The sequence below is a fragment of the Trematomus bernacchii genome, unplaced genomic scaffold, assembly GCF_902827165.1.
Source record: "Trematomus bernacchii unplaced genomic scaffold, fTreBer1.1, whole genome shotgun sequence".
Classification (NCBI taxonomy): Eukaryota; Metazoa; Chordata; class Actinopteri; order Perciformes; family Nototheniidae; genus Trematomus; species Trematomus bernacchii.
This window is the reverse complement of record NW_022987778.1, coordinates 2,599,500-2,710,711: the sequence shown is the minus strand read 5'-3', so window position 1 is coordinate 2,710,711 and position 111,212 is coordinate 2,599,500. Positions and strand designations below refer to the sequence as shown.

Here is a 111,212-nt window from a genome sequence, read left to right as displayed (position 1 = left end):
CTGCAGCCAAACTTTAAAATGGTTCTCCTCTCTCCTGCAGTCAGCTGTGATTTCAGGTGTTCATGCTGCCGCCCGCCTCCTCCCCATCCACCTCCTTTCATCATATCCAGTGCCAGGAGAGCTAATCCAAATACCTCATCACACCACCTCTTCATCCCATCTCCTCATCAAACCCAGATCTTCAGCATCATCACCAGTGTCTAGACCCCGGGGGGTTCCCTATATGCTCACGGCTGCATTTCCCCCTTTAGATATACGATTTCAGGATCGGGGTCAAATCGCCAAAGACTTAACATTTATCATATGGCATGTGTCAATAAATGTTCTTTAAACAAAATGAAGTCTCTCCTGATTGAACTGATTCTGAGGGATTTTCAATTGATCAGCTTCCAGATACAGTTGTATTTAACCTTTAATCACTTATCACACCCTTATAACGCACTGTTATTCTTAATTTCAGTTATTATGCAGCAATTTTCTTCAAAAATATGATTGTTTTATAAATAAAGTACTAAGGGATAATATTTGTTTGACTTTTTCTGAATAAATGTGATGTATTACTCGTGTTAACCGTTGTAACAAAAGCCTCTAGATAGTTCTGCTGTGTGTCAGTGTTGTAAAACAATAAAGCCAGTCCATGTGAGGTGAATCCTTTTATAGGCACTGTAAATCCTCCACTGCACGTTATTTCCAAGGAACTCGTATTGTTACATATTTGTATTTTATCATGTAGGTGGTTGAAGTCCAGTGAAGTACTTCTACATAATTTCGTCAAATACATCCTGCTATGGTTTGAACTGAGTATTGTATGCCCATATAATCCACAGATTACTGAATATAAGGAGCTCAGGTGCTGAATATGAAACAGTCTGGCCTCTGTCTGCAAACTACAGACTGAAGTGGAAAGGTCTGTAAAAAAAAGTTAAGACTGACTACGACTAAAAGTTGTTTTTACAATTTAAAAGCCCATTAAATATTTATATCACCATGTATATAGATATATGTACTGTATTGATCCACATTTGTATTTATGCTACAGCAGAAGATTATGAAGTCCTACAAAGCAATACAATTAAAAGTAAATGTAATCATAGCAAAAGTACAAAGAAACATATATAGAGTTTTTAGAGTACACAATTTAATGGGAAAAGACTTACCAAAAAAAGATACTATCTACATTTGACAAGTGTGTGCAGTTTTTTAATTCAAAGTTTGAGTGTAAGTTTAATATGAGTTGTTGAAAAAGCAAAAGACAGTGAAGTCTGGTGTATTTACAAAAGAGTATGCATGCATTAACACCATGCCTCAAACATGTCACATATTAGTCCGAACAGGTCACTAGAGATCTATTAATTATCATTTTTTATACTTTAAAGAATCATATCAGGAAAAATGTGAGATTGGGGAAGTGCCAAATCTTTTCTGCTTGTTGTTGATTGGAGGTCATAGATAGTTAACCTACGTTGTGTTACTTAAAGTGATTAAAGTTACTTGAGTGCTTCTGATTTCCCCTTGAGTAAAGTCAAATCTATGGAGCTAATTTCCTGCCATAACTCCACAAACAAACATAATGCCTTATGATTCACTAACAAACACAGTGTGGTTTGCAAATACAAAGCACCATCTACTAACTAATGCATTTAGTTTTGCAAATAAAAAACCTATCTATCAAACAAACACATTACATTTTTCTAATAAATCATGTTTCAGAGACAAATTCAGCAAGTACACAAACATATTTTCTATGAGTACTGTGTTTGAAGTGAATCATAAGGTATTTGTAAAACTTGTGTAGTTTGTTTGTGGAGTTATGGCAGGAAATTAGCTCCATACGAATCAGCCATGACTCGCAGTTGTTTTAATGATATGATGAATTGGATTGACCTTGTGATAAGTTGTGAAGCTGAGAAAGATTCATTATTCCTGTGAAAAAGGAAAACATTGAGGGACTGCATTGTGTGTTTTTGGCCTGTGGGTAACACACCTCGGTGGGATATAAAACCTCCTCAGTGCAGGACCCCTGTTCACTCTGATGTCCTAAATCATTGTGTTGAAAACACTGACGTCAATTACATTATCACAACATAATGTGGGCTCGCAGGCTGATAAGTAAGGGATAATGTGCAGCGACTTGGTCATTATGGGGAAAAGAACACCGACAGGCTGATCAAGAGCCCGACGCGAAGCGGAGGGATCATAGATCGGCCAAACTGTATACATAGTTAAATCGAACGGACTTCTTTGTGCAGATGTGAGCGTTCTTAACAACGGTCAATAAATCCTTGACAGCGGTCTGTCTGTTCTGGATTAACAACGTGTCACGTGTTCTGAATTGACCAATCAGAATCGAGTATTCAACTAAACCATGTAATAAACTAGGATATCTGATCTCGGTGGGTCTTAATGAGGCTTGATACAGACCTCAGTCAGTAGCCTATACTATTTCTAAGCAAATACCTACTATAATATGTATATTATAAATGTAGATACATTCGCTCACATTATAAATGATGGTCGGGTTGCATCTTTCTGGAACTTTTTAACAAGGTTATAATGCAAAATATTAAAGTCTAGTGGTGTATCACTTTGTGTAGATCTGTGGCGCACTCATAACACGCAGGGCTTGAGTGAAATTTGCTGTTGGAATTCGGGTTTGAGTCCAGCATGAACTTTTTTGTTATTTTCATGTCGCTACACTGAATATTACGTTTGAATAGAGGACTCCTAATATTGTTTGCCGAGACCAACATTAATGACACATCAGCATTTTAAAGTCTAAGTATCCCTGCACATGCAGCAATGACATTTCTGCTGCTATCTTTGTAAAACGAGTTAACAGTCACATCTTATCTGGATGAGTGCTGCAGAATACTGTTTTTATAAGGGATAAATGTGTGTGTAGTCTTTCATATTAAACATGATCGCTGGTAGATAGTGTTGGAGTAGAACACTTCTTCTACGCGCCGTTCGTTGGATGAGGCTGGATCTCTATTAAATTAAGAAAGGCATTGAAAACACCGGAATCAAAGTTATAACAAATTATCTGAGTTTACTTCTAGTAGGAAACCAAACACATATACAAGTTATACAGAGTACTCGAGTACTCCGGACTTTTAGATTTGTGATGCGATGCGGATAAATGCGTCAGGACCAGACAAACTCATCAAACGAGAAGAAATTGGACTTCAAGTTTGTGATGCGATGCGGATACAGTTATCAGGACCAACAAACTCACCAAACCCAAAAGCATTTTTTCACACACAAACATCAGTATTTCTATCTGTCTTTGGGGCGGAGATTTGTCGATTCTTCCTTCCCACTTTTCTCCCAAGCGAATTAGAGAACCCCTGGGGAGGAGCTGTTTAAACTGACCACCTCCCCCAAGTGCCCTGACTGGCTGGATTCGCTTCTGGCCGGGTTCAATAGTTCTCTCCAGGACTTGAAATTCCAAAGTCCCCTAAGGTCAAAAGTCAATTCTTATCTCCGTCCCGATCTCCCCTCCCTACCTTTTCCAGGGGAGTTATCTCATAAACTTTTCTTTTTCAAACAATTAAACCTTTAGTGCCCCCATAAAAAGAGACCCAAATCTACCTTAAAAAACAACATCTGGTGTGTTGAGGTGAAAGGGACAGGGTGTGTATATGACCCAGGAGTGTGATTACTTAAGACAGTTCAAACATGTTCACTAAAATACAATTCAAAATAATACATCTTTACTTCAATACAGTTTAGAATCATATCTTCTTACTTCAATAGCCACAGAAGTCTTAACACAGTTTAACCAGTAGCGTGGCGTGGGGAAAAATTTAGGGGAAGCCCATTTTTTTGGGTTGGGTTAATTTATGCAGACACGCCCCCCCCCCCCCCAAATGCAATACCAGCCGCTCAATGCGCAGTGCAGATTCGGGATTTTCAGGATTTACAGGATTTGATTCAAAGTTTAAAACCTGTTTGGGGAGTTTATATCAGTTTACTTAACTTCAGGCCTCTGAAGGGAAGCTAGAGACGAGCTGGCTTCCCTTGGCATGGCCCTGACCAATCACAGGTTGGCAGGGGCATCACGTGGGCCTCATCTGATTGGTCAATCCCTCACCAAGGGAAACCAGATTTAGGTTACAGTTTAGAATCATATCTTCTTACTTCAATCCCTCTTTTGATCTCACCTCACGAGATCAACATATAGCATTAGAAACATTACCACTAGGGATGTCCCGATCCGATCACGTGATCGGGGATCGGAGCCGATCACGTGATTTTCACGTAAATATAAAATATTTTTATACATTTTATTTAATGTTACAAAACAAAAATGACCATGTTCACGTCTTAAAGTCATCCTGAGGCCTTAGTTTTGGGTTAAAATTACACAACATCATGTATGTGTTGCTTCTTTTGGGCTTGTTTTCATAGACCTGGTTGCTTATTTCTCTCAAATCTGGCAACAGAGTGGGCGCAGTGTCTAATAGTAGCAGTAAGCTAACAAGAGGCTACGTTCAGCTGGTGCCTCGGGAGTCGGGACAGAGAAAATGTCAGGAGTTTGGAAGTATTATAAAATTGAAAGCGAAGGCAGTGTAACAGCCAGATGCAATGTTTGCAAGGCGGAGGTTCCGCGTGGTGGAAAGAACAGAGCTACGTTCAACATGACCAATCTAATACAAACACCACCAACAACAACACGACGAGTACACAGCGGCCACTCAGGTAACGGCACTGAAACAACCAACACTTTCAGAGACTTTTAAAAGGAAAGAGAAACTACCCCAGAACAGTGAAAAGGCCAAAAAAATAACAGCCAAGATAGCTGAATTCATCGCGTTGGATGACCAGCCGTTATCTGTTACCTTTTTTTTCCTCTTAATGCATTGCATAAAGATCGGATCGGGAAAAATCGGTATCGGCAGATTGTCAAAATCAAATGATCGGAATCGGATCGGGAGCAAAAAAAGGTGATCGGGACATCCCTAATTACCACTGTCATTCTTTTTTCCTACTGTGTCTGTCCCAACATTTATATAAACCCATCAGAAGCTGGGATATAGAGCACTTTAAACCTTTAGGAACAGTCCACAACAAGAACTTCTCATGACAGTGGAGGGAGAATAAAATATGTCTAAAAAAGTTCGTCCTTGTCGGCTGAGTCATCATATTCTTCCCCCTCCGACGCATACGCCAACAAGGGCATTTGGTACGGAGGGGAAGGGGCAGCTTTTCCCTCAATTGTGGAACTGATGAGTCTAACACACAATGAGCGGATACAAGGCACACAACAACAACCACATGTCACCAAAATGGCAATAAAAGTAGCCACAGAAATCAGAAAAGACATTATCATACTTTTCCCTCTTTTGGTAACACATAGTTCTGTAGAATAAAAAATACAAATCCCTTTTTATGGGATATAAAAATAAAGTTGAAAGTTCCTCAAAAAAAAAAAATTGATTGTTCAGACAAAGTTCCACACCGGCTATATCAACCTGTTTCAGCGGGAAATGGAGTTCCCTGTGCCGTCTTGGTTTGCCATGTCTTCGTCCCCCCAGCCCGCTGACGGCGGCTTCTGGGGTGCTTGCTAGAGAGATGTGGCCTGATTGTCCTCCCCCGGCCCGCTGATGGCGGCTTCCGGGTCGATGCTGGAGAGATGTCCCAATCCTCCTCCTCCTCCTCCTCCGGCCCGCTGATGGCGGCTTCCGGTTCGACTGCTGGAGAGATGTCCTGATCCTCCTCCTCCGGCCCGCTGATGGCGCCTCCTGGGTCGACTGCCTTGACGAGAGCCAGATCTGTTCTGATGTCGTCCAGGGTCCTCGCGACGAGGGCCAACTCTGTCCTGATGTCGTCCAGGGTCCTCGCAGGTGTTTTTCCCGACCGCACACTGGCTCCAGTGGTACCAGTTGTCTCCCTTTCCATCTAGGCGAACAGCATGGGAGGTCCCCTCCAACCAGACGTAATCTGCTGTGTTGGCCTTGTGTTTCTCGGGTCCCCCTTTTGACGTCAGCAGCCTGTATGGAGAAGTCTCATACCAAGCCCTTAAGTTGCTGGAAATATGGTTTTGAAATCATCTTTTCTACTTCTTTAGTGTTTATTGGCGGCACCAACTAGACTGGAGTGTGGACAAGAGACTATGCAGAAAATAATAAACAAAAATAAAAAAAATTAAAAATTAAAATTAAAAATTAAATTAAAAAATAGAACAAAAATAAAAAATAAAACAAAAAGGAACAAACTAACAAAACAAAAAATAACCAAAGCTAGATTATTTTAACTGTATCAATTTCTCTTAAAAGCAACAAATAAAACAAAACAAAAAATACCATAACTAGTATTTTTAAATTGATAAATTTCTCCTAAAAACGTAATAATCTCACATACATATTGTCTGATGTATATCCTATCCTTTTCCCCCTTTTTCTGAAATAGAACGCCGTTAACGGTGTTCTTATTTTCAGAAACATCGAGCCTTATACATCAGTCATTTAATATCAGCTATATATTTATCATTACTATTACTTATATATCAGGCATTAAATGTCAGCCTTCTTCCATGATTGACCTCGTCTATATTATCTGACTTATATTGATACGTGTCCGTTTGTATTTATTTAATATACTGGGCAATTATTGATAACTTTTTGAATCTCCCTCTTTTCTTAACAACTTGAGGTATGGCTATTTTGAAATCTGACTTGGTTAAGAGATGATTTGTTTATTGGTGAAAGGAACACTCTTCCCCTCAATGGTGTGAGGGTGGGTATTTAGGGAGAGTTCCTTACAATCTCCAGATCTTCCTCTTAGTGTAGAGGCCATAAAACCTTTTAATGGGCTCTGTGGTCTGTTCAGATTTAGATTTTCTTCCTCTCCAGAGGTCACGCCTGTCTTTGACCCTGTATGCTGCTTTGAGTCAGCAGCACCTCAGGAGCAGAGAAAGTGGAGATCTCTTCCCAAAAGTGTAAGCCCCCACATGAGCAACATAGCAACACATTAAACTCCCTGACTTGTTTGTAAAGCGTTCTTTAAGGCCTGAATTGAGTCTTCTGTTGTGTAACGGAAAATCCCATTCCCAAAAAGGGTCAGTTTAATAGCCCTTATCATATTATCGCTCTGTGCTTGCATGCTAGGACCTATTGTCTTTGCCAGAGCTGCTGCTATTCTTTCTACATGTATTAGCTCCATATTAGCAGGGTTCACTAACATGGTTGGTTGATCCAGTTTAAGATTTTCAATATCTTCCATTACTATTTCCAACATTCCTTTTCCCTGAATATCAGGTCTAACAATGTGTTTTCCTTTAGGAGTATTAGATGGGATACTCATAAGTGGCATTTGTGAGCCCTTATCTCCGTAGGGTGGAGGTAGGGTCTCAGACATTATACCACCTTCTTGTTGCTCTCTGTCTCTCAAGTATTACACAGATTTGACTTTAAAAAAAAATCACACAGAGCTTCTCATACCTTATCATATCACATTCAGGCAAATTTTTATTGTGCGATGTTTATTTCAACAGATAGCGTGACTTCCAGAAGTAGGCTTCTACAATCTCCTCGCGGTGATTGCGACTTCAGGTCAAGAGTTAAAAACTCAGTCAACAAAATCTCTTTATCGTCACGTTTAATGAGCCTGATTATCCCCACAACAGTTTTGTGATGAGATACGGTCGTTCCAAATAATTAGTTGGAGGTCGCGTCTCTCTCCTCCTCTATCACCCACCATATAACAATTACAGACATTTTATACATTTAAAGCACCACGAAAGGTAACCGCATTAATCAATCTTATCATGATCTGCGGGGAATGCAACCCTTTTTTACACCTTTTGTAGTTTAATTAAAGCGCTGCAAGGTAACCGCATTAATCAATCTTATCATGATCTGCGGGGAATTTAACCCTCTTTTTCTAGCCTTGCAGCCTTCGTATTTAGTGAGTGAAGGGCTGGGATCTACCCGCCACACTCAAACACTATTTTTGCTCTAGATCCAGGACTGAATACCCTTCTCTAAGCACTTCCCCAATATCCCCAACCTGTAATATGTATTGTATTTCCCACCGTGACTAAGAACACTGAGAACGCTGCTGACAACTCTACATTTTTTAGTATAATCAATCACAGATTTTCGATAATCAAAACAGGTGTCTGCTCACCTTTTGTATATGGCCATTGGTTTAGTTGTCACCAGTATCTCTGTGTCCTCCCCCTGGACTGGATTCTGTCCCCTGGCTGTCGGTGTCCCTTTCTAGAGATCAGCTCACAAACGTCGGGAGTCACCACTTGTTGGAGTAGAACACTTCTGCTACGCGCCGTTCGTTGGATGAGGCTGGATCTCTATTAAATTAAGAAAGGAATTGAAAACACCGGAATCAAAGTTATAACAAATTATCTGAGTTTACTTCTAGTAGGAAACCAAACACATATACAAGTTATACAGAGTACTCGAGTACTCCGGACTTTTAGATTTGTGATGCGATGCGGATAAATGCGTCAGGACCAGACAAACTCATCAAACGAGAAGAAATTGGACTTCAAGTTTGTGATGCGATGCGGATACAGTTATCAGGACCAACAAACTCACCAAACCCAAAAGCATTTTTTCACACACAAACATCAGTATTTCTATCTGTCTTTGGGGCGGAGATTTGTCGATTCTTCCTTCCCACTTTTCTCCCAAGCGAATTAGAGAACCCCTGGGGAGGAGCTGTTTAAACTGACCACCTCCCCCAAGTGCCCTGACTGGCTGGATTCGCTTCTGGCCGGGTTCAATAGTTCTCTCCAGGACTTGAAATTCCAAAGTCCCCTAAGGTCAAAAGTCAATTCTTATCTCCGTCCCGATCTCCCCTCCCTACCTTTTCCAGGGGAGTTATCTCATAAACTTTTCTTTTTCAAACAATTAAACCTTTAGTGCCCCCATAAAAAGAGACCCAAATCTACCTTAAAAAACAACATCTGGTGTGTTGAGGTGAAAGGGACAGGGTGTGTATATGACCCAGGAGTGTGATTACTTAAGACAGTTCAAACATGTTCACTAAAATACAATTCAAAATAATACATCTTTACTTCAATACAGTTTAGAATCATATCTTCTTACTTCAATAGCCACAGAAGTCTTAACACAGTTTAACCAGTAGCGTGGCGTGGGGAAAAATTTAGGGGAAGCCCATTTTTTTGGGTTGGGTTAATTTATGCAGACACGCCCCCCCCCCCCCAAATGCAATACCAGCCGCTCAATGCGCAGTGCAGATTCGGGATTTTCAGGATTTACAGGATTTGATTCAAAGTTTAAAACCTGTTTGGGGAGTTTATATCAGTTTACTTAACTTCAGGCCTCTGAAGGGAAGCTAGAGACGAGCTGGCTTCCCTTGGCATGGCCCTGACCAATCACAGGTTGGCAGGGGCATCACGTGGGCCTCATCTGATTGGTCAATCCCTCACCAAGGGAAACCAGATTCCGGTGGCCTCCTCTCGCAACAGTGAATGCAATCTACTGTTTCACCATAACATCTAGAGAGGGGCGCTGTTTGTTTCACTCTTTCTTTGTAAAATACTCAATGAGAGTGGGGGAGAGACGGGCCGGCAGCAACAGCAAAGGAGAATTATCGAAACAAAACAAAGTGTTTTTATTTATTTATTTAAATTATAACTACAATCCGAAAAAACAGGGGAAGCCTGGCTTCCCTTGGCCTCCGGGAGAAAACGCCACTGAGTTTAACCTGGGTGGATCACAGTTTAACATGGGCGGGTCCCAGTTCCCTGAGCGGATCGCCGTTTACCTGAGCGGGTCACAGTTTTAACACAGATGAAGACTTCTCCACGCTGCTTTCAAACTGTGAATAAACACCGTGTGCTTCACTTGGAGGCTGTCTGAAGGTGTACACAGGTCTCAGATGGACTTGGTATCACATTAAGAACGATATTCAGTAATAAATCTGGCAACAATAGCTGGTTTAAATTATTTATTGGAGCTCGCAATGTTTTGAACAGACATCCCCAGTCAACTCGTTTCTTTTTTTGTAGTCCTCGCTGTTCGCGTCCGGATATCGCCATCGTAACCACAACCTCACACACTGGTACTGAATGTGCATCAAAGTCTTCCTACCGAGCCAAATATACCAAAAAGATTTATGTAAACGACAATGATCTGCTCCTAGCCGCCGACTCAGGTAGCCTAGCTGTCCTGGTGCTGTTAGACCTGACAGCTGCCTTTGACACTGTGGACCATAGCATCCTGCTGTCACAGCTTGAACAGTCCGCTGGCATCACAGGCTCTGCCCTTGCATGGTTCAGGTCCTACCTGACAGACCGTAGCTTCTCGGTACAGCTAGGTGCCTTCTCCTCTGCCAAAGCCCCTCTTACCTGTGGGGTTCCCCAAGGCTCGATTCTGGGCCCCATCCTTTTTCTACTGTACATACTGCCCCTAGGTTCAATTCTCACAAAACATAATATTCCCTTCCACTGCTACGCCGACGATGTACAGATATATCTGCCTTTAAAAGCAAATGTCAAACACTCACTACAGCAGCTGATGGACTGCTTAGCAGAGATAAAATCCTGGCTGAGCAAAAACTTTCTCAACCTCAACGAGAGCAAGACTGAGGTCATCTTTTTTTGGACCGCAACCTCCAGCCTCTCCGGTTGATTCTGGGGTCTCTCAAAAAAAAACATCCTCCCCTCGATCATGAACCTTGGAGTGACCTTCACCAGCACTTTTAAATTCGACAAGCAGATCAGCACTGTAGTCAAATCCTGCTTTTTTTAAATAAGACTATTGGCCAAAACCAAGTCGTATTTATCTTTTAATGACTTAGAAAGGGTTATTAACGCCTTTGTAACCTCGAGACTGGACTATTGCAACGCTCTGTATGTGGGTATGGACCAGGCCTAAATTAAACGCCTGCAGCTAGTCCAAAATGCAGCTGCACGTTTGCTGACTGGCCACAAAAAGCGTGACCACATCACCCCTATTCTGGCCTCACTGCACTGGCTTCCAGTTCGGTTCAGAATTGATTTTAAAATCCTTTTATTTGTTTTTAAAGCACTAAATGGGCTGGCTCCGGCCTATATAGCTGAACTCCTCGAGCGCTACACCCCAGCCAGACCTTTAAGGTCTGCTGACCAGCTGCTGCTGGTAGTGCCCAAGACCAGGCTTAAAACCAGAGGGCACCGAGCCTTCGCAGCAGTTTAGCCTTCGTGTAGTTTAGCACTACATCGAGATTAAGATTAAACTAATTTATTTTGGGAACAGCCGCATATATGCCGGTGTCGGACAGACACAAACACACCGAACACACAGAGCTGAGCTGAGCAGAGCACATACACACACATGCGCCTTGGTGACTGACTGGACATCTCCTTCATAAAACTAATAAAAGGGGGAGTAATCGGGCAGTTCGATGTGTGTAGATGTGTGTGTGGTTAACACGTAGCAGCCTGCAGTCACTCTTAAACTGTTCTGATTAAGTTAAACACAGCGAAGGCGGTGCGTAAAAAGGCACAGCTCTTTACCGAGTACGTCCCGCTGCCTCCTGATGCTGCAACCATTTCATGAAGTGAAGGAGGGTTTCCTTCTATAAAACAGCTGCGGGCAGCAGATACCGTGAGAGTCCCGGACATTAATTCATAGATCAAGGCAGACTGGTTTACTCCCCTGTTTTGCCAATCCGGTGCTTAAACAAATAGCTCCCTCTACACCCCTGGTCGACATGTCCTTAAAATGAAGTCCGAGTTTGAAATATATCTCAAATAATGTATGCACCACCATTTCCCCACATAAACATAACAGTCTGCTATCAAACGGTTGTCTCCTGTGCGCTCCTCTTCCTACTTGGCGCACCGGTAACATGCTCGTGCGCACAAGAGGCTGAGACCTTAGGCTGAGCCGCCGAATCCCTCGGAACATCATAAAAGCCATTTTCAACGGTTTTCTGGTGAAAGATTAACTAGCTACTGGATGAAATAATATGACTGGTGGCATAGGTGCGAAAATTAAACACTTTTTGAAAAAAATATTATGATAAAATATTTTTATATATTTATAATTCTGCAAATATTACGATAAACTCACAGCTATTTCGCGGCCCGGCAGTAACACCTCCGCGGCCCGGTACCGGTCCGCGGACCGGGGGTTGGGAACCCCTGCTTTAGTATTCACACCACGCACTTCTCCACCACTGTCAAGATGGCCAATTTACGATACCTGACTTCCTGTACAAAGCAATTTTCAAAATAAAACCCTTATAACCCTTTTGAGGGAGCGTGTAAGTTAAAAAGCATAATTGATAAAGGAAATGCTATGAGATGCCATTTGAAACATTGATTTTTGTTATTTAGGAAGAGATTTCTGTCATTTTTGTAAATGTAATGTGACATCAGTTTTAAAGCAAGTTATAATTTTGTGCTTTCTCATGTATCAATTCTTTATAATAAGGTTATTCTTACTCCTTGTGAAGGACCAGGGTACACACAAACTGGGAGAGCAGGTTGAAAGGAAAAAGGGATTTTATTTACCCCAAATACATACAGTTCTTTAAGGATAGGTAATACAATCAACATAATACGAAAAAACATCATTATACAACATAAACGCTCTAAGAACAACTGAATTTAAAAAGAACTTCAATAAAACCTGTTGAGGGCTCCTCTGTCTGAGACACACTGCCTTACTTTCCACACTGCAGGTCTTTATAATGGGCTGGCCAGTCCATAGTTGATTGCAGGGGGACAAAGACATAGTCGCTTTGATGGAGAAGCACCCCGAACACCCCTTGGGTTTTAAGTGAATGCCACAGTCCAACCAGGAAGACACATCCATAGGCAGGGGTGATTCAGCAGCTCTGCTTTTTGCTAGGAGGAGGATGAGCTGCTGAACACTGACAAAGGTTGGAGTAACACTTAACAATTAACAATGACTACATCTGACAAGATTGTGTGCACTCAATCTAGTAAAATAAAGTTGGTTAGAAGAAGTGTCTGGTTGTATGTAAGATGTTAGTCAGATTTAAGAAACTTTTAAGAGGTGTTGTTGGTTTTGAGGCCTGCAGTTACAGCCTTCACACTCGTACATTTAATCATCAGTGGTGTAAAGTAAGTATATTTACTCAAGAACTGAACTTAAGAACACTTTTCAGGTACTTTTACTCCACTAAATGTATTTAATACCTTTAGTTACTTTGCAGATCTGGATTAATGATGGTAAATATAATCAAGTGTTAAATCAGACTCTAGTTCCACCTGGAGTAAATTCACGAGCTATCCTGCAGTATACAAAGTCATTCAAACTAGCTGCACCTTTACCAGCTTTGATAACACTTTAATGATCAATCATTATAATCACAACATATCATATATATTATTCTGAAATGAGCCATTCTGCATAATGAGTACTTTCACTTTTGGGACTTTAAGTATATTTTGATGCTAGTACTTTTACTCGAGTAACATTTTGATTGCAGTACTTGTACTGTAACAGAGTATTCCCTTTCCCACACAGTAGTACTTAAGTACACGATCTGAGTACTTCTCCCACTTCTTGAAAACATTATCTTAATCATGCACCATGCAGTAAAGTATAATGGAAATGCAACAATCAAGTAAAGTATATTACCTATCAGGCTATCATGTTCTGTTTCTATTATATTCTATTTTATTTACTTGCACTATTTTATCTGTTTTATTGTGTTGCACCGTTGGAGGAGCCTGTGACCTAAGATTGTAATTGTCATAACTACACTGTAGCTATGCACACATGACAATAAAAGCCTTGAAACTTGAAACTTGAAACTTGAAACATGAATTGTCTTTTGTTTTGAAGGATGTGTTTCCGGTGTGTGTTTCTCCGTCCATCTTGACGCCTCTTCGGTTACTCCGGTTCCCCGGGCTGTCATTCCATCAGAGGCTCTTCATCACCTGTCCCACCCTCACCGTGGGAATAATACGCTTTATTAAACATCAAGACAGAGACAAAAATACAAAAATGGCGAGCAGTTTCTCCAGGATCTTGACCACCCGCCGGAAGATCGGTCTCCTGTCCGCGGTGGGGGGCTCAGTGACGGCTGGGTTTCTGCTGCACCGGGAGCATGTCTCGGCTGGAGCTCCGGTCCGCAGGAGTTACCCCGCCAGGTAACGTTTTCATTAAAATGTTATGTCATTTTGATCATTAATTAAGCAGTCCTGATTATTATGCATGTTGTGTAATTGACCCTAATTAAAGAAAATGGTGAAAAAGGCTGGGGGGACATGAAAGTAATGTTAATGCATAGTTAAACAACAATTTACCACACTAACAACCTGAAAAAACATGACGTTAATACAAGTAAAACCTACAGTTATCACTTAATTGTTTTAAAACCATTTCCATTACAATTTTTTTCAATACTTTATTAATTGTAAGGTGCATGTCCTTGGGTGTTATGAAAGGCGCCTCCAAACAAAATGTATTATAAATTTTATTATGATCATTATAATAATAATTATTATGTTCTTATCTCACGACTCACAGTAGGAATATATGCATTATGACTCAGATGCACCTATCGGTTACCTTAGATGAACCGACATCGATAGCTGTTATGGCTGTTGTAGGGGTACAATAGGGATTTTTATGGGGACCAAATGTGGAAAATCACGTCAAAATCCTTATTAATTGCCATCATCAAGAGGGCAAAAGATGCATGCATAGCCCTCCTGTTATAATAATGTATTAAATCCGGATTAACTCAGATACATATGACTCATCATAACTTGTGCTATAGCTGTATATGGCATACTGATGGGATGGGTGATGCGTACGTGTCTAACTACATGTCGCATTATAAAGCATTGCATATAAAAAGGTAAATAAAATGTTATCTGTTGCTCAGATAAAGAACCCTGCCAAAAATGTTGCATAACGGTCACACACTGAAAGAGCACCTGCAGTGTTAGAGGGTGTGTTTGTGTCTGTCTACTGTATAGATTTTATGTTTATTTTGTATTTATTCCATTTTTAACTAATGTGCAATTACTCGTTAACATGCTACCCTAATTTGGGATAAATAAAGTATTTAAACATTTCCTTAAAGTACTCGTTAGCTCGATTTAAAGTCGCATTATTGGATTATCCTTATTTCTTATGGTCAAAGAAGCACGTGAAGGTTCTCAAGATGGAGATGATCTTTATCAGAATGGTCAGTTTCATCTATAAGAAGAATGCATATATATGTTGGGTGAACTTAGTGGATTGAAAGTTTAATATTTTCCTATGAAATGTGGTAAAGACGAAGTATAGCATGAAATGGTAATACTCAAATACAGTAAGTACCCCAAATGTGTGCGTATGTACAGTACAAATGTACTTGGGTACCTTTTCACCACTGACTAAAGGCGTTGGTTTGGAGATTAGTCTTTAGGCGCCAACATATTGTCTGAGTGACCCAACAGGAACTAATGCCTTTTTCTTATCAAGCCTTATTGACACAATTACCAGGCATCATAATCATAATCTAACTTCATACCCACAGGCCTGCCAGCCGGATACGCCCAATTCCATGTTACTATTAATCATTAAACGTAGAGTCGTGCTAGGGTAAAGATACGGCTGATGGAAAAAATACAATTTATGCCTATGCTGATGAATCATTTTGTTATACTAACTACACTAACATCAAATATGTATATGGTTTATTCATATAGCAGGTTTATTTATGATTGATAGCTGCTAAGATAATCATTTTTCTCATCGCCTAAATTCAGTGTTGAACAGTGAGACATCCATTGTTCCTAAATATATCACTATCGCCCCTAACAAGGGCAGATTGATAGCGTTATGAAATCATGCACGAACAAAAGTACACCAATGCATAACCTGTGCATATTAGTGGACAAATTAACGTTTTTTGGATAATTTGAATCTTCATGTCTTAGCCTTGCTTATCTGTTGGCAGACAACAGGAAACAGGAACCCATAAGCTACTTAGTCTGTGCTGCTTTGGCTACTTTAGACTTTGTCATGCCAAACCCAATTGAATTCCATCCCTGGCCTTAAGAAGGTTTTTTTGTTGTGTTTGGATAAAAGCCAGTGTTTGACAGCAGGGCTTTTTGTTTCCACTCTACCCTGCCTAAAGACTAAATAATTAATTTAAAGACAGCACCGAATATGTCTGTTTTCATCAGCAGGATTAATTTACTCTAACATCAAAAATGTAAAGACTGTCTTCTCTATCAGGACTGATGAAGGACATTTTTAACATCTCATGTGAAACATTGCACAGTGTCTTTTCTGCCTGTCAAATGTAATACTTGAGATATTCAGGTCACATACATTTAGATTTTATTATAACTCTTTTTTTGTAAATATACAATATATTACTTAATTATAAAAGCCTGGTAAAAAATCCAGGGAAATGTAATTCCGCAAGTTCTTTAAATGTGTGCGTTCAAAAGACTTTACATGCATATTAATAAATGTGTGTGTATTATTGGGTTTGGGTAAAAAACATTCCTGAGCCTCTCCTTGTGTTTCTGACACCATCCTGACCTCAGCAGAGAGAAAAAGCTGTAATCCGCATCTTTAATGATTCTGTTAGCATTGTTCTTGCATCACCTTGTATAATAATCCTGTATGCAGGGTAGAGTGTATTGTATTTCAGCCAAATAAAACCTACACCGTTATCATTACCTAAAATAAAATGAGTTGACACATTTTGCAGCAGGGTGTCCCATAGCCATAAGGTAACAGTTAGCTGTGTACGTGCCATGTGGAAGTGTTCTTGAATGACTCACTCACTGTGCACCTGCTCCAAGGACACAGCCCTGTGCCCACGCTGCTAACAAGTCTTTTTTTTCCCTCCCTTTACGATCAATTCAGCCATATGTTATCTTGAAATGTGTATTTGTGTAGTGCGGAGTACCCTGACCTGCGCAAACACAACAACTGCATGGCCTCTCACCTGACTCCGGCCATCTATGCCAAGCTGGTTGACAAGGCGACTCCCAACGGCTACACTCTGGACCTGGCCATCCAGACGGGAGTGGATAACCCCGGGCATCCCTTCATCAAGACCGTGGGCATGGTGGCAGGAGACGAGGAATCCTACGAGGTCAGATATCATAGTTTACAAACACACATATACACACATGTATGCTCCTCTCTGGATTCAAGGCTTTTATTGTCATGTGTACATAGTTACAGTGTAGTTATGACAATGAAAATCTTAGGTCACAGGCTCCTCCAACAGTGCAACATAATAAAACAGATAATAGTGCAGTAAATAAAATAAAATATAATATAATAGAAATAGTGCAGAATACTCTATATACAAGTAATTGGAATATTGATATATTGGTCGCTATAAGGGGTTTGCACATGTCCAAGAGTCATCCTCAGGAACACTAGTAGGAGTTTGCAGTGACAAAGACAACACTGACAGTCTGAAGAGCAAACAATAACATTTATTTTTATTTTTATAGAGGATAGACTGATTTGAAATGGGAAAAGAGAGGGGAGGATGTGCAGAAAAGTCCATAGGCCAAAGTTGAGCCCCTGGACAGCAATGCCAGCTATACAAGGGGATGCTATCCAGTGGCTGAGAAAATTACATATTTAAAAAGGTTATGTAAAGTGGCATTGACTATTGACTTAATTTAAAGATGTCTCCAAAATGTCCCAGATACAAGCGCTGCTATTTTGTTCAGCTGTTGGCAGTCCACCAACATAGGCATCGACTGTTGTCAACAGGGAAAGCAGCAAAAGGTGTTTTAACCACAAAAATAAATACCATTTTAAGCCACATTTAGAATATTTTTACTGCTTTACGACAAGACAGCAGTCAGATAGTAATTTGACCTTGCAGAACACGTTAGTTGTTGCTTTGATCGGTTAGTTAGTTAGTTGTGTTAATGAGTGATGGTAAATCCGATCTAACTCTTAAAGTTCCCAAACGTTATTGCATAACATTTTTTAATTTCTTGGGTCTGTTTCAGGTTTTTGCAGACCTGCTGGACCCTATCATCAAAGAGAGGCACAACGGCTACAACCCGAACACCATGAAGCACCCCACCGACCTGGACTCCAGCAAGGTATCATCTCACTGTCAACACAGAACTTCTTATTGTCAGAAAACTAAAATCAGTTCTATTTGATGTTTCTCATTGTAATGAGGCCACACCTCAGGCCATTATGATTATAATGTTTATTCTTATTAATTTTCTCTCTGTGCTTTTATTTAAGTAATTAAGCTGAGATATACATAGATATCTTGCTAAATGATTAAGGTGAGGTTATTGTCACCCATGGAGAGATGTAGGTTATATGTGCAGTAACTATTCTGCACACATTTGTGTACGTACTGTATGCGGGTGTATGTCGTATGTATATATGTTATCTCTGAACGTTTAACAATAACTTCCTGCCCTTGTTTCAGATCCACTCGGGCAACTTTGACCCACGCTACGTGTTGTCGTCCAGGGTGAGAACGGGCCGCAGTATCCGCGGGCTGAGCCTCCCCCCCGCCTGCACCCGGGCGGAGCGACGCGAGGTGGAGCGCGTGGTGGTGGACGCGCTCGCCGGCCTGAAGGACGACCTGGCCGGGAAGTACTACAGTCTGACAGTGATGACCGACGCAGAGCAGCAGCAGCTCATCGACGTGAGTAATGTAGTTGCTATGGACAATCTTGCACTTATGTACATTCCCAAATATATTGAAGTGACTGTTATTTTGTATATATATTGATTGTTGTGTTTTTATCTTAATGTGTGCATATGTATAAATGTGTCTGTTGATTGTGTATATACTATAGGATATACATATTTTATACATATTTGTATATTTGTATTTGGGATTGTGGGAAATGGTATTTCGATCTCTCTGTCTGTACCTGTACACACAAACTGAAAGATTGACAATAAAGTTGACTTTGACTTTGACTAAAGCAAGGAGGATGCTCAGTGCTTACTATGGACATGTTGCACATTATCGAGGTACCATCTTTTTACTTGCAGTGCTATTGCAACACTTAAACTCCTGCTCGTCACAATAATTGTTTGTATAAAGAAAGGTGAGCAGTGTTTTAGTAAACAACCTTTTGACAAAATATTTTTACAGAAAGTGATAGCCTTAAAGTACAAGTTCAATGTTATTTATAACTAAAAGTCAAGTGAGATATAACACTAGAACAGTTTACTGTATCATATCACCAAATTCTCTTGAGAAAAATCTTGTAAATTGCATATTTACATCTCGTTATCTGTAGTTTTAAAATGGTAGAAGTAGTGGATCTACATGATCTGTCAGAGGGTCATGCTAGGACACTTTCAGATATGTACTACAGTCTGACACAGATGACAGACGCAGAGCAGCAACAGCTCATCGATGTGAGTAAAGCAGGGAGGCTGCTGTGTCAACTTTATTGTCAACCTTTCAGTTTGTGTGTACAGACAGAGAGATCCAAATACCGTTTCCCACAATCCCGAATACAAAAATACAAATATAAAAATATGTATAAAATATGTATATCCTATACACAATCAACAGACACATTTATACATATGCACACATTAAGATAAAAACACAACAATCAATCTATATACAAAATAACAGTCACTTCAATATCTTTGGGAATGTACATAAGTGCAAGATTGTCCATAGCAGCGTAAAAAGTGTCTGGTGCTGGATTTGAGTGTCTGAGTGTGTGTGGGGTGTTATAGTCCAGTGGGGGCAGGGGGGGCTATGTGTGTGTACATGATGATGTTGTGCATTATGTGTAATGTCTGTTTCCTTGTATCTTGCCTTGAATATTTGTTGATGTTGCAAATGGAGCTGCTGTGATGCAAGAAACATTTCCGATTTGAACTGACAATACATGTATTATTGGATCGATGTATAGTAGTGCATGGAGGTACCACTTGTGACTTGCAGTGCGAATGCAAATTTAAACTTGAGGGGAAAAAGGAAAGGTTAGCAGTGTTTTTAGTGAAAACCCATTTGACACCTTTTAGATTTAACGATAATACATTGACTGCAGTTTTAGTAACAGAACAACATTGGTTATTTTTCTTATTAAACAAGCTAAACAAATGCGTACAACAAATGGCTACTTTCTCCTCTCACTATGAGAAAGATTGATCATGTTATTGAGTTGTCAAGTTTCACACCTTGTTTCTGTCTTCATGTGATAAAACGATCCAAGTTAGCCATTGATGTTGGCACTTTAATATTAAAACGTCTGTTATCTGTATTTACAATAGGACCACTTCCTGTTTGACAAGCCCGTGTCTCCCCTCCTGACCTGCTCAGGCATGGCTCGTGATTGGCCAGATGCACGTGGTATCTGGTGAGTAATACCTGATTATAAAAGTTCTGATTGAGAAAACCTTATTCTTCTGAAACTTCAAGACAAGGTAGGGTATTATTATTATTATTTGCAAATATTAATTATTTGTTTTACACGTACACTTGCTACCAAAGCAATTGATCATGCGTGAACTGAAATGGGTGCATGAACCATTTTTGCAGAACTAATTTGAGATGTGAATACGGTGAGTTTGGATCTGAAGTTAACAGCTCATTGTCATTTTGTTGTAAAGGGTCCCAGGATAGACCCTTGTGGAACTCCTCAGAAAACTTTCTTTCAAAGGATGTCAAACTTTAAATGAAAACATAGGAGCTCCTATCCAAGAAGTTCAAATTAAGTTACAGATCACAAATGGATGCTATTCTATATTGTTTTGTGTGTGGTTTATCGTGGCAAAATGTGTTTCTGGAGACACCGTCTGTGGCAGTTATATATATAGATAGCATTCTCAATTCCTACACCATTTTCTCGAAAGGTGTTGTTGTCTCTTACATGACGGTTATGTTTTGACCCGAGTAACATAATCAGTTATCTGAGACAGAGGGCATTTCATTTGATGTTTGTGTTTTAAATTGATTTATTCTCTGAGGTTAATTCGGACATCAGCTATGATTTGTAAGAACCTTTTGTCTGAAACTGGCTGCAGTTCTTTAAAGAAATATATCAACTAAAATCCTCCAGCTCTCCCAAATCAGGCACATTGTCCAATGCCTATTGTTTAGTTTTTCACATTTATCATTTGTAATGCCTTTCAATCTGGAACTTTCTGGCATTTAATGACCTTTACATTTTAATTTCTTGCAGCAGTAATATCCTGATTGCTAAGGCTATGGTATTAGCAATGCAGACAATACTCCCTCAGCCCTGAGTTTCGGCTTGTGCCCAAAAATAGCCCAATGCAACGCCTCAGCCAAACAAAATCAATCAGCAGCTCCCTCTCCTCTCCTTAATAATTCACCTTCACTTCACCCCTCCCTCATCTCTTCTTTCAGGTCTATTGGCAGCTTTCTCTTTCCCTCTCTGGCTCCGTCTCCCCTCCTCGCTACTTTCATTTTTGCACTTCCCATATGTCATGCTCTACTTTCTCTCATTTGTGCACATCATCCCCCACACTTCTACTTCGTCATGTTCTTTTTCTGTCATCCTGTTCTACTTTCTTCGTACTCCTGTCTTAACCTATCCATTACCTTATTAAATCCCTAACAATGTTAAGTAGGTCAGTGTGGACAAAAAGTCTTTGTAGTGCCTGACAGTGGCTATGTGCACTTCACAATTTAAAATCTCATATATAAAAAGTTCACAGCTTGCCCCTAGATGGATGGTAGGAGAGGTCATCGGGTCGATCTAATGGATGCTTCCTCTGGGGAGCGTGAATGTGTACAGCAAACGTCATTTTACTTTTCACAATTGTTATTTAATTATTTGTAAGTAGAAATATTATCCCTACTGTTGCAGTTTAGGAAAGGTCAGAACTGTACTGAAAACATTTTTTTAATCAATGATTTAATCACTGAGCACAATCTCGATTTTATGTTTTGATCTGAAACTTGGATAGACCAAAATAACAGTGCAGCTGTTCTTATCGAATCAACCCCTCCCAACTCTAGTTTTATGAGTCAGGAAAGAATACATAAGAAGGGAGGTGGAGTTGCTATTTTGTTCAATGATTCCCTTCAATGCAGGAAGACATCTTATGGGAACTTTGCTTCTTTTGAATATGTGGCCCTTCAGCTGAAATGCTCCTCCCGAGCTCTGTTCCTAAATATCTATAGACCACCCAAACACTGTGCAAGCTTTTTTGATGACTTTACTGAACTGCTGTCTATAGACTGCATCTCACTTCGGTTAAATGGATTACTTGCGTCCCTCACTTGCGTCATTTCCCTGCGACTAGTCCCTCCCACCAGGGAAGCATGGAGAGACGCAAGGAAACCACGAGAAGCAGGGAAATGAGTTTTAAGAGCAATGGGACGTCCTTTCCTCCGGAGCGTCACGTGAAGCGACGTCCGTTTGTGATGACGCCGCACAGCTGATCGTCTGACAGCAGCCAGATCAGTGCATGCGCTGCATCGTCCAATCAGTGAGCCATACACAGTAAGGGGGCGGGGCGAGTGTCTGAGGATTTCACTGGAGGATGGTCTGGTAGTTCCTCGATTATCGCTCCTCCATTATCACTCCTCGATCCTCGGCCCTCCGGCACAAATAAGGCCACTGGGACGCTACTCAAGATGGCGCAGACAAATCAACTTCCGGTGATACCGAGCCCGAGGAGCGAGGAAATGAAAAATAAGAGAAGTGAGACGCACCCTATAGTGTGTATTGACTTTGACCGTCTAATCATTGTTGGTGATTTGAACATCCATGTTGACAACCCCCCACCTTCATGTGTACTCAGGTCTCTCTTGAAAATAAGATTGAGTTTTTAATATCTGCAATATGATGAATACATAAAGAGTCTAAAATGATTTAGTACACTGGAGAACCTTCATTTCTGTAAAAATGAATCCATCCCACAGTTGTTGAACTTTGTACTGTATCACCCTCCATAGAGGCCCATTGCTGAGATAAACATGTCAATACAACACCTTTTAAGCGATTCTCTTTTGTTCACAAAGTGATATTTATGAGTTTTGAGTAATCCATACAAGACATTTGATTTGATTTTTACAAGGATGTCTAGTTCCTTTTAAAGTAAATTAAATCAATACTGAATTACAAGGCTTTGCAAGCACAGTGCAGCCTTGCAGACTACTTTGAGAAACCCAGCTGTCAATGACCTTTTATTGTCATTACACAGTAGGCCTACTTACTATGTAACAAAATGGTTTCTCTGCATTTGACCCATCCTAGTGTTAGGAGCAGTGTTTTATTAATTGTGTCTGATAACTGATGGTTCATAGTCTCCTTTCTACTTATCAATGTCATATTGATCCATTAATAGATAAACCCAATCTTCCATCAGTAATTATTAACTTATTCTACAATAGGACTTTATGAATAACTCAGCCTGGGGGAAATGTTTCAAACATTGATTTGTGTATAACAGGGGTCTCCAACACGTCGAAAGTAGCTCTCAGATGAAGAAAGGTTGGAGACCCCTGGTGTATAAAGCTTCATATTTGTATTTGGAGTCAGTAAAAGGAATCTGTGTTCAAGAATACTAGTAACTGCATCAAAATAAATGCCCCCGACTGGGTGCTGCTCCTTGATAGTTATAATGGGGCGGATACCCCTAACCCCCAGGGAAAGATATTGTATAACTCAATATTACATTATTGTACACAATGTACAACAATATTTTGTATTACTGCCGATTTATATTCCATATTTTATTCAATTTCTTTGTAAATGCTGTTATATTTTTTATTACTTTTAATATTTTTCTAGTTCTCTATCTGTGTTTTTATGTATGCACCACGACACCAAGTCAAATTTCTCGTACGTGTAAACCTGCCTGGTAATAAACCTGTTTCTGATTCTGATCATTTCTCTCTGTGCAGGCACAACAACGAGAAGACGTTCCTGGTTTGGGTGAATGAGGAGGATCACACCAGGGTCATCTCCATGGAGAAGGGAGGAAACATGAAGCGGGTCTTTGAGAGGTTCTGCAACGGCCTCAAGGAGGTAAAGCTGTGTTTGTGTGAGAGTTTGGACTGTTGATGTTAAGAGGAGAGAGAGAGAGAGGCTTTGATGAAGACAGAGGACACGGTACTTTCAATTATTTTAAGGTTTTTTACCCTTATCTGTATTCTCTATGTATCTAATATATCTCAGGATGTCACACATAAACAGTGTAAGTATATCAAAAGTATTACACTTCACTGTAGGCAGTGGCGGCGCCAGAGTATGTTTGTTGGGTAATCTATGGTAGGGCTAACCCATACAGTGGTGGGGCTCAAGTCAGTATTTGCAATGTAAATACATACACGCGATATCGCCCCCCTTGACAGTGAAACGCCACGCGTGAGGTTTAGATTATTTCCCTCTCTCAATCAAAATGGAACTGTATGAAATAAAACTGCACATTTGTCTTGTAGTAAATAAAAAGGGATCACTGTGAACGTGACGTATGATAGTACACGTTGAAGATCCAATGGGGATACTGAATGGCGGTTCCGATTGATCTCAATCTGTAGGTCTATTCAAATTGCATTCGGAGGCATTTTGATCTGACCGCGGCCGCGCTGATATTATAACGCCAGAGAATTTCGACACCTTTAGTGTATAAAACTCCCCCACTACTCTTAGACTATTCCTTGCACCCCTCTTCTAGCATAACCCCGAATGGTCTCAACCATATTGCATCAGTAACGTGCACTTGTTGTGACAGCAGGATCAGTTTGTGTGTTGTGGACACGACCCGTATATTTTCGCAAGCCGTGTTCTCAACATTTAGCATTTTGTTTATTATTTAATTTGCTTACTTTAACATCATTTTTCATGGTGGGGCTGAGGTGGGGCTGAGGTGGGGCTAAGCCATGTCTTGGTATGGCTGTAGCCTACCCGAGCCATACCCTGGCGCCGCCACTGACTGTAGGGATTGTTTTAGTTTAATACACAGTCAAAATGTCTCTCAAAATGTCTCAGACACAGACATTTTGGTCGTGTAACCGAAACTTGGTGCGCATCCTAATGTTAATATTACCAGCACTTAGTGAGTATTATTGGCAGTTATCAGGAGCTAAAAGGACAAGGCAGTTAGGAAGGGGAGTGTCCATTTACTATAGAAATCAGAGGCCCTGTCAAGCCTAATCTGAAATGGATAGGTAGCCATTGAGGGAAGCTATAACTGAAGTATGCTCAGAAGTTCTGGTCTTATTAAAGTTTTAGCTGAAAGTATAACAAATCCCTAAAGAACCATTGTGTGTGTAGTGTAGGATTTAAGGTACAGATGCTCTCAAAGGCAAACAATCCCTGCTAATACTTTCCCTGCTGCGAATATAAAGCCTGTAGTAGACCAACGCACCAAAAACAAACTGTCCAAACATGGCCGTGCAAACATAAATGATTTATCAAAGCAGTCCAAGTTCCCCATTAGAGAAAAATAACAAACAATGTTACATCTGGTAGTGCACTGTTGAACTAAGGGTGTCACACAAAACACCACTGTGCTACAATAAAGTGGATTAAAGTTTGTGTCAGTCCACTTTCATCAAGAGTTCATCCAACCTCTCAGCTCTAAAAAGTAAAAATGAAAAAAATCTGCTAAAAATCTAAAAACAATGTACACATCTATTAAACTTAAGAGACTGTTTGACATACTCATTGTGTCAAAATTAAAATAAGAACACTAAGCCTACTTCTTAACAATACATGTGGCACAACAGCACAACATTAAACTTACATCTTAAAGGTCCCCTATTATAGTGTTTTTCATCAATATATTATAGGTCTCAGATATATACCAACATGTCTCTGAAGTGTTTGGCTCCAAACACCAAACAGATCATTGCAGCATCCCATAATCCCCTCTGTTTCAGCCCTGTTTCAAAAGTGCTGATTCTCTGTCTGTTACTTTAGATGAAAATAAGGAGCCCCTCCCCACGCCCCTCTGAGAGAGATTTGGTTAGAAAGAACTCAATGGTGCTCTAGGAGGAGATTCAGGTGATAAGTTGGGGGGGGGGGTTACCTTGGTTGGTGATTGGCTAATGGTTACACAAGCCAAAACATCGTTATGACATCATAAAGTGGCCAAAATCTGATCAGCTCATTTTCAGACAGGTTTTTATATAAATGGATCAGAACAAAAATAGAGAGAATCTTTGTTCCTGAAACTTTCAGAGTCTCTTTACACAGAGGGGACACATGTTGATGTAGAAGAGACATGAAGAAGAGGATTTTGCATAATAGGTGACCTTTTAATTGATTGCCTGTGTGTGTCTCTCAGGTGGAGCGTCTGATCAAGGAGAAAGGCTGGGAGTTCATGTGGAACGAGAAGCTCGGGTACATCCTCACCTGCCCCTCCAACCTGGGCACGGGCCTGAGGGCCGGCGTGCACGTCAAGCTGCCGCTGATGAGCAGGGTAACACAGAAGCATTATTAATAGAAGGAACAAACTATTTACATTCCTATTTCAGCAGATCATGAGGCATCTTTTGTGCCACTATATTACTTGTTTCGCACGTTAAAAATCAGAGCTGCTGCATGGTGTTTTAACAAAGTATTACGTTCTGATATTATAAGTAGTAAGTGTCAAAAAAACATTACATCTTATTGATCTTTGCTGTATAGTATTTTCTCTATTACAGATAAGTATGAGTTAGTTCTGTTTCTTTCTGGGTTTTTTTACATTTTTTGCAGATTTTTTACCAACATCTGTTTATGTCTTTTACAAAAGGCAAAATTAGTTGTTGATAATAATAATAATAATAATAATGGGGCCTTTCAAAGCTCTCAAGGACACCTTACAGAGCATAATTACAAAGAAGGTCAAAACAGTCATTCGAGACTTAAAAAACAAAGACTTAAAAACAACAATCAGTTTAGAGGAATTATGATATAGAATACCCCAGTTTAAAAAGGTGGGTTTTCAGGCAGGATTTGAAGGTTGAGAGTGAGTCCATATTGCGGATGTCTTGTGGGAGAGCGCTCCAGAGACGGGGGGCAGAGTGGCTGAAGGCTCTTGACCCCATGGTGGTCAGGCGGGCAGAAGGTACAGTGAGTTGTTACGGCAAAAGATCTGTGTACTTTTGCAATTTGGCTCACCTACATTTTCATAGTGCAATTCACTGCTGTTCTAAATATGGACCGCTGTACACGTGCATTGTCAGGATTACATCATGAAGAAGCTTGCAAATGGGGAACTTTGCTAACACAGCCAAACATTAAGCACCTGTCATAGTAAGCTGGCTGATATAACGTAATGCTCCAAAAGCAAGAAGCCAGCTCAGCGTGTGTCTGTTAATGCACGAAGCTCTCGCCAACTAAAAGACAGTCCAGAGGTTTACTCCTGTCCGGGCCTAATAATAGCAAATTGATCATTATGCTAATTAAAGTGCTTTGAAGCTGTATAGAATAATAATAATAATAAAGCTTTATTTATATAGCACGTTTCTTACAACACATGCAGCTCAAAGTGCTTTACAAAATGACACATCACAAGTTAAAAATACACAACAAGAAATTCCCCTCAGATTATTTGTTAAGAACTTTAAAAGGTACATGCAGCAAAATATAACATGTGATCAGGTTAATAGACACACGGAGGTACAATGTAAGATAATAAAAATAAAATAAAGAATGGTTTCTCTCTGACAGATAAGACACAAGACAACTGAGTCGATGCAACAATATCAAACCCCATAAAACAAAGTGAACATATAGGTTCAACAGAAATACAAATAAAAAGATTCATAATAAAAGAACTCCCCTCTCCCCCACCCCCAAGGACCCCCGCCTGAGTAAGATCCTGGACAACCTGCGTCTGCAGAAGAGAGGGACGGGTGGCGTGGACACCGCTGCTGTGGGCGGGACGTACGACATCTCCAACCTGGACCGCCTGGGACTGTCTGAGGTGAGAGGCTGTGTATAATAATAATAATAATACGTGTATTTATTATAGCACCTTTCACAGAAATGGAATTCACAAAGTGCTTCACAAGAAAGAACAAAAGTTCAAATGAAGACCACAGAAACATGAATACAACATGAGGCAGAAACTTAAACACAGACCACGTGGAGTCCTGAGAGGAACAAACATGAGAACAGAACACATCACACACAAGTAGAAACAAAAGCCAGTGTAAAACATAGGTCTTCAGTAGTTTTTTTAAAGCTTCTACAGAGACTGCAGAGCGGATGTCTTTAGGGAGAGAGTGTTGGAGCTCCACCTGAAAGGCACGGTCACCTTTAGTTTTTAGACGAGACCGTGGGACAGCCAGTAGGCCCTGGTCTGAAGACCTAAGTGACCTAGTGGCGATGTAAGGATGAAGAAGGTCACTTATATACTCCGGTGCATTTCCACGCAGTCGGTTGATGTAGGCTGAGTGAAGGCGAAGGGTGCGTTTCATTCAGTGGGTAAAGCACAAAGCATGTTTCTGTTCACATCTATCCATTGTCACGATCCTAATGTTTTGTCACGTTTTTAGTTTTGTATGTCTTGTCTGCCTTCCTGTGGGTGTTTCTCAATCGCGAGTAAAGCTGCTTCAGAGCCACTATTTCAAGCATACTACGTCATCGAGTGCCGCCGAAGTACTGTTCCAATCTCCAGCATACTTGGAAATCTACCGAGCCCGGCGTACTCCGTTTGGAGAAATATCGAGGCTGCACATGAGTAGACTCCGCGGTCTTAAAATCCCCACAATGCTTTGCGCACGGACCAATTTCCCCAAATCTGTGGCGGAAGATGTAAGGCGGGGCCTCTCATATGACGCACACCTGCACACTTGCTAGCGTGTTCCACACTTCGTTTTCCGAATGCCAGGTAGTATTCTTGACTCGCTTCTGAAGCAAGATGCTCGGCAGACATGTGCTACCAAGCAAGCGTACTCGCGATTGAGAAACACCCAGTGTCTCTTGTCTGCCTTCCTGTGTTTTCCCTCCTGTGTCTGATTGTCTAATTGTGTTCACCTGTTGCCCTTGTGTTTCTACCTCCCCTGCCCAGCTGTTTCTTGTCCCGTGATTACCCCTCTCTGTATTTAGTCTTGTCTTTTCCTGTGTTCCCCTGTCGGTTCATTGTTTGTCTCTCCTGTCTCCCTCCATGTTGGTCACGGTCAGTTTTGTGTGTTTATGCTACCTTGTACTATCTATGTTTTAGATTCATGCCATGTTTTGTGTTTATCAGCTTTTAAATAAAGCTCGCTTTTGTTTCTAGACCTTTTACCTTTTTTTTTTGTAGTCTGCATTTGGGTCCTACCTTTTCCGCGATCTTAACAGTGATTCTAACATCCATTAACTAACCAATAGCACTGGCTTACAGTTTTGTTGTCCATATGATTGACTGGTGGAGATTTCAGGGCAGGACATATGCATGCTTTCTCAGTTAATCATCCCTATATAAACACAGATTCAATATTTATTGCGTCAGTTTTTATCAGTTGCCTTGAAGACATTAGTAATGAATATTAAAACTGCACCATTGCCAAATGAATGTTTAGAGCCAACAATTTATTTTTGGAACATAAGTAGCAAAGCATTTTTGCACAAAAGAAAGAGGGGTTTTTGTTCCAGACCAAAAGGAGCTAAATCTGTTTTTACGAATTGCAAGAGGAAAGGATAAAGGGAGGAGAGGAGGAAGGAGGAAGAAGAGAGAAGTGTTATTGTGCAGTCTGTACATGTAGTTAGTATTTGTCATGTCCTTGTTCGTCATACAGTACAATGGAGCTGCTCTCTATTGTTGGAAGTGTGTGGTCATTTATTTAATTGTGATTACATGGAGAGAGGAGATGGCTCTTCACTGTTTCTGAGTGGAGTGATCAGATTAGTGCTCAGTAACATGCTGCAGATTCTAATTCATCTCATTGTCTTACTTATACATAACATGTAGATGTCTCTTTGCTATTGACTGAACACAAGCAGCTCATTATAAGTGTGAATGAAATCTAGGACTTTTAGAGATGTCTAAATGTTGGAAGTAGAGAAGAGGCCGTCTGACTCCAACATGTTTTTTTGGGAGAGAGAGTGGGCTGTTTGTGTCTTTCATCATTCAGACGATTTTCCACTCAGGAGGAGAGGAGCACTTTGAAGGTGGAGTCAACAAAGTAATAAATGGAGGAACAGATAAAGCAGGGACAGCTGGAGCAAAGTGTAGGAGGAGAATAATGATTAGAACAGAGACAGTGTCCTGGGTGTGGAAACACTTTGGAAAAGAACTCTGAAGTCCTAAAAATGTATTTTCATGATGGTCTAATTCAGTGAGGAGATTCAGTAAAGAACACATCAAGGTTTGACAACTTAAAAGCGTACAGGGACGTAAAAAACCTGTTTATATAAGTGTGTTTTTAAAAAATGTATCTGATTTGTAAGCCTACTTTCCTCAGTTCCTCATTGCAGTATGATCCACAGTACAGGGTACATCATAGAGAAAGCCTAGTGAAAGTGAAAGTGAAAGTATTATCCAAATCTGGCTGTAAAAATAATGATTGTTGGAAACCTAACATTCTTCCTCTGTGAGAAACTACATAATCTGCAACTACAGTTTATCAACTTTACTGATGCGGCAGTTTTAATGAGAGCAGCAGGCTCGTGTCTGTTTTTAGAGGTGGGCTTCACTTTGGACTTTTGTTTAGAGGAGGCATTCTTTAAAAGGTTATTGAACGCTTGCTGATGCCGCCTGGCTGCTTGGTGAAGAGCGTAGACTGCTTGTGTTTATATTTGTCTGTAATGTCCATACTTTAGTGAGAGGTTTGCAGATGTCTGGGCTACAAACTGCTCTGTGTCCGCAGTTACAGACGGTACTGGGATAAAGCTTTGCCTTCTGTACCTTTTTAATTAGGGCTGAAACATGTTGTTGGGAACCAAATAAAGAAATATGAATGATGTGTTTAAGACATAACAATATTCTGCTTTAATGTTAACCATAAATGAAATTATTTGTATCATGCTGGGAGACTATTGTTGAGGCATAGAATGAGAGTGGTGCAATGAGAGACTGAGCAAATCAATAAATACATCATCCAAATAAGATTTTAGACACTTTATAGTACAAATCAATATGTTGTGGTCTTTGTTGATTTGTTGACATTCCAAAAAAGGGAAAATTCTGAAAAACATAATTGGGGAATGCATTTGAAACAAAAAATATGCATAAAATTAAAAAAAAACTCACTCAATTCATAATTTGTGTACATTGATGATCATATTTTAATTTTAAAATGACTTAAATGTGATGTGCCCCCCCCCCCCCCCCCCCTCAGGTCCAGCTGGTGCAGACGGTGATTGACGGCGTGAACTACCTGATCGAGTGTGAGAAGAGACTGGAGAAGGGCCAGGACATCAAGGTGCCCCCCCCACCCCACAAACTATTCAAGTAGACACTAACCCCCCCACCCCACAAACCTCTGGGCACACACCTGCACAACCCCCCCCTGCTCTGTTCCCATAGATATAATAAATATCTATGTAACCTCTCATCACCCCTACCTTCCCTACAGTATGCCTCTCCATAATATAATCTACATATATAACATATATATATGTTCAATCAAACCCAGATTACTGCATTCTTTCGGATGCTTTTGAAGTTTTTTTTTATATGAAACTCAAGATCAAACGTAGCTATAAAATGGCAGCAAACATTTATGAAGGATGCACAAACTGCAGGCTGTTGTAAAGGAGTAAAAATGGCCGCCTGTATGCCCAGTTTAAAATGGCCGAACATTATCTCTGCTTCTGAAAACACTCCTCGGCCCACTAAACCTGGCTGTTCCTCGCCTCAGTCCCTTCCTTACGCATGTCCTATACTCAGAATATCACCCCCCCCCCCCCCCCCCCTCCCTGTGTGATGGTGCCTCATCTTATTATGTGATGCTTGTGTAAATCCATCCATTTGCGCTCTTACTCTCCATCGTAGATTGTGTTTCTTTTCACTGTAAATGGTTTTGAATGTAGATTAACCGACTGAAGAGACTCCAGAGGATTTGTATGTTTGGTGACACACTGCTGTCAAACTGTTGAAACACACACTGGCCCGGGCTGAACTGTAAACAACAGAAGCAATATCATTTCAGCTCATCTTGAATGTCAAACTATAATATGTTTTATTAAAGAAAACCTCTATTTAACAGTACATCCTCTGTCTGTCTCTCATTTGTTGATGAAGCGTTGTTTTATGTTCTTGTTTCTACATGACAGCAATGCCATTCTTTGATTTCCAGGAGGATTGTAATGCTGGTGCATGAATCTCAGGCTTTAGGTTACCATGGTAAACAAGCATGAGGAATAGTTATTGCGATCAGCGTGGTTGCAAAGTGTCATGTGACAATGTTCAGTCAGATGCATAACTAACTGTATAATGCTCATGTTTTCACACAGTGCCAGATAGATATAGAAAATGATAGCTTTTCTTTACCTAATTTAACATATTGGGACACTTGCTTTTACTTCAAAGGCAGTCTTCTCTCAACTTCAATGAAAGGATACAGCAGGTGATATTATATTTTATTTTCACCAAATAATCCCAGTAGAATCAGTAGTATTTATTTAAAAGCTTGATATCTTATTCCTCTGTGACATTACAGAAGCTATGAGAAAATAAATTCTGATTTTAATAGTTTTCTCTCCTGGGTTTTGATTTGTAATGATTGAATTGAGTTTTAACAATATGACCTAAAATATTTTAGGACACCAATATGCTAACTGTACTAGCATCGCTCACTTGTGGCAATACGTATCAATGTTTTCACTCTGCATCTCTGACATTGGCTTGTTTATCATTGAAGCAATTGTTCACTTCAATTCAGTTTGATTGAACTTTAAGAAAGTAAAACCAAAAGTCAGAAACTACTGGTGTTGCTGTCACAAGCACGCTGGGGAACGTACAACAATATTAAGAAAAATACACATTGTTAACTTTGTGTCTTTTTAATGGGATGTTTTTACAATAACAAAATATAGGATACTGCCTGACAGACCTCAAATAATGCGCTAAAAGAAGTGTGTGCCATTGCTGCCTTATCTGCACCAAAGGGTGAATATTACACCTTAAAAAAAGTGCCCTTTGTTGAAGAATGAGCTCAAAGACGCCAGTGCTTTTCCTCTGCAGTGCAGTATGTAACAAGTGCTTTGTCCCGTCGCGGATGAATAGATTTTTATTGTCTTGAATGAAGAAACAGGCAACAATTTTTCCAGTGTTGTGGTCTGGACCCAGGGAGACAAGGCGTCCTGTGTTTCGGAGGAAGACGCAGCGCAGCGCAGCGCAGACGTCAGAAGTGTTGGAGTCGTGAGGAATCTGATTCTCTCTCTTCAAGGATTCAGAGGAAGCTTCTGGTGTCCTCAATGCACCCTCCCTCCCCTCCTCCCTTCCTTCCTCCCTCCCTTCCTCTCTATCTCGCTCGTGCATAATGCTGCAGACAGTTTTCTCTCCTCCTCCTTGGCTCCAGATATGGATGATGAGCGAGCAAGTTGCCATGGAAACTTAATCACAGAGGCAACGGGGGCTCAGATTTGAGATTGAAGGGGCTTTGTGGGGGAACAGAAAACAAATCTGTACAGCACAGAGAGAGAGCTGGAAAAACACACACTCACACACAGAAAACAGTCAGGTTTCAGCGCATAATATGAGGACTATTTTTATTATATGTACAGCACTTTGGCTCGACCAAAAATCGCTTAAAAATGTGCTATATAAATAAAACTTGATTTGATTTAAGTCATTTGCATTCATTAGTCTAATGTGGAAACACGATAAGACATTAGTGGGTGAGCATAGAGTGACCTTGACACAGTACAGATGTTTTACAAAACACTGTAGCTCACCTCCTCACACAGTACAGACGAAAAACAAACCCAAGCGTATCCTCTCACCTCATTTGACCCCTCAGCTGTTTCCATCTAAGTCTGTTATTTCCATCTCCGCTGTAGGTTTACAGTAAACGGTGACTGCTGCAAAGGAGGAACGACAGCTCTGGGAATTAGCACAGCTTGTCTGAGCCAGAAAGAAGAGGGGGGGTATATGAGGTGCTTTTGAAAGAAACTGGTGTTTTCAGGAAAGAGGGGCTATAATAAGACGCGTGAAAATCCATGAGTGTATAAATAACCGTGTATACTTTCAACCCACTTAAGAAAAAACACTTCTTGCATAGGAAGCTTAACCTGCAGGCAAATAATACAGAATACAGTTTGTATTATAAAGAGTCCATACTACTATATTATCAAATTATACATTACTTTATTGACATATGACATTAGACAATACAAGTGGTGAAATATAATGCAGTTGTATCCTGCTTCATGCTTTACAGTATAAATTAGCTGTAAAAATGCATATCAATAAAAAAAAGGGCGTTATCAACTTACTATTGCACTTTTTGTATTATTATTGCATGTCAAGGTATTGCACATACCCTTATTCAAAATGATATAGCTTTATTCCTACTCGGTGTTGGTCGTGGTGGTTGGGGGACATTTGTGTCTTTTATGGTAGTTTGTTCATGTTGTAATATGGGAGGATGTGGCTCAGTGGATCAGGGGGTAGCAAGTTCGAGTCCTACTGCAGTCAGCATGTCGTTGTGTCCCTGGGCAAGACACTTCACCCCAAATTGCTCCTGTGCTGCCCACAGTACTGAATGTATGTAAGTCGCTTTGGATAAAAGCATCTAACAAGTGACATGTAATGTAATGTAATATGTTTACAGTGCAATACTTGAGAAAATAAAGTATAAGAAAGGGAATTCCATAAGAAAAACCTTTAGATTAAACCTAAAGGGCTCTATGACGACAAAGGTGTGAATAATTTGAGTGCATTCACATTACAGTGATTGAATACATTTTGGTTTAAATAACAAACCTTTCTAAGGACATATTGTGGAGTCATGTGAACCGCTGTGCTGTCAGAGAGCTCCCTCTGCTGGCATTATAGGTTAACTGTATATGAGGGAAATGTTTAGCATGTTCTGTTTGCATGTGACTGTGTTAATGATTAGGACATATTATCTCCTGGGTTTCTTTAAATTAAGAAAAAAGAGTATGAATGGAATCTGCTTGAGTGGCTTTAACATGAGAGTCAGATACATTTGAATTTATCTGAATATATTTAATCTTTCGTGTGTTTACCTTTGTTTCATGTTGAGATTGAGATAAAGAAGTTACTCATAGTCTGACAATAACATAGAGGCAATTACAAGAGTTGTTAAAAAAATAAATGTTCTTGGATAACTGGCTGATTTAACGTGTTGCACACTTTATGTGTAACTGGAAAAGCTGATCCCTTCAATATGTTCATAGCCAGGTTAACCCTTAGATGCATAAGTGGGTCTTTTTTGACCCGGTGAGGTGGTTTTCTTGAAGTATCTTTGTAATTACATTTTTTTATTATTTCATATTCCAGCAATTCCTCAAAAAACATGTTTTGGATATCATGCCATTCACATTTTAAATTTACATTTTAAGAAATTGTAGTTTTTGTATTACGACCCCAAGCTTCCATAAGTGGGTCAAAAATGGGAACCTTTGATTCTTATTACCTGTTGCTGTCAGGAATACATTCACTGTAGACCACACAGACTACATCACAAGTGACACCTCTCAGGAAGGTTATTTTACACAGCAAGATCCGATACCTGTCAGTATAATAATAATAATACATAATATTTGTATGGCTTTTCAAGGACTCAAAATCGCTTTACAATATAAGGGAAGGTTAGGGTTGGGGGTATAGGACTATCAAACTTGATCAACCGGCATGGATTGATGGGGGGTGGGCTATGAGTAGACAAGAGGAGAATAGATGAGTTTTGAAAAGGGACTGGAATACTGTGAGGGTCTCAGAATAGCGGAGATCTTTGCATCAATATGTTCAAAACGTTTTTTTCAAAATGTAAAAAAAATTTCTAACATTATAAATAGTGAAAAATTAAATATAAAATATTTCTAGTGTGAACCAAAATATAATACTAAATATCATACAAGTGATTTTTCTTAACCAAAATGACAAAAATGGCATAAAAACACATATTATTCTAATACGGGTCCTTTTTGACCCACTTATGGAAGAACGTAGGGTCCAGTGACTCGGGCATTAGGGTTAATGTGTCAGTGGAGCCAAACATGTGCTGCTGTCTCCCCTCCGTCCTCCCACATTCACTTCTTTCAGTATCCACCCTGTTTCCTCCAGCTTTGACAAACCCCACCTCTCGTTCTTCTGTGTACAAATTAATCTGTGGTCTTTCGGATTATTTACAGCTGTAATTAGGGTAATTTACAACGTGAGCATGATCTTATCTAAAATAATAATAAAATAACATAAGATAAGATGGACCGTTATTAATCTGTGGGGAAATTCAGGGTTAAAAGTATATTTTGACACAGTGCCCCTAAGATATGCAAGGCCTCAAAATGAATTTATAAAACTAGAATCACCTTAATGGTTTTTGTACTTACATTATGCACTTACATCTTTGGTGTATAATGCAGAAATAAACACAGTATCAATCAATCAATCAATCAATGTTTATTTATATAGCCCAATATCACAAATGTTACATTTGTCTAAGTGGACTTCACAGTTTGTACAGAATATCAGTATGACAATACGACACCCTCTGTCCTTAGACCCTCACATCGTACAAGGAAAAACGTCCAGAGAAACCCCACAGTTTAAAGGGGAACATGGGAGAAACCTCGGGGAGAGCAACAGAGGAGGGATCCCTCTCCCAGGACGGACAGACGTGCAATAGATGCCGTGTGTAAATCGAAAAGATAATACATTTACAACATAGGTAAACCAAATGTTTTGAAATTCATTTCATTTCATTTCAAACCTTTATTTATCCAGGTGTATCCCATTGAGATCATTGATCTCTTTTTCAAGGGAGACCTGCTCAAGTAGGTTCCACATGAAACATAAAAACATAAACAGAACAACAAAAAGGACATCATCCAGCATCATTACATGCATGTGTCTATAATAAGAAGATGAATCCACGAGGATGTCAACAATCCTGTGGGAGCCATCAGGGAAGTAGTATGATGAGAGTCAGGCAGGACCACAGTGACAGGTTCAGCCACGACTCGAAATCCAGGACTCAGATCAGGACTCAGGATCAGCCTCGACTCAGGATCCCAGCGTAGATAGACACCAAAAAGAAATTTGGGGGAAGCTGGGTTATTCTGAACATGAGAGTACACAGGTACAGACAGAGAGAAGGAAGAAGTAAGGTGTCCCCCGACAGTCTAAGCCTATAGCAGCTAAACTAGGGGCTGAATCTAATCAGTAAGAGGAACTAAGTTGCAAATAAATAGATCTATTGAAAGCCAGAAATAATCATGAATCATAATTGGAAAACATTGTACTTCCTGTATTGATTTTAGAGCACACATATCTACTTTGGCTGAAATGAAGGCCTTGCACCATTGTGTCTCCTTTTATTTCATTTCTTTTTATGTGGAAAGTAAACTGTATGTTGCATTGTTGGAGGTTGGAGGTCTGTTTACCTGCTGTTTAGTTTGTCCCTGTACTTTTCTAATAATATGTTCAAGTTGCTAATCAGGAACAGGGAAGAAAAACATAGTGGATGGATAAAGAACCAACAGAAAACACACTTTGGGTAATTATAATTATAGTTTTAAAAGCGTTTGTCATATCCCTAATAATGGCTCCAGCACACTAAATCCTGGGGGCTTAGTGTTTTCCACAACAGATATACGTGGCACACAGACAGTATAAACCTGTAGATCGACGTGGAGATCCTCAGCGTGATGTCCTCTGACGTCAAAGTCATGACTCGTACCTTTTTTCCATCTCAGGAACATTGCCAAGCTCTATCCAACGCAGAAATGGAGATGGCTATCCATGCCTTTATTTCATCCCCGCTTGATTATTGCAATGCTACTTTTTCCTGCCTCAACAAAACATCAATAAACCGGCTACAACAGGTCCAAAATGCTGCAGCCAGATTGAAAATACACAACCGGAGAAAATCTGCCACTTCCTTATATGCCCCTTTCACACCAACGCAACTCCGGTTCAAGCTCCGTGCTAGAGCTTTTCTGGTTCAGAACCGGTTCTTCGGTTTAGCGCCGGCTCTTTTCACACCGCTCAGAGCCCGACTGGTGCTGCCGCTGCTGCGTCATGACGTCACAGTTTACGTCGCTGAGTTTCTCCCCAACGCCGGAGCTCACCTCACAACAACGGGCCGGGGACTGCGTTGCTTTTAATCATACGAAGCCAGATTAAATTAAATAACGACTTCTCCAACCTTATACTTTTCTCCAGAGTGCCGTGGTTCATTGTTTATTAATGTGTTTCAGCGGCATTTACCGACCGCTGCAGTGCTGGCCGGCTGCTCTTCAACGGGAGTGTATTCTCCCGTTAGCTCCGGGTTAGCTCACACGGCTCTAAAGTATTCACTGTCTGACTGTCACACAAGCAGCTGATACATATCCCCAGTTCCCCTTAAGTGAATGTGTGTCAGTCTGAATTGACGCTGTTTGGTGTCAGTCTGAATTGACGCTGTTTGGCATCACAACGCTGTTATGAAAGTTTCTCTGGTATAACATGGGTGATGTTAGCATAGCAACCGAAGCTAAACTGACTACTTGCTAAGCAGTTTTCTACAGGCACTTTTTACCGACGTATTTTTCATTATGATTCTACTTGTGATAGTCGGACATGACAACCTGTGCAGCCCATGTATTGATTCCATCCGATAGCTGCTATAATAACAAACAAAACGTCTGCCTGCTCTCCACAATGATCAATAACAGCGAACGGATGGTCAAAGTAAACAGAATCACACGAAGCCTGGTTAGTGTTGCCTGACTTTATAAAGTGTGTTTTTTTTAACAAGTGTGTGGTTGCGTTCTAGTCACTTTGCTCAGCACTACTGCTTGTTACAACTTGTATTTTGCCGTACTCGCCTTAAGTGTTAGCTCAGGTTAATCTCGCCCCCCTCCGACGTAAGCGTGACGTATGCGGTTCTTGCTTCTAGACGGACAACTTTTTGGTGCTCGAAACGAACCGGATTCCGGAGCTATGACGCTGCTCCGCTGCGGTGTGAACAGGAAAACCCGGTGCTTTTCAAGCACCAGCACCGAACCGGCCCTGAAACACCGTTGGTGTGAAAGGGGTAATAGAGCCCCTCCTCCAACACACACGAACGCGCACATGACTAATGAGGGCACGAGATAAATTTGTGCACGGATGGAAGGCTGACAGGCAGGTAGGCCATCCAGTTATTTTAGCCGGGCCGGCTAAAATGATTGGTCGTACTTTTTACAGTACTACGGCTTCCACAGATGACATTTTTTTATGGATTTGCACTTAAGATATTCATTGCTATCGGGATGTTAAGAGCATTCCATGGAATATAACAAAAAGTGTATCTCGAGCCGGTTTCTGAAACTTACCTACCCCACCTTTAATGATAGATAGAAAGATAGGATTTAGAGCAGCATATGGATTTAACATGTAATTTATTGCACAGGTTTCAAATGGTATAACTTGAAAAGCTGACAGGTGTCTAATGACAGCTTGATAAACCTGTAGTGGACCCCGGAGCAAAATCGTGCTGCAGTCTCCCCTCTGTCCTCATTCACTGCATTGAGTTTCCACCACAGTTTTTCTCCAGTTTCAGCACAACCCACCTCTTTTTCTTCTGGTTCTCAGTTTATGTGTAGTAATTCTGATCGATCACAACTGTATTCAGGGAAATACAAAAGTGTGAGCACGATATAAGGTTAAAGTGGACCTATCATGCTATATTATAATAATATAGTGTAGGACAGGGGTCTCCAACCTTTTTCTAACCGGGAGCTACTTTTGAAAAAAGAAAGTGGCCAAGAGCTACTCATGTTATTTTATATAGATTTCAGTGCACATATCACATTCGTGACTCAAGAGCAGAAACATTAACATTAACATTAACATGAATAAACTTGACTTTCTCATGAAGAGAAAAAAAGACAAATAATCACCATGCAATACTGAGTTCTGCTTTAACATCAATAACTACAGTACACAGTTTTACAGATAAGAGTGCAACGTTCCTAATTGTAATAACATTTCTAGCTCTATAATTTAAATTATTTCAAGCATTTCACAAATTAGTTTCACATGTAAAAGGGGAATATGGCTTGTGCTTTTCTCAACTTGCATCAAGCAAACATATGTCTTCAAACATTCAGTCTGTCACTGCATTGTTGTCTTTCTCCTGACTCAGCTAATGTGACACCTGGCACTGCATAGCATCCACCAGAGCACTGTACTGGGGAGTGTATCCTGACAAATTCACTCTGATTGAGTCATTGAGGTGTTCATCAGTAAGTCTTGTCCTGAATTTGGATTTGATAAAGTTCATATCAGAGAATGCTGATTCACAGCGATATGTTGACCCAAATAAGCAGGACAGTTTCAGTGCAGCAGTTTGAATGTTTTTGAATTTCTCTGGGTCCAATAGCTTCCAGAAATCTTCGTCCATCTGATGTGCTTTCAGCCGAATGTCATTCTGGAGATTGATTATCTCCAGCTCCAACTCTGAAGCACTGAGACTGAAAAGGCTGGCCAGTTGCTCAGACATGTCAGTAACATCCACGATGTTGAATGGGTTAGCAAGGAAACTTGCACAGGGCTCAAGCTGCTTAAAGTCAAGAAACCTGTCCTCAAATTCCTGCCCAAGCTTAGTTAAGCAGTCACAGTACTTTGACAAGTCAAGAAAGCCAGCAGCAGCTTCATTCTCCTGCAGTACTTTTTGAACAGAGGGGAAATGATGCAATTTCTTTCCCTTTACTTGCTGGAGATATAGACACAGATTTGCTTTAAAGGCCTTTACAGCACTAATCATGTCACATACTGTTTTGCCATTGCCTTGTAGCTGGAGGTTAAGCTGGTTTAATTTTCCTGTCAGATCAGTCAAAAAGGCCAGGTCAAGTACCCAACCAGCATCAGATAAGATGGAAGTGTCCTCCCCTCTCTCTTCCATGAAGAGCTTTACCTCATTCAGCAAGGAGAGGAAGCGCTGTAGGATTTTCCCTCTACTCAACCACCTCACCTCAGCATGGAGAAGGAGATCTCCATATTCAGCTGACATTTCCTCAAGAAAAACTTTGAAGCTCCTGTGTTGTTTTGCCTTCGCTCGTATAGAGTTTATTATTTTTATCACAGGTTTCATGACATGATTGAAGTCCATAACTTTGGCACAAAGTGCTTCTTGGTGAATGATGCAATGGTAACTCAGGAAACGTGGGAAATATGGATCTGACTTACAATTTGCGATAAAACCGTTGTGGCGACCTCTCATAGCCGGGGCTCCATCAGTTGTTATGGATACAAGCTTCTCCATTTGCACGCCTTTGTTTATGAAATAATTCTTAATAGAATTATACACGTCCACACCTCTTGTTGTGGTTTTGAGTGGAAGCAGTGTCAGAAATTCCTCTTTCGCCGTAAAATCCTCAAACACCATCCGGATAAACACAGACAGCTGAGCTGTGTCGCTCGCATCCACCGACTCGTCGCACTGTATGGAGAACCACTTGCACCTGACCATGTCCCGCTCCAACTGTTCCATGGCATCCACTGACAGCGCCGACACTCTCCTCGCCACAGTGTTGGGTCCCAGTTGCACATCATCAATGGCAGACATTATCTCCGACTTGCTCTTGTGGTCTCTGAACAAAGTCTCTGCCATAACAGACATCGCTCCCTTAAGAACACCGCCATCAGTGAAAGCTTGTTTGTTCTTTGCCAAATACTGAGCGACTCGGAACGATGCTTCTGTAGCTAGGCTAGCTTTCTTGGCAGGCTTCGTGAACAATGACTGCTGCCTTTGTAGCGTAGCTTTTAATTGTTGTACCTTCTCAACGCGAAGGCAACTGCCGGCGGGATACTCCTTTGAAAAGTTTTCGTGAAGTTTTGTGAAGTGCCGCTCCACATTTCCCTTCTTCCCCACCGCAACACTCGAGCCACAAATTAAACACACACACTTGTCTTTGATGCTCGTAAATAAAAATTCATGTTCCCACTCGTCATGAAAGTAGTATATTTTAGATTTCTTCTTTGACGGACCTTCCTCAGTTGTCATGACTGCATCTTACATCTCTTTTTCTCTATTTTTCTTACTCTCAAAATATACTACATAAATAAATATGTCTCAACATGTCAACTGCACTTTAGCGCCCTCTGGTGAGCTACTCGGAAAACCTCCGCGAGCTACTGGTAGCTCGCGATCGACGTGTTGGCGACCCCTGGTGTAGGACCATACCTATATAAGGCATATTTATATTTTTTTTTTCAAAATACCAAACAGATCATGCATTTTAGCCATGCCTCATTTTGCTCAATTTGACATTTTTTAGCTCTGTTTTTGCAAGGGCAGATTCTGTGAGAACAGCACCATCTACAGGCCTGGCATATGTACTACAGCGTCTCCAGCGCTTTCGAACGGCAATGGCCGTGGCTGTCTCCTCCTGATTGGTGGAGTTGGCCCAATAGCCGTAGCGCCACCGTCCTGACGTCAGGACAGTGTTCAAATCTGGATCAGTTTTTATCAGATCCGTTGCAGCCCCTTTTTTAGAGATTTGGGTATGGAGGAAAATAGAGAGGGTTGTGTTTTCTGACACTTGGTGAGTTCCCTGGAACACCGGGGACACACATTCATGTATAAAAGACGTACAAAAGTGCATTTTGCATGATAGGTCCCCTTTAAATAAGGATGCAGGCCAAGGGAGAACATATAACAAGAACTAGTGGTAGAGACTAGAACTGCGAGCATAAACTAATTAATTGCCCAACAGAAACTTAATTGGCTACTGTTTTTATGAAGAACAACTTTTGGGGGAAAAAGTTGAAACCCTTCAGCTTTGAGAATTAAAAAATATATATTGAAAAATAAAAATACCACGGCACACCTGTTGTGTCTTAAGAATGTATTCTATAGGAAAACAATAATTCCCAGAATAAGTGATGTCTTCAAATATACTGGGAATCACATTTTCTTTATTTAATTAAGAAGAAAAGAAATCCAGAGTATTTAATGCAAGTATTTCCAAAGACACCAGCAAATGTCCTTCCCTAAAAGAAAATGCTAAATAAATATGTTTTTCACAAAATTAGCAATTATTAAGATTAAGATTAAATCTACACCTTAAATAATTACACATTTAGAGTTATTTGTACTTCATTAAAAAGCCATGCTAGCAAGCAGTCAGTCAAGTAACATCATCGATTCTGTGTGATTTTTGTCGAGTTCTGATTGGTCCTGAGACGACGATCTCTCATTTGGCGGTTTCCCATTGGCTGACTGAGGCTGAGTGACAGGTAAAATGGACCAATGGGAGGCTGCCACACTGTGGTTAGGAGAGGTCCCCGCTGTCTAACTGCACATCTCTCTCTTTCTCCAACATCAGCCTCCAGTCTGCTTCATTTGGCCCTGTCGGAGAAGCTTTCAGCCGCACAAGAGCTGAAGAGGAAGAGGAGGGCTGCCCACAGAAACAATTTGCATCTTTTTACTTTGTTAAACAAAGTAAAAAAGCCCTTTTAACATGTTGAGGGTGCTGGTTTTGGCTGCCCTCGTCGGCTTCATCGGGGCCAGCGACGTGCATGACTACACGGATGATGATTTCGAAAGCAAAATTGGACTCCATGGTCTGGCTCTTGTGGAGTTTTTTGCCCCATGGTGAGTATTTCCTATAGATTGGATACAACATAATGCTTTGTGGAGAGCATTTTAGGAACTATGTGGCAGATTATCAAATTGTGTGTCAAATAGTCTTCCTTTTATTGGCTAGTGATCAAACGTTAGCATGTTAGCTAGAAGCGGAAAGGTCTAACTCCTAGCTGTTCATTCATAGGTTTTGTTTAAGTGCACCCGTGATTGACAGACATGTATTACTTGACAGTGCATTCAAACATTAAACTGTAATAAATGAGGTTTCGTTAACAATGATTTACTGTTTTTAGCCGCTGTGAAGCATTTTCTATGGAAACTGTGAGCTAATTATGCTACCAGGAAGTTAGGGGTGTGTCCTTTCCCTGTTGTAACGTTCTGATTGGTCTGGGAAGTTTTGGTGTCCTTCTCTGATTGGTCCATGGCAACTGTGTAATGTGGCAAACTTAAACAAAAAGTTTATAATATTGACTAAAACGGTGAAATTAAACACTTGAGTAAACGCCAAGGTTTTTTCCAAATGCTAAAATACAATTTCTTCTGCGTTGTAGTTTAAAGATTGTGAAAATGTGCTTGTTTCTTAGTTGTCTGTGACAATAAACCAAGTCATTTTTGATCATTTTGCTCATCTTTGGTCATGAAAATATGGGCTTCTGACAATTCAAGTTACTTGGTTTATAATCTTGTGAATCACACTCCACTTCTTTTTTCTTTACTAACTTTTTTTAATTTGACACACCCCTATTCACCTTAGTGGTGTCAAATTCCACTCTGAAATAACTTGATCTCCCTCCGGATTTCCTCTAAGATGAAACTTGAACACGGCTTAGTATATTTGTAAGTAATTCCCTTGTTTGACTGATCCGTTTCCTCTGTGTCCTTTAGGTGTGGCCACTGTAAGCGACTGGCACCTGAGTACGAGGTAGCCGCCACTCGTCTGAAAGGAAACGTCGCTCTGGTCAAGGTATAATGCACTTCAATTAACTCCGTTTCTTTCAGTGTGGCTTTCTGTTCTGAGTCTCTCTCGTGACTCTTCAGAAAGTGAACGATTTTCCTTTCCCCTCAGGTCGACTGCACAACCAGCAGCAACGTATGCAGCAAATATGGTGTCAGTGGGTACCCGACCCTGAAGATCTTCAGAGATGGAGAGGAGACGGGTCCCTATGATGGTCCCAGGACTGCAGGTATTTGCCTCTGATATGATTTTTTTTATGCGTGTTTAAATTCTATTCAAGGCTCTCTATCTGATCCTCTGTCACCTCAAGGTTATTGACATTTCTTCTGCTTCCCTCCCATCTTCTCTCTGTCGTCCGTCTGCTTTCCTCTGACTCTCTGTAGATGGGATTGTCAGTTTCCTGAAGAAGCAGGGTGGACCAGCTTCTGTGGAGCTCAAGACCGAGGCAGACCTGGCCAAATACACCTCAGACTCCGACGCAAGTGTTGTTGGTGAGTTACTTCTCAAATTTCAGGCACTGTTAGAAAAATCTGGACACGATAAGACCATGGTTATTGCATCCTGATCTGAACATCTTAACAATTTGTATCGGTTTTATTATTTTGCACCGTTGAGGAGCCTGTGACCTAAGATTTTCATTGATATATCTACACTGTAGCTATGGACACATGACAATACAAGCCTTGAATCTTGAACATGATTCATCTTTTCGTTCCCAGGGTTCTTTGCTGATGAGAAGAGCACAGCTCAGGCCGAGTTCGCCAAGGCCGCCAACGCCTTGAGGGACAACTACCGCTTCGCCCACACCAACTCTGAGGCTCTCCTCGCCAGCCACGGCGTTAATGCAGAGTAAGTAGCTCCTCCTAATAATAATACATTTTATTTAAGGCGCCTTTCATAACACCCAAGGACACCGTACAATTTGTTAAATATTCTAAGAGGTAAAAGCAACAGAACATGATAAAAACACAAACATACCATCATGGAGAAGACAATTAAAGTGTACTGCCTTTTAGTGTATTCATTATTCTTGCTTCAAGTCCTTGGGAGCAGATATTTGCTAAATACCTTGTGCCCTTACACATTTGTGATGCAGGAAGACTTCATTGACATTTTGTGTTTTGTTTCCAGGGGAGTCCTCCTGTTCCGCCCACCAAGACTCAACAACAAGTTTGAAGACGGCACCGTCCAATTCAGCGGGGACGTTTACACGAGCAACAAAATCAAGAAGTTCATCCAGGACAGCATGTGAGTGTTAAAGTTATCTCAACCCATCATCTAACATCTGCAACATTTGCAAACCTCGCCTACGATAGCTGGTCTTGTTAGCACTGGTGAACCCATCTGTTATCTTGCTCAGTAACGGCACATATTTACATGCATGGCCCAGTTCCAACAGGACCTTGTGTGGTGGGTGAGGCGTCCACTCTGCAAACAGTCAGCGCTCACTCATGTCTGTTAAGTTTCTCACTTGTCATTAATAAAATACTGGACTTTATAGTCTGGTTCAATGACATGATGGAAGTTAAATAGAAAATAATAGTGGTTCTTTCAGAGTAGGAAAAAAAAAAAACGGTCCTTGCCAATCATCATGGCTGCATCATTTTCGACAGCTCGGTTCAGATAAAAACCAACATCGAGCCAGAGAGATACCTCCGTTTGTTTGAATGCAGTTGAAAGAGAAGATCAATATCTTCAAACTCAGCATGAAAAAGTATTACACTTAGAGATATGTGGAGACAGTTTGCTGGCCTCTCAATCTTCACAAGTTATGTCTGGTTATTAAAGTTGGCTGAAGTCATCTTTTAAGTTGATATTGCCAAACTGTTTTTTAAGATGTTGTACACTAGTGAACTTAAAAACACATTGTTTTAGTAAGTTCTCTTCAAAGTGAAAACACAAGCATGCTATTTCCATTGTTATTTCTGTCCCCCCCTCCATTTGCATTCAGGGCCCATTAGACTGCACTAAAGAGAGTTTCCATATTTGAAATGTTGAGGCAATCCATCTTGGCAGTGATTCATTTATGTGTTGCCCATTATGTGCAATAAGTGACTTTTTAATACTTTTTATTAATTTACAGGACGTGTAACGATCAATTTGCCTTTTTTAGTTGGAATTTCAAGCACACGTTTCTATAAAACTGTTACAAATGGGTTCAAGATGATGTTATCTACATATGGTGAACCAGTGTTCACACTTAGTCATGTGACTAAGCTGCAGCTTCCTGTGCCCAAAATACACTCCTATTTTCTTTCACTTTCCCTTTGTTCCTGCCTCGCCTCTTGTCTCAACAATACCTGCATGAGGTTGAAATATGCAGCCAATCAGTGTGTTTGCATTTCACCTGGTCTGCTTTTCAGGCAACTTGTTATCAGACCGAACCTTTAAACAAACTAAATGATTGCACTACACTACATGTGTCAAACTCAAGGCCCGGGGGCCAAATCAGGCCCGTGGTGGATTTAATTTCGGCCCGCAGGATAATTTCTAATTACTATTAGATCTGGCCCGCCGGTATATTGCACGCACACCTTCACTCAATCCTGAGGGTTTCCTCAGCTCAGAGCCTGACCCCAAACATTGATGAACTTGCACCCAAGATGAGATGCCAAGTATCTGGCTTGAACTAGCATCACAGAGCAGCAACCTGAGTTTACATGGATGTTTCCTTCTGCACTTTCTTTCTTGAGACAACAGGGCATGTTTGGTTTTTTCTTTGAGGGAAATAGTTTTTTTGAAGCTGTTGTTGGCCTGTGGAAAAATGTAATCATAAGAAATGAGTCGGGAAAAGCTGCAGATAGAGCCATAAGAAATGAATGCAACTGATTATTTAATGTTTAATGTTGTTTTTATAGGCAATCATTTAAGCTTTGTTAGTTCCAGGTTTAATATGTGCAATAAGTTCATTCAATAAGTTTTGCAATAAACATTGAACCAGTCCGGCCCTCGACTAGTACCTATTTTTAAATGTTGGCCCACTGTGTATTTGAGTTTGACCCCCCTGCACTAAACCGTCTGTACCTCTGTATGAGTGGTTGTCCTAAAGCAACACTTGTTGGTTTAAATTCCTTTTTGTAAACTAATTCATCCTTCCCCTCTTTTTTTCACCTCAGCTTTGGAATCTGCCCCCACATGACAGACGACAACAAAGACCAGATCCGGGGGAAAGACCTGCTGGTGGCTTACTATGAGGTTGATTATGAAAAGAATCCCAAGGGCTCCAACTACTGGAGGAACAGGTACGCGTTTCTGAACTCACCCCAGGGCCGATGTTTTCTCCTTGAGCTCAAATCCCATCTTTTCTATATATTTTTTTAAACACACAAATGGAGTTGAACTATATTTAAATGAAAGAAACACTTTGGTTTTTACTTTCTCTCCCTTAATTACAAACTTGAGAAACCGCTGCTGTCACTTACGTATTTTCATCCTAGGATTAGAGAGGCCATTTTCTCCAGATCAAAAGCATGACTTTTAAAACGGACCACAATTTCCTTTTTTCCAGGGTGATGAAGGTAGCCAAGGTCTTCCTGGATCAGGGCAAGAGTCTGAACTTCGCCGTGGCCAGCAAGAGCGCCTTCGGCCAGGATGTGTCCGAGTTCGGCATGGATGGAAGTTCAGGAGAGCTCCCCCTGGTGGCCATCCGCACCAGCAAGGGAGACAAATACGTCATGGCTGAGGAGTTCTCGTAAGTCATGGCGAATGTTTGCCACAAGTGCACCAGAAATGACCAAAGAAAAACACATGCATGAGTCATTTAATTACACACACACACACACACACTCTCTCTCTCCCTTTGTCCAGATGTTTTAAGACTGTTATCTAGACAAAGAGAAATACTGTACAATCACTCATTCAGATTTTTAAAAGTTGTACAGAAAAGTATAATTAAGGACATCCATTGCCTGTTTGCAACTTAGAAATGATGTATCACTTGTATATAGACTCTTATGGCACTACTTCTATTCTATTTTATTGTATTTACTTGTACTATGTTATCTGTTTTATTGTGTTGCACTGTTGGAGGAGCCTGTGACCTAAGATTTTCATCGACATAACTACACTGCACGAAGGACAATAAAAGCCTTGAAATCTTGAAAATGTTAAAACTTGGACAGTGTTGATGTTTCTTGGTTGTCTCTCCCCTCCTTAAACAAGTTGTGTTCTTGTTCTCCCGACAGTCGTGATGGCAAAGCTCTGGAGCGTTTCCTGCAGGCTTACTTTGACGGCTCGTTGAAGCGTTACCTCAAATCAGAGCCCATCCCAGAGAGCAACGACGGACCCGTCAAGGTGAGACAAAACATCCAGACGGATTCTTCATTTCTGCGCTGTTGATTTTTATGAATTTATTCCAACTGTGACCTTTCGCATGTTCCCACTTTTTTAATACTTAATGTGTAGTAACAAATATACACAGACGCTTCATCCTTCAATAGATCCTGAGTTCAGCCTCAGGTGGTTTCAATTACATTTGTGTTAAGTTTCGTAAGGGTAGCAAAACATTTTTTATTTGAATTATTTAGAGCAGAGCTTTCTGAATTTTCCGGACCATTTGCTACTATGTACCAAGCACTAATTCTGACTTTACATACCGACAATGTAACAGTAAAAAATGCCTCACTCGTATATAGTCTTTTATACATTGAATCCATAATGATTAAACCTGTGATGTGTACCCTTTGTGTTCAGGTTCTTGTGGCAGAGAACTTCGACTCCATCGTGAACGACGACAGCAAAGACGTGCTGATCGAGTTTTACGCTCCGTGGTGCGGACACTGCAAGACCCTGGAGCCCAAATTCAACGAGCTGGGAGAGAAGGTGAGGAAACTGAAATAGTACTCTGAATAAAAACTGCAGATTTAACCAGCTGGGCAAAGAGAAAAGGTTTGGGGTTGAATAGTTTGTGTCAGTTAATCATTTCAGCTCTGTATTCAATGGTTGCTAAGACTCTCTAGATGTTGTGAACAAGCGCACTAACAGTTTCTCTCCTCTTAAAGCTCGGCAATGATCCCCACGTTGTCATTGCAAAGATGGACGCCACAGCAAACGATGTGCCATCTCCATATGAAGTCAGCGGGTGAGTGTTGATTATTCAGGAAGTAAAACATCCGTCCGTTTATATGTAGGCTGATAAGTTACCCTAACCCTTGATAAAATTCATCTTTGTGGATTTGGGAACCTTGGATAAGGTGTCACTTTATTTTTTAGGCTTGGTTACAGAATTTATACAAAGTATCTAATGGTTCAGTACGATGTATTAATGATTTGATTTCCTCCTCAGATTCCCCACACTGTACTTTTCCCCAGCTGGAAGCAAGATGAGCCCGAAGAAATACGAGGTAAGAATCCCTGATCAATAAAACAAATTAAAGTCTTGTTTGTTGATGTGGCAAAACAATCCACTGTCCCTCCCATGGCGTTGTGGATTCTGACTTCTGACCAAACCTGTGCAGAGGTCGTTGTTATGTTGCATCAGTTCATATTTGTTTTTCAATACGGACGGCCACCCTACAAACATACAGAATCAAGATGAACTCTGTTCAAATGTATGGAAAGGAGTTTGCGGTATATTCCAGCCATAACAAAAACTGACTATCATGCACGGTGGCTAACATGTATGTCCATATATGGGACAGCAGAGGGAGACATTAGTTAACATGTATATCAAATCCAAGTATCATGTAAAAAAATATATATAAATATATATTGAGATGTAAAATATGACTCAAAACATTAAGTTATAATCCTATTAAAGTAAAAATGGCTTCAGTATTTGTGTTTCCACTTTGCTAATTGTCCCGTCCCTCCGCTCGTGTTGCAGGGCGGCCGCGAGGTGAGCGACTTCATCGCCTACCTGAAGAAGGAGGCCACCAACACTCTGGTGGTGGAAGAGGAGAGCAAGAAGAAAAAGAACGACGACGATGACGACAAGATCGAGCTATAAAAGCTCCAAACAGGAACTCAACATCCCCTTCACAACAGGAGGAGGAGGATTGGGGAAATCCATGCAAACAAAGGACTAAATTATATTCCACTCTTAGTGAACTACCGAATGCTCTGAGGCCGAAACAGACGGTCCCTTTAGGTCCTCCGTTGCTCTGGGAAATCTGTGGAAGGAGGAGGCCAGGGCCTGCCCGATGTTTAAAAACAAAAACAAATTCTTAGGGAAGAGGGGACAGCTTTTTGAAAATTGAGATTTTTATTTCCCTTGGTGTGTCTTCTGCACCTCAGGCTGATGCACTTTGACGCCAGTCATCTGTCGCTCTGTTTTTTTTTTTTGTCGTCGTCACGGGGATAATGGTAATGGTGAAATCCTTTTTTTTTTTCTTTTTGTAACGTGTCTTTGTTTTTGTACATTTGGAAGGATTGTGAAATAAAAAGGCCCACAAAACCAAAACTTACTGTATGATCTTCATTCAAAGCTCTTGTTATTCCAAATATTGTTTAAAGTCATAGCATATAATGATTAACATATAGGGCTGAAACTTTCCATTTTCAGTCAATTGATCTTTTAATCATTTTATCTATTCATTGTTTCTTCTGAATAGCAGAATGGTATAATGTCTTTAAGTTTCCAGAGTCCAGGATCTTCAAATACCTTGTGTTTAATTAACAGAACAAAACCTTAAAATATTCAATGTTCATATTTAAGAAGCTCAACATACACCCCAGCACGTGCACTCCGCTCTGCATCAGCCAAACGGCTCGCTGCACCTTCACTGCGAGGGGGACCAGAGTTCCCATCAGCAAAAACACGTGGGTTTGCTATCCTGGCTCCAAAATGGTGGAATGAGCTCCCCATTGACATCAGGACAGCAGAAAGCTTACACATCTTCAGGCGCAGACTAAAAACTCATCTCTTTCAACTCCACTTCGAGCAATACAATTACAGGACTGGCTTAGTTGAGTAGCACTTGAAATGTTTTGGCTCTATGAAACCTGATGTACTTATATGATTCTGTTTTCTTCAAGTTTGTATCTTCTTGGTCGAATGCACTCATTGTAAGTCGCTTAGGATAAAAGTGTCAGCTAAATGTAATTAACATATTGTTTTTTTTCTTTCCTAATCAATTAATTTAGCAATTATTCAAAAATGTAAATACAATTTGCTGGTATACGACTTACAGATATGTATCTTGTGACATACTCTGGTTCATTCATGAGAACATGTAAACTGAGTGAAGGAGTCAAATCTGAGACTACGGAGTATTTGACCTCTGAAAAATGACCCAGTGCAAAAATCAGTGCAAACACTTTTATTGAACTAATTAGTCGTAACAACAACTCTGTACAAGCAACTTCCTGTTCCAATTTCCTGTTTCTGCCATTAAATAATGCTGATACAAAACAAACAAAGTTCTACATCCAAAGAAGTGTGGATTCACAGGAAGCGGATTCCTGCTCCGAACTGGACGCCATCACAGATCCTGCAGGGAACGGAGGAAACGGTTAAAATACATTTCAAAGAATATCAAGAATCAGACTTTTTCAGTGTGGAGTTGTATAAGGTACTCGCATATAGTCAGTGTCACGATAGTTAATCAATGTAATGCCGCAAACTAATACATTTTAACCACCTAGAAAATCGAGTAGGTTTGCTCTGCTTAATGTACTCTGTGCTTAGAGTGAAATTATACTACCTTCAAAGGCACCATTGAGAAAAACAGTAAAGACAAGTTTGACTTACAGCCGAGAACATATTCTGAATATAGTGTATACTTAGACTTACTTCTAGTTATAGATACTTAAAGATAGTGGGTTGTAATTTTTTGTTTAATTGACTTTTTTTCTGTGGCTATGGCAGGACTGTAAATTAATAATAGACCGACTATTGACATTAAACAAACCCACTTCAGTCATCAGGTGCAAGCTTGACAGTGCTCAATATTTCCTGCATTACTGACACATGTAAACAGATGTGTGAGGCTCACTTTAAGAGTTAGAGAGCCCACCTGTCCAGGCAGTTTCAGTGTGATTGTTTCCTTCCTCAGCTCTTACCTGTCTCCGCTCTGGACTCCCATGGGAATGCAGTAGTTCAGCTCCAGCCTGGCGATGTTCCCCAGACGCAGCACGACGCCCACTCCATACGACCAGCGGATGCATTCTGCCAGTTTCTTCAGGTGAGCTTTTGGCCCCTCACCTGAGTGAAAAAAAAAAATGTTTTCATTTCTGAATGTATCTATTATATTGCTTTCCATCATATATTTCTACTACACTCCACACCTTCCAAACCAGAGGGTAGAATACAAATTCAACCTAGGGCTGGGCTACAATCTGTTATTACACAAGTTAGTTTAATACTCGATTCTAATTGGTCAATTTGGACATTCCAGAGGTTGTTCATTTTCAATAACAGACCACCACTAAGGAGAACAGACCGTTGCTAACGAGGATCAAGGGACTATGTGAAGAGTTAAATAAATGTAACGTCAGCTGTGGATAACTAACATATATTTTCTCCATCAGAAAACACCATAGAATCATTTTTGAATATTATTTTATATTCACGTCAGGATCCCGCTCACCTGGTGGTCATTTTTCATGAATGACCGCCTCTCTGCACATTATCCCCTACTCCATATTGTGATACGAGATATCACGATAGCATGAACCCAAAACATTACAGAGGTGCTCGTTCTGTTATCTTCTCACCATAGTTGAGGTTACAGAGGTTTCCGGCGTTGAGGAAGAAGTGCGTCCTGAAGAGATCCCCGAAGCCTCCCTTGCCCGGCCTGAAGGGCAGAGGGGTGTAGAGGTGCAGCCCCCCCGCCCAGTAGCCCTCTCCTCCCAGGTAGTCTCCTGCCACATCAGTAATCAAAGCACACAACATTTAAATAACCATCAAACTCCAACGTTCACCAGAAGCTCAGAGAGGGTAAGGTCTCACCTTCACTCTGCGGGCCCAGACTGTACATACTGAACCCTCGGATGCTGGTGGGGCCGCCCAGATAGAACCTAGGAGGACCACAGAAACACATACATTTCCACATGTATATATATCTTTTTTTTCTTACTTTTGAATGCTATTTTATTTCTATTTCTGAAATATTTTGGACTGTTTATTTCTTATGTCATAATGTCATAATTTATGCTGCTGCAATGCAAACATTTCCTAAATTGGGATCTGTCTGTCTGTCTGTCTGTCTGTCTGTCTGTCTGTCTGTCTGTCTGTCCGTCTATCTATCTATCTATAACATACGATATGTAATACAGTTATGAGTTTTCAGTTGTGGTAATAATCATATTATTATGTACTTTTGTATTTCAATGCTTTTGCAACAGTCCCATGCCAATAAAGCCACATGGGATTGATTAAATGAAGATGAGAACTGAGACATAATTACATTCTTTTATTGAATATAGTTTTCTCAATTGCAGTAATCTGTCTAAAAGTTTCCTAAATTGTGCAAACTTGTACTCCCTGACAGAGATATAGGTCAGAAAATTATTATGTTTTTAAACGTTAACTTGAAAACAAATCTTTTGAGCCCGGCTATACAGTATATACTGTTTTATAAATCTTTGGTTTGCCCTACATCCTTATTTATGATCTTTTTCATTATCTTTGTCATAACGCTACATCGAAATCATAAAAAAGGCACTCTCTAAACCTACAAAACTTGTCTTAAATGAATACCTTATTTAAGTTTTCTTCAATATCAAAGTATTCCAGTGATGGATGTCTTAACGTACACGGGTACTTTGCAAACACAAACTTCTAATAGTTAATTTCGTCAACACTTTTGGTGCGAATTTGGTAGAATGTAAAAGAAATATAAGCAAAGAAACTAGGCCAATGTTCTCTTGAGTGCCACGACTTCAAACACTCTGGTCCCATGCATATCGTAATAGTTTATAATAATGTGGTGCATTGTTTCTGTACCTGTCTGCTATGCTTGTTGGCTTGTCCCCAATGGGCAGCAGCAGACCCCCCCACATTGATGCAGAAAGGACCTGGAGGAGAAAAGGGTTTAATAAAGTGAATTTATCTGCTAACAAAAGCCTGAATATGTTACTGGAATCATTTATTAGGATCTTGAAACCCAGAGAATACAGCATAAAGTGTTTTAAAAAAGCTATTTTTTTTTTTTTAAATGAATGTGAATCTCACCGAGTCCCAGAAGAGTGTTTTGTTGAGCTGGATCTCAAAGTCCTCCTTCAGGAAACTGGCGTCTCCTCCGGTGTAACCAGCAAGTTCCTACACATCAGAAACAACAACAACAGAAACGTTAACCTGGTCCACATGCACAGTCGTATTGTTTTTTATAATTTAACTTAAAAACTAGAATTACCACCCAGTTAATGCAGTTGCAGTTTAGATTAATTTTCTGCCCAAAATGTCATGGTATCAATTCATCCTACTAAACGTTTTTGTAAAATTGTCAGTAGCACATGTATTCAGGAGTGACGGACAAAAACATGTTTTGTTAGTGTCACAGTGACTATTGATTGGCAAAATGTAATTAGTTCATCCTTGGACGTTTGAGCCCAATTTGAATGAATTCCCTTCAGGTTTCAGGCCTGAGATATTGCATTCACAAGGTTGGGCAAGACAGAAAACCTTAAAGGTCACCTATCATGCTATTTTTAGGCAATAGCATGGGTCTCAGATATATAAAAAATATATAAAAAACATGTCTATGAAGTGTTTTGCTCAAAATACCAAACAGATCACCCATTCTAGCCATGCCTCATATCCCTCTATTTCACTTCCTGTTTCAAAAGTGCTGATTTTGGGCAGCTACTGTCTAAACTAAATACTGCCGTGATGAAACGCCATATCATGGATTATCAAGGATTATTTCTGAAACAGTATGGAGCTCAAAGGCTTTCTCTCTTGCCGGTTATACCACAAGGTGAGTTCCTTTTTATTTCCTGCTTCTTCACACACATGCTCTCCAGTACAGGTTAGCTCTGAGTGTTAGCGATGCTAATGTAAACACCGCACATCATAACTTTATTTCATTTTATAACTATTATTATTTTTGTATTGCTCATGCTCTTATTGTTATTATGTTATTATGTTGCATTGTTGTTGAAGCCTGTGACATAAGATTTTCAACTACATAATTACTCTGTAACTATGTCAGATTGACAATAAAGAACCTTGAACCTTGACCATATTACGTCCAAAACAGTCGGGCATTGTTTCTGATAGCAACGTTTCTGATAGGGCCGTGGGTGTAAAGCCAGCCTACATTTCAGATATTACGTCATATCGGACGCAAATCTGGATCAGCTCCGTTGTAGCCCCGTTTTTAGAGATTTGGGTACGTAAAGAGAGAGGGTTTTATTTTCTGACACTGCGTGAGTTCCCCGACACACAGGGGACACATGTTTATGTATAAAAGACATCAAAAAGTGCATTTTGTATGATAGGTCCCCTTTAAAATATACACATAAAAAGCTCTTCAGTATTAAACGACTAACCTGATGGATCTTCAACAGGCCGCCTTTCCTGGGAAGGATGGAGGAGTTTCTCGTGTCGATGACCATAGAGTGCTGAAAAACAAAAGGACACCAATCACACATAAATCCTGGTTTATCACCCACTATATTCCCAAGCCTACAGTCAAATCATTTGAATGTAAAATGAGAGAGAAATACCGAGAGAGAGGATTTGAGGGAGTGGCCGCTCTCCTCCCGGACGGCGAAGGAGGCGGTGCGAGCGAGACAGCCGAGCTCCCTCCACACCCCCTCCCACTTCAGGGTCTGGCTGGTCTTCCACAAGGGGAACTGAGGGAGGGGAAATGGTTATAAGACGTGAGTTACTTTGGTACAGATCACATGCATTATCGTACATCATACATTGTTTGTAACAAAGCATCTATTGTGTCCTTAAACCATTATGGCTCTGTGAGAGGCTTCTGTTGTTAGACCTCTTTATCATTCCATCCATTAAATCTCAGGACTGCTTCCTGTCCTAAATGGAAATTGGAAAAAGGGATACACTCTCAGCTTGGAATATTAATTGATCCCTCGAAAACTAAAGAATAAGAAGCCAATTCCTTAAGACTTTGATGATTTGAAATGCTCTTGGTTACAAACTGACTCTAAATTTCACTTTTCAAATGAGAGTTTCCTATGCTTGATTTTAGTTTTTTCTTGTTTTGTTTTTTCTGTCTGTAGTCTGATCTGATCGTCATCAATGGGACCCTACTTGTTAAATAAAGTTTTAATGAAGAATGTAAGAAAACCAAGTCCGAACTCTTTTTTAAAGAGCAAACCCCCAGTACTTTACAAATCACTGTACTGCCTTCTAGTATGACTCTTTGCGGCTCAGTTAACTTACAGTGGACACAGAATTTGTTTTTGAAAAAAGGTTTTAACTGCGCAAAATGAAATAAATAGACACATGAATAGAAACAAGTATTTACGCTCATCTCTCCAGAGACGCCTCGATCCGTCTCCCTCAGTGAACTCCAGGGAAACTGACCCGTTACTTTGTACATGTTGAGTGTGATGCTGGTAGAGAAAAAGGAAAACAATTAAATGTCAACACCTGGTTACAGTTCCTTTGAGATCACAACATATACCCATCTCTCTAAAGACCATACTATGTAGTGACTCAATTAGACATAAAAACAGTCTTTTTGATGTCTTACTTTCGTTCAAAGTTCCCAGGTTGGGGCTTGAAGAAGGACAGACCGTAGGACGTCTCTTTGGTGCCGTAGGAGAACTGGAAGTTCATCTTCTCTGCTCGACCTAAAACGTTGGGTAACTTCAGGCCCAGTACCTGAAAACAAAGCGGGTTTGATGATTACAGTTTCAATTGTGTATTCAGAAGCATCCTAACCTTTAAAAAGATCACATGCAAAAGACATTTGAACTCAAAAGGCCTCAACAAATAAACACATCGCGATAAAATAACCCAGTGCGACAAACTTAAATTCATATGAAATTATCTTTACAGAAGACATTGGTAATCCAGTTTATTTCATTCAAAATATGTTTATATGCAAGTATGCACATTAGGGTGGTCCTTAAAATTGAAAGTGGGAAAGTCTACGCTCCAACCCCCAGAATTCATTCTATTAGTCAAGAAAACTCTTCTGGTGAATGTGTTCCTCAATCTGACAACATGTACCCCTCCCTCATCAACCTTGAAGTGTAGCCTCAGTTGCAGCACCGTGGCTGCTGGTGTGGCAGCCCAGGTCCATGAGGGGGGGGTACATGTTGTCAGATTGAGGACAAAATTCAGCAGGAGAGTTTTCTTGACTAATAGAATGAATTCTGGGGGTTGGAGCGTAGACTTTCCCACTTTCAATTTTAAGGACCACCCTACGTGAGGCTAAACTTCAAGGTTGATGAGGGAGGGGTAAATGTTGTTGGAATTTGAATAAAATTCACCAGGAGAGTTTTCTTGGCTATCATAACAAATTCTGGGGGTTGGAGCTTAAAATAAATGAATTCTAAAATGTACATGGCACTAAGGACCACCCTAATGCACATTTATTTTTACAGCACATTTCAACAACAATGCAATTTATGTTTTTTACTTGTGTTTCTCTTTTTATCGTAAGATACTGTTATGTTTGGCTGTGAAAAATAAATATTAAGTAAAAATATTTTTTTAGAAAGGGGCAGGTCATATAACTTTATTTTTTTCTCCCTGCTCCTTTTTGATCAATGGTGTGTTTATAGAGACATGTTTTGTTAACAATTATTATACATTACGTTTTGCATACCATGAACGGAACAAATAAAAATGAAATGCAAAGTGCTTTAGTAAAAAACCTTGAGCATTAAGATATAGTGACATTTATCATATTGCTCACCATGCTTCCTTCATTGTTCCCGACCATGGTGTTGTAGCTGCCGGTCATCCGCCTCAGCTCGGTGACTTCAAACGTCACATCGAGGCCGTTAGGAAGAGCACCGTCACCTGAAGAGAAGAGAAAAAACATGCTTGTTTGGTTTAAAATAACAAGTCAGATATCTTGAGATTGTGTATGTAACAACTCTAGTCTGATATCAGTGCAGTGATTGGCTGTACCTCTCGATGTGTCAATAACAACTTCAACTTTTCTGAAGATACCGAGGCGCAGCAGCTTCTGTCGGGCTTCATGGGACTTTCGCATCACCTGCACAACAAATGAAGTCATGTTTTTTAATCCTGTTACAGTTACTCAGAGGCCTACAACTAAAGAATCATTGGGTAGTTCAGCTGTATCAACGTGCACCTACATCTATCAGGTTCTTTGCCCGGAAAACTTCTTTGATTTCGTACGTCAACAAGTCATCCTTCGTTCTTCCGAGCCCATCTATGTGGACTCGTTGAACGACAACCTGAGAAAGAGACAGGCAGCGTTAGGAATACAGAGAAGACAAAGAACAAAAATATGTATGATAATTTTGCAAATAAACACTTCTGGTGTATTTAATAATAATAATAATAATAATAATAATAATAATAATAATAATAATAATAATAATAATAATAATAATTCATTCTATTTAGAGGCGCCTTTCAAAGCACCCAAGGACACCTTACAATTCATAAAATATTCTAAGGAAAGGTTTAAGACAGTACAAAAGGACCGTGACACTGCAAACATCGCTGCAACAACCCGCTGCTGCAGATACACTCTTTACAACATCAGGAGGATACGTCCCCTCCTGACCCAGAAAGCCACGCAGGTTCTGGTCCAGGCTCTCGTCATCTCACGCCTTGACTACTGTAACTCCCTCCTGGCTGGTCTACCTGCATGTGGCATCCGACCTCTGCAGCTCATCCAGAATGCAGCGGCTCGTCTGGTCTTCAACCTTCCAAAATGTTCCCACACCACACCACACTGCTCCTCCGCTCCCTTCACTGGCTTCCAGTGACTGCTAGAATCCACTTCAAGACACTGGTACTTGCGTACCATGCTGTGAATGGATCTGGCCCTTCCTACATCCAGGACATGGTTAAACTGTACACCCCAGCACGTGCACTCTGCTCGGCATCAGCCAAACGGCTCGCTGCACCCGCACTGCGAGGGGGACCCAAGTTCCCATCAGTAAAAACACGTGGGTTTGCTATCCTGGCTCCAAAATGGTGGAATGAGCTCCCCATTGACATCAGGACAGCAGAAAGCTTACACGTCTTCCGGCGCAGACTGAAAACTCATCTCTTTCGACTCCACTTCGAGCGATAGAATTACTAACAAAGCACTTATATACTAACAAAGGACTGGCTTATCTAAAGCCAGTTGAGTAGCACTTGAAATGTATTGGCTCTATGAAACCTGATGTACTTATATGATTCTGTTTTCTTCAAGTTTGTATCTTCTTGGTCGAATGCACTTATTGTAAGTCGCTTTGGATAAAAGCGTCAGCTAAATGCAATGTCATGAAATGTAATGTAATAGGGAACATGTAGGGAAACAGGAGACATGTAGCACTACAGTGAGTAGGCTGATAATGCCTGCAACATAACAAATCTTACATTCTTGTTTTCAAGGACTTCTTGCTTCTGCTCGTGCTCGATCTCAGGAGCCTCGATGTCGTCAGGATGGATCCCGAGCTCCGGCCCTCGCATGGGCAGAGGGTCCAGGCTCTGCAGCACAAGATATTAGGCAAAACATGTTTTAGAAAAAAGTGTGTTTAATGAATTAGAATAAGTTAAATAAGATGCTACGAAAACTCGAGGTGATTTTCTGGTAATGTTAGGTGTTTACTATTGCTTTATCTGCTCATTTGTTTCTCCGTTATTGGATCAATGGCTCTATAAAGTGTCTCAAGACATAGTTCAGGATGACATCTTCGTTACTGTTCAATACCATTACCCAAAGATATTAAATTCACAATAAAATAATAGAGGTAAAAGCAGCAAATCCTCACATTGGAGAAGCTAGATCCAGGAAATGTTTAAATAAATCAATTACATGTTTTGAAGTGAAAATAACTTAATGATCCAAATAGTTGATGAATAGTTTTTCTGTCAATTCCCTTCTCAGTTCTGCTATAGTATTTTAACTGGACCTGTTTGATATATTTTTGATAGTAATCTCGTTTATTTTCTTGACTATTGCAGTTTATGTGTTTTTTTATTGTATGCACCAAACCAAAACGAATTCCTTGTAAGTGAAAACCTACTTGTCAATTAACCTTATTCTGACTAACCCGTTACTCTTAATTTTTTATTTATTTTGTTAATGAACAGTGTTACTTGCAGCTAAATGAATTGATGCCAAAGGCCTTATTTGATGATTACTGTGTTGAGATACATTTTAAGACATACCTAATAGCCTCCTAAAACACTTCTCTTTAATTATTCAAAAGCTTAATTGCTATGTGCACAACAGCTTCAGCTAAGTTGTTTACAATGCACATCTTAAAAACCCAGGCTCCTTCATCAATGCAACAAACAAAGACCTCAAGTATTGCAAGAAAAATGTCAATGTTGTTGTTCTTTTACAAAAATAAAATTATACAAGGCTACATAACACTCCCCTGTATTTTCTATATCATGTCTTTGACTAAAAACAACATCTGGTGTGAGAGAGGGGATGTAATCAACAGTGTGCAGCAACACTACAATGAGTGAAGGAGCCTCTAGCATCTGTCAGTACTCGCAATGGGTTAGATCTAAATACACAGCAGTTTAGTTGTGAGATTTTAAACTAACAAGCAGGAAACTCATTCAGTGTCTCACCACAGCTCTGAAAGCCTAGTTACAGCTTCTTTAATTCACATTATGGGCCTTTCTGCAGCTCAGTGGCCGCTCTGCATGTTTTTTGACTGAACACACGGAGAGGTCAAAGTGCTGACTAACACGGGTACCGGACTCTTTCTTACCCGGGCGTGGACGGTGCCCATGCTGAGCTCCGCAGGGCGCTTTCCCGGGAAATGTGGTCGAAAGTCTGCGTGGAAAAAGAGCCACCAATTTAACCTACAAGTAACCGGAGGAGAAAGGCGACGAGGCTCCAAAACGGGAGGCGGCTGCCGCGTCACTTCCTGACCACGCCCCTTCTGCTGGGCTGCGTTCAACACGACAACGCCGCAAACCGTTAAGAAAATCACGTAGAAATACAAGTTTACTAGCATTTTTCTACAAGTACTATTACTATGCTCAATATATATTACATTAAATTAAACTACATTATTATGGAAGGCTTGAGCTGCCATTGTAATAAATAAATAAAATGTATTCCGGAAACTGTTATATCTAAATGTATTTCTTTGTTATTATTTTATATATTAAGTAATTCTGGGTAGAAGACTTTGTCATCTGATCAGTGGTTTGATTTTAAAACACTAGGAAAGATGTATTTTATTATTGCAATATCAGAGTAAAACCAACCATTTAGGAGAAACTCCACAAGAATATATAACTGTTGACTTTAGTGTTTAAAAGCTGATGAATACTTGAACAAATACAACCCAAATCAGTATATTAGCAGTTTAATAACAAAAATAATACGAAATATGCTAAATGTACAAAACACAACTCCACATAAGGCCAAGTGTTAATGAACACATCCAAAATTCATATCAGCAGTATATTGTGGAATAAATGACACATCCGGTGAGTGGAAAATCACAAAAATGTTCACAGTTGTTCATATGTTGCTGAGCATCTCTGTAGGCCTTGCATCCTGTAACAACAAAACAATAAAACAGTGACATTTATAATATGGGGGATTTTAAAATGTTGGTAAATATAGTCATCGCTCTGCTGTTTATATTATATAAGCTGCTCTTACGCTTCGGTTTTGAAGGTTTCGTGGGATATCCTGTCTTCATTTGCACCGTCAGGACATTCATTAATGTCTTTAATGCCCAGTGTCATCAGAGCTGTGGAGGAAACATCTCTGAGTATTTATTTCAATTCATGGTGTCATGTTGCATTTTTCTTAAAGAAGTTAAAATATACACATAAATAGGCATTAAAAGTATTAAAAACAGTACTTATTGGTTCTAATAAAGAAAGAATGATTGAAGACCTATAAGCGAAATGCATTGAATTGGTTTTCTCGGTTTACCGGCTTAGACTAGCAGCCAATGTAAATAACATGAGTTCACATTAAAAGTGTGTGCATTGTCAATATCTGTGCACAAAATATACCTCATAGTGTCCCCTTCCTGTGCTTACCCTGCTTGTATTGGGTAAAAGTAATGTGTTTCTGATTAGTGGGGTCCAGGATCCCAAACACTGCGTCCAGGTTGGCGTTGTTGAACACATTTGGTCCTTTCATTCCGGTCTGCTGAGAAAACTTCAGCTGCTCCAGCTGCTCGATCAGAAACTCTCTGGGCTTCTCTGAGGAAAACATTCAATCACAAAGAATATGTTTTGTAGTTAATATGGAAAATAAATTGCTTTTCTCATTGTAAAGCTACATTTTAGTGAAAGTTTGCAACAAACAAAAATACTAATAGTCAGAGTAACATACAACTGTACAATATATAGTAAAAGAAATGACAATGCAACCCTATATTAAATTAAATACAATTTGTAAAGGACATCTTGTGTAATTGTGTCCTTTTACAAATCACCCGGAATGTGCTATGTTTATTGGTTATTATGTGTTTTTAATTCAGTGTATTAACCCTATATTTATTATTTGCACCGACACACAGACAAGCCAGAAAGAGAAATTCTAATCATGCACAGATATGGTTACTAAGCTAAAATGAGTGACTTAAAAGTGAACCAAAAACTAGCATATTTAAAATCAAGTTAGCTAGCTAGCTTTGCCAAAACATAGCGTTTTTAAGCACAGGGTGTAAATGTTTTGTTCTCTATAAGCTCTAACCGGGTCTGTGGAAGAAGAGCATGCAGCTCAGGTTGTCCAACAGCTCGATAATATTGTGTTTTTTTAGATATTCCGCGGCGTCTTCCTCTCTCTGCGTCGCCATCTTTCCCACTTTTGTTTTGACCTGTTGCTATGATACGCCAACGTCTAATGGTTGAGGGACGTGCGCACATTTTTTTTACGCATATTCAAATGTAATAAGGAGTTTGTGATGAACTAACAATCTTTAATGAATTTAAATTCGTACGAAGTTTCTCCTGTCGTTGAAATGGAACAAGATTAAACAAGTTATATATTCATTAATAACGTGGAAAGTTTGCTCGATTCCTGACCATTGTTTTCTATGAATTCGGTATTTTTAAATGATAAGGTCGTATTACATGTGAGGGACATTATTTCCAATATTACCTTGACATAACATATTTATTTTAACAGTTATATTAAGTGTATTTTTTGTTATCAAGTTGCCTGTATCACTCCAGGACATTGGGGCAAAAAAAGACACAAAATAATTACAATTTAATATGGATTGTAAATTTGATTTCTAACAAAAGTTTTACAGAGTATATTATTTGCAATCTTTCCTGACGCCGGTTATAATTGCAGTTAAAAAAAACAAAAATGAATTTTGAATGTCCATGTTTGTACTAGTGTTTTCCTTCTTAAAATGTTTTTGAAATATTTTGAGATTTGGTTGAGCAGGGTATACTTGTACTTTTTACTATAGTACAGCGGATAAGCTCTCATATTATAACAATTGTGCATTTTATGAGAAAAGCATGACATTTCTAACATAGTTAGAGCATACCATAAGGTTTATTTTCAGATGTGGAGGGAAGTCAGATTTGACCTGTGAGGACCGTGAGAGGTGGCCACCATCCAAGATGGCCACCAGTCTCTCGGGTCAAATGTTCAAACACGCTTCATTTTGGAACCAAACATTGTAGAAAAACATTTAAGGTGTCATATCCAACTAAATTAGGGATGCCCAATCATTTGGTGATACCTTTGAGATCGCCAGAATTAAAGAAAATGAATTTAGTTGAAGATAAAGGTAGAAATTGACCAAAAATAAACTGTCAATCAGTTGAAATTTGCTGTGTGTGTGTGTGTGTGTGTGTGTGTGTGTGTGTGTGTGTGTGTGTGTGTGTGTGTGTGTGTGTGTGTGTGTGTGGTATATTCCAGTGGATTTATGGTCACCCAGCACTAGCATTACTACAGAGACTGGAGGAATATGGCTTTACTTGGCACAGTCTGCATGCTGATGAAAACATTTGTTTTTGTCTTCAAATACATACTAACATGATTGTGACTAGCATCATATTTGTTCCCCGCCCAACTCTCTAAGTCTAAGTGCTTGAACTCCGTGACAGGAGGATGAAGTATGTATAAATGGATGGAACTATCAACAAAACAGCGTTTTATTCCCCAATGTCATATTTAATAGAAAAATAATAATAATAATGTAAACCAAAGAGGGAGATGGAAAACAGTTCCAGAGCACAAACAGCTCTCTTAACCCTCGCTGTTAACAAAGGGCTGCACTCAACTATAAGGTTCACCGCTGTCCCTTTCCACTTATAGAGGGTTGGGGTTCGATTCCCTGCCTGTCCACCTATAAAGCCAAGGTAGCGCAGCTTTTTTTCTGTTCTTTAGCGGCTCACATGGACATTTAGAGGTCATGCAAAGAAAGGGTTATGTATGTTGTGTGTGTGACAGAGAGTGCAGAGAGAACATTGGCAACGGGGATTTGTTTGTCCTAGCATGGCTGTACAATTACAAATACAAAGGTTTACCCATTTAGACTCCATGGTATGGAGAAAAAAACTCATTTTAAATGACTCTAAGGATATAACAAGTTTTAGAAAATTGAAAGATTGATGGATTTTTGCCCACATGCGGTAAACATCTTAATTGAATTTTCTATGTGCAACATGAGGACAATAACCACAAGTGTACTCACAGTACCTTTTTTCTCTGGCACTGAAGTTGCAAGGTTTCAGCATGTTGTCCCTCTCTAAACCTTTCTGTTCCCCATTCTTCTTTCTCCAATAAGTGGTGCATCATTATCTTTCTATTAAATATGACATTGGGGAATAAAACGCTGTTGTTTTGTTGATAGTTCCATCCATTTATACATACTTCATCCTCCTGTCACGGAGTTCAAGCACTTAGAGAGTTGGGCGGGGAGCAAATATTATGCTCGTCACAATCATGTAAGTATGTATTTGAAGACAAAAACAAATGTTTGCTTCAGCATGCAGACTGTGCCAAGTAAAGCCATATTCCTTCAGTCTCTGTATTAATGCTAGCGCTGGGTGACCCCACACACACACACACACACACACACACACACACACACACACACACACACACACACACACACACACACACACACACACACACACACACACACACACACACACACACACACACACACACACACACAGCAAATTTCAACTGATTGACAGCTTATTTTTGGTCAATTTCTACCTTTATCTTCACCTAAATGCATTTTCTTGAATTCTGGCGATCTCAAAAGTATCATCAAATGATTGGGCATCCCTAATTTAGTTGGATATGACCCCTTAAATGTTTTTCTACAATGTTTGGTTCTAAAATTAAGCGCGTTTGAACATTTGACCCGAGAGACTGGCGGCCATCTTGGATTTGACCTCTCACGGTCCTCACGGGTCAAATCTGACTTCCCTCCACATCTGAAAATAAACCTTATGGTATGCTCTAACTATGTTAGAAATGTCATGCTTTTCTCATAAAATGCACAATTGTTGTGCTTATCCGCTGTACTACTAGTCCTTTTATTAGAGATGTGTCTGTTGTTTGTGTTTGTTTTTAGAGTGTGTCAGGATGGATCCCTTGTCTTTTTCTCTGCAAACAAAATCTACCTACGGTACAAATAAATAACCTGAAACATATTTTCATGTTTCTCAAAGGTGTCACTCATTTTTACCCCAAAGCAATGACAAAGGTTTAGAATGATATTTTTTATTATAAAAATGTTGTATATTTAGGGAAAAACAAACCAAAAGATTGACTTTTGAGTAGAACAGAATAACTTACAGTTACAGTGTGTTCATGAAGCGTTCTCTTACACATTTCATCACTTGGTTTGAAAGTACTAAGACATTCAATAATGATAAATTAACAATAGTTGTACAAACCAAACCATCTTATTCCAGAGAGGATCCTTATCCCATGGAGCCAGGCGCCAACAGTTTGGCATGTTATTCCCCTTTTGTTTGCACAGAAAATATCCATTTGCAGATGACCCAGACATGACTTTACTCCCAGGAGAGTGGCAACTTCAAAGATTGGAAATAATCTGCTGATTGAGCGTCCGTCACACAGAGGAAGTGTAATTCCAGATCAGTCCACTTTGTGTTGTGCTTTAAACTCCTCTATCGCAGCAGCAGCAGCTTCTTGTCTGAGTTTGTAGCCCTGCAGCTCCGTTATAAGCTCCCCGGGCTTTGGTGGGGTCTCTGGTATACTCTGAAAAATACAAATAAAACAGTAAGTAATGTCAAACATACACTGAAGGAGTGGGGCTGTTTGGTTGGGTGGTGTTGTGTGTTTTCCTCCCATGCAAAACTGTTTAACTATTAATCATTTGACGGCAAATTAATGTATGTTCTGCAGCTCCACCACCAACATTAGATAGGGTGTTTTAACACATCATCACAACAGTAAATCTTTAGTATTGACTTTACCACAGTAGATGAAAAACAGTGAATGAATGAAAAAAACTGGACACTGTGAAATACTTTGCGTACTATGTCACACATTTGATGTATTCTATTTTCATTGTTATTTTATTATGAAGTAGGTGGTATTTCTTTAGTCATCTTATTTAACCCATAAGGACCCACCGGGACACGGGTGTCACATGACCTTTAAATGTTCTGGAAAGTTCCTTATACAGCTTTAGCCTTGTTTTTATCTCATGAAGTCCCTAAGTGACACACACTGAACAGTCTGGTGGGTCCTGGTCCAGGTCATGTGATTTTGTGTTCCCATGACAACATGTCCAAGATGTCCATGTGCCAGACTAACACATGTGACCGAACTAGCTACATTTCAAAAGCTTTTTTTTTGTTGCTAAAAGGTAAAATTCAAGCCATTTAAGAATTCAAATGCTTACATAACCAGGGTATATGCAGGAATCCTGAAGTCAAATGTAATACCTTTTAAGACCTTTTAAGACCCTTTCCATACATTTTAAGACCTCATCGCCACTTGGAGTTCTAACCGGTTACATTGGCGACACACTTTACCTCACATTTACTATATACAGTATTGATTGTCCTTCCTCCTTATCTTCCAACCATTTGGACGCAGACTTGCATTTCTCCATAACGATGTTGTTTAACAACCGGAGTAAACGGACCTTCACGCGCTATCAAGCAGTGAGCGTGCGATGTCCTGTTCAGATGACGTCAAATCCAACGGGATGCCATAAATAAACTACACAGAATCACACTACACACCTACGCAATGATTACATTCAGGCAGACTGTAGAATACAACCTCTTTGGACAATTTATATACTTATTGAAAACAAGCTACACAATGTAATACCTTGGAAAATGCCGTTTAATACTTTTTAATAGCCTTCATTTTCGCTAAATTGATTTATCAACTTTTAATACTTTTTAAGACCCCGTGGACACCCTGATAACATGTCCTTTATTACATTTAACCTGTTGTGGAAACATTTCTTGATCAAATTGATATGAAACAAATGAGACAAACATCGCTGTGACACTGGTGTCACATCGGGACTTTAACCCTAAACTTTCACAGTAAACCCAAAGTGACATATATGCACAATTAGAAATATGATTATGATCTGCTCAGTTAATTTAGCTGATTCAATTATATTGAGTTGATATGTTCTTATTCTTCAATTCAAAGAATGTTCAAACTAATTTAAACCAAAAAATCATCCTCATTAATGAAGTTATATATAAGAGTTATTTTACCATTAAAGCCCAATGTGACATACATGTCACATTTCAGATATTTGACACTAGGGGGGGGGGTTCTTGTCAGAAATGTGTTCTAGGTGGTCTATTTAGTCTAAATTATGTTCCCCTTAATTTTCCCAAAAGTAGAAATGGGTCCGGGTTCTTATGGGTTAAAATGTATTTGTTGTCATATCCTTGTTTTGTGTTCATTCTATGTCATGTGAGGCATTCAGTGCATATCATGTCTTCATTGTAAACCACTTTCAGCTGCATTTCTTGTATGAAAGGTGCAATACAAATAACGTCTATATATTTGTAATCTCTATGAATCTTCTCTTTCTTTACCAGATCAGGCAGGTAGTACTGATGGACGAGCTGTGCTCCTGCAAACATGGACAGCATACTGGCACCAAGCATACTCAGGTACCGAGACCAAGACACACCGGCTGGCATCTTTACAGACTTCTGGAAGAAAGAGAGGGAGATATTATATTTGTAAACAAGTCAAAGCAGACAAACATAGATGTATTTATCTATAAAGTATATGACAGAAAGAGGCATCTGTTTTTGTTTGCTCCCCTTTTTTTAAATTGTTGCCAAGTCAAATGTGCTGTGTTCTTGCTAAGTTATAGGTGCTGTTGTCTGTTAAAATGTAAAATAATGCCAAAATCAGGAGCATCATATAATTAGATAGTGTTATTGATCACAAATTGGATCCTGTAGTGTATAGAGTCTTTAAGCCGGGTATGCGTTACAATAAGGGATTTCTAGTCACTATTTGAATAACATATACATGCATGTACAAATGTCTAACAAGTACTACTTAAAATATGATTAATAACCACCAGTACATTAAACCCAGTAACAGGGAACTGCTGTCAGTGTTAGCAGTTCTGTCACAGTTAGCATGGCTAAAGTTAGAAAAACAATAAAGGGTGAGAGAGCAATCGACACATACTTACATATAGTGACGCTGGTTAGTCCTTTTCAGTTCCTTTAACTGTAATTTAAAGAAAAGACAGCACTGAAAAGCATATTTTCAACACCTTAAACCCTAATGTCTGTCATTGGGACAAGAAGGCAGGTCATGCTGTTTAGCTAACACAAAGATATGTTAAAATAATAGGGACAGTTCACTCTGCACATTTTTACGGATACCACAAAGATAGCGTTTTCTGTCGCCTGTTTGTACATTTGTAGGCTCAGCTTTTAGGTGAATTATTATGCCTTTTTAAGTTTGAATGGACACAAACCTACTTGTTTTCTGTCCCACCATTTTAAGACTGGTTTGTGATGTAGGCTACATCTTACAATAGCATTTGTGTTGAAGCCAGCTATGTGCCCTGTGTTAAAATCGTTCAACTTACATTGTTAATCCAGTTTAAAAGGGATGAGTTGAAAAAAAAGTGAATCATATATGGAATATTATTATTGAATATATATGGTTCAGAGATCAGGTTATAACGTCGACTTTGCAGAATGTTTGTGTATGTTGAACTGATCCTATTTTTCTTACTGCGGAGTGATGCGCATTACAAAATACACCATCTTTGTGTCTGCCTTCTTCTACGGTTTAAATGTGTGTTGGTGCATTCAGAGGAACAAGTGTTGCCGCCGTCTAGCGGTAGTGCAAAAGTAGTTAATCATTGAGTAAATGCAAATCTTTAGTGTTTTACCTAAATACAAAAAAGAAAACAGAAACCAAGAAATGTGTACCTTCGTCTCATTTGATTTCTTTTCTTAAATCAGTGAACAGAAAGGTGTTTATTTTTGCTTTTTACATTACTGAATTAATCTGTCAAATCTGTCAAAAGTGAAAAATGGTATTGTGGGATGTGTAGCAAAAAAGTGTCCTCTATAAGGACATACAACTACAGTAAAATAGTAACTAAAAGATCCAGAAATACAATTGTAATATTATATTTCATTATAGCATTTAATAATTCAGTTGTTCACCTCCTCTCCGCTAGGGGGCAGCACTGCTACTCCCAGCAGCTCTCTAACCGCCAGGATTCAAAACAAGTAGAAGGACAAGTTGGGGCAAAAAGGGAGGGCAATGTTTTTATTTAGTTTAAGAGACGTTTACAGTCAGAAAGTGACTATTTTTGCGTTTTTTCTATTTTAATTAATAAGTGTTGTTTAATGAAAGTTTCTTCCGTTATAATCAAGTAAATATAACACATCCGTGTTGTAAGAAGTGTTAGTTAGCCTCAGGTTAGCATGTTAGCTGCAGAGTAGCTTCAGTCAATTCATGTCTGTTAGACGGGCTCTGGTGGATTGTGCTGTGTTGTCTCTGACAGATGCATGTGTGTTTTATCCGAGCTGTAAAGGCTGCTTCTCGAGGATTGATGTTCAACAGGAGGACACGACGAGGTAAAAGCACAAACAAACATAAAACAACACTTATTTCCTCTGTGAAGGAGAAATGATGGGTCCAATGGATTGTATTTTTAAACATTACTGCGGCTAACAACTCTAGACCGAGATCACTTAAATAGCCGAGAGGTGAAATGCAGAAGTGGAAGAAGTAGTGGAAGTCATACTTAAGTAAAATCAGTGGTAACTAAGTACATTTACTCAAGTAATGTGCTTTTTGAGAGATGTGTACTTTACTTGATTCATTTATTTACATTTCTTGCCACTTTGTACTTCTACCCCACTACAATTCAAAGGTAAATAGTGTACTTTTACTCCACTATATTTATTTAATATCTGTAGTTACTTTCCTGACATCTACTGTATCTAAGTTAGCTCAAAGGCAAAACACACATGTATTTCTACAATGCTCAGTTCACTTGTTATCTCTCTCACATTGAGTGTCTCCTCTTCTGTCCGCTCAGATGCAGATGCTCTAAGTGTGGTTGCAGCTGTCTGAGGGAGCAGGTGGAGTACAGATACCGTCTCTCTATGAGAGTCGCCCGGGACACCTGCATATTTGGAATAACAGTATTTGGAGGCTGCTTGAACCAATTCTTTGGTATTCATGCGAGTGGTTTACAGAGGTGAGAACGGACAAAATATCTGTCAAGCAACACATTTCAGCAATATAAATTTCCATCAGTGTTGTATACATACTAAGTGTGGCGGTTATATTCCCAATGAATAGAGTGCCACAGTGACGCATCCTAAAACCCGGAAGTAAGTTAGCATTTTACCACTTCCGGTTCCTTCGACAAAAACCAATGCAATTTCTCCATAGGATTTTGGAAAATAGCTCGAAATAAGGTCTGTGGTTGACACACATTGAAGAGACAGATCACGTTTTGTTCAGCCGGATAATATCCACATGTTTACCCTACTTTTATAATTTTCATGTAAACATGTGGATATTATCCAGCTGAACAAAACGTGATCTGTCTCTTAAATGTGTGTCAACCACAGACCTTATTTCGAGCTATTTTCCAAAATCCTATGGAGAAATTGCATTGGTTTTTGTCGAAGGAACCGGAAGGAGTTTACTTCCGGGTTTTAGGACGCGTCACTGTGGCACTCTATAGAGAGGCTAAGTCCCGCCTATCTACTTCCGACCCATGGGACCTTATTTCGGAAAAATTATGTATTGAAGTCAATGGAGAGAGAAAACGTATATTTCGATCCCGTTTGAATTGTGCCACGAATTACACATATGATGTTTGTCAATCTTAAAAAATAATTTCCATGTCAAAAAGTCACAGTTTGTCGTAAAACTGTTGAAATATAAGACTATGAAAAATACGCAACTAGAAAGACTACAAATCCCAGAATCCCGATCCCGCATGCTGGCTCTTACGGAACCGACTAACTCCCCTTGTGTGTATGTACAGCTCTCAACATGCCCAGACTTGGAGTGATTTTCACCTCTTTTAATACTTTTCGCCTCATTCTGAAAGAAAGAAGTGAAATGTGCCAACGTGACGGCCGTCTTGGTGTGTGGTGCGAGACGGGAGATGTAGTTCATTGAGCGGTTTCACACAAAAAAAAGTGTTACTTCACAGTTTTACGACACATTTTTATTTTTTTGACTTGCAAAATTATCTTTTAAATTGACAAACATCATATGTGTGATTCGTGGCACAATTCAAACGGGATCCAAAGATAATCTTTCTCTCCCCATTGACTTCAATACATACTTTTTCCGAAATAAGGTCCCATGGAGGTCCCCGAAAAGGGACGGACTTCGCCTCTCTATACAGCCGCTCTGAGTATCAACATCTTTTTTTGTAGGATTGAATTTGACACTTGTTTGTAGTCTTTCAGTTTCGCCTGCCAATTTATGTACTTACTTTATACATGACTGTATTATATATAGCATAAAAACACACAATTTGTTTTAAGTATTACTCGTCAGATACTATCTTATAAGCATAATTTTTTTGCACTAATCTTAGTTGGTACGACATTAGTGAACGTTTTTCTGTCAGGTGTAATGTAACATTACATTACATTGTTTTATAACGGCTCTAAAACAGCGTTGGGAACCCTGTGTTCATCAGAGGATTAGATTCATGTGACCAGGGTTAAGTTACTTTTCACTGAACTCTTTAACTGTTCAGTGAAAAGCAGTGTGGATTTCTTTTGTTTCTGTATGATAAATGATATGTAATGTATTGTTGTAGGTTGGTGCAGAGTTTGGATGGAGCATCAAACAGATCCACGTTTCTGGAGAAGGCTGTGCAGGACTGCTTCATTGGGAGGCATTTCATCTTTGGTATTAAGGTACAATTGCAATTAGGATTTTGAACAACATGTCCAAATTGTGTGTTTTATTGAATTTCATTTGTATGTAGTCTTTTTGATCTCAGCGGTTCCTGTTCTTGTGTCCTTCAGGAATCAGGAAGTGGACCCTGGTTGGGAGAGCCTGCTGCGAATGGCTCCAGCAGTAACGCTCACTTTATTGCCAGTCAGATGATTCTCCCCAACGCTGCGGGCCTCTCAGGCTGCTCTGTGGTCAGTTATTATCGGACCCTTCTTCAGAGAGCTGCAGAATATGAGCGGGGATCCTCTGATCCCAGCAAAGCCCCCGGACCCCAGACCCTGCTGCTGATCCCTGAACATTTTCCAAGCAGCTTCAATAACACAACACTAAATGTCTCAGGTCTTTTATCCCAGTCCTCTCAAAGGTAAGGACATTAAGAAGCAACTGATAACTAAAGTATCTATCTGATAATTGTCAGTTTCTGATTCTGTAGCGACCAGACACTAATACCAAATAATTAGAAATAAGTGAGATGGATTTATCTGAAATGGAAAATCCAACATGTTTTGTAAGAATGTCTGAGTAATATTAAAAAGATATGTTAAAACAGGAGTCGGCAGGGCTGTCTCATCATGGAGGGGTCAATGTGTCTGTACGTACACCATGTTTATTATTTGGAACAATCTTTATCTGTCTATACCATGGATGTATAATAAGAACTGGATACAGCGTGGGAGGCGGGGTCTCCTTCTTTCCTATGAGAGCTGCTCATTGGCGCATGAGGACAAAATGGCCCGACTTTTGAGAGAGCGAAACGTCACAGATTACCCATCATGCCTGGCTGTCAGAGCAGAAGAACCTGTATGTGCGCTCACAGAGCATGCACCCCTTAAGCCCCGCCCCCCGAGCTCCCACTCTCAGCTCACTAGAATGAATGGAGAGAGAAAATAAATCTAGATTCGGCTTTTAGTGCATTTTACAACTTTAAGGACCTAATGATTATAATACGGGCTATACAATAGTTCATACTGGGTAGTTTATTTAGTTTAAAAAAAAGTATCCACTGATTTACAGACGTCTCTTTCCCCCAAGTTAGTCAATGGGAAAAAGTATTTCTGGACCGGGTGACGTCACGGACTGATACGGACATTTTAGTACCGCCGTTTGGACACAACGAATATTTTCATCAGAGTCCGGCGCACTTCCTCGGGGCTTGGTCTATATCTTGTTATTTATTTATTCAAAAGTAGAGATTTTTCAGTGTCAAGTGGTGTGACTGAATACATTGTTCACTTTTAAGACATTTCTTGACAGTTGCTATTGTTTTCATCCTAGTTCACAGAACCCAGACAGCACCCTTTCTCCAACCCCTCCATGGCAACAATCCCTAGGACTAATTACTTCATCAGCAGAGCAGGAGGAGAGCTGCAGCACTCAGGAGGGCAGAGAGGAGAACAGCCGACACACATACAACAACACAACACCACATCCTGCTCCGAGAGGCAGCTGGGGGAACCGAAGAGTCACAGAGGAGAGAGGTCGCGAGCGCACTCCTTCCAAAAGTCCATCATTCGCCAAATCCCCCTGTTCATCCATTGAGAAAGCTGTTGGAAACACCCCCGTCAAAGACACTTGGTTCAGTCCTCCCCCCCCTGGCCTGAACAGATCCAAGACTACGGAGATTTCTACCGGAGATCTCACCAAATCATTTCTGTCCAGCTCCTTGGCTTGGGAGGATTTTCCTTTGTCTGAGAGTCTTACGGAGTTTTTAAACAAGGAAAACAAAGATTGGGACATTGTTAGTGAAGCAAAGCCACATTTAAACGTGCAGAATCTGAAAGAAACAGAAAGAAGCAACCTGGAAGTCCGTTCACCGATCGAGAACGTATCACACGAGTCACCTTCTGTTCGTCAAAGGAACTCACAGGCGGTTCTGGATATTACAAATACACCTGCGCCGAGTGGAGTTGATTTATCTGACCGGGTACATAAGAGTCCTGTTGGATATTCAAACGAGATTCAAGTCAGAAGCATTTGTTCCCCTGAGTGTTATCTGAAAGCTAGTCTTCTATCTTTTGAAAATGAAGAAGAGCAGCTTGAAGAGGACTCCTACAATTGTTCGGCAGACCTGTTCGGCAGTTCTCTTATAAATAACACAAACCAGATCAACACACGTGCAGAAACTAAAAGTACTACTTCAGGAGCGTGCCCACTGCTATCCAAACCAAACCAACAGCACCTAAGCAGTGACAAGGATGCACATTTAACACCAGACAAAGATACACTTGAAACTAAAAAGTGCAATAACAGAGACAGTTTAATTCCAGGCACCATAGAGTTTGACTTCATCCCTCCCTGTCAGTCCACCCCCATCGTAAAAGCAGCTGTGACCGGGTCATTAGCTGAATTCAGTCCTGACAGTCAAGATCCTTTTGCTGTTCACCCAAATCAGTCTGATAAGGGCAGTACAAAGAGAGCCAGTACCACCTCTCCTCTGTGTAAATCAAACCGGTCTAAGCGGCTGTTGCAGTGTGACAGAACGTCCACGAAAGAAAACGTGGAGTGGAGTACGACATCCAGCAGACAGAGCAGCAGATTCACCCCAAAAAGGAGGTTTTGGAAACCAGAAAAGCATAAAGAACATCTACTGGCTCAGCAGCATCATAGTAATTGTGATGTGTCGGACAATGAAGTGATTGTTCCTCCGAGTCCCGCTGCTGAAACACAGCTGAGTGTGAAGCTCAGGAGGAGACTGCAGACTGAGAACAGCAGCAGTGGTGGTTTGGGGCAGCAGGGAGAAAAGGTGAACTGTAAAAGGACTCTGTTGGATCAAAATCTGACATCACAGAGAAGGTGTGAGACTGATGAGGGGAGTCTGGATCGATCTAACTGTGACTCCCTTGATGACAACGAGGCCTGTGATTGGTCTAGAGATCTGTTTTCTGACTGATGTGTTGTGGCTTTGCAAATGGATTATAGAATGAATGTATCTTATAAATGTTTTTAAGCTGGTACACTAAATATCTAACACATATATTAAATACTTAAGATAGGAGAGAGGCTGTTGAAGGCAGGTCAGGAGAAACCATACCTGTCTCGCCGCTTGCTTTATGCACTTTAAAGGAGGTATTTACCCTAAAATGATCATTGTATATATATACCTTACTCCACACAACATGCCTTCATTGTTAGCCTTGTACAATGTGCCGCCTGTGACACATTGTTGATTTGATCTGCACTAAATACTTTCCGCTGCTGCTTTCTGTCCTTAATGATAAGTGTATGATCGTGTGAGTATGTGATCAATTAACTGCTGCTTCCACCTCTAAGAATCATTGGATAAAAATGTTCAAATTGATTGATGATGATTTTTGTATTGCATTTAACCCTTTACAGAGACAGACATTCATTGCTGGTACCAAAACAAAAAGGAGAGTTTTTCTTTTGGAAGGGTACGCACAGTGGCGGACTGGCCATCGGGACGTTCGGGACGAATCCCGATGGGCCGGTACCGAAGTGGGCCGGTCGGACAAATCACTACACCCAACCCCCCGTTCACAATTTCCTAGCGGTACTGAAGTGGAAAACATAAAAATGTACAAGTACACATTTTGCAAACTGACCCTTTTTTCGGATAATACAAAAATATATGATATAACTAGATTATAATTATTGATACATAAATGTTCTTTTCTATATGTTGTCAGTTTAAAACCCGAAAATTAAGGATGTTCAGTGGCATAATATTATTATTATTATTATTATTATTATTATTATTATAATAGAGAGGCATGACATCTACATATTCAATAGGTTATGAACCGCATTTTCTCCCAATTTCTGTTCAAAAAATGACTGCAAAATAGTTTATTAATAGAAGATTATTGTTATCATTACAGCGAGTATTCTAAATGATAATCTGAATCTGCAAATAAGTAATGTAGGTGAATAAAAAGTACAATACTAGCTTCTAAAATGTAGTAGCATAAAATGGATTTAAGCAAAACTAAGGTACCCCAAAATTGTACATAATTAAAATGATTGAGTGAATATAAAGTTAATAGATACATCTATATTTAAATTCAAACATTTGGTAATAACATAGACGTAAATAATGTTTTTTATTTATTTATTTGTATTTGCCCCTGCAGTTCCCCTCCTGGCCGACAGGTGGCGCTGAGCGTCGCCTCCCTCTGGGCTACAGGAAATGTTGAAGTTTAAATGGTCTTTGTTTTGGGAGGATTCCCAGCCCCCCGTCTCCCTATTTGAAAACTAAAGAACAAAATGTATAACAGGTATGTTAGATTCCTCCTAAACGTTTATTTTTCATTAACATAGAGGCTAGTTCCTGTTTTTCCGCAGCTGTAGGACTCCGTAATGTTGTTAGCTTCCCTGTTAGCCACAGATTCCTTCTTCCTGTGTTAGCCGTCCATCCGTCTCCTTTGTGCAGAAATGAACCGTATGTGCTACAATAACAACAATACTCTTCAAACAATCCACATGTCCAGTGTGTATTGATGCCCTTGCAGCAGAATGAATGTACATTTGTTGAAATAAGTCAACTGTTAAGATGGAAGAAAACCAGTATACATCACTGACGGTTCCTACGGATTATTTTCAGCAGTGGTGAGTTGTTGTGGAGGTGGCAGCAGGTCATGGAAAACTTCTCATGTTTCCTCATTTGCATGCATGAGATTCAGAGAAATACACTGCATGTTGATCATGCATACCTGTATACTTTACATGTGGGCTTGTAGCAAGTGACAGTGTCATTATTAAGGATAATAATGACATGTTTCTTCATTTTCATGCATGAGATGAAGACAAATAAACTGCATTTTGAACCAGACGACATCATGCATACCTTTGTACTTTATATGTGGGCTTGTAGGAAGTGACAGTTGAATTATTAAACATATTAACAACTGTGTAATACAATGTGTTAAACAAAAACGTGACTAATACACTCAATCAATATAACCCTGAGTAATAATTCAGGTATGTATCATATCAGGTTTGGGTCAGATTACCTTGACATTTAGTCAGTTAATGAAAACAAAACACATGGCAATTGTTGTAGTGCAATTCACTGGATAAAATTGTTTTATATAATCTGAAGAATGATAAATTACTTCAAAATGAATCCTTGAAACAGCTGACAAAATTACGAGTTTTCAATATCGGCATAATTCTGAAAATACTCCCAGATGAGTTACTTGAAATAGCATTCATCACTATCACGCTAGAGAAGTGAGACAAAGATCTTGATTAAAAAAAATACAGAAATGATAATTTAAGAAAGAAAAGACTCGCAAAATGTAGCCTTTTCATGATTTCTGACTACCGTTTTTTAAGATTGTTAGTTTTCATTTACTCAAAAGAATGTTTACTAAAAGTGATAAAAAAAAAATGATAGGTAATGCATGATATTTTGTTTATTCGGACAATGTAAAGTCAGGTGATTTGATAGTGCCATATTAAGAGTTCAAAGTATATTTTGAAGATCATTGGGAAGATGTATCGCGTGTTTCGATAATAGGCCAGGATCATCTTGACAATGAGTTTTTATCTTGTGTCTTGCCTTCTCAAAATCAACCAATAAACCACATAAATCATTACATTTAGAGCTTGATTAACACACTCTACGGTGAATGAAATGCAGAGAATACAAACAAGTGGTTATCCGAGCATGATTGTTTGTAAGTATTGTGTCTTGTAAGTTTGTCTCACCTACTTTTCCTTCCCGCACGCCATCGAACACCAGTAACACTCTGTCCCTTCTTGCTGTGTCCGGTCCTATTTTTCTCACCTCCTTCTTTCTTTAACCGTCCTTCTTCTTCCTCTCTCACGCCTCCTCTCTCTTCCAGGTACCAGTCCAGTCAGCAGCACCCTGAGGCTCAGTATGTGATGCCCTATAACAACATGGGCTTCTACACAGAGGGTCCCAGAGATGAGCCCGTCATGGCGGAGCTGTCCGTCCACCGGGATCCTCCTGTTCACCAGGAACCTTTCTACCAGAACTACAACCCCCCGGCCCAGAATCAGTACCATGAGCTGACCTACCAGCCCAACCTCAGGGAGCAGCAGCAGCAGCAGCAGCAGCACCCTGGACACATGCACCCCCCTCAGCACCAACACACAGCCCAGCAGCAGCAGCAGGAGCCCAGCGTGCAGCTCCAACCTCAGCCTGCTGCTCCACCTCAAGGTAGGGAGGGGTTACAAAGGTATTCTCCAACACACACACATTTAAAGGTCACATATTGTGCAAAATCCACTTTTTCATGTCTCTTCTACATCAACATGTGTCCCCTCTGTGTAAAGAGACTCTGAAAGTTTCAGGAAAAAAGATTCTCTCTCTTTTTCTACTGATCCATTTATATAAAAACCTGTCTGAAAATGAGCTGATCAGATTTTGGCCACTTTATGATGTCATAACGATTTTTTGGCTTGTGTAACCATTAGCCAATCACCAACCAAGGTAACCCACTCCACCTTATCACCTGAATCTCCTCCTGCCCCTTTCACACCAACGCAACTCCGGTTCAAGCTCCGTGCTAGAGCTTTTCTGGTTCAGAACCGGTTCTTCGGTTTGGCGCCGGCTCTTTTCACACCGCTCAGAGCCCGACTGGTGCTGCCGCTGCTGCGTCATGACGTCACAGTTTACGTCGCTGAGTTTCTCCCCAACGCCGGAGCTCACCTCACAACAACAACGGGCCGGGGACTGCGTTGCTTTTAATCATACGAAGCCAGATTAAATTAAATAACGACTTCTCCAACCTTATACTTTTCTCCAGAGTGCCGTGGTTCATTGTTTATTAATGTGTTTCAGCGGCATTTACCGACCGCTGCAGTGCTGGCCGGCTGCTCTTCCACGAGTGTATTCTCCCGTTAGCTCCGGGTTAGCTCACACGGCTCTAAAGTATTCACTGTCTGACTGTCACACAAGCAGCTGATACATATCCCCAGTTCCCCTTAAGTGAATGTGTGTCAGTCTGAATTGACGCTGTTTGGTGTCAGTCTGAATTGACGCTGTTTGGCATCACAACGCTGTTATGAAAGTTTCTCTGGTATAACATGGGTGATGTTAGCATAGCAACCGAAGCTAAACTGACTACTTGCTAAGCAGTTTTCTACAGGCACTTTTTACCGACGTATTTTTCATTATGATTCTACTTGTGATAGTCGGACATGACAACCTGTGCAGCCCATGTATTGATTCCATCCGATAGCTGCTATAATAACAAACAAAACGTCTGCCTGCTCTCCACAATGATCAATAACAGCGAACGGATGGTCAAAGTAAGGTACAAATAAACAGAATCACACGAAGCCTGGTTAGTGTTGCCTGACTTTATAAAGTGTGTTTTTTTTAACAAGTGTGTGGTTGCGTTCTAGTCACTTTGCTCAGCACTACTGCTTGTTACAACTTTTATTTGCCGTACTCGCCTTAAGTGTTAGCTCAGGTTAATCTCGCCCCCCTCCGACGTAAGCGTGACGTATGCGGTTCTTGCTTCTAGACGGACAACTTTTTGGTGCTCGAAACGAACCGGATTCCGGAGCTATGACGCTGCTCCGCTGCGGTGTGAACAGGAAAACCCGGTGCTTTTCAAGCACCAGCACCGAACTGGCCCTGAAACACCGTTGGTGTGAAAGGGGTACTAGAGCACCATTGTGTTCTTTTCAACCAAATATCTCTCATGCCCCTTTCACACCGGCGCTTTTCCAGCTCCTGCTCGGAGCTGGAGCTGGAAAAGCGCCGGTTTTTCCTGTTCACACCGCAGCGGCGGCGCGTCATAGCTCCGGAATGCGGTTCACTTCCAGCTCCAAAAAATTGTCGGTCCAGAGGCAAGAGCTTCGGAGCTATGACGCGGCGTCGCTTACGTCGAGGCGTGCAGGAAACCTTACTTTGACCATCCGTTCGCTGTTATTGATCATTGTGGAGAGCAGGCAGACGTTTTGTTTGTTATTATAGCAGCTATCGGATGGAATCAATACATGGGCTGCACAGGTTGTCATGTCCGACTATCACAAGTAGAATCATAATGAAAAATACGCCGGTAAAATGTGCCTGTAGAAAACGGCTTAGCAAGTAGTCAGTTTAGCTTCGGTTGCTATGCTAACATCACCCATGTTATACCAGAGAAACTTTCATAACAGCGTGGTGATGCCAAACAGCGTCAATTCAGACTGACACACATTCACTTAAGGGGAACTGGGGATATGTATCAGCTGCTTGTGTGACAGTCAGACAGTGAATACTTTAGAGCCGTGTGAGCTAACCCGGAGCTAACGGGAGAATACACTCCCGTTGAAGTGCAGCCAGCACTGCAGCGGTCGGTAAATGCCGCTGAAACACATTAATAAACAATGAACCACGGCACTCTGGAGAAAAGTATAAGGTTGGAGAAGTCGTTATTTAATTTAATCTGGCTTCGTATGATTAAAAGCAACGCAGTCCCCGGCCCGTTGTTGTTGTGGGAGAAAATCAGCGACGTAAACTGTGACGTCATGACGCAGCAGCGGCAGCTCTGGGCGGTGTGAACAGAGCGGGAGCTGAAAAGGGAAACCGGAGCTGAACCAGAAAAGCTCTCGCTAGGAGCTAGAAAGGGAAAAGCGCTGGTGTGAAAGCCGCATCAGAGGGGCTTGGGGAGGGGCTCCTTATTTTCATCTAAAGTAACAGACAGAGAATCAGCCCTTTTGAAACAGGGCTGAAACAGAGGGGATTATGGGATGCTGCAATGATCTGTTTGGTGTTTGGAGCCAAACACTTCAGAGACATGTTGGTATATATCTGAGACCTGTGATATATTGATGAAAGACAGTATAATAGGGGACCTTTAAGTGATTGTGTCAAACAAAGGCAAACTGAAAGTACAAGTGAATCAAATGAACGCTCAGCTTCAAACGGCGATAACGATAAAACGATAAAAATGCAGACCATTCCAGACATGTTGGTATAGTCTTGGACTCATATCTGAATTTCAACAGCCACATTTTGGTAATGCTAATTTTGGTCTACTATCGCCTAAAAAGTACAGAAAGACATAAGACGATTATGAGATGGATTCAAGATTCTATTGTCATGTGTGCATAGCTACAGTGTAGTTATGACAATGACAATCTTAGGTCACAAGCTCCTCCAACAGTGCAACACAATTAAACAGATTAGATAAGATAAGATAGGACGTTATTTATCCCAAAGGAAATTGTTGAACTAATGTTTCAGTAGACTCATTAACTGTAGCAGTGTCTTTACAGCCGCTGCTGCTTAATAAATGTCACACTCTGTTTCAGTGGCGACGCCGGTGAAGAAGAAGCGCGGCCGGCCTCCGAAGCAGCAGACAGAAGATGGAAAGACGACCGAGGAGGAGAACGAGATCGAGGCAGCGAAAAAAGCCAAACGGGCTCTGAACCGCTTCAACGGCATGTCAGTGGAGGAGGTGATGACCAAAACCCTGCCGGACGTCATCACCTACAACCTGGACATCTTGATAGTGAGTTATTAACTGGAGATAGGGAGATCATTCCCAATAGCAATGTATTTGTTTGTTTGTTAGAGTGAGTGAGTGATTAAGTGGCGCCAGATGTAGAAAAAAGGTTTCAGACACAAAACAACGGTACATTTTCTCTGTCTGTTGCCATGGTAACACCTTCATGTTTCTCCTCAGATTGGAATTAACCCGGGACTGCTGTCGGCGTACAAAGGACGCCATTACCCAAACCCAGGAAACCATTTCTGTATGTTGACATTCAATTTCCTTCAATTATTTACTGATTAGCTTCTGCCCTGTTTGTTTGTTCAGTACAGATCCCCAAACATACAGATATACACAAAGCATTATGGTTCATTGCAATTACATTTGATATAATTGTGTTCTTTTTGTTTTGTGTAGAGCCGTTAAAATTGTTTAATTGGGTAATTTAACCGGAATATCAACATTTAACAGTTAATATAACTTTTTTCAAATGCATCAATAAAGCATTTTGCCATGTCAGATAAAAAATGTTTAGAGGGTACTGAAATCAGGGATGATCACTGATTTTCAAATTCCCAGAGAATAATTTTTATCACACTTTTTCTAAAGTCATGTGCAAAATGTGTGTCTCGAAAGCCATTTGCCTTATGAGTCATGACATTTTAAAATCTCCTTCTTTCCTCTCCAGGGAAATGTCTGTTTCTCTCTGGTCTGACTGACGAGCAGCTCAACTTCATGCACGACCAGAGCCTGCCGGAGACATACAGCATCGGCTTCACCAACATGGTGGAGAGGACCACACCCGGCAGCAAGGACCTCTCCAGGTCAATACAAATAATTAAACTCAATGGAAATACAGTTTCGCTTTCAGAAAATACAATAAGTACTTATAGCTTTTTTACTAGACTTAAAGGTCTCCGATTATGTTACTTTAGGCATATACAGTATTATGGGTCTCAGATATATACAAATCTGGATCAGCTCCGTTGTAGCCCCGTTTTTAGAGATTTTGGTACGGAGGAAAAGAGAGAGGGTTTTATTTTCTGACGCTGCGTGAGTTCCCCGACACACCGGGGACACATATCTATGTATAAAAGACAAAAAGTGCATTTTGCATGATAGGTCCCCTTTAAGTCTAAAGGCCCGGACACACCGGGCCGATTTCGGCCGTCGATAGATGTCTGGCCGTCGATGAGCGTCCTGTCGCCCTACTCAGATTGGTGTGTCCAGCACCGTCGTGTCTTTTCGGCCGTGCCGACACCTTCCGCTCCCGATTCAACATGTTGAGTCGGGAGACTGTCGGCAAAAGGCTGTCGGCAATATAAATCACTCTGATTGGCTGTTCAGCTTAGCGAATCAGTGCATGAGAAGCGAAACGGAAGTGAAGAAGGAACACACAGACGGCTATTATTTTTCATTTTCCATTACCGCACTAAACATGTTTTCGATTATAAGTCGTTATGTGAAACAGTCTGTGATGGATGAGAGTGAAAATGGAACGGACACTATTTGTTGTTTGTATGTATCACGCAGTCTGTCTTCCGGTTGCCTCTTTTGAATGACGAATACACACTACCGACGCCTGCTGCTAAGGTATTGCCCCTCACGCATGCGCATGTACGTGCTACTTGGCCGTCGGCTGAAGTCTTTGCGGTGTGTTCCAGTGCGACTTTTTGGCCAAGACGCAGGAGACGTGAGGCGACACAACAATCGGGTCCGTCTGGACGTGTTCTTTGGTGTCAGTTTGGTTTGTCAGGGCCTTAAGTTCGTCTCCAATAAGGAATGTGTAAAAAGCCTTGTAAACTAATCCTGTGTCCCTTTTAAAGAAACAAAAACTATATTTTTATGTTTTTTTGTTTCAGTAAGGAGATTCGTGAAGGAGGTCGACAGTTACTCGACAAGCTGCAGAAATACAGACCATTAATAGCTGCTTTCAATGGAAAAGGTACACTCATTAAAACATTTGAGACTAAGTGTTTAGATGGCTCATAATAAAGCCATTGGCTGAGTTTAACAGTGTTTTGACTTGTATTCATTTTGGCAGGTATTTATGAAATCTTCTGCAAAGAAACGTTTGGTGTGAAGGCAAAGAAACTCGACTTCGGTCTACAGCCTTACAAAATCCCAGAAACTGAAACAGTAAGTTGAAACCGAATCTGGATTAAAATACACTCAACAATGCCTTACAAGATATTTTCAAATGTCATGTGCCCATGGAGAGTAAGACTTTGTTTTTTGGACTCATACCTCGAGAATGGACTAAAAAAGACAAATATTTATTAAATCTGTTGCTGGTGGCGAGTAAAAAAGCTCTTACAAGGAAGTGGTTATCTCCAGATAGCCCAACTTTAAACGCATGGATGGATATTACAATGGACATTTAAAAAATGGAGAGGATAACATCATCTGTCAATCACAAACTGGAACTATTTGCGTCACGATGGAGAAAGTGGACTGATTTCCTCATAGGCCAGATTTTATTTTGACAAACGTATGATTTTACTGTGAAGTCCTGATCACTCCCTAATGTTCGGTTTGTTCGTACTTTTTACTGTTTTTATTTTATCTTTGTGTAAAAAAAGTAAAAGGCATTTCGGACAGACAATTATGTTATATTCCATGGAATGCTCTTAACATCCCGATAGCAATGAATATCTTAAGTGCTTTGACACAAAATCCATAAAACAATGTCATCTGTGGAAGCCGTAATACTGTAAAAAGTACGACCAATCATTTTAGCCGGCCCGGCTAAAATAACTGGATGGCCTACCTGCCTGTCAGCCTTCCATCTGTGCACAAACTTATCTCGTGCCCTCATTGGTCATGTGCGCGTTCGTGTGTGTTGGAGGAGGGGCTCTGTAAGTAAGTGGCAGATTTTCTCCGGTTGTGTATTTTCAAATTCTAGCGATCTCGAGCCGGTTTCTCAAACTTACCTACCCTACCTTTTAAGATGTACAATTACTATGTCTTGAAAAAAACACTGTGTAATTGTTTGCTGCCAAATGTCAATACAAAATATATTACAAAAAATGTATATATAACTAACAACACAAACAGCAATCCTCACAGCATATTCCCTTCCCCCAGGTGTGCTACCTGATGCCCTCGTCCAGCCCTCGCTGTGCACAGTTCCCCCGTGCGCAGGATAAGGTTCATTTCTACATCAAGCTGAAGGAGCTGCGGGACGAGATGAAGGGTCTGATCCCGAAGCGCGAGGTGGAGGAGACGGAGTACCTGTTCGATCTGCAGCTAGCCAAAGGTAAACACAATCAGAAGTACTGTATTAGTCCTACAGCGGGGAAATGTACAGTGTTACAGCAAAAAGAGGCATAGCAGGAATGAAAGGCATGCAATAATAAAGAATCAAAGACAAAATAAGTCAAATAAGTAGGACAGTTTGCTTTATATTAAATGATATTAGTTGGTATTATTATAGTTCAATGTGCACAATTTTACTTTAACTCATTGTGTTTAAAAACATATTTAAATTTGACTTAATTTTAACGTTTTTTTTCTTATTCATTTTCTTTTATTTAAAAAGATGTTTATTTTTTTAGATATATTTTTTCTATTTTTCTTAAACGGAGCAAAGGTCACAAAACCGTATTTGCCCCGTGATAAATACAGTATTCTAATTCATTAAGTATCATTTACTATACAATGAGTGTTTCCATTTTCTACTACTCCTACACCAATGCATCTCAGAGGGAAATATTATTATTTTTACTACATTTATTTGACACTTGTTTACGTCTTACATAAATGACACGTTTATATTATATGAATATAGCTAAAATATGGCAAAATTAGCTCCACATTGAAACAAAAGCAGTCATTTTCACAGACATATTTATGCGTTTGTTTACATATTTATACGACGAACTAACTCTTGGTTGTTGTGTTCTGCAGAGGATGCAAAGAGGATATCAATCAAAGAGGAGCAGGTGGATCCGGAGTATGAAAGCTCTAATGCGCTACCCGGCGACGAGAAGCAAAGCAGCAACGACGGCGACGAGAAGCAAAGCAGCGACTCCTCCAAGTAAAGGAGCGCGAAGAGAGGAGGAGAACAGCCTGTCTGCTGTAGCACACAGGTAGTGTAGTGACCGTGTGGTTCTCACTACAGTTCATCGAGTTGGAACTAAACAGAGTTAGGGTTAGTTACAGGTGCATCAACTGCATCTGTAAATAATGACTCCAAACCACTGTGACTGATCACCTTTCTGAAGCAATTTAAAGGTCTGTTGATTTTTTTATAGAACAGTAACATGAACCAATGACCTCAAACATCCCGGAGAAAAAATAGATTTGAAGTCCGGCAACATTTTAGGCACACGGTACATTTCTGTTCACACCGAAAGATAGTTTTTGTTTGTTTACACGAAAGCTCCACTGGGAAACCTACGGGATATTTGTCCACTTGTACCTTATTGCCCCATGTTTTTGTGTCTAAGTGACACCCATTTTCTTAATTGGTCCAGTATTGACCCACTAGACAGGCTGCTATGTAATCCTATTGGGCAATTACACACCTTCAGTTTATGTCAACTAAAACATGCTTGTTTTTCATCAATTACAGGCTCATGTGGTTATTTTAAGTGTCACAGAAATAGACAAATACAATGTTTTCTTTGCTGGATCCTGGCTGTGAACCCCGGGAGAACTCTCTTTCAGAAGTCTTGCATCCATCTTGACAAAATCAGCTAAATAACCAGCCACAACATTGAAGGTCCTTAAGAAAACTCTAAGCTACACTGACTGTACTCCAATTAAACAATCTCTGACAACAACTGTTTGTCAGGCAGAAAGTCCTATGATAAAATAAAATAAGAGGTGAAATCAGCAGAAAGGTAAACGGGATCCTTTCTATTATGTTGTTGACACTTTTAATACAAAATCTGAGCTTGTCCGTGGCCTAAACAAGCAGCTAGTGGACAAGCCAGCATTCTTGCTCAATACTGAACCAATTCAAAGAAACATAGTCTAGAGTTGTGACAAAAACATGGGTCAATTAGGGTCCAGGTTGAAAAAAATACCAAAGTGTTCCTTTACACAATTTGCAGTAACGTGCAAAAAAATACGTAACACATTGCCACCATAAATTATGTTTTGCGTGGTTTCTAGAGATTAAGTAAATTGCTTAAGTATTACCATTGTATTGGGTAATGACAAACCATTCCTTCTGCAAGCAGCACAGTCCATCTCCTTGGTTTGTATTGTGGTATCTTGCAGAAAAAGGACATTGTAGGCCAGTCTGCGGACAACATGACACGGGAGCACTGCAGCTGAAGAGGCTCACTCACCAGAAACCAGATAGCAGCTGTACTAGTAGCATGATGCATCAGTGAGAGTGAGAAACCCTCTGATGACACACGGAGAAAAAGGAGAGTCATACAGTTTCCTGAAGCCTCGCAATGTAACGCACAAGGGAGAAAGTGCCCACCACGGTTACATTTTCTAACTCTCCAACAGACTGTGCATGTGTTTGGTGTTATTTTTTATCACTATTTATTGCATTTTGTATGGTACGTGTGTCCAGTGACTTATTTTTGTATTTTTAAAAGAATGACATTTTATGATTTATCAGTTGTATAAATAGGTAATTGTACTCTGGAATTTCTACCCTGTAATTACAGAGTTATTAAATCTCTTCTAAAGATAGTCTGTTTATTGTCTCATTGTTCAAAGCGTTAATGTGATGATTTTATATGTAACCTGAAATGTGAGAAAACACACAACAGCCTTTAGAAAGCATCGTTGATGACCATTCTTGAGTAGAAAGTCATATTTTCAAAACACCATGAAATTAGCTGGAAGTCTTTTGGTTATTTTGAGGATTTTCTTGCTTATTAAAATACGCTGCTGTTATGTGCAACGCTGCAGACAAGCAAACATTTAAACCGATCAAATGATATACTATAATATAGCATTCTATAATATAATATACTATGAAAGTTAATCAGACTGTATTGTAACATATTGTTACTTGGTCAATTTCACATCCAAAAAGGCCAATTGTAAACAAAGAAATGTGCCATATGGTACAATGTCTTTTTTTTAAAAAGGGAAGAGATTTCATTGCCTACCAGTTCCGTTAAGTTCTTATTTTTTATATCATTGTACTATTCTGTGCTTTCTCTGTCTCTATATATGTTATATTTCAGTTACGCTATTTATACGATTAAGAGAGATTTTAAAACACTTGGCTCTTTAAACAGCAAAGACTCTCAGCCAATAGAAAACAAGTACCGGAGAGTTTAAAAGTCCTGCGGCTCATACCAATGCTAAAACAGGGGTGTACTGGTTGGTTGGTTTTTGATTGTATTGTGCTGTTTTCAGTTTAAACACCATATCCAAACATCTTCATAATACAGGATCTTACAATATTTAATGGTATTAAAATATACTGATAGTCATTTTACTTGAAAGTAAAACATATGTTCCTTCGTACACACCTACGGCTCATACTTGAGCTCTTCCGGTGTCAAAGTTGACCAGCAGGGCTGTCATGTCTTTGTTGCCTCTGTTGTGAATAGAAGAGCGGCATTTATGGAAAAATAACACTTACATGTACAGAAGAAAGTAAATAAAACCCTACCCACAACAGGTACGTCAACGTTTATAAATTCTGCTAAATTGTTTTCAATTTCTTTTGCGAGGAATCTCAGTGGAAGCGAAACCATTCATCCATGCTAAGTTAGCTTCAGAGCTAGCTGTTGGCTAACATTAGCTGCACTTGTGGCACTGCTACACGTTTCCTTTTTACAATAACATATATTTGATCATGTATGATTGGAATTAGTTGGCGACAGACTCATACATAATTATGCTAGCTAACACCTTTTTAAATGTGATAACTGGGTTTCATTCGCTGTTAGCTTGTTGGTTAGCATAGCTATAGTAGAAGCTGCAGGTGTGGATATGTAGTTGCATAATTTGTTGTTTTGCTTGTAAAATAGGGCATTCATAAGACCGTTTAACTTCATTTTATTGTGTAAACCCCCGTCAAGTTATCCTTTTTGTTTTTATGGTTTATGTTATGGTTTATCCTTTGTTGCTAACTCCACAGTTTTGTGTACAAAGCCCTTGCACATGCATTCAGTTTCATACACTGCCAGACTCTCAGTATGCTTAATATCACCTAGCCATGTTTCCTCAATTTGCATATTGATTTATTTAATTAAGTCAAACCACCCAAAAGATGGAGGACAAGCTGAATGGATTCCCTGTTGTGTCCCCGGAGTATCTTCAGCAGTGGTGAGTCTTCCTCCACAATGTGGCCAAAGATTAAAAACCTGTGAATGGCAAAGAGTGATGAAGATGAAATGAAAGCATGTGCGCCCCTTTTTCTGTTTTGTTTTGTTTTACCATTGTTTTCATGATATGACAGGTGGTTTGTGCACCGTGAAGTATGATGTACTGTGTTGTGATAACTGTTTGTGTTGTTGCTCGATGGTTTTATACTTTGGTTTCATTCAGGAACAACAAAGGGAAACTTGTTTTTTGTGGAACTATCTTTTTTTATGAATATGATGTGAAGCTCTCTTTGATTAACTAACCATTGTTGACTGGGAACTAACACTGTGGGTTTTCATGTGGTGGGATCTGTATATACTCCTTATTGAATTATATACAATACAGTCCAATTTATAAGTTTCATCTCGCTTAAAACTAATACAAACTCATACAACAGAGCTGTAATAAAATCTCCTTAAAATGAAATAAAGTTTGAAGGCTTATTAAATTAACGTATTAACTGGCTCTAAATAATTGTAAGAAAGTGCAGAAGAATCAGTGTCTTGTTTATTACCAAGTATATTTTTACAAGGAATATCCTTTGGTGTGTTGTTGCCTGACATCAAATATAGTAAGAGAAAATGCAAGATAAATCTAGAAATAAGGAATTGAAATAAAATGTGTTATGTATATGTTTTTTAAAATAACACAGATAAAGCTTTGTAAGGTGTAGGAATCCCACTCCCAGGACCAACAGATGTAAAACATGTTTTTGAATTATCACTGTGTTAAAGTCAATCAAGTCCAGAAAACTAACAAAAAAAGCACATGGTGTCGTTACAGCTCAGGAGTCACCATGCAGCTCATCCCTCTGCTATTTCTCTTCTTGTATCAATACTTTCCTCTGTGTAATCTTTGTCACAGGGTTCAGTCTGCACAGCAGTTTCAGGCTCTCCAGGCACACCAGGCACAATATTCAGGCTACGACCACAACCAGCAGTCCCATTACCCCGAGGGGCCGAACGGAGAGGCAGCCATGGCTCACATGGCGTATCCAGAACCCATGATGGAGGAGCAGGAGCCGGAAAGCATCGCAAAACGTACTATAATCTCATTAAACATTGTGTATAGATCTGCTGCTTTAGGGTCAGGCCCAGAGTTTTTAGTGTTTTAATGAAGTGGTACTCATTGTTGACAACAAGAGGTCTGCACATTTATTCCTAAATGATAAGATCTGATGAAAGCTTTGTTATGCTGCATGCTATACGCGAGTGGGCTTATGAAGAAAAGCTTTTTGTAAGTAAGCGACAGACTTTTAAAATATATCAGAATCAGAATCTTTATTAGTCCCACAGAGAGGACATTTACATTGTTACAGCAGAAAAGAACATTTTACAAAAATACACACCCTGTAACAGTTCTGAGGATTTAGCACCGTTTTTAACGGCATATATATCTATATATATATATTGCACATAGTTGGCAGTCTTTGTTGTATTTGGCTTTCTTAAAATAATGTGTAATAGTCTTATGGTTTGCATGGAAGTTTGATATGTCAGGACAGTCCAAAAACTAAATTAGATGGAGTCATTTAGAACAGTAAGCTGGATAAAGTCTGTCTGTGAGGGTGGATGAGGGTTTAGATATTTCGTCCTTTTTTTTTACTAATTTGAGCTTTTCCTGTAGCCCCACCCAAAAAAAGAGGCAGAGCAGCTCAACCTAAGGAACCCAAGGCCCCCAAACCCCCCAAAGTCCCCAAGGCACCGAAGGAACCAAAGCCACCGAAGCCTCCTAAAGATCCAAAGGCACCGAAAGCCAAACCGGGCCCGAAGCCCAAGAAGGGAGCCGAGGTTTCAGCAGACGGAAAGCAAGAGAAGATCGACGAGAGCTTCAAGAAGGTGAAGAGGAAACACGACCGCTTCAAGGGAATGTCCGAGGAGGAAGTCATGACGAAAACTCTCCCCGACCTGCTGGATTACAACCTGGACTACGTCATTGTAAGATTCCCTGCTCAAATCTTTGCGAGTAAAGCCAGAGACCGTGCAAATTAAGGTTTTTAATGAGCAATGCTTTTCATTCCAGATCGGTATTAATCCAGGACTGATGGCAGCTTACATTGGACGGTGGTTCCCGGGTGGTGGAAATCATTTCTGTAAGTGTTTGATTTCCAATTCCTGTGATGGTCTGCGAAAATAATCAGAAAAGCTTTATTTAAAATCTAAAACAATTTGTGTGAAGGGCAAGTGTGTGATTCTTTACTATCTTTGCAAGACCCAGTGATTCCAAGTGAGGTGATACCATGGATGTATAATAAGAACTGGATACAGCGTGGGAGGCGGGGTCTCCTTCTTTCCTATGAGAGCTGCTCATTGGCGCATGAGGACAAAATGGCCCAACTTTTGAGAGAGCGAAACGTCACAGATTACCCATCATGCCTGGCTGTCGGAGCAGAAGAACCCGTATGTGCGCTCACAGAGCATGCGCCCCTTAAGCCCCGCCCCCCGAGCTCCCACTCTCGGCTCAGTAGAATGAATGGAGACAGAAAATAAATCTAGATTCGGCTTTTAGTGCATTTTACAACTTTAAGGATCTAATGATTATAATAAGGGCTATAACATAGTTCATACTGGGTAGTTTATTTAGTAAAAAAATTATCCACCGATTTACAGATGTCTCTTTCCCAATGTTAATGGGAAAAAGTTGTTTTGGGCCGGGTGACGTCACGGACTGATATGGAAATTGCAGTACCGCCGTTTGGACACAACGAATATTGGGCACAGAGTCCGGCGCCCTTCCTGGGGGCTTGGGTTATACAGGTTCAAATTAAAAACATGTATCAGCTTGAAACATATTTGTTTGGTACTTTAGCTGGTTTGTTGCTTATCCTTGGTATACTGCATTTTTTAATTTCATATTTATATCTGAATTTGATAAAGCCAATTTGAGCCACCAGATGTCTTCTTTATTTAATACCGCTCCTTAACTTAATTTTTGGAATACATTACATTACATGTAATTTGTTAGACGCTTTTATCCAAAGCGACTTGCATACATTCAGTACTGTGGACAATCCCCACAGGGAAAATTTGGGGTGAAGTGTCTTGCCCAGGGACACAACGACATGCTGACTGCAGTGGGACTCGAACTTGTTACCCCCTGATTTGAAGTCCAGCACACTATTCACTGAGCCACAGCCTCCATGAAACAGATTTGCGAACACCAAAACACATACTGTACTTGTTAGCCGAGTGATGGACTGTTGAATGTTGTGACACCCGTCTCTATCTTTTCTCCAATTCAACACAGTCATTAAGAGAAACTCTCTTCCTATGTTATGCATGCATGATAAGCAGCATTTGGGACACCATTAGCTCCAGTCAAATACATCTGTCTTTGTTTGCTACACAGATGAATGACTGATTGATGGTTTTGCTTTTCAGGGAAGTGCCTGTTTCTGTCTGGATTCACTAAGGAGCTTCTGAACCACACGTCCGACACCATCCTGCCTGTCAAATACAAAATGGGCTTCACCAACATGGTTGCCAGGGCGACGCCAGGCAGCAAAGACCTCTCAACGTAGGCCTTTAGACATATAATCATGCAATCATATATTGATTTTTTTCCCAATAAAATCTGTATTTAAGTCAATCTGTTGAAGTTGGACAAGAAGTCTGGCTGAGATTCAGAGGTGGGAAGTATTGGAGTACAAATACTTCGTTACTGTACTTAAGTACATGTTTCTGGTATCAGTACTTTACTCCACTACTTATTTTTCTGATGACTTCTTACTTCTACTTCTTACATTTTGAACCCAAATACCTGTACTTTCTACTTCTTACATTTTGAACACAAACACCTGTACTTTCTACTTCTTACATGTTGAACACAAACACCTGTACTTTCTACTTCTTACATGTTGAACACAAATACCTGTACTTTCTACTTCTTACATGTTGAACACAAATACCTGTACTTTCTACTTCTTACATTTTGAACACAAATACCTGTACTTTCTACTTCTTACATTTTGAACACAAATACCTGTACTTTCTACTTCTTACATTTTGAACACAAATACCTGTACTTTCTACTTCTTACATTTTGAACACAAATACCTGTACTTTCTACTTCTTACATTTTGAACACAAATACCTGTACTTTCTACTTCTTACATGTTGAACACAAATACCTGTACTTTCTACTTCTTACATTTTGAACACAAATACCTGTACTTTCTACTTCTTACATTTTGAACACAAATACCTGTACTTTCTACTTCTTACATTTTGAACACAAATACCTGTACTTTCTACTTCTTACATGTTGAACACAAACACCTGTACTTTCTACTTCTTACATTTTGAACACAAATACCTGTACTTTCTACTTCTTACATGTTGAACACAAACACCTGTACTTTCTACTTCTTACATTTTGAACACAAATACCTGTACTTTCTACTTCTTACATTTTGAACACAAATACCTGTACTTTCTACTTCTTACATTTTGAACACAAATACCTGTACTTTCTACTTCTTACATGTTGAACACAAATACCTGTACTTTCTACTTCTTACATTTTCCAAACAGGCTGGTTACTTTAGTTTGAATGTGTGTTTGGTGGCGTGATCATTATTATTTAGAGTCATTGCGTGCCTATTGATTTGAACACGATCCGTGTATCCATCATTTCCTGGTCTTCTCTAAAGAAGAGGGACCAATGAAAACGTTGTCATGTTGCCGTTGTTCAGCATGGAAACATTCATTAGCTAACAATGACATTATTGTTCTATTAATATAAAGGGAGGTCAGGTACTCTTTAAAACAGCTGCTAGTTATGGGTACTTTTTACTGAAGTACATTTCAAAGCCCTCTTTACTTTTACTTAAGAAGTTTAGTCAGTACTTCTACTTTTACCAGAGTATTTTTAAACACGAGTATCTGTACTTCTACTTGAGTACAGGATGTGTGTACTTGTGCCATCTCTGCTGAGACTCCTCTGAGCTGTGAGATCAGGGTTGTGTCGTAACACTGTATTATAACCATGTTTTGTTTTTCATCCCAACAGTAAAGAGTTTCGTGAAGGAGGCCAAATTCTCGTAGAGAAGCTGATTAAATACAAGCCTCTTATTGCTGTTTTTAATGGAAAATGTAAGCGCTTATCTTCAACAGAGCACACTTTTACAATCGAGCATTCGTTAATGTGAATATAAATCATATTTATCTGTTTTTGTTTTCTCCTCCCAAGGCATCTATGAAATGTTCTGCAGGGAGATGTTTGGTAAAAAACCAAAGAAACTAGATTTTGGTCTGCAGCCGCACAAGATCCCCGACTGTGAAGTGGTGAGCATCATTAGCCTCAAACATCGATGAAAGCTAGCTTCATTTAACAAATCACCCTCTCATAATACATTTTATTTTCTACATTTTTTTGTTGAGACTTTTAGTGTTATTTGTTTAGTAAAATGATTGCATCAGATGAGTACTACATACCCGTGATAATCAGCATCTGTACTGACAAAGGGACACATTCTCAAAACTCTTAAATGCAGCATATTTTGTAGTATTTATTTCTACTTAAACGTTGAATCAGTCTCATAAATGAAGTCTGTTTTTAAAATATAAGTTTCATTAACCACACCATAGACATTGTTCGATCTGTGGTATTGATCTGACGGTGATTCCCTCCACAGGCTCTGTATCTGATGCCTTCGTCCAGCGCTCGCTGTGCTCAGTTCCCTCGCGCTCAGGACAAAGTTCACTTCTACATCAAACTGAGGGAGCTCAGAGACGAGCTGAAGGGTCTCCAAAAGAGCAAAGAGATCGAGGAGATTGATTACAGATTCGACCTGAAATTGGCCAAGGGTAAGCACAGCAGTGGATGAATGGATGTGTTTTGTTTAAGCCATTCAACATGGATTTAATCACTAAGTTGCATTGCATTTAAAAACAGTTTTTCTTACATTTAAACTACAAAAGCAGCATTGTGACAAACAAACTAAAATCTATAACGATTTGAAAGTAGTTTTCACATATCTAATGTAGGGAAGTTCTGTTTTTACTCTTTTCAATAAATGCTAATAGTCATTTAAAGACATAGCATCTTTGGCGTGACACCTTGTGTGTTTCAGTTCAACATATTATTAAAATCCTGCTTTTAGTTTGATTTCTGGATCCAGTTTAGATCAGAATCAGAAACGGGTTTATTTGGGTTATATTTCTAGATCTGACTTGGTGTCATGGTGCATACATACAAGTAAAACAAAAATGTAAGAAAACACAGATAGCGAACTATTTTAAGAACACTATAATAACATTACAAAAAAAATGATAAAATAAAGCAGTAATTTACATTGAAATGGCATGCAATAAAATATTAAATATGTGCAGTAAGCAAACCAGATATTGTCATAGATCATGCTTGACATGAACTCTTCTCTTCTTTTTTTCTACATCCACAGAGGACGCCAAGAAGGCGGCGATTAAGGAGGAGCAGTACGACCCGGGTTATGAGGATGCGTACGGAGGAGCGTACGGAGAGCAAGGACCTGACGGAGAACCGGTCCCACCCCCGACCAACGGTCACTGCACATTCTCCACTGCAGAAAACACAGGTAACACACACACACACACACACACACACACACTCACACTCACACACACACACTATATTTCACTTATATTACATAAATTGTAGTTGTTGAAATGAAATGTCCATTGAAGTGTGCAGCATGATGTTGTATGTACGCACACTTCAACAATCTTTTAAGGTAAATATTCCTAAAGATTTTTGAGTATATGCGCGGCTGTTTTTGCAAAAGTTAATTGTATATTTAGGATTCTGGGGTAGGGAATTAAAGGAACATGAAACCAGAAGCTAGACCTTTTAACAGAATCCACATTTCTTTACCTCATATTTCACATTTCAACATGGTCTGATCAAAAATATTTGTTTTGCGTTTCGACAATTTATAAGTAATGTTTGTCATTTAGAAGTGGAAAGCAAAATATATGCATACAAATTATTCAATGGTCTGTACTGATTGTATGTAACAGGGTGTCCGCGGGGTCTTAAAAAGTATTAAAAGTTGATCAATCAATGTAGCGAAAATGAAGGCTATTAAAAAGTATTAAACGGCATTTTCCAAGGTATTACATTTTGTAGCTTGTTTTCAATAAGTATATAAATTGTCCAAAGAGGTTGTATTCTACAGTGTGCCTGAATGTAATCATTGCGTAGGTGTGTAGTGTGATTCTGTGTAGTTTATTTATGGCATCCCGTTGGATTTGACGTCATCTGAACAGGACATCGCACGCTCACTGCTTGATAGCGCGTGAAGGTCCGTTTACGCCGGTTGTTAAACAACATCGTTATGGGGAAATGCAAGTTTGCGTCCAAATGGTTGGAAGATAAGGAGGAAGGACAATCAATACTGTATATAGTAAATGTGAGGTAAAGTGTGTCGCCAAGGTAACCGGTTAAAACTCCAAGTGGCGATGAGGTCTTAAAATGTATGGAAAGGGTCTTAAAAAAGGTCTTAAAGGGATTACATTTGACTTCAGGATTCCTGCATATACCCTGTGTTTACATTTCAACGTGGTCAAAAACGGCACGTCTCCCATATCTTTCTCTTGAGTAATCTAGATAATATTACTTGAAACCTGGTTTCTTTGATGCACTTAAGCATCATTATTTATTTCAAATGAAAAAAACACAACTTTTCATGTTGGGAAAGATTTGCCTTACTGGAGTGTTTCAGAATACTGAAGATGATACTGTATCCTTGCCAGTTTTACAAGTGCTGTTAGGTATAGACGTGATCTACCAGGAGAAGCGTAATATATATATAATCAAATCAAATCCTAATGTATTATAGCCCCAAATCACAAGAAATGCCTCAAAGGGCTGTGCAAAGACAAAAACAAAATACAAACGTCATAGCATCAAAATTATAAAAACATTATACAACAACATAAGTATTGCCATGTGATAAAAGCATGTGACTGAAGTGATGCAGTAATGTAGATGGAAACTAGGTGATAGGAAGACAGATGTGAAGAGATGGGTTTTCAGATTGCTTTTAAACGGAAATCGCTTCGGATCTGAAATGGAACACGATTCCAAAGGAGAGCTGCTCGGGTTATCAGTTGTGTCAGATATTCCTCAGCTCAGATCTTCAGTGTGTGTGTGTGTGTGTGTGTGTGTGTGTGTGTGTGTGTGTGTGTGTGTGTGTGTGTGGTGTGTGTGTGTGTGTGTGTGTGTGTGTGTGTGTGTGTGTGTGTGTGTGTGTGTGTGTGTGTGTGTGTGTGTGTGTGTGTGTGTGTGTGTGTGTGTGTGTGTGTGTGTGTGTCCAGAAGGAGCGCAGGAGGCGACCACGTCACAGATCCCAGAGGGCCAGCTGCCTGACGGACAGTGGATGACTCAGTCCTTCGCAGATCAGATCCCAGACATCAGCGGGGGACCAAAGGACGCCGCCGTACAATGAAAAGACTGATTTCTCCAGTTTTTTCTTTCATTAGTGTCCGAGTGGAGTATACACACTTAGATGGACTTTTTTTTTTAGAGATCTTGCAGAATATCTTTTCTGCACTTTTTATTTTGTTTGTGATCTTGTATTCCTGTTTTTGATCATCTTCACGGCAGTCTTTTTAAATATGTGAAATCAGGGACTTGACAATGATGCATGACTGTCCTCGGAGAAGGTCGTGTTATTAAGCGTTTGTTTTGCCTTCGTACTGTACCATACTGCACTGTGATGCAGTAAGAGGAACCTTCACGTCTACTGTTTCGACAGCAGATTAACAACCATGTTACTTTAAAAGCTTGATTTATCAGTGTGAGCATTTATGATCCTTAATGAGGATTTAGCTAGCATTAATGTTTCAATTCATGGTGCTATGAACTGACCACAGTGCATCACTCAAAGAAAAACACATGTTTTCAACAGAAGGGGATTCCTGGCAAGCCTTTCAATATAATGTTACAGTTATATTTTAATCTTTGACCACCAAATTCTTTTGCTTTTAGGAATTATAGGATTGTTTTGTATGTTGATGAAAATGTCATTCACATGGAATTTTATGAAACATTTGTCCATTAAATGTCTTGATGAGGCTTTTTCTATATTATTGGATCACTTTTTCCAGTCATTTCATTAGAAAAAATAACTGTTTTGACAATGAGTTTTCCAATGCTGTTTCTCGCCTCTAAAATAAGGAGATTTGTCTCTGTTTTATATCATTTAATTGAACATCTTATGTCTTGGACGTACAAAACAAACAATTAAAGACACTACATTCAACAAAGTTGTGTTATGGCGCATTTCCACTACGTTTAAGCGTGCCGTGCCGTGCCGTGCCCGGCCCGGCCCGTTTTTGGTTGCGTTTCCAGTAGGCGTAGTTCCGGCTAGCGGGTACTTTTTCACAGTTTTTCTGACTCTCCAAAATCGAGGTTCTTTCCGGGCCAACAACCGGGCTGAGTATGCTAAACTAGTGAGAGAATCGCTGGCAACTACAACAAAATGAACATATTTTACCGTGATTTAATTGTAATACACGTTTCAAAATGATGCCGAAGTAACAACATACTGATACCGGTTAGTAAAAACCATGAATTAATGCTTTGACAAGACGGCAGGCGAAAAACCTTTTAAAATGCGTGCTCTGAGGGCTAACAGCTAACGCGGCTGATGTTGGTTTTGTGTTTCGCATTGAAGATGACGTCACGGCTCCGCCTACACTGCGTTACTATAGTTACTGCCCCAGTTCCTAAACTGTAATGGAAACGCAGCATAAAGTGAGCCTCGCCTAACGAGGCCTAACGAGGCTTAGCTATACCGTACTAAGCCGAGCGAGGCCTTGCAGTGGAAAAGCGCCATTAGATTCTGAAACAGGTCTTGACAGTAACACGGTTTTAACATTGGACCACTGAGCATACTAGATGAATTACAATAAATTATTGCAGAAGTTTACACCCTGTTAAACTCACATTGTACTATGAAAACATTTCTGTGATGGCCACCATAACCATTTTTTTTTAACCAGGGCATTAATATTGCTTTGGCAGTGAAACGACTTCATTGAGCCGATAATCCTAGATGCTCAAATGGCTGGTCATTGAACAAAAAGGTGTGCTTATTGATCATTATGAACATTTGTGTTAAAGGGACAGTTAACTCTAAAATCAAGTTGGTCAAATGGTGACTCAAGATTATCCACAGACCTTAATGTGAGCGGTTTAATTAATACATGGGGTGTTTCTCAATGTCGAGGACGCTTCCTTGGTAGGACAAGTCCCTCCGAGTCAGTTCCTTCAGAAGCGAGGCAAGAATCCTTCCTAGCCTCGGAAAACGAAGAATTGTGGAAGAGGCTAACAGGTGTGCGTCATATGCGACGCCCCGCCTTAAATGGAGCGCGATCTCCGCCAAAGATTAGGAAATTGGTCCGTGCGCAAAGCATTGTGGGGATTTTAAGACCGCTGTGCAGCCTCGAAATTTTCCGCAACAAAGGACGCCGGCCTCGGTAGAATTCCAAGCATCCTGGACATTGGAACAGTCCTTCGGCAGCACTCAATGACGTAGTATCCTTGAAATAGTGGCTCTGGAGCAGCCTTCCTCGACATTGAGAAACACCCATGGTCAAAGCATCTACAAAGAATTTGCTCTGAGGAACATTAAGGGAACACATTGTGATGAATTACACACTCTTATTATAAAGAGGATTTTCAAATGCACTTTTTTTTGACACTTTAAGCACCAACTAGTTCCAATATATTCTATCGCTACAGCCGATAACTCACACCACACCATCTAGATTAACAAAGGTAATTTACAGGTTCGAAGAAAAACATGTATTCTTGATTTTGAGGTGATCTGTCCCTTTAAAGGAGACCTATCATGCAAAATGCACTTTTGTACGTCTTTTATACATGAATGTGTGTCCCCGGTGTTCCAGGGAACTCACCAAGTGTCAGAAAACACAACCCTCTCTATTTTCCTCCATACCCAAATCTCTAAAAAAGGGGCTGCAATGGATCTGCTAAAAACTGATCCAGATTTGAACACTGTCCTGACGTCAGGACGGTGGCGCTACGGCTATTGGGCCAACTCCACCAATCAGGAGGAGACAGCCACGGCATTGCCGTTCGAAAGCGCTGGAGACGCTGTAGTACATATGCCAGGCCAGTAGATGGTGCTGTTCTCACAGAATCTGCCCTTGCTAAAACAGATCTAAAAAATGTCAAATTGAGCGAAATGAGGCATGGCTAAAATAATGATCTGTTTAGTATTTTGAAAAAAAAAAGTATAAATATGCCTTATATAGGTATGGTCCTACACTATATTATTCAAATATAGCATGATAGGTCCACTTTAAGCTTTTGGTCTCCATTTCAGAAGGTTGTTGAGCATGATTACAAAAATCTACACAGACGTTTTAATAAATATCAATTTAGCTACTCTACTTTTTGCTTGATACAATATAAATATATTCCTTTCATAAAAGCGTTCACATTATTAATGGTAATGTCTTTTTGTGCGTGGTTAATGGCTGAGGAAGTGTCCGCTACCTTCTGTGGTAAAGACACTTTAGTATATGCAGGTGTGCTAAATGAGGGGAAGCTGGTGGGACCCGAGCAGGGGGAGGGGAGGGGGAAGACTTCCAGGTTTCCATTGGTGTCCCAATGAAGAGTTTTGTTGCAGTTTGTAGTCTTTGTTGAGCTAAAAGGTTTATTGTTTTCTCCTGTTCTGCTCCTGAGGTCTGAGTTAAAGGCGTAACGCTCTGGAAATGCACTGGAGGAGAGAAAGAGGAGAAAACAGACACAAAAATGAGAGTGCTTACAATAACTATCTGTGCTATTCGTTTGGCAAAGACATATTGAATAACTACCTTACAATATCTAATTTATACTTTAATGAATAAGGGATTTTTAATGATGTATCATGTTTAAAATATTGGCCAAGCCAGGTTATACAGAAGCCAAGTCTACTTGAAGACAGGTGAGACATGAAACCTTTTCGCAGAACGTCTAATATCTTGGTAGTTTATGGCACAATAAACTAGGTGAAATAATGAGTATACTGTGAATAGAGTAGGTATTTCATAATATGAAAACTGTCCTTTGCTGGAAAAGCTTGAAAATGCACCTTGAAAAAGCTTGACAAGTGCTTTAAGTTGGATCTTAAAGTTATTAAAATCCTGATTTAATAAACCCAGGGTTAAAACACTTTAAAATTAGATGTGAACACACCTGTCCTCGCCTCCACTGCTCCACGTGTTCCTGAACAGATCTCCAGTCAAGGTCAACAGTGATGATATCAAGCTGTCACATAAAAGACCAACCATGAGTATAACTAAATAAGTAACTAAAACTAATAACTACTAATTGTTATCCGAAAAAAATGCATTTCTCACTGCAGAGACAGATATTTAGTGACTGTTGGAGTGTGGGATAAAACCACGTTACCTTTTGCTGAGAGAGAAGGCCATCTCAAAGGGCAGCATGAGGAGAGACAGCAGGTATAAAACCATTTTCACCGGGAGAAACTCTGTGAGCTGAGACCCTCGAGAGTCCCCACCACGACTGTCCCTGAGCGCCTCACACAGAACTAACAGACACACACACAACAAATAGAGTCAGTATATTATTAATTATGGTAGATGCATTCCTCAGAAGAAGTCAATTAAGTTATTTATAATTTATAAAATGCCCTTTTTTCAACCAATAGAAAACTACGTAAGGTGCAAATGTAAAATCTTAACTTTTCTGTGCATCACTTTTTTCTGGGTGTGATCTATTTTTTTGTGTCTTTTATTTGGTAAAGTTATTTAATTTTCATGCAAGATCTACATTAAAGGGGACCTATCATGCAAAATGCACTTCTTTTTTATGTCTTTTATACATAAATATGTGTCCCCGGTGCGTCGGGGAACTCACGCAGCGTCAGAAAATAAAACCCTCTCTTTTCCTCCGTACCCAAATCTTTTAAAAACGGGGGTACAACGAGCGGATACAGATTTGCTGCCGATTTGACGTCATATCGGCGGCGGACCCACAGAAAGTTGCTATCAGAAACAATGCCTGACGTGTTTTGGACGTAATCTCGTCTTTGTTTACATTAGCAAGCCTCGCTAACACTCAGAGCTAACCTGTGCTGGAGAGCACATGTGTGGAAATAAAAAAAGGAACTCACCTTGTGATAAACCCGCAAGAGAAAAAGCATTTGAGCTCCATACTGTTTCAGAAATAATCCTTGATGTGGTTTAGAACAGGATGGCGTTTTATCACAGCAGAATTTAACTTTATCTCCGGTAGAATTCTGATCAGGCATTAGCTCCGCCTCCTCTTTTTTTTATTTTTTAAACTAAGGACCCAAAATCTGCGTTTCTCTAACAGGGCTGCAATAGAGGGGTATGAGCAGTATGAGGCATGGCTACAATGGGGGATCTGTTTTGTATTTTAAGCAAAAAACTTCACCGACATGTTTTGTATAGGTATGGCCCTACAATATATGTTCCCAATATAGCATAATAGGTCCACTTTAACATTTACCATTTGAAACCTCCAGCTTTGTAATCCCAGGTCCATGTAATGGTAATTATTGTTTACTATTAACTTTTTTGCATCCTTTCCTAAACAAACTAACACAACCTTATTGTACCGTCTTCCCGTTATTGATGCCAACTTAACCCTTTCTTTGACCAACTTTGACAGACATTTGTTCCTTCTCTCTACTCTTCCTCACCTTTCTTGATGCCAGCAGGGAGCTTCTCTACTTTCAGGCCCAGACACAGATCCTCTTCCTCATCAGAGTTCAGTCCGTTCAGCCGTAACTCCTCTGACCCTCTTTTTTTCACAAGCTCACAACAAGCAGGGTTCACTGAGTCCATTTCCACAATCAATCCGGGACAAAGACTCTGTGTTCCCAGCAGATCTGTAACACACAGGAAACTAATAACAGCACATTTTAGTTTGTGTTTAAATGTTGTGATTCAGAGACTCAGGTATAAGCAGGATGAAGAACAGGGACATTTCTTTCTGGAAGGTGGAGCAGCTCACCTCTCTCTCTCAGGAATTGAAGAGCATCCATGTAGCCGCTTTGGCAGATCTCAGCCAGATCCTGTGAAGAACCAAAAAATATCATGAAGAGCTTCTTATATATTTCAGAGAATCATTTATCTTTTTAAATGAAGACTACGGTAGCTCTGAAGGGTGCAATGGCATTTAGAAAATAACAAAAACATTTCACAAAACTCTAAACACATAACACAACATTTCACAACACACTAAAGCATTAGAAAAAACACTAAAATATTTCACACAAAAAATAAAAATAACACTTTTTAAAAACATTTTAAAGGTGGGGTAGGTCAATTTGAGAAACCGGCTCGAGATCGCTAGAATTTGAAAATACACAGCCGGAAAAAATCTGCCACTTCCTTACAGAGCCCCTCCTCCAACACACACGAACGCGCACATGACCAATGAGGGCACGAGATAAGTTTGTGCACAGATGGAAGGCTGACAGACAGGTAGGCCATCCAGTTATTTTAGCCAGGCCGGCTCAGATGATTGGTCGTGCTTTTTACAGTACCACGGCTTCCACAGATGACGTTTTTTTATGGATTTTTTGTCAAAGCACTTAAGATATTCATTGCTATCGGGATGTTAAGAGCATTCCATGGAATATAACAAAAAGTGTATCTCAAGCCGGTTTCTCAAACTTACCTACCCCACCTTTAAGCTTTTTAAAAAACAGTACCCAATTTCACAACACACCAATACATTTCACAAAACACAATATTTGCATGGACACTTTTAAACACACACACACTCACATTTTAAAAACACCATAAAAATACAGTGTTTTGGGAAATCTTGTAGTGTTTTGACCTTCAGGGCCACCGTAGAATACATAACTTTTCTTGGTATGACAGAAAGAAATAGAGAATCTTCTCTGCTGTTAAAAATGTCAGTTACACAAACAAAGCACCCACCTCCATGCTGGGGGGCAGGAAGGAGGTCCAGATGCGGTGCACGTTCCCAGAGTTCACGTGGATGCTCACGTTGCCGTAGTGCACCTCGATGAAGTTGAAGCTGCCGTCTCTGGGGCAGATGTCGCTCTCTCCGGAGAACGGAGCCACAGTGATGGTGTTCCTCTGCTCGAACAGAGGCATGTTGTTGCTCAGGGCGCCGTCCATGTAGTACTGAGGGAAGAAATGACTGAATGAACTCTGCTGGATGCAAGTATTTATGGCATGGACTGTACCTATGTCTTTACATAACATACATGTGTTGTGTTATTTAGTAATGACATATTTGTTTAGTGCATTCAACGAATTATCGTGACATACAGTTTAAGCATATCATTCACTTTTTGTCGTGCTTTCCCTTCTGCCTGTGTAATTGCTGATTTCCTACATTACCCAAAATGCTCCGTGCAAAGTTCAAAGATGTATAACTTTTAGATAAGTTTCAGTTGAGAGAAAAATAACAGCAATGTTCCTATTGTCAGTAAAGAAAATATAATCGACTGATCTACTGTATGTTGGTTGTTTTTAGTTGCATAGTTTGGGGTGAATGTGTGTTATACCAATTGTATTTGTGTATGTAATGTGTGAAACTTTTTGTCAAGAAAACTGTTTTATTCATAATTTAAGTTATTCTTTTTCATCTTTTCCTTGCACATGTGAGTGTGTTCCAGAAAACGCTAATCAGATTTTTTCTTAAAGCACCTATTTACAGGATTGAAAAGTAAAACCGTACACAGCTAAACCATATTGAATAACATTTTCCCTCTAATCCTCTTACATGAACTTTAGTTGGCCATGCCGTACTCACCACTCCACGGTATGAAGGGGGGGTGAAGCCACAGTAAACAGGGAAGAAGCAGCTGCACATCAGAACCTGTAAAGGTACAATTTAGGAAAGAAAATCAGACTCTCAGCTCCTGGCATTTACTGAGATACTTCCAGAACAGATGCTGTGAAAAAAACCTTTACACTATAACGAACACCAACCATGTCCAGAAGATATTATGTTTTAGCTTAAAAGCTGAGATACAGGGGCCCACAATTTGATAAGATTCGACTGAAACCCTCTTTGGTGCAACAGCCATTCCTAAAATAAAATGTTAAATCCCAAATCAAGTGTTTGTTGAAGAGTCTTGAAAATATTGTCTGATTTTAATGTCATGTTTAATATCTGTTCCCTTGTTTGTTATCTTAAATATTTTCTTGCAAGTGGATCTGCTGATGCAAGAACAATTTCAGACTTCATTTGACAATGAAGTATTATCTTATTTTATCTTATGTCCTTCTCTTAGTTTTCGAATCACTTCGGTACAGTTAGCAAGATATTGACAGATTCAAACTTGACAGATCAACAACTTATAAACAAAATGTTGCTTAAAAAAAAGACGTCTCAGCAGTAGTAAGGTCGACAACGATTGAGCTTCAACCTTATTTCATCAAAACAAGAGACAAGACCGCAGAGATACTTCAAAAATATTCAATAACTTCCCTGTCAAACAGTATGCTACCAACATCTCTTTACACAATAATAGCATCCTACTGCAATCACAGTGGAGCAAGTAGAATAGACGTTGTTTGGGTTTTAGCAATGTTTTGTTTTTGATTTATTGATCCGTCAAGCTCAGATGCATCCATATCTTTCTAACCGAGCTCTCCATTGCACCTGAATGAGTTCCTCTCTGCTGTTGAACTCTGACACCAGGACGTTCCTCCCATCAGTCAGTCTGGTGAGGGAGACGCAGAGCCGCCCTGACGCCTTCAGGTGAGCGTCAGCCGGGAGCTTCTCCAGCAGAGAGGCTCTCACGGTCCGCAGCAGGCTGAAGCTCGGGTGGAAAACTCCCAGCGTGTGTCTCCTGGCTTCCCTCGCCACGGACAGGACGTCAGCGCAGAACTGCTCTGAGGAGGAACATGTAGGAAAATCAGTCTTTGGAGATGGAGATGAATTAACAGGTGCATTTAGAGTCAGAATTATTAAGGGTAAAAGCTATATCAGAATCAATCAGAATTAGATCAGTTTATTTATCCTGGGGGAAATTGGGCTTTGTGATAGTTGCTTCATTTAGATATTTATATATAACTAAACAGAAGAAGTTAGTAAAATAAGGGCAATAAATGATAAAATATATTACAAATATTTATCGGAGACACAATGTGTACTACTACACTAAACTTCAATCAAATATACTATTCATATATTGATTTCATTATTTTTTGTGTGATTCTTCCTGAAGATGTTCCTTAATGAATAAAGAAAAGTTAACCTCTTGTATAAATGCATTCTGGGTAATGTAGGCTTTTTTGAAATATTTTGTTTCTTATCTCAATGTTATTTATTTTTGTTTTTACTTTACAATTAGATTGTTAACTTGTTCATGCATTTTCATGATCTTTTATTGAGCCTGGGAATAAACATTTCCATTGCCAACAACTCAATACTCTTTGATTCTTTAATGTTTTTTCAGTTTTTTTTATTATGTCTACTTACAATTTAAGGTTGTTACATGGAATTATTTAATTATTTTGTTATTGCGTTTTTGTTTTGTATGGCCTGTGTGTTTGTGAGTGAGTGACAGGTGTCGTCCCGCTTGGCCTCTTGCCTCTGGAGTTTGCTCTCACTGTGGCATGAACTCAGTGTGTGAGAGGGAAGCGACAGGCTCAATAACAGAGAACTCCTCAGATAACATCTGAACTATGGCTGGGTTCAGGCCAGTGAGGTAAACAGGTCCTACATACATAGTGTATTGCAAAACAAACATCCAATCAAATTACTTTAATTCAGTTTATTTAAAACAGGTGTGTCAAACTCAAATACACAGTGGGCCAAAATAAAAAAATCGGTACTAGTCGAGGGCCGGACTGGTTCAATGTTTATTGCAAAACGTATTGAAATGAACTTATTGCACATATTAAACCTGGAACTAACAAAGCTTAAATTATTGCCTATAAAAACAACATTAAACATTAAATAATCAGTTGCATTCATTTCTTATGGCTCTATCTGCAGCTTTTCCGGATTCATTTCTTATGATTACATTTTTCCACAGGCCAACAACAGCTTCAAAAGAACTATTTCCCTCAAAGAAAAAACCAAACATGCCCTGTTGTCTCAAGAAAGAAAGTGCAGAAGGAAACATCCATGTAAACTCAGTGTGCTGCTCTGTGATGCTAGTTCAAGCCAGATACTTGGCATCTCATCTTGGGGGCAAGTTCATCAATGTTTGGGGTCAGGCTCTGAGCTGAGGAGACCCTCAGGATTGAGTGAAGGTGTGCGTGCAATATACCGGAGGGCCAGATCTAATAGTAATTAGAAATTATCCTGCGGGCCGAAATGAAATCCACCACGGGCCTGATTTGGCCCCCGGGCCTTGAGTTTGACACATGTGATTTAAAACATACAGCTTTTATTTGTTCTTCAATATGATCATTATCTATTTACTCGATCCATACTACCACAATGTCAATAGAGGGATAACAAATAACTCAATATATGACGTACGTATAAGGTGAAATGTAAAAGTAAATAGAAGTCCTACAAAAATTCAGAACAGTGTCAGTGTCAATGGACTTTACAGATAAATACAATAAATATATGGATATGCATATACAATAATAAAGTAAGATTTAGATATATAAAAAGAGGAAAAAATAGAATAGTGTAATAGGAAATAAACTGTGAACTCAAAGCATTAGTTGATCATTGTGAGACTGTGACTATTTCCCACATTTCTGAGCAATACTTAAAAACAAAAGAACCTGCACTGTTCATTCAGATATCATACATTGGAATTATTTTTACCATACTTCTTGTACACATTTTTTACTTTTTAATCATTTTGACTGCAGTTTTTATATTTCTTTATTTAAAAAACATGTTCTTACTGTGTTGATGTATCAATTATCATACAGCAAAGCAAGTTTCTGGTATGTTAACCCCAATTTGGCAATAAACTGAATTCTGATTCTGATGTCATGTTAAAAGCTTTTACAAAACACTCAACAGTACGATCTACCTTTACACATCAAATATGTGGATAAATGAACCCACATGTGATGTTGAGTGTGCATGGTGCAGGGAACTCACCGATGGGGATCCCCACGGTCAGAGCTGCAGCCACCAGACAGCCGGACGAGGCTCCACAGATCCTGGAGGCTCCGTGGACGAGGCGTGGGACGTTCTGCAGGAAACAGCTCAGAGCGCCCAGGTAATAAACACTCCTGAAGCCACAGCCTGCAAAGGAGATGTTCCACTCCTCGTCCCAATCAAACATCTTCTCTGAGGGTCCCATCAATTCATTCATCATGTTTCCTCTGTCAGAGTTCAGCAGGTTTATTTGGACTCCCTTCAATACTCACTGAGATGTAAATATGATCTTATCTCCACTACTAGTGCTTTATCTGCCCTGCGTCAGTGTTGCCCAACCTACTCTGATCAGATTTCACATTTTGCAATACCAAGACCGTAAATAGGCCAACTGCTTAACATGTGACACCGCTTCCACAACTCTCTTCATAACAAGGAATGAACTGTACAAAACAGTAGGGAAACACAGGGGGAGTACAGGCCTTGTTACGAAAGAAAAAGAGGAAGGGGGAGATTCTCACTCTGAGGGATTCCTACGCCTTACTGCTTCGGACTTGTTTCACATGTCACACAGAGAGAAACACAGATACAGGTTTGGTAAAGCAACTAACTGTTTTCATGAGTTCATCAACAGATTATCATTATTTGTGAATCGCGCTCCTTTGAAAAAGCTTTTCACAGGCTGAGCCTTTGAGACAAATAATGAACACAAAGTGGTGCACCATAATATGAGTTGAGGAATTCACAAATCAATAAATGAAATCTATAAAACATTTATAACCCTGTGATGTTTTCACTTCCAACATGATCTGTGTCCTATTAGATATTTTTTGTTGCTGTGTTTTTTTAATACATTTGTGACATATTATGTATGGCCTTGTAAAGTTGTTATGGGGCCCATTTTCCCATCCAGCTAAAACAGAGGTAGGTACTGTAGGTAGGTAGATTAAGCATTAAAGGTCCCCTATGATACTGTCTTTCATCAATATATTATAGGTCTCAGATATATACAGAACATGTCTCTGAAGTGTTTGGCTCCAAACACCAAACAGATCATTGCAGCATCCCATAATCCCCTCTGTTTCAGCCCTGTTTCAAAAGTGCTGATTCTCTGTCTGTTACTTTAGATGAAAATAAGGAGCCACTCCCCACGCCCCTCTGAGAGATATTTGGTTACAAAGAACACAATGGTGCTCTAGGAGGAGATTCAGGTGATAAGGTGGGGGGGGGGGTTACCTTGGTTGGTTATTGGCTAATGGTTACACAAGCCAACACATCGTTATGACATCATAAAGTGGCCAAAATCTGATCAGCTCATTTTCAGACAGGTTTTTATATAAATGGATCAGGACCAAAAGAGAGAGAATTTTTTTTCCTGAAACTTTCAGAGTCTCTTTACACAGAGGGGACACATGTTGATGTATACAAGACATGGAAAAGTGGATTTGGCATAATAGGTGACCTTTAAAATAAAAACAAATGGAATTTTTGTTTTTGAATCTTAAATTAAAAGAGGAAGGTCTGGTAAAAGATACATATATTAACTCAGTTACATCAGATATGACGGGAAAGGAAATCACTCCTCCAGTTCTGGTGAAAAAGGTTACACCCTTACACCCTTTTCTCATCTCATCTTGCAGGAATTTGTTTAGAAGCTCACAGACTTAAAAAGTGCATATTGTTTTATTAGATAAAATGGTTACTTACAGATTTAGATGTATTTTATCAAGACCTAACCAAGTAATTTAAAGAAGGGAAAAACATTACTTAAAAAAACACTTACTTTGGCAGGTACTTCTTTCTATTCTCAACAATACTTTTTACTGACAGATTCCTCAAGGCATTTACATGAACAAAGACACTGTTCTATATTATCAAGACATACAATATTATAATGATATACGTGTACTGCTCTGTCCTAATAAGATGAACTTTGTAGGTATCCAAGCAGCATCAAATACACAGACCAGCAGCTCTGGTGTGTCCATGAAGAGACTCACCCACTGTGGTTAAAACAGTGATGTGTTATTATAAAATCTGACATAGGTAATGTTTCCTTGAAGAGACAGAGAAATCACCTGGAAACCCAAGGTAGGAAGGTAAGAAGAGTGTGTGTTTAAATCACACAAAGAGGAATAGCAAAGGAGGAAATGTGGGATCTGTAAATGTATAATGCTTTTTTGTGCATTGTATTTATGCCAAATGTTATAACGACATGTAATGATGTCAATTGCATCTTCAAATGTGTTTCATTTAACCCAGGAGGTTTGCTAATTACCAAAGTAACGTTAAAATGACACTTTTTTGAGTGGGCTTTGGTCTGTGGAGACTGACGGGGCCCTGCTCACCTATTGGGGATCCGATCGCGAGAACAGCCGCCATCAGAGCCCCTGCAGAGGCTCCACAGATCTGAGAGGAGTCCTGTATGAACCCAGGGTAATGTTCCATCAGACAGCAGCTGGCTCC

General features: G+C 39.9%; 9 protein-coding genes across 15 annotated transcripts; 5 read left to right on the top strand and 4 right to left on the bottom strand.

The window, feature by feature from the left end:
• Positions 1 to 13,857: 13,857 nt before the first annotated feature.
• ckmt1 (creatine kinase, mitochondrial 1) lies at positions 13,858 to 32,033 on the top strand. Its single transcript, XM_034149300.1, has 9 exons — positions 13,858 to 14,098; positions 16,857 to 17,055; positions 17,939 to 18,034; positions 18,379 to 18,600; positions 20,202 to 20,287; positions 23,809 to 23,932; positions 26,196 to 26,330; positions 27,696 to 27,821; positions 31,162 to 32,033. The coding sequence occupies exons 1-9, from the start codon at positions 13,953 to 13,955 to the stop codon at positions 31,276 to 31,278; spliced, it is 1,251 nt and encodes a 416-aa protein (XP_034005191.1). The 5' UTR covers positions 13,858 to 13,952; the 3' UTR covers positions 31,279 to 32,033.
• An 11,215-nt stretch (positions 32,034 to 43,248) lies between these two features.
• On the top strand, positions 43,249 to 50,921 carry pdia3 (protein disulfide isomerase family A, member 3). Its single transcript, XM_034149118.1, has 13 exons — positions 43,249 to 43,575; positions 44,452 to 44,530; positions 44,633 to 44,750; positions 44,905 to 45,012; positions 45,241 to 45,370; positions 45,653 to 45,769; positions 47,638 to 47,763; positions 48,030 to 48,212; positions 48,706 to 48,814; positions 49,214 to 49,342; positions 49,522 to 49,601; positions 49,806 to 49,863; positions 50,346 to 50,921. Exons 1-13 carry the CDS (start codon positions 43,442 to 43,444, stop codon positions 50,466 to 50,468), a joined length of 1,494 nt encoding a protein of 497 aa, XP_034005009.1. The 5' UTR covers positions 43,249 to 43,441; the 3' UTR covers positions 50,469 to 50,921.
• Positions 50,922 to 51,764: 843 nt separating this feature from the next.
• samm50 (SAMM50 sorting and assembly machinery component) lies at positions 51,765 to 61,462 on the bottom strand. 2 transcript variants are annotated; one of them, XM_034149119.1, is made up of 15 exons: positions 61,307 to 61,462; positions 59,955 to 60,065; positions 58,712 to 58,813; positions 58,521 to 58,608; positions 58,303 to 58,409; positions 57,130 to 57,260; positions 56,902 to 56,989; positions 56,132 to 56,260; positions 55,955 to 56,026; positions 54,636 to 54,722; positions 54,408 to 54,478; positions 53,412 to 53,479; positions 53,177 to 53,332; positions 52,523 to 52,664; positions 51,765 to 51,951 (listed from the first exon to the last, which is right to left on the bottom strand). In XM_034149119.1, the coding sequence occupies exons 1-15, from the start codon at positions 61,325 to 61,327 to the stop codon at positions 51,906 to 51,908; spliced, it is 1,419 nt and encodes a 472-aa protein (XP_034005010.1). In that variant the 5' UTR covers positions 61,328 to 61,462; the 3' UTR covers positions 51,765 to 51,905. The 2 variants fall into 2 exon arrangements, with proteins under 2 accessions (XP_034005010.1, XP_034005011.1); XM_034149120.1 differs by having other exon boundaries at positions 53,177 to 53,323.
• A 485-nt stretch (positions 61,463 to 61,947) lies between these two features.
• si:dkey-42p14.3 (EF-hand calcium-binding domain-containing protein 10) lies at positions 61,948 to 63,367 on the bottom strand. Its single transcript, XM_034149301.1, has 4 exons — positions 63,265 to 63,367; positions 62,604 to 62,768; positions 62,215 to 62,305; positions 61,948 to 62,106 (listed from the first exon to the last, which is right to left on the bottom strand). Exons 1-4 carry the CDS (start codon positions 63,365 to 63,367, stop codon positions 62,061 to 62,063), a joined length of 405 nt encoding a protein of 134 aa, XP_034005192.1. The 3' UTR covers positions 61,948 to 62,060.
• Positions 63,368 to 66,260: 2,893 nt separating this feature from the next.
• Positions 66,261 to 69,352, bottom strand: cunh12orf73 (chromosome unknown C12orf73 homolog). Of its 3 annotated transcripts, none has more exons than XM_034149194.1 (3): positions 69,212 to 69,352; positions 68,595 to 68,714; positions 66,261 to 66,774 (listed from the first exon to the last, which is right to left on the bottom strand). In XM_034149194.1, the coding sequence occupies exons 2-3, from the start codon at positions 68,700 to 68,702 to the stop codon at positions 66,652 to 66,654; spliced, it is 231 nt and encodes a 76-aa protein (XP_034005085.1). In that variant the 5' UTR covers positions 68,703 to 68,714; positions 69,212 to 69,352; the 3' UTR covers positions 66,261 to 66,651. The 3 variants fall into 3 exon arrangements, with proteins under 3 accessions (XP_034005085.1, XP_034005083.1, XP_034005084.1); XM_034149192.1 differs by having other exon boundaries at positions 66,509 to 66,774; positions 69,208 to 69,352; XM_034149193.1 differs by having other exon boundaries at positions 66,509 to 66,774; positions 68,595 to 68,711.
• A 920-nt stretch (positions 69,353 to 70,272) lies between these two features.
• ddias (DNA damage-induced apoptosis suppressor) lies at positions 70,273 to 76,282 on the top strand. Of its 2 annotated transcripts, none has more exons than XM_034149073.1 (5): positions 70,273 to 70,622; positions 71,090 to 71,251; positions 72,845 to 72,944; positions 73,056 to 73,348; positions 74,260 to 76,282. In XM_034149073.1, exons 1-5 carry the CDS (start codon positions 70,501 to 70,503, stop codon positions 75,872 to 75,874), a joined length of 2,292 nt encoding a protein of 763 aa, XP_034004964.1. In that variant the 5' UTR covers positions 70,273 to 70,500; the 3' UTR covers positions 75,875 to 76,282. The 2 variants fall into 2 exon arrangements, with proteins under 2 accessions (XP_034004964.1, XP_034004965.1); XM_034149074.1 differs by having other exon boundaries at positions 70,580 to 70,622; positions 73,031 to 73,348.
• An 822-nt stretch (positions 76,283 to 77,104) lies between these two features.
• Positions 77,105 to 86,970, top strand: tdg.2 (thymine DNA glycosylase, tandem duplicate 2). 2 transcript variants are annotated; one of them, XM_034149260.1, is made up of 9 exons: positions 77,105 to 77,550; positions 78,792 to 79,129; positions 82,219 to 82,418; positions 82,593 to 82,662; positions 83,089 to 83,224; positions 84,263 to 84,345; positions 84,445 to 84,539; positions 85,488 to 85,659; positions 86,310 to 86,970. In XM_034149260.1, the coding sequence occupies exons 1-9, from the start codon at positions 77,495 to 77,497 to the stop codon at positions 86,441 to 86,443; spliced, it is 1,284 nt and encodes a 427-aa protein (XP_034005151.1). In that variant the 5' UTR covers positions 77,105 to 77,494; the 3' UTR covers positions 86,444 to 86,970. The 2 variants fall into 2 exon arrangements, with proteins under 2 accessions (XP_034005151.1, XP_034005152.1); XM_034149261.1 differs by having other exon boundaries at positions 77,112 to 77,219.
• A 1,911-nt stretch (positions 86,971 to 88,881) lies between these two features.
• tdg.1 (thymine DNA glycosylase, tandem duplicate 1) lies at positions 88,882 to 98,761 on the top strand. Of its 2 annotated transcripts, XM_034149263.1 has the most exons (11): positions 88,882 to 89,004; positions 89,583 to 89,654; positions 90,558 to 90,733; positions 91,320 to 91,630; positions 91,716 to 91,785; positions 93,074 to 93,209; positions 94,704 to 94,786; positions 94,884 to 94,978; positions 95,329 to 95,500; positions 96,097 to 96,249; positions 97,991 to 98,761. In XM_034149263.1, the coding sequence occupies exons 2-11, from the start codon at positions 89,599 to 89,601 to the stop codon at positions 98,119 to 98,121; spliced, it is 1,383 nt and encodes a 460-aa protein (XP_034005154.1). In that variant the 5' UTR covers positions 88,882 to 89,004; positions 89,583 to 89,598; the 3' UTR covers positions 98,122 to 98,761. The 2 variants fall into 2 exon arrangements, with proteins under 2 accessions (XP_034005154.1, XP_034005155.1); XM_034149264.1 differs by lacking the exon at positions 89,583 to 89,654.
• Positions 98,762 to 101,031: 2,270 nt separating this feature from the next.
• Positions 101,032 to 109,373, bottom strand: LOC117497247 (patatin-like phospholipase domain-containing protein 2). Its single transcript, XM_034149158.1, has 9 exons — positions 108,747 to 109,373; positions 106,329 to 106,561; positions 105,474 to 105,539; positions 104,630 to 104,839; positions 103,692 to 103,752; positions 103,378 to 103,566; positions 102,099 to 102,240; positions 101,883 to 101,954; positions 101,032 to 101,424 (listed from the first exon to the last, which is right to left on the bottom strand). Exons 1-9 carry the CDS (start codon positions 108,964 to 108,966, stop codon positions 101,088 to 101,090), a joined length of 1,530 nt encoding a protein of 509 aa, XP_034005049.1. The 5' UTR covers positions 108,967 to 109,373; the 3' UTR covers positions 101,032 to 101,087.
• Between the last annotated feature and the right edge of the window lie 1,839 nt (positions 109,374 to 111,212).

Coding starts and splice junctions, on each gene's coding strand:
- ckmt1 (XM_034149300.1), top strand. CDS start 13,953: ATGGCGAGCAGTTTCTCCAGGATCTTGACCACCCGCCGGAAGATCGGT. Junction 17,056..17,938: donor GAGACGAGGAATCCTACGAG/GTCAGATATCAT, acceptor GGTCTGTTTCAG/GTTTTTGCAGACCTGCTGGA. Junction 23,933..26,195: donor TCTGCAACGGCCTCAAGGAG/GTAAAGCTGTGT, acceptor TGTGTCTCTCAG/GTGGAGCGTCTGATCAAGGA.
- pdia3 (XM_034149118.1), top strand. CDS start 43,442: ATGTTGAGGGTGCTGGTTTTGGCTGCCCTCGTCGGCTTCATCGGGGCC. Junction 45,371..45,652: donor AGCCACGGCGTTAATGCAGA/GTAAGTAGCTCC, acceptor TTTTGTTTCCAG/GGGAGTCCTCCTGTTCCGCC. Junction 49,864..50,345: donor TGAGCCCGAAGAAATACGAG/GTAAGAATCCCT, acceptor CTCGTGTTGCAG/GGCGGCCGCGAGGTGAGCGA.
- samm50 (XM_034149119.1), bottom strand. CDS start 61,327: ATGGGCACCGTCCACGCCCGG. Junction 52,665..53,176: donor CCTCTGTAACCTCAACTATG/GTGAGAAGATAA, acceptor TTTTTCACTCAG/GTGAGGGGCCAAAAGCTCAC. Junction 51,952..52,522: donor GGAGTCCAGAGCGGAGACAG/GTAAGAGCTGAG, acceptor CGTTCCCTGCAG/GATCTGTGATGGCGTCCAGT.
- si:dkey-42p14.3 (XM_034149301.1), bottom strand. CDS start 63,367: ATGGCGACGCAGAGAGAGGAAGACGCCGCGGAATATCTAAAAAAACAC. Junction 62,769..63,264: donor GCTCTTCTTCCACAGACCCG/GTTAGAGCTTAT, acceptor TGTTTTCCTCAG/AGAAGCCCAGAGAGTTTCTG. Junction 62,306..62,603: donor TTTTACCCAATACAAGCAGG/GTAAGCACAGGA, acceptor TTTCCTCCACAG/CTCTGATGACACTGGGCATT.
- cunh12orf73 (XM_034149194.1), bottom strand. CDS start 68,702: ATGCCAGCCGGTGTGTCTTGGTCTCGGTACCTGAGTATGCTTGGTGCC. Junction 66,775..68,594: donor AGTACTACCTGCCTGATCTG/GTAAAGAAAGAG, acceptor TGTATTTTTCAG/AGTATACCAGAGACCCCACC.
- ddias (XM_034149073.1), top strand. CDS start 70,501: ATGTCTGTTAGACGGGCTCTGGTGGATTGTGCTGTGTTGTCTCTGACA. Junction 70,623..71,089: donor CAACAGGAGGACACGACGAG/GTAAAAGCACAA, acceptor CTGTCCGCTCAG/ATGCAGATGCTCTAAGTGTG. Junction 71,252..72,844: donor CATGCGAGTGGTTTACAGAG/GTGAGAACGGAC, acceptor GTATTGTTGTAG/GTTGGTGCAGAGTTTGGATG.
- tdg.2 (XM_034149260.1), top strand. CDS start 77,495: ATGGAAGAAAACCAGTATACATCACTGACGGTTCCTACGGATTATTTT. Junction 77,551..78,791: donor ACGGATTATTTTCAGCAGTG/GTGAGTTGTTGT, acceptor TCTCTCTTCCAG/GTACCAGTCCAGTCAGCAGC. Junction 84,540..85,487: donor AAATCCCAGAAACTGAAACA/GTAAGTTGAAAC, acceptor CCCTTCCCCCAG/GTGTGCTACCTGATGCCCTC.
- tdg.1 (XM_034149263.1), top strand. CDS start 89,599: ATGGAGGACAAGCTGAATGGATTCCCTGTTGTGTCCCCGGAGTATCTT. Junction 91,786..93,073: donor GGGTGGTGGAAATCATTTCT/GTAAGTGTTTGA, acceptor TTTGCTTTTCAG/GGAAGTGCCTGTTTCTGTCT. Junction 95,501..96,096: donor CGACCTGAAATTGGCCAAGG/GTAAGCACAGCA, acceptor CTACATCCACAG/AGGACGCCAAGAAGGCGGCG.
- LOC117497247 (XM_034149158.1), bottom strand. CDS start 108,966: ATGATGAATGAATTGATGGGACCCTCAGAGAAGATGTTTGATTGGGAC. Junction 106,562..108,746: donor GACCGTGGGGATCCCCATCG/GTGAGTTCCCTG, acceptor GTTCCTCCTCAG/AGCAGTTCTGCGCTGACGTC. Junction 105,540..106,328: donor GCAGAGAGGAACTCATTCAG/GTGCAATGGAGA, acceptor GTACCTTTACAG/GTTCTGATGTGCAGCTGCTT.